Genomic DNA, 144,179 nt, shown 5'->3' with positions numbered 1-144,179 from the left:
GACTAAATCACTTTTTTGCTAGCTTCGAGGACAATACAATGCCACTGACACGGCCCGCTACCAAAACCTGCGGACTCTCCTTCACTGCAGCCGACGTGAGTAAAACATTTAAACGTGTTAACCCTCGCAAGGCTGCAGGCCCAGACGGCATCCCCAGCCGCGTCCTCAGAGGATGCGCAGACCAGCTGGCTGGTGTGTTTACGGACATATTCAATCAATCCTTATCCCAGTCTGCTGTTCCCACATGCTTCAAGAGGGCCACCATTGTTCCTGTTCCCAAGAAAGCTAAGGTAACTGAGCTAAATGACTACCGCCCCGTAGCACTCACTTCCGTCATCATGAAGTGCTTTGAGAGACTAGTCAAGGACCATACCACCTTACCTGACACCCTAGACCCACTCCAATTTGCTTACTTAAGAGGTTAAGTCGACCCTCTACTTTTTTGAACATTCTGTTAAAAATCGCGCAACATTTCAGCGCCCTGCTACTCATGCCAGGAATATAGTATATGCATTTGCTTAGTCTGTGTGGATAGAAAACACTCAGACGTTTATAAAACTGGTTAAATCACTGCTGTGGCTTTACCAGAACGGCATTTACATCGAAAAGCACAGGAAAAACTGATCACTGAAAATGGGAAAATATATCCATGCGCTACTTGAACCCATTGATAAAGGTGAACCACAATTAATTGACTGAGGTTGCAGTACCTACAGCTTCCACACGGTGTCTAGAGTCTTGTCATTTCCCTTCGAGTTTTTTCTTGGTCAAACACATACAGGGCACCGTATCTCCTCAGGTCTAGGACCGGATATTTTCGTTGAGTTTCTAGCCGGACATTTTTCCAGACGGACAGCTAATGATCTTTACATCGCCTCCTGATGAATTTTATCGCTTATTAACGTTTACTAATACCTAAAGTTGCATTACAAACGTATTTCGAAGTGTTTTGTGAAAGTTTATCGTCGACTTTTTGAATTTTAAAAATGACGTTACGTTTTGAAACGATGTTTTTTCGTTTATCACACAGTCTACATATAACGATATCTAGGCTTTATATGGACCGATTTAATCGAAATAAAGACCCAAATAGTGTTTATGGGACATCTAGGAGTGCCAACAAAGAAGATGGTGAAAGGTAATGAATGTTTTCTATTTTATTGTGCGGTTTGTGTAACGCCGAAATGCTAATTATTTTGTTTACGTCCCCTGTGGGTCTTTTGGGGTGTTACATGCTATCAGATAATAGCTTCTCATGCTTTCGCCGAAAAGCATTTTAAAAATCTGACTTGTTGCCTGGATTCACAACGAGTGTAGCTTTAATTCGATACCCTGCATGTGTATTTTAATGAACTTTTGAGTTTTAACTAATACTATTAGCATTTAGCGTAGCGCATTTGCATTTCCAGAGCTCTAGTTGGGACGCAAGCGTCCCGAGTAGAAGCAAGAGGTTAAGAAACCTTCCTGTTCTGCGCTCATTACCTGTATTAACTGCACCTGTTTGAACTCGTTACCTGTATAAAAGACACCTGTCCACACACTCAATCAAACAGACTCCAACCTCTCCACAATGGCCAAGACCAGAGAGCTGTGTAAGGACATCTGGGTTAAATTGTAGACCTGTACAAGCCTGGGATGGGCTACAGGACAATAGGCAAGCAGCTTGGTGAGAAGGCAACAACTGTTGGCGCAATTATTAGAAAATGGAAGATGTTCAAGATGATGGTCAATCACCCTTGGTCTGGGGCTCCATGCAAGATCTCACCTCGTGGGGCATCAATGATCATGAGGAAGGTGAGGGATCAGCCCAGAACTACACGGCAGGACCTGGTCAATGACCTGAAGAGAGCTGGGACTACAGTCTCAAAGAAAACCATTAGTCACACACTACGCCGTCATGGATAAAAATCCTGCCGCGCACGCAAGGTCCCCCTGCTCAAGCCAGGGCATGTCCAGGCCCGTCTGAAGTTTGCCAATGACCTTCTGGATGATCCAGAGGAGGAATGAGAGAATGTCATGTGGTCTGATGAGACAAAAAGAGAGCTTTTTGGTCTAAACTCCACTCGCCATTTTTGGAGAAAGAAGAAGGATGAGTACAACCCCAAGAACACCATCCCAACCGTGAAGCATGGAGGTGGAAACATCAGGGAGGAAATGGGGGCCCTGGGAGTGTGGTGCCAGGAAAACAACCTCTCACTAAACGTCAACAAAACAAAGGAGAGGATCGAGGACTACAGGAAACAGCAGAGGGAGCACCCCTCTATCCACATCGATGGGACTGCAGTGGAGAAGGTGGAAAGCTTCAAGTTTCTCGTACACATCACTGACCAACTGAAATGGTCCACCCACACAGACAGTGTGATGAAGAAGGCACAACAGCGCCTCTTCAACCTCAAGAGGCTGAAGAACTTTGGCTTGGCACCTAAAACCCTCAAACTTTTACTAAATGCACAATTGAGAGCATTCTGTCAGGCTGTATCACTGATTGATATGGAAACTGCACCGGCCGCAACCGGAGGGCTCTCCAAAGGGTGGTGTGGTCTACCCAACGCATCACCGGGGGCAAACTACTTGCCCTCCTACAGGACCCTGTCTTTCAAAGATAATTTGTAAAAATACAAAATAACTTCACAGATCTTCATTTTAAGGGGTTTTAACACTGTTTCTCATGCTTGTTCAATGATCCATAAACCAGGAAAGAACATGCACCTGTGGAACGGTCATTAAGACACTAACAGCTTACAGATGGTAGGCAATTAAGGTCACAGTTATGAAAACTTAGGACACTAAAGCCTTTCTACTGACTCTGAAAAACATTAAAAGAAAGATGTCCAGGGTCCCTGCTCATCTGTGTGAACGTGCCTTAGGCATGCTGCAAGGAGGCATGACGACTGCAGATGTGGTCAGCACAATAAATTGCTATGTCCATACTGTGAGACGCCTTAGACAACGCTACAGGGAGACAGGACGGACAGCTGATCGTCCTCGCAGTGGCAGACCACGTGTAACAACACCTGCACAGGATCGGTACATCCGAACATCACCCCTGCGGGACAGGTACAGGATGGCAACAACAACTGCCCCGAGATACACCAGGAATGCACAATCCCTCCATCAGTGCTCAGACTGTCCGCAATAGGCTGAGAGAGGCTGGACTGAGGGCTTGTAGGAATGTTGTAAGGCAGGTCCTCACCAGACATCACCGGCAACAACGACGCCTATGGGCACAAACCCAACCTCGCTGGACCAGACAGGACTGGCAAAAAGTGCTCTTCACTGACTAGTTGCGGTTTTGTTTCACCTTCAGTGATGGTCGAATTCGCGTTTATTGTCAAAGGAATAAGCATTACACCGAGGCCTGTACTCTGGAGCGGAATCGATTTGGAGGTGGAGGGTCCATCATGGTCTGGGGCAGTGTGTCACAGTATCATTGAAGTGAGCTTGTTGTCATTGCAGGGTCTCTCAATGCTGTGCGTTACAGGGAAGACATCCTCCTTCCTTATTTGGGACTCTTCCTGCAGGCTCATTCTGATATGACACTCCAGCATGACAATGCCACCAGCCGCACTGCTCGTTCTGTGCGTGATTTCCTGCAAGACAGGAATGTCAGTGTTCTGCCATGGCCAGCAAAGAGCCCAGATCTCAATCCCATTGAGCATGTCTGGGTCCTGTTGGATCGGTGGGTGAGCGCTAGGGCCATTCCCCCCAGAAATGTCCGGGAACTTGCAGGTGCATTGGGAGAAGAGTGGGGTAACATCTCACAGTAAGAACCGGCAAATCTGGTACAGTCCATAAGGAGGAGACGCACTGCAGTACTTAATGCAGCTGGTGGCCACACCAGATACCGACTGTTACTTTGGATTTTGAAACCCCCTTTGTTCAGGGACACATTATTCCAATTATGTGGAACTTGTTCAGTTTATGTCTCAGTTGTTGAATCTTGTTATGTTAATACAAATATTTACACATGTTAAGTTTGGTGAAAATAAACACTGTTGACAGTGAGAGGACGTTTCTTTTTTTGCTGAGTGTATGTATATACTGTATTCTTTTCTACTGTATCTTAGATGATGCCGCTCTGACATTGCTCATCCATATATTTATATATTCGTAATTCCATTCCTTTACTTAGATTTGTGTGTATACACAAGTATTTCTCTACACCCGTAATAACATCTGCTAAACATGTGTATGTGACCAAAAAAATACTAATTTGATTTGAATTTGTGTTTCTCATGGTCTGAGACTCTTTAGGTGTCTTTTGGCAATCTCCAAGCGGCCTGTCATGTGCCTTTTACTGAGGAGTGGCTTCTGTCTGGTCACTCTACCATAAATGCCTGATTGGTGGAGTGCTGCAGAGATGGTTGTTCTTCTGGAAGGTTCTCCCATCTCCACAGAGGAATTCTAGAGCTCTGTCAGAGTGACCATTGGGTTCTTGGTCACCTCCCTGACAAAGGCCCTTCTATCCCGATTGCTCAGTTTGGCCAACTAGAAAGAGTCTGGGTGGTTCCAAACTTCCAAGAATGAGCGAGGCCACTGTGTTCTTTGGGACCTCAATGCTGCAGACATTTTTTTGTACCCTTCCCCAGATCTGTGCCTCGACACAATCCTGCCTCGGAGCTCTACGGCCAATTCCTTCGACCTCATGGCTTAGTTTTTGCTCTGACATGCGCGTTCAACTGTGGGACCTTATTTAGACAGGTGTGTGCCATTCCAAATCAGGTCCAATCAATTGATTTTACCACAGGTGGACTCCAATCAAGTTGTAGAAACATCTCAAGGATGATCAATGGAAACAGGATGCACCTGAGGTCAATTTCGAGTCTCATAACAAAGGGTCTGACTACTTATGTAAATAAGGTATTTATTTCTGTTTTTCATTTTGAATACATTTTCAACTATTTCTAAAAAACAGTTTTTGCTTTGGCATTATATGTAGATTGCTGAAGATTTTTTTGTTTAATACATTTTAGAATAAGGCTGTAACGTAACAAAATGTGGAAAAATAGTATTTACATATTTTAAATAGCACATTGAAACAAAGCCCAATTTTTTAAATATGTAATATTTCACAAGATAACATTTCATAAGATACGATTGAATATTATAATTAATTTATACTATTTCATGAACCAAACAGTCCAAACATCAGACTATAGCCTTTCTGTTTAAATCTAAATAATTTATTTTTGAAATATCCAGCCTTTGCTTTTTTCTTCATTACCATGCTGATGATGTCAAGTGGTATTGGATTTATTTTGATCAGTTATTAAAGAATGTTTGCCACAAGTTTCTCAGAATTGCTTGCCAGAAGTTCACAAATTGCCACAAATTTATCGCAACAGTTTACCTCAAAACTCATTTGCATGTGAAAATATGAGCTTGCTGCAAATTTGTGGCAAATTGGCCAAAGGTTTGCCACAACTGTTTGCCAGAGCCAATTTTTTCGGTAAGAAAACTTACAATATCTTGGCACCCAGAACCAAATCAGCTAGGCAGTCACTGCTAACCAACCTCTTGTTTGTACAAATTGCTACTGATTAATATAACCTTGGCAATTCGGGCTCTGTAAAATAAATAAAAACTACATCTTTGGGGCATGTAGCTGTTCCTTGCAGACACAAATTTGCACTCCCCGTACTCTTGGCATTCATATCACTTGCATGTGCATGCGAACGTGTGTATTTGTTTGAGTCTCGGTTGTTTCTGCATTTCGTTCCATGGCCACAGAGGGAAAAATATTACAGAAAGCACCTTTGTCTCCTGAGTAAATAAAAGGGCTGGATGTGGAGGCCATTCATGAATGAAACTGATCTTGAGGTCTATCTCTCTCCCAACCAGTGAATCAGAGGTGATCTGTCATGCAGGGAAAACAAAGACGTGGAGTGGAGAGCGACCCTTCAGTGAGTTTTAGAGAGAGACCCTGCATGCCATGCGTCACACACTCGATCCTGCCTTCTCCAACCACTCTGTCTGATGGGCTGCTGCTGAGAGAAGGAGATTAGAATGCCAAATGCCACTGGGGGGGGGATCTGTATAAGAGACAAGCACAAACACACACAGAAACTCACACACACTTGCGAATACACACAGACATACACACACACACACTCAGGCTGATTGTTTTAACGATATATGATATTTTGAACAGACAGTAGCTTTGCTCTGTCTTGTCTGACACACTCAGTTTTAAGTTTCCCTCTCTTTCCTGTCCTGGTCGAGAACATGGCCTTGAGGTAAACACCTCATGAAAAGCTGAGTTTCTGGGTGAAATCGGTTCTGCTTATATTCCTGTAAAATTGCAGAGTCATGGGTGGGTATTTCCCATGCAATGTGTGGACTCCCACGCATCCCAAAACACTTGCGTGATATGGGAATTTCTGGGACAGTAAATTCCCAACTACGCATTAACAAGTTTCTGGACATTTCCGGACTCTGCACAGCAAGTAAACTCTCAATGGCTGCAGGCGCGTGGCTCTCTACTTCATGTGTTAGAAGAGAAGCCTCGTGAAAAGAAGCCAACTATCCATGTCTCCTTATTTATCCTGTTTTCATGTTTGCTACATTTATAAGCATGGTTTTGAAATTGTATTTATGTTATGTGGGTATTGTTACGCTCCATACTTTTTGTCTATTGTTCCGTGTTTGGGCACATTTATGTACTTTTGTGCTTTCGTTGGACCGGAATAAAAAGTGCGCCTGTTCACTACACTTTGCTCTCCTGCACCTGACTTCGTCTCCAGTACACACCCTTAAGAACAAATTCTTATTTTCAATGACGGCCTAGGAACAGTGGGTTAACTGCCTTGTTCAGGGGCAGAACGACAGATTTGTACCTTGTCAGCTCGGGGATATGATCTTGCAACCTTCCGGTTGCTAGTCCAATGCTCTAACCACTAGGCTACGCTGCCTTCCCAAAAGAGAGAGTGGAGGCTCCTTAGAAAAGGAAGGAGAGGACCTCAGTGAATTTCAGAAAAATTATCCTTTTAAAAAGGGATCCTTTTAGATAAAACTAATTATATTCACATCACCAAATAATTTATTAAATCACAATGTTTTGCAATGAATGTCTATAGCAGCCTTAACAGCACTCTGTAGGGTAGCACCGTGATGTAGCCGGAGGATAGCTAGTTTACATCCTGCTCTGGGCACATTGACTTCCAATACAAAACCTAGGAGGTTAATGGTTCTTGCCCCCTTCTATAGACTTATAAAGTAATTATGACAACTTCCGGAGGATGTCCTCCAATCTATCAGAGCTCTTGCAGCATGAACTGACATGTTGACATGTATTGACATGTATTGTGCCACATAATCTCAATGGAATCCATTTTAAATTCAGGCTGTAACACAACAACATTTGGAAAAAGTAAAGGAGTATGAAGACTTTCTAAAGGCACGTTTTGGCAAAAAAAGAAAATCCTATTCTAGTCCACATGCCTGTAGCTCTGTGCACTGACAGTATCACATATGCAAACAGTTTTTGCATAGTGTTTGTGGGTGATACATCCAGTGCATAGAGTAATGGCCTGTGGAGCCCTCTTCAACCAGGTGGATGGAATTCAACTATTATTTTCACAATAGCCCAATAATCTGTCATTTCACAATATATCCTAGATTGTTTGGGAGAACTACAATCAAGTTAAGAGTGATACATGTCAAAGGTTGAAATTCCACTTTATTATCTCTTGAATTATATGAATATGCATGACTTTGATACATTTGTTTACTGTGCTCTATTGTTTTCTTTGTTTTTGCTTCTAGATGCATAGTCGAGAGTGCTTGCAGAGGATGAGAGAGACATTTGGACAGTAGTTATTGTTGACCTGATGACCTGCAAAATGGAAAAACAGTGTGGTTCGTCAAGCCCCCCTACTTCCGGAGTGAGGTGTTCACTGCTCTTTGTCAAGCTCTAGAGTCGCTTGGAGAGGGACCAGAGCTACTTGGCGAGCCACACCACATGGGACATGTCTGTGGAATTTTTGTCGAGGCAACCTATATCCCATGGACCCCTTGTATGTAATTGTGGTGGTTAATTTCTTTACTATCAAATGAGGAGAGACAAATGTATCACACAAGTCAGAGTTCTACTTAAACTAAATCTTTAATGACTTATTAATAATGGAGCAGGTCAATACAAAGCACACATATAAAGTGAATCGATTGAGTGCTCTATGATAATGATTGCTGGTCATGGCTGGTCTACGATTCATGCTCAGATGATTTGTTGAGAGCCCCGAGACAAGAGTTCAAAGGAATTTTATAGCCAAGATACACCCCTTTCAACCTACACAATAAACAACAGATATATAGAATGGGTCACAAGGTTAAGACTTGTATGAAAGACACCTATAATACATAGCAGACAGTATCTGCTGTGTCAACAGTTTTCATTGTGTATAGACCAGTGTCTGGCCCTCAGACTACAAACTGGAACCATCTCTCCCTGCTATGGTATAGAACAGAAACATTAACTCATGCTCTGGAATACTCTTTAGGTTTTATCACCCAAAAGACATTGTCAATCTCCTGTCAGTGTTATCTCCCAGAGGCCCATTCTCAGTAGAACACACACACAATATATAGAATACTATATTATTTTGCTTAAAACAACCATTTGATGCAATAAAGGTATTATACCATAGTCTTGCAATTTGTCCACCATAGTATGTATGGCGCATAATGTATTTACAGTTTTTTTTCACATGTTTTCAAGTAATGGTGACAAATCATGCATTTAGATTCTTGCATAGATTGTAATGGACACTTATATGTGTAAAATACTTTTTTGAAGGTTGTACTGATTATGTTGAGTTAATGCTAAGCCATTTGCCAGCTATGTGTGGTGCCATGTTTGTTGACATCATACAATGCATTCTGGTTGTCACGTAAGCATCTGTCAGACCAATGTTGTAGCAAAATGAGGTGACTGACGTATGGCTCTTTCAAGACAACTGGGAACTCTGAAAAATATGAGGTTAAATCATGATGTCAGTGATCTTCAGGTCGGAAATTCAGAGCTCTAGAAAGAGATCTGAGTTTTCGAGTTGGAATTCCAAGTTGGATGACCGTTCAAAACAAACAGTTGTCTTGAACGCACTGAAGTTGGAAGTCTGAGATTTCCGAGTTCCCAGTTGTTTTGAACGTGGCATCAAATTGTACCTCGGGTTTGCCAGCTCAGACCCCCCTTTCCAGGCGTTTTATTTTTATTCAGCTTATAAACTTATCCTGTGTTTGCCCCCATTTATTGATAAATCCCCCATCATAATCATATTTGCTGCATCATATACCCCCACGATACCTTCCCCCATGTTTACCCCCCATGGTCTAGAACCACCCCCCAAACATCCCTAAAATGGTTTCATCCAAATCTGTCAACCGTGTTTAGCTTTCACACTACGGTTAAGCTAGGCAGTAGGCTTGTATTTGGGGTGATGACCTGTGAGGTGATAACATTTTATTTGCTTAGTGATTTGTCAAAAACTGTAAACGACTTGTCAAGTCATGTGCTCCGGTTATTTTATACACTGTACATCGAAGACTTGTAATATGCTGAAAAGTGGCCAGACTAAAATAATATTTTTTAGGCAATGGGCGAAGCCATCTTTGACTTTGTTTATTTGCATCTTATAGTGAATGTTATTCTGGGATTAGGGAGTTTTCGCTTGTCAAACATAAACAAACATGGTTGCCATCATAAAGAATTTAGCTGACACGCATCTCTATTCTAAACAATATTACATTTCTCCGTTGTACTCACCAGAGATGTGGTACATTGTAAACAAGTCTAGCTGTTAGGTTGCTAACTTATGTTATGTTTTTTTTTGTCAGCGCAACCTGTTATTTAGACTAGTTTATGTAATGAGTTTGGCTGTGGATGTGTTCCGTGTAATGCTTTTACAATAAGGTGAAATTGAGGAATAAAGATGTGAAAACCTTTATTTTCCATCAGTACAAAACATTGTTTAGATCATTTTCAGACAACATTGGTGTTTATATGTGTTTGTTGCGTCATGTGTTCTGTTGCTACTGTTCCAATCACATATTTGCGATGGTAAGCTGCAGGGACCACTCAACAATGATCACAAATATGTGATTGTACTTATCAAAGGGTTAAAAACAACACAGTCTGAACTGTCTGTCCCCTCAACGTCCATCTACCTGTAAGGAATGATCCATCACTGAAGAGAAATGGCCCTTCGGTCTCAGGAGAGAAGGGAGAGACAGAGAGAACACTAAGACAGAAATAATTTCGTGAGACCTGAGCTTGACTCACAAGGAAGCGTATGTTAGTGTATGTCACACATGCATACCTGGATATGTCAAATTCAAAAAGGCACTTGCACATCTGATCTGTCTTTGTTGCATGTGCATGGTAACAGTTGAATAAGATGAGAGAAAAGGAGAAACCTGCACACTGATCTTGCTAGTATCACTGCTATTTATTAAGCTTTACTTAACGGCCTCAAGGCCTTCGTCAGCTCGAGCAGTGTGCGGGTTTCTCCTTTTTTCTCATAACTGGATATGTAAACACACAAGCCGACACAAACAAAAACACTTGGTACACGCACACAGACACTAATGTACAGTATTTTGTGTGGCGATTGTCAGTCATTGCTTTCTTTTCTTTCTTGTACTTTTATTTTTATTTTTTATTATTTTCTATTGTATTTCGATTGTATTTTTTTCTATAAAGTATGTTGGGGACCTATGTGAAATTATATTAACTTAAAATAGTTAAATAGATTTAATGTATTTCGATTCCTTCTTCAGCATAGCCAGGATTCAATTGTTGAGGAGGGTGAGGTGAGTTCAGGTCAGATACATCAACACCAGCAGTTCTACATTAACCAAATCAGCACTGTAGGAGATGAGTGGACCTGCTATTCCCAGATAATCTAATGATCATGTTTACAAAAGCACAAGCATGCACACACACCCTAATGGGAGCCTGTGGGGGATTCTCTGTACTTGTAGTAAGTCTGGGTCCTTTTGTAGCGGGTGGATGGCTGAGTGGACACCCCCGGGCCAGCTGTGGTCCTCGATAGTCCTGGGTCCTAGTTAGAGAGATCAGGCATGTGCATGGGCTACCATGTCACAAGGAGGCCAGCCCAGTAGAACGTTACGTAACAGGACCATCAGTGTGTGTGTGTGTGTGTGTGTGTGTTGTGTGTGTGTGTGCGTGTGTGCGTGCGTGCGTGCGTGTGTGTGTGTGTGCATGCGTGTGTGTGGAAGTGTTTAACTATACTTATGAATAGTAACAAACTAAATATTTGACCAACTCAGGACATTTTGTTAGTCCCCACAAGGAAAAATGATATTTCTAGGGGGTTTAGGGTTAAGGTTAGATTAGATTAGGGTTAGGATTAGGGGTTATGGAAAATAGGATTTTGAATGAGAATCTATTGTGTGTCCCCACAAGGTTTGTTAAACAAGAGTTTGTGTGTGTGTGTGTCTGTGTGTGTCTGTGTGTGTGTTTGTGAATGAGTACTTGAGTGAGTTAGTGAGTGATATGATACACTTATGTCACTCACGTGTGAGTTAATGGTCATGCATATGTATGTACAATGTGTGTGTGTGTGTGTGTGTTATTGTGAATATATTAGTATCCTAACATATCTGACCTCAATGAGACATCAGCTCTGTAAAGTGGGTTATGGAATGGCAAGGTGGACCGGGGTAGAAAGTGTGCCATCAGGACAAACAGCCCGAGAACCGGGCTGGTACTGTACACATGGGCTGCGTCCCAAATGGTACCATATTCTCTACATAGTGCACTACTTATGACCAGAGCCCTATGGGCCCTGGTCAAAAGTAGTGTACTATATAGAGAGTAGGGTGTAATTTGGGACATGGCCACACATCCCAGGAAGTTATTTAAAGGGCTCCCGTCCTCCCCAATGCACCATGCAGGCTAAAATGGGCCAGGCAGGACCAAGCCCAGAAGACAGAGAGAGAGAGTCACACTCCCCAACTCTTTTCAGCAGGGCTTACTGTTTCTAATGTATTTAGGACATATTATTTAGTAGGAAAGAATGGTAAGACAGTTACTTTCTGTTACATATTTGAAAGAATGCTTTGAGAAAGTGAGAAGTGGGTGTGTCAGTAAAGGGAAGCCATCTTTGCATGGTGGTCAGAAATGTTTGGGGAAACAAAGAAACTGGCTGACTGTAGGTTGGTTGGGCCCATCCCATGGTTAGGCTGCCCCTGGCTGGGAAGCATATGTCTGCACTGGGCTACCAGGTGTCCATATGGAGACTTTGTTAAATTATTACTTAACAACTCCAGCTGGTTTCACCGCATGTTAGTTCACCACAGGCCCACAGAGCAGTCATTTAACCGTTAAAGCTATTGTGGAGAATATTGAGTTTTCATGCCATTTTGCCTATTTACTTTTATTTTGTGTCAGGACATAGCAAACCTTACCAAATATTTTAATATATCTTGTCTGAGCTACTCTAACATTTATTTAATGACCCAACACACACACACATCGTACACACACACACATTTGTGAGTGTCCCTCCCTCAGTAGCCCATTAGGTAATATCAAGGCCTCCCACACCAGCCCCCTGTTATCGCTCTGACTTGGGGCCTTAGAGAGGGGATGGAGGAAGAGGTATCTCATATACTTCCACAGATCAACCAACTGGACGTTTTGATTTCATTCAATTTCCAGCTTTCTGCTGTTAGTTGGGCCAGACAGGAAGCAGCTCCCAACGGATGTGGGTTTCTAGGCTACAAAAGAACAATCACAAAAGGTCAGAGGAAGAAGGTTGTGTGACCGATATGTGAGCTTAGTAAACAAGTGATACTGGCAGTGGCAAGTGCGGTGAAGGATTTTAGTTACATTAGAGCAGACGAACAGGAATTGAAGGAGAAGGCTACGCTGCCCTTTCTACACACCTGTGCCCCTGTTTCAACATCAATAACTTAATAACTCATGGGAGACCAAACAGTGTGTACTATTTCCTGATGGCTCCGATGCGATGGTAGCCATTTCCTTGACAGCACATGGTATCCATTGTTTAGATATTACTCGCACAGAGTTGGCTCTGAGGACAACTGAGAGAGTAAGAATACATCTGACGAGTGGAAGAGATGTGATGAAGCTTATACAGTTGAAGTCGTAAGTTTACATACATCTTAGCCAAATACATATAAAGTCAGTTTTTCACAATTCCTGACATTTAATCGAAGTAAACATTCCCTGTCTTAGGTCAGTTAGGATCACCACTTTATTTTAAGAATGTGAAATGTCAGAATAATAGTAGAGAATCTTTTATTTCTTTCATCACATTCCCAGTGGGTCAGAAGTTTACATACACTCAATTAGTATTTGGTAGCATTGCCTTTAAATTGTTTAACTTGGGTCAAACATGTCGGGTAGCCTTCCACAAGCTTCCCACAATAAGTTGCGTGAATTTTGGCCCATTCTTCCTGACAGAGCTGGTGTAACGGAGTCAGGTTTGTAAGCCTCCTTGCTTGCACACGCTTTTTCAGTTCTGCCCACAAATATTATATTTCATTGAGGTCAGGGCTTTGTGATGGCCACTCCAGTACCTTGACTTTGTTGTCCTTAAGCCATTTTGCCAAAACTTTGGACGTATTCTTGGGGTCATTGTCCATTTGGAAGACCCATTTGCAGCCAAGCTTGAACTTCCAGACCGATGTCTTGAGATGTTGCTTCAATATATCCACATAATTTCCCCCCCTCATGATGCCATCGATTTTGTGAAGTGCACCAGTCCATCCTGCAGCAAAGTACCCCCACAACATGATGCTGCCACCCCCGTGCTTCATGGTTGGGATGGTGTTCTTCGGCTTGCAAGCGTCCCCCTTTCTCCTCCAAACAACACTGATGGTCATTATGGCCAAACAGTTCTATTTTTGTTTCATCAGACCAGACATTTCTCCAAAAAGTACAGTCTTTGTCCCCATGTGCAGTTGCAAACCGTAGTCTGGCTTTTTTATGGCGGTTTTGGAGCCGTGGCTTCTTCATTGCTGAGTGGCCTTTCAGGTATCGTTATACAGTGGATATAGATACGGTCGTACCTGTTTCCTCCATCTTTACAAGGTCCTTTGCTGTTGTTCTGGGATTGATTTGCACTTTTCGCATCAAAGTATGTTAATCTCTAGGCGACTAAACACGTCTCTTTCCCAAGCGGTATGACAGCTGCATGGTCCCATGGTGTTTATACTTGCATACTATTGTTTGTACAGATGAACATGGTACCTTCAGGTGTTTGGAAATTGCTCCCAAGGATGAACCAGACTTGTGGAGGTCTACAATTTATTTTCTGAGGTCTTGGCTGATTTCTTTTGATTGTCCCATGATGTCAAGCAAAGAGGCACTGAGTTTGAAGGTAGGCCTTGAAATACATCTACAGGTACACCTCCAATTGACTCAAATGATGTCAATTAGCCTATCAGAAGATTCTAAAGCTATGACAATTTTATGGAATTTTCCAAACTGTTAAAAGGCACAGTCAACTTACTACATGTAAAGTTCTGACCAACTAGAATTGTGATACAGTGAAATAATCTGTCTGTTAACAGTTGTTGGACAAATTACTTGTGCACAAAGTAGATGTTCTAACCGAATTTCCAAAACTATAGTTTGCTAATATTAACAAGACATTTGTTGAGTGGTTGAAAAATGAGTTTAAATGACTGCAACCTATGTGTTTGTAAACGTCTGACTTCAACTGTAAGTCCCACACATGTATGGACTGACTGTTAATGTTTCCGGCAGTGCTATTGTTGACACTGAGGATGATAAGTAGCCTGGCATCCAAACTGATTTAGGGCTAGATTAAATCCATAGCACAGAATATCTGTGTTGTAGCGCGATAAACATTTTAAGGGAATTTCCGATTGAGTTGACATATGCAGTGTTTACCATGTATGTGGTCTCCGTAAACGCAGGAACATTGCTTTTAAATTTCAAACGCACTATTGTGTGGGTCTTCACTGTTTCACTTACAACGCTGACATTACCGAAGTCAGAAGATCAGACAACCATGTGGAGAATCATGTGACCACAGGTGCAGCTGGATGTTCCTTACTGATACTTTGGCTGTGTCTGAAAATGTTAATATCTGTCTAATAATTGCCTCCTTTGTCCATATTTTTTCAAAGAACATTAGAGGACTCAAGGTTCCTCCCTAATACCTCCTTCTATGAGCTTTGAGAGGAATTGAGGAAACAAGGACAGAGGAACCAAGGATTTGACAGCTATTAACCTTTTTTTAGACACAGCAGTTCCCAAATTGTAGCATATTCCCTACATAGTGGACGACTGTTGACCAGAGCCCTATTGCTCTGATGCCAAGAATGGCGCTGGAGAGCCCGTTTTACAGGCTACTGACCAATTCTGCAATTTAGTTTTAAGATCTTAACTTTTTTCATACAAAATGTGTCTGCCATTTCCTATGCCGGAAAACGGCTTCTGGACATCAGAACAGCGATCACTAACCTCGATGTGAATTAAGAGTTCTACTTCAATGAGTCGGAAGCTCTGAACATTTGGCTTACTCCGGACCAAGCCCTTAATCCCTGGGACTCAAAAGAGGAAGAGACAGAGAAAAAGAGACATGCATGGCGGCCTACTAACAAGATTACGTTGGCAAACAAATAGATCACCATTGCTCTGTGTTCTGTTGGCAATGTGCAGTTACTGGAGAACAAACTGTATTAACTCTGTTTGATTGAGACTATTCTATCAATGGGACCTGAAGAAATATAATATTCTGTTTCTTGATTGAACAAGGACATTGATAATATATACAGTATCTTGCAGGTTTTTCCATGCATTGTCTAGATTGGAAAGCAGCCTCCGGTAAGACAAGTGGGAGGGGTGTTTCTCTTTGTTAACAGCAACTGGTGTGCGATCTCTAATGTTCAGGAAGTTTCTAGTTTTTGCTCGCCTAACTCATGATAATCTGCAGACCAAACTATTTACAAAGAGTTTTCATCTATATTTTTTGTAGCTTGTCTATTTACTACCACAAAACGACGCTATCAGTAATACCGGACTCAATGAGCTGAATAGGACCATAAGCAAGCAAGAATGCACTTGTGTTCGTAGACTTTAAATATATATATATATTTAACCATTATGTAACCTGTGCAACTAGAGGCGACAAAACTCTTGACTCCACACACAAACGCATACAAGGCTCCCCCTCGACTTCCTTTTGGCAAATATGACCATAACTCTGTCCTTATTTTTTCCTGCTTACAAGCAAAAACTCAAAGGAAGTACCAGTGAAACGCTCAATATGGAAGTGGTCCGATGAAGCGGATGCTATAGGACTGTTTCACTAGCAAAGACTGGAATATGTTCAGGGATTCTTTCAAAACATTGAGGAGTTCACCACATCAGTCACCAGCTTCATTAATAAAAGCAGGAAGCACCAGTGACTCAATACGGAAGTGGTCAGATGCTACGCTACAGGACTGTTTTGCTAGCACAGACTGGAATATGTTCCGGGTTTCACCCAATGGCATTTTAAGAGTATACCACCTCAGTCATCGGCTTCATCAATAAGTGCATCGATGACGTCATCCCCACAGTGACCGTACGTACATTTCCCAACCAGAAGCAATGGCTACAGGCAACATCCACATCGAGCTAAAGGCTAGAGCTGCCGCTTTCAAGGAACGGGACACTAATCCGGACACTTATTAGAAATGTATGCCCTCAGACAAACCATCAAACAAGCAAAGCGTCAATACAGGATTAAGATTGAATCCTACTACACCGGCTCTGACACTCATCAGATGTGGCAGGGCTTGAAAACTATTACGCACTACAAAGGGAAACTCAGACGCAAGCTGTCAAGTGATGCAAGTTTACCAGACGAGCTAAATGCCTTTTATGCTCGCTTCGAGGCCAGCAACACTGAAGCATGCACGAGAGCTCCAGCTGTTTTGGACGACTGTGATAACACTCTCAGTAGCCGATGTGAGCAAGACCTTTCAACAGGTCAACATTCACAAGGCCGCGGGGCCAGACGGATTACCAGGACGTGTACTCAAAGCATGCGCGAACCAACTGGCAGGTGTCTTCACTGACATTTTCAACCTCTCCCTGACCAAGTCTGTAACACCTATGTTTCAAACAGACCACCATAGTCCCTGTCCCCTAGGAAGTGAAGGTAACCTGCCTAAATGATTACAGCCCTGTAGCACTGATGTCGGTAGCCATGAAGTGCTTTGAAAGGCTGGTCATGGCTCACATCAACAGCATCCTCCCGGATAACCTAGACCCACTCCAATTCGCATAATGCCCAAACAGCTCCACAGATGACATTTACATTTACATTTAAGTCATTTAGCAGACGCTCTTATCCAGAGCGACTTACAAATTGGTGCATTCACCTTATGACATCCAGTGGAACAGTAGTGCATCTAAATCTTTTAAGGGGGGTGAGAGGGATTACTTTATCCTATCCTAGGTATTCCTTAAAGAGGTGGGGTTTCAGGTGTCTCCGGAAGGTGGTGATTGACTCCGCTGTCCTGGCGTCGTGAGGGAGTTTGTTCCACCATTGGGGGGCCAGAGCAGCGAACAGTTTTGACTGGGCTGAGCGGGAACTGTACTTCCTCAGTGGTAGGGAGGCGAGCAGGCCAGAGGTGGATGAACGCAGTGCCCTTGTTTGGGTGTAGGGCCTGATCAGAGCCTGGAGGTACTGAGGTGCCGTTCCCCTCACAGCTCCGTAGGCAAGCACCATGGTCTTGTAGCGGATGCGAGCTTCAACTGGAAGCCAGTGGAGAGAGCGGAGGAGCGGGGTGACGTTAGAGAACTTGGGAAGGTTGAACACCAGACGGGCTGCGGCGTTCTGGATGAGTTGTAGGGGTTTAATGGCACAGGCAGGGAGCCCAGCCAACAGCGAGTTGCAGTAATCCAGACGGGAGATGACAAGTGCCTGGATTAGGACCTGCGCCGCTTCCTGTGTGAGGCAGGGTCGTACTCTGCGGATGTTGTAGAGCATGAACCTACAGGAACGGGCCACCGCCTTGATGTTAGTTGAGAACGACAGGGTGTTGTCCAGGATCACGCCAAGGTTCTTAGCGCTCTGGGAGGAGGACACAATGGAGTTGTCAACCGTGATGGCGAGATCATGGAACGGGCAGTCCTTCCCCGGGAGGAAGAGCAGCTCCGTCTTGCCGAGGTTCAGCTTGAGGTGGTGATCCGTCATCCACACTGATATGTCTGCCAGACATGCAGAGATGCGATTCGCCACCTGGTCATCAGAAGGGGGAAAGGAGAAGATTAATTGTGTGTCGTCTGCATAGCAATGATAGGAGAGACCATGTGAGGTTATGACAGAGCCAAGTGACTTGGTGTATAGCGAGAATAGGAGAGGGCCTAGAACAGAGCCCTGGGGACACCAGTGGTGAGAGCACGTGGTGTGGAGACGGATTCTCGCCACGCCACCTGGTAGGAGCGACCTGTCAGGTAGGACGCAATCCAAGCGTGGGCCGCGCCGGAGATGCCCAACTCGGAGAGGGTGGAGAGGAGGATCTGATGGTTCACAGTATCGAAGGCAGCCGATAGGTCTAGAAGGATGAGAGCAGAGGAGAGAGAGTTAGCTTTAGCAGTGCGGAGCGCCTCCGTGATACAGAGAAGAGCAGTCTCAGTTGAATGACTAGTCTTGAAACCTGACTGATTTGGATCAAGAAGGTCATTCTGAGAGAGATAGCGGGAGAGCTGGCCAAGGACGGCACGTTCAAGAGTTTTGGAGAGAAAAGAAAGAAGGGATACTGGTCTGTAGTTGTTGACATCGGAGGGATCGAGTGTAGGTTTTTTCAGAAGGGGTGCAACTCTCGCTCTCTTGAAGACGGAAGGGACGTAGCCAGCGGTCAGGGATGAGTTGATGAGCGAGGTGAGGTAAGGGAGAAGGTCTCCGTAAATGGTCTGGAGAAGAGAGGAGGGGATAGGGTCAAGCGGGCAGGTTGTTGGGCGACTGGCCGTCACAAGACGCGAGATTTCATCTGGAGAGAGAGGGGAGAAAGAGGTCAGAGCACAGGGTAGGGCAGTGTGAGCAGAACCAGCGGTGTCGTTTGACTTAGCAAACGAGGATCGGATGTCGTCGACCTTCTTTTCAAAATGGTTGACGAAGTCATCTGCAGAGAGGGAGGAGGGGGAGGAGGATTCAGGAGGGAGGAGAAGGTTGCAAAGAGCTTCCTAGGGTTAGAGGCAGATGCTTGGAATTTAGAGTGGTAGAAAGTGGCTTTAGCAGCAGAGAGAGAAGAGGAAAATGTAGAGAGGAGGGAGTGAAAGGATGTCAGGTCCGCAGGGAGGCGAGTTTTCCTCCATTTCCGCTCGGCTGCCCGGAGCCCTGTTCTGTGAGCTCGCAATGAGTCGTCGAGCCACGGAGCGGGAGGGGAGGACCGAGCCGGCCTGGAGGATAGGGGACATAGAGAGTCAAAGGATGTAGAAAGGGAGGAGAGGAGGGTTGAGGAGGCAGAATCAGGAGATAGGTTGGAGAAGGTTTGAGCAGAGGGAAGAGATGATAGGATGGAAGAGGAGAGAGTAGCGGGGAGAGAGAGCGAAGGTTGGGACGGCGCGATACCATCCGAGTAGGGGCAGTGTGGGAAGTGTTGGATGAGAGCGAGAGGGAAAAGGATACAAGGTAGTGGTCGGAGACTTGGAGGGGAGTTGCAATGAGGTTAGTGGAAGAACAGCATCTAGTAAAGATGAGGTCGAGCGTATTTCCTGCCTTGTGAGTAGGGGGGAAGGTGAGAGGGTGAGGTCAAAAGAGGAGAGGAGTGGAAAGAAGGAGGCAGAGAGGAATGAGTCAAAGGTAGACGTGGGGAGGTTAAAGTCGCCCAGAACTGTGAGAGGTGAGCCGTCCTCAGGAAAGGAGCTTATCAAGGCATCAAGCTCATTGATGAACTCTCCGAGGGAACCTGGAGGGCGATAAATGATAAGGATGTTAAGCTTGAAAGGGCTGGTAACTGTGACAGCATGGAATTCAAAGGAGGCGATAGACAGATGGGTAAGGGGAGAAAGAGAGAATGACCACTTGGGAGAGATGAGGATCCCGGTGCCACCACCCCGCTGACCAGAAGCTCTCGGGGTGTGCGAGAACACGTGGGCAGACGAAGAGAGAGCAGTAGGAGTAGCAGTGTTGTCTGTGGTGATCCATGTTTCCGTCAGTGCCAAGAAGTCGAGGGACTGGAGGGAGGCATAGGCTGAGATGAACTCTGCCTTGTTGGCCGCAGATCGGCAGTTCCAGAGGCTACCGGAGACCTGGAACTCCACGTGGGTCGTGCGCGCTGGGACCACCAGATTAGGTGGCCGCGGCCACGCGGTGTGGGAGCGTTTGTATGGTCTGTGCAGAGAGGAGAGAACAGGGATAGACAGACACATAGTTGACAGGCTACACAAGAGGCTACGCTAATGCAAAGGAGATTGGAATGACAAGTGGACTACACGTCTCGAATGTTCAGAAAGTTAAGCTTACGTAGCAAGAATCTTATTGACTAAAATGATTAAAATGATACAGTACTGCTGAAGTAGGCTAGCTGGCAGAGGCTACGTTGTTGACTATGTAGGCTAGCTGGCAGTGGCTGCGTTGTTGACCCTACACTAATCAAGTCGTTCCGTTGAGTGTAATAGTTTCTACTGTGCTGCTATTCGGGGCTAGCTGGCTAGCTAGCAGTGTTGATTACGTTACGTTGCGTTAAAAGAACGACAATAGCTGGCTAGCTAACCTAGGAAATCGCTCTAGACTACACAATTATCTTTGATACAAAGACGGCTATGTAGCTAGCTATGTAGCTAGCTACGATCAAACAAATCAAGCCGTTGTACTGTAATGAAATTAAATGAAAAATGTGATACTACCTGTGGAGCGAAGCGAAATGCGACCGGATTGTTGAGTGCGGAAGTTCTGTTCGGTAGACGTTGGGTAGCTGTTGGCTAGCTGTTGGCTAGCTGTTAAGGACGACAAATAGCTGGCTAGCTAACCTCGGTAAATTAAGATAATCACTCTAAAACTACACACTCTAAACTACACAATTATCTTGGATACGAAGACAGCAAAGACAACTATGTAGCTAGCTAACACTACACTAATCAAGTCGTTCAGTTGAGTGTAATAGTTGTGCTGCTAATCGGTAGACGGTGGACTAGCTAACGGTGGACGTTAGCTAGCTGGCTCGCTGCAGGGCAGTGTAGACGGCGTTAGGACGACGAAATACGATAATTACGCAATTATCTATGATACAAAGACGGCTATGTAGCTAGCTAAGAAGAAATTGCTAAGATTAGACAAATCAAACCGTTGTACTATAATGAAATGTAATGAAATGTAATACAACCTGCGGACCGAGTGCAGATGCGACCGCTCGCTCCAACCCGGAAGTTTTTACGTAATCTCAATCGCACTCCACACGGCTCTTTCCCACTGGACAAAAGGAACACCTATGTGCGAAAGCTGTTCATTGACTACAGCTCAGCGCTCAACACCATAGTGCCCATGAAGCTCATCATTAAGCTAAGGACCCTGGGCCTAAACACCTACCTCTACAACTGGATGCTGGTGATAAGGGTAGGCAACAACACGTCCACCACGCTGATCCTCAACACTGGATCCCCTCAGGGGTGTGTACTTAGTCCCCTCCTGTACTCCCTGTTCACCCATGACTGTGTGGCCAAACACGACTCCAACACCATCATTAAGTTTGCTGACGACACAACTGTGGAAGGCCTGATCACTGACAACATACCAAGACAGTCATGAAGTGGGTACGGCAATGCCTATTCCCCCTCAGGAGACAAAAAATTGAAAAAGTTCTACAGCTGCACCATTGAGAGCATGGTTGCATCACCGCCTGGTATGGCAACTGCACGGCCCCTGAGCGCAAGGCACTACAGAGGGTAGTGCATACAGCCCAGTGCATTACTGTGGCAAAGCTTCCTGTTATCCAGGACTTCTATACCAGGCGGTATCAGAGGAAGGCCCAAGACTGTTCTCTCTGCTACTGCACAGAATGCCATAAGACTCTTGAACAGTTAATCAAATGGCTACAAGGACTACTTGGATTGTCCCCACCCCTCATTTTACGCTGCACAACATTCTCCAGTCGTTAATGTAAAAGCCTCTGCCAATTCTTGCGATTTCAATATTACAATTCACTTGACTTTATCATAATGTTATTTGACACAAGAATTGTAATTTCAATGCTGCTTACCGCCACATGCTCTCCTTACCACATTGAGGCATTTTGAAAATGTAACTTTTTCAGGAACAATACTGGATGTCAAACCTTACAGTATTGTAGCTGGTGTTGTGCTCTCCAGCATTCCCTTTCACTCTTACATAAGGGGGGGGGGTTGTGTAACAATTGAGGGTACATTTTTATTTGGGATATGGCCTCACCTCCCAAACACTCCCCACTGAGCCAGAAAGGTCAGATCATCCACAGAGATCGCCCGGACAGGGGGGCGGACAGGGGATAGGGAGGCAGACGAGGGTAAGGGGGAGGGTGGTTGGCAGGGGTATGGGGTATGGGGGTGGACAGCGGGACAGGGGGTAGAGGGGTTGAAAGGGTATAGCTATGGGTGGACATGGGCTAGCTAGGAAGCAGACAAGGAGAAGGGTGCAGGGGATTGGACGTACACGACTGGGCTTGGTTTTCCCCATGCAAAAAGCAAAATAACATGCAGTGAGCAAAATAACATTTGAAATAGCCGATACGGCATATTATATTTTCCAAGGCAAGTTTGCACATACAATAGTGTCACAGCTTCATGTCCAATACTTACGTAGATACCCTCTCGCTCCCTCTCTCTTTGCCCCTTATCTCGCACACAGACACAAACACATGCGCTCACTTGCGCACACACCGTGATGCTCGAGAGATTATGATGAATTACGATGTGAGATCAGGTATGATTTATTAGTCTCTCTTTGTGTGTGTATGTGTGTGTTGTAGGGCCCTATTCTGTCAGTGGAACAATCTGCTCCTCATGGTATATAATCCAGACTACCACTCAGTTACCTCTCGGGGATTACTACCAGATATAGCTCTCCTAGCACTGACACACAAACACACCCATGTGAGCACACACACTCACTCTCATACAGCGCATTACTGTAAGATATTAATAGAACAAGACCACACCACCTTAACCCCAAGACAGTTTTCAAGGTGGTGGCATAACAAAAATGCATATGCACACGCACACACACATACACAAACAAACATCCGCAATCTATGTAAGTTTAAACTGGCAACAAGAACTCAACCAACACATGTTTGACTACAGCAACAGGTAGTGCAGGTAATGGACTGTGTATTTTTTGTGTATAAACTTGTGTGTTTTGGACTCTGCAATATTATAATTAATGTCTATGTATGGTGTTAAGGTCATTGCAAATGTGTGTTACTTAATGTGTGTTCAGTTGTTTGTATACACTGAGCATCAGGCTGCCTCTCAGTGTCAATGCAGTTCTTCGGGAGCGGACGAGCGCATAGTCTGCAAATGCCAACATTGACACAGACAGAAAGGGAGAAAAAGAAACAGAGAGAGGGAGGTTGAGAGGGTGAGTGCGCAAGAGAGAACTGCAGCAGAACTGGATCAGATAGGTAGAGAGAAAGAAGAGGGGGGGTGACTGTATGGATTCGACAAGGTTGGGGGAAACGTTGATTTAAATGAGTGGACCCCTCCAGAGAGGGAGAGAGAGACCCTCAAAGATTGTTCCGACCGGAATATCATGCTTTTTTCTTTGCATAAAATTGTTACCTAGAGAGGTTACCATTGGGGGTTCTGGTCCTTTCCAAAGAGCTACTTCCCTTCCCAATTTTCCCATATACCTATTTCTGAAAACGAGAGCACACAGAAAGAACCCAGGGCACCTATCGAGTGCGTCTTGGTGGAACAGGTGTTTTGTTGTGCAGCGATACGGTCCCTGTCCTGTCACTTCGTTGTGTAGACACATTTTCTGAACGGCGAAAGAGACCAGTGACGACCAGGAATGATCGAGATGAAGAACCTCAGCGTGTTTTTCCGGTTCTGCCTCACTCGGATGGAGTGGTTCTACCCATAAAGGATCTGAAGAGAATTAGCCAGAACCCAGCAGAGAATATGCTGCAGTTTGGCTAAAGAACCTTAGCAAGCAGAGGGGGAACTGGAAAAGCTCTGTACCAGAGCAGTTGGAGAAAGGGAACTTTAACCGGAAAAAATAGGGATCATCACAAGGTAAGCAGCTGGACGATCAGACTGGCATTGATTGACACCTGTAATGGAATTAATTCACCACCTATTTCTTCAACAGCTGTCTAGTGCAGATTAGTTACCCTGAAAATCTGACAACTGACGGTTTGGATGTAGTCTACATTCTCTGTTAAAATAAGTTGTTGTACAGACCTACACGTTTATAATCAGGTTATGATAAACATGCATATTGTTCTGAGGGCCGTAAAGAGTCAGAGAGGAGTCTAACAGAACAGTATGGATATTCATATCTCTGGTATGGTTCGATGCTGGCATCCTAGCAACTGTATTGAGCAACCTGCTGTTTATCTTGGACATAACGGATTGAAACTGGGCCAACATGCTTAACGTGCTGTTAAACTGTTCTGAACCTGCATGGGTCTAATGGGAACACACAGACCATTGAGGAGGACAAAGCTTGAATTCATAGTCACATACAGGTACATATATCTAGGCTATTAATAAAGAGTCATTCTCCTCTCACTAAACAGTCTAGCCTAGACAATTATACTAGGAATGAATGTTTCAAAGGCAATCATTATCAGTAGCTGGAGAAATTAGATTCTTCCTGGGAGAAATATTATATTTTTTGTATCTAGCCAAGTAAAATATATTGAACATTTATAACATTTAAAATAATTTCTCCCAGGAACATTATTGAATAGTTCTCATGGTTTTGGAGCTGTTTGATCCAAATATTTTGAGTAAATAACAGTATATGCTTGTTTTGTTTAGCTCCTTGAAAGATGAATAATCAAAATAAAGTTGATGTATCATGCATTTTTCCCCCCACTATTAAAAAGCAGAACGATAGCCTACTCATTTGCTATTACTGATATTTTATTTTATATTTATTATATATTTATTTACAGTATTTCTATTATTATTATTATTACTCACTCACCACTATTTCATTCGATCACTGAAATAAGCAAAAGACTGTCAATTACGTCAGAAGTTTAAATTAAGTACCTGAAAATACCTTGTACCAGCACTATATGCACAATTGCGTCCAGTAATACACACGTTTTGAGGTCCAATCATATAGTGCACGCATACTCATAATTGTGTCTATTTCTAGGAGTCAGCTGGTCTGAATGGGGATTCAGTTCAAATCAATATCAGAAATAGCCATGCTTCCATTTAGTCATTTATTGTACTTTTTAGTTTTAGTTGATCATCTGGTGAAAATGTATGATTACTGAATCACTGTATAGATTGAGATCAACAAGGTGGTTTATTTGGAGTGTATTTGATTCAGGGCAAAACTTACCCCATGAGCCTTTTCTGGATGTCTTTCATTTACAGTGGCAATTTGCAATAACACATTTTACATAATGATTACTAGTTCAAATAGACAAGTATTTACTTGACAGGTTTTTCAGATACTCGCAAATGTAAGTGGAATTCATTACATACAGCTACAAAATATTAGAGACCTTCACAGAAGTTAAAATGTCTGTTTCTGTTTCATACAATTAACATTTAATGAGTGGGCCACTTCACATTTCACCATATTCAATAGAACTTGTAGGTGTTTTTTTGGACAGTTAAATTAGCGTGTGTCTGTTACTGTCTGTCATCACCACCATCTGACACCCTATCAAGACCAGTGCTGTGCTCTCTTTCCCTCCTAGTCTACAGCAATAGCAGCACACACATGTAAACCCCCTTCCGCCTTTCTCCCTCCCTCCCGTTTCAGTTTCTGCCCCAAACCTGCCAGTTTCCAACACCAGCCGGCCAGTCACAAGCCTCCGAGCACCTTGGCGTGAACACCTTCCTAACGAACCAATCAGGTTTCTGTGCAAGGCGGTGGAAAACCCAATCAATTAGACAATGATACTTCCAAGCTATGAACTATGGGCACACCTGGATTGTACAATATTTGGACCCTATTCAGTCCCGCTTGTAATGGCGTTCAGCTTATGAAAAGGGTGTCATGTTAGTCACATTACACCTAATCTCTTTCCCAGACACTTCTGCCCAAATGCAGAAGAAGTCTGGTGGACCAACACATCAAACTTGGCCTTCATTAGTTAGGGTTAGGTTTAAAATAAGTTTAGGAAGATAAACTGTAGAAATGGGCAGGGTTTAGCAATAATTAGGACTTTTGGACTGTTAAGTAGTGACGATGACAAATACTTTAGTTCGTAAGGTCACTACCATAGAAGTCTATGGTCACTCCCACTAAGGCCAACTTTGAATGGTTGATATTCCCAGGCTTATGAACGCAGCAAAAAAAGAAACGTCCTCACTGTCAACTGCGTTTATTTTCAGCGAATTTGAACATGTGTAAATATTTGTATGAACTCAACAACAGACATAAACTGAACAAGTTCCACAGACATGTGACTAACAAATGGAAAAATGTGTCCCTGAACAAAGGGGGGGTCAATATCAAAAGTAAGTCATTATCTGGTGTGGCCAACAGCTGCATTAAGTACTGCAGTGCATCTCCTCCTCATGGACTGCACCAGATTTGCCAGTTCTTGCTGTGAGATGTTACCCCACTCTTCCACCAAGGCACCTGCAAGTTCTGGGGGGAATGGCCTTAGCCCTAACCCACCGATCCAACAGGTCCCAGACGTGCTCAATGGGTTTGAGATCCGGGCTCTTCGCTGGCCATGGCAGAACACTGACATTCCTTTCTTGCAGGAAATCACGTACAGAACGAGCAGTATGGCTGGTGGCATTGTCATGCTGGAGGGTCATTTCAGGATGAGCCAGCACGAAGGATACCAAATGAGGGAGGATGCGTTCAGCGTTGAGATTGCCTACAATGACAACAAGCTCAGTCCGATGATGCTGTGACACACCGCCACAGACCATGACAGAGCCTCCATCTCCAAATCGATCTCGCTCCAGAGTACAGGCCTCAGTGTAACGCTCATTCCTTCGACGAGAAACGCGACTCCGACCATCACCCCTGGTGAGACAAAACCGCGACTCGTCTGTGAAGAGCACTTTTTGCCAGTTCTGTCTGGTCCAGTGATGGTGGGTTTGTGCCCATAGGCGACGTTGTTGCCGGTGATGTCTGGTGAGGACCTGCCTTACATATTTGTATGCTGTTCTTTGTATGACATTTTAATATTTGATTATTAACCAATGATATTAGGCCACTCCTGGCCATGATTACAGACACCTGTGTCTTTTGACACTATATAAACGAGTCATCCCGCAGTGTTTGTGATTATACCCTGATGAAGACAGCTTGGCTGTCGAAACGTTGGTATTACATTTTTGCATCTGAGCTCCAAGAGTGTGCGGCTTTCTTTTATTTTCGAGGACCTGCCTTACAACAGGCCTACAAGCCCTCAGTCCAGCCTCTCAGCCCATTGCGGACAGTCTGAGCACTGATGGAGGGACTGTGCGTTCCTGGTGTAACTCGGACAGTTGTTGCCATCCTGTACCTGTCGCGCAGGTGTGATGTTCGGATGTACCGATCCAGTGCAGGTGTTACACATGGTCTGCCACTGCGAGGACGATCAGCTGTCCGTCCTGTCTCCCTTTAGCGCTGTCTTAGGCATCTCACAGTACAGACATTGCAATTTATTGCCCTGGACACATCTTCAGTCCTCGTGCCTCCTTGCAGCATGCCTAAGGCACGTTCACGCAGATGAGCAGAGACCCTGGGCATTTGTCTTTGTGTTTTTCAGAGTCAGTAGTAAGGTCTCTTTAGTGTCCTAATTTTTTCATAACTGTGACCTTAATTGCCGACCGTCTGTAAGCTGTTAGTATCTTAACCACCGTTCCACATGTGCATGTTCATTAATTGTTTATGGTTCATTGAACAAGCATGGGAAACAGTGTTCAAACCTTTTACAATGAAGATCTGTGCTGTTAATTTGTAAAAATCCAAATATCTTTGAAAGGCGGTCCTGAAAAAGGGACGTGTCTTTTTTTTGCTGAGTTTGTGCTGTGTATTCAATAGCCGGCGGACAACGTTACACCAATAAACACTTACCTTGAACCCCCAACCTAAAGAAATTGAAAGTGTCTTTCTTCTGGAGCCAAGATACATGTTCCCCAGTGCACAAACATGCACACAACAAACATTTGCCATACCGTGCAATGCACAGTCGTGTCATTGACACATTCACCCACTCCCCTGCTGAAAGATCAGCCACAAAATATTGGCACCATTGTAATAGGTTGTAATCAATCTCTGGTCTCCACCATGGGAACAGAAGAGGAATATCTGGTGTGGTAGTCTCAGGTTGGACTACTCCAAATCAACTTGGTTCTGACACACACACACAAACACAAGCTTTGCAGGTCCATCAACCCATTTAAATACCTCTCACACCCTACAGTAACCTGTGGATCATGAGAGAACCTTCAGAAATCAGCCTAACTGCCTATTTATTGACACTATGTAGTGTCCTGTAGTACTTAGTTTGAAATGAGAGCCCTTCGATCATTCACAACACATCCATAAAGCCTCTATATTGCATGATGCTACACTTAATTTAAAGTCAGACCCCTTTCATCATTTATGTATGTGTTATATAATATGATGCTGTAGGGTCAATGTATAGTGCCAACTTTAAAGTTTGGTGGAGGAGGAATAATGGTCTGGAGCGGTTTTTCATGGTTCCAGTGAAGGGAAACCTTAATGCTACAGCATACAATGACATTTTAGATGATTCTGTGCTTCCAGCTTTGTGGCAACAGTTTGGGGAAGGCCCTTTCCTGTTTCAGCATGACAATGCCCCCGTGCACCAAGCGAGGTCCATACAGAAATGGTTTGTTGAGATCGGTGTGGAAGAACTTGACTGACCTGCACAGAGCACTGACATCAACCCCACCAAACAACTTTGGGATGAATTGGAACGCCAACTGCGAGCCAGGCCTAATCGCCTAACATCAATCAGTGCCCAACCTCGCGAATGCTCTTGTGGCTGAATGGAAACTAGTCCCTGAAGTGATATCCCAACATCTAATGGAAAGCCTTCCAAGAATTATGAAGGATGTTATAGCAGAAAAGGGAGGAACAACTCCATATTAATGCCAATAATTTTGGAATGAGGTGTTCGAGCAGGTGTGCACATTGAACATTACACAGCGCTGTGAATAGTGTAGGTTGTCCCTGAGCTGCAGGACCAATGGTTCTTGCCTCTCTTCCTGCTGAAGGAACTGCATGTTGGTTCCAAGCTTAAAAGTAACAACAAAGAAAGTTAGTAGGTCTGTTAGGAAATGCCTTTGTCACACCATCTGGATAAAGGCATATCTGTGCTGTGCCAGAAACTCTACAGTACATGAGAAGATGGGTAACTCCATTCAAGTAGTATATTCCTCTTTCATTTACAAATCTTATGTGACTGAGACATGGATGTATCTAGGGGGATGTGTATTTAGCTGAGCTAGCTAGCAATTACTTTGAAGTCACCAAAATTATTAGAAATAACGATTGAGGTAGCTACAGTACGTAAACTACTTCAACGCTTAACTACTACAAACGAATTTAAATTACAATAAAGGTCTGTTTTTCACTGTCCAGTGGCAGCACAATACAGGACATTTGATTTGCAAACTCATTACATGATCTGTGTCTTGTTAGCAACACTAAAAAAGTACTTCCGGGTCAGGAATTTCAGAAATGTTCCAAATAAAAGCCTCCCACTTAATAGTAGAAGTGTCTAACCATTCATGATAAAAAACAGTTGTGCCCTTGTATATGTAGTGGAAATTTCCTGTATTTACCAAATCATGAGAGCAAACCACATACAAGTCAGAGTTATCATAACTCATAACATATCACCACCTCTTTAAGGAATACCTAGGATAGGATAAAGTAATCCTTCTCATCCCCCCCCTTAAAAGACTTAGATGCACTATTGTAAAGTGGCTGTTCCACTGGATGTCATAAGGTGAAAGCACCAATTTGTAAGTCGCTCTGGATAAGAGCGTCTGCTAAATGACTTAAATGTAAATGTAAATCATAAAGTTTTAATCTTTAATTATATGAGCTCCATCACAACCCTGTGACTCTCAGATCAATTCAGTGTCTATAAATGAATTCTCTGAGAGTGCTTACAAAACAGTTCTGAGTATAATTTATAGCCAAGACACACCCATCTCAACTCACATGACGAATAACAGATTTTAGGAATATTACAAAGGAAGACTTTACTTGAGAGAGGAGTAATTCCATAGCCAGACAGCATTAGCAATAAATTATCGTTCAGTTTGCTCTTCTAAAACGAGGTTCTACTTCTCGTTCTTGGTACAACATAGTACCAAGACATTAGGATATATATCAATTGTCATTTTAGACACTCCCATTCTGGACAAGCTCACGGAGACACAGTGACTGGCACACAGACATTGTGGAGCCAAGAGATAATTGGTTCCCCCTCAATCATCCCTTCACATGGTTTAAAAGATATGTTTACATATGAAGACAAGCTTGACCTCTCCCCTCTCTACGGCCCAAGTAACTGACCCCATGACAGAGAAAGGATAACTGCAAATGGCCACCACTATAGTACAACAAGATACATTCTATTTGAGAAGTAACTCACAAGCATTTAATGAAAATAAAACATCTTATCTATGTTACCCAACTATTCTGATTAATCCCCAACATATATTTGCTTAAAGCAGGAACGATTCTGGGTGCAGCAGTAAAAGTATGTGAATACTCAGTAGGGTCTGTAGAATGTATACATGGTGTCATTTCATGGAGCTCTGAATAATACTAATAATCTGAGTGTTGCTGACATTTTACTCACATCACATCACATCACATCACACCTGCTAACCAAACAGTGCAGGGCATGCTCACTATATTAAAGGGCAACTACACTCAAATCTAAGTTTCTTAGACCTCAAAAGTCATCCCCTGATGTGGTTTAAGCATTGTTGTAAACAAATAATCCAATTATGTTGTTTTACTATTAAATGAGTGTGAAAGAAATGGGGTAAACCAGAAAAAATGGGGGAAGTCCGAAACCTGGATAAACAAAACCAAGAAAATGGAATTTGGGAAAAAAACAGAAGTAGGCAAACCTAAACAGATTTTAAAAGGTCCTCCCAACGTTTTTTTGCTGTGCATGACTGCACTTTAGTGTGAGTCATCCTGCAGCACAGCATTTTGGAGGACGTTGAGGTCAGGTCCAATATTGACTATTTACCCAAGAGGGAAAGGGGTTGTGCCATGCTAGAAATGTTTTTGTGAAATATAATATATACAATTTTGCAGACACTTTTATCCAAAGCGACTTAGTCATGCGTAAATACATTTTCATGTATGTGTGGTCCGTGAATCGAACCCAATGTCTTGGCGTTGCAATGCACTACCAAGATGCATAACAGGGTTAAGAATGCTTTGTGAAGCCTCAATTTAACATAATTTATAAGGCCTTTATTAAGCGGTGCAATTGCCACCTTTTATAAAGCACATGTTTATGTCATATTTGACAAAGTGGGTTATGTCACACAGTTATGCAACATTTATGAACCCTTTAAAGCATGGCATACAGTTATAGATTTGTAACACGTATGTAAGTATTTATGAAGACTTTATGAAGCCTCTATAAGCTGCACGCAATTTAAAGCGGGACCCATTATTCTTTTAAAAATTATTCAAGCACTGTCAGTTGGTTGTTGTTCATTGCTAGACAGACATTTTCAAGTCTTTCCATAGATGTTCAAGATGATTTACGTCAAAACTGTAACTAGACCACTGTAACTAGACCACTCCAATGCAGTGGTTAGAGCGTTGGGCCAGTAATCGAATGGTTGCTAGATTGAATCTCCGAGACAAGGTAAAAAATCTGTCGTTCTGCCCCTGAACAAGGCAGTTAACCCACTGTTCCTAGGCCGTCGTTGACAATAAGAATTTGTTCTTAACTGACTTGCCTAGTTAAATAAACCAAACTCCAGTGTCGTCAGAAAATATTAATTCCCCTTGACTTATTCCACATTTTGTTGAGTTACAGTTTCAATTCAAAATCAACTGAATATATTTTTGTCTCACCCTTCTACACACAATATCTAACTCCATAATTACAAAATGAAAACATGAGTTTAGAATTTTTTTTCACATTTATTGAAAACTATATACATAAATATCTAATTTCCATAAGTATTCACACCCCTGATTCAGTACATGTTAGAATCACCTTTGGCAGCGATGACAGCTGTGAGTCTTTCTGGGTAAGTCTTTAAGAGATCTACACACCTGGATAGTACAATATTTGCACATGATTCTTTATAATTTCTGTCAAATTGGTTATTGATCATTGCTCGGCAGCTATTTTTAAGTCTTGCCATAGATTTGAAGCCACATTAAGTAAAAACTGTATGTAAGCCACTCAGGAACATTCAATGTCGTCTTGGTACGATACTCCAGTGTATATTTGGCCTTGTTTTGGTTATTGTCCTGCTGAAAGGTGAATTTGCCTCTCAGTGTCAATTGGAAAGCAGACTGAACCAGATTTACCTTGAGGATTTTACCTGTGCTTAGCTCTATTCCATTTAACTCCCTAGTCCTTGCTGATGACAAGCATACCATGATGCTTGAAAATAAGAAAAGCGGTACATAGTGATATGTTGTTGGATTTGCCCCAAATATAATGCCTTGAATTCAGGACATAAATTTCATTTATTTGCCAAATTTTTCAGATTAGTAGCAAAGAAGATGCATGTTTTGGAATATTTTTTTTCCATACAGGCTTCCTTCTTTTTAGTCTGTCATATAGGTTAGTATTGTGGAGTAACTACAATATTGTTGATCCATCCTCAGTTGTCTCGAATCATAAGTATTAAACTCTGCAACTGTTTTAAAGTCCCCATTGGGATATTCCTGTGAGTTAGGAAGGATGCCTGTATCTTTGTAGTGACTAGGTGTATTAAAACCTCTTAGGGTTTGCGAACCGCTAGCGGGACACCTGTCGACAACATCCGGTGAAATTGGAGAGTGCAAAATTCCAATTACAGCGTTGTAATATTAAATATTCATGAACATATAAGACACTTGTATAATTTAAAAGCCTAACTTCTTGTTAATCCAACTGCGTTGTAATATTTCAAAAAGGCCTACCATGCGATTATCTGTGGACAGCGCCCCACATCAAAATATTTTTTCTGTAGTATGATCTAAAATAAGGACGAGCGACAACAAGGTTCTAGCTCCAGCCTGTTTATTAACCTAACCCTCGCATATCGTACATAGGTACGGATCCCCCCAAGGGACATCTTACTACATCTTCCTCTCCCATGAACAAGAACTCAACATGCATAACCACTGAAGCATAACTGAAATGCAATTTGGAAACCAGTATTATTCTCTAACATGCTACTTCCCATCCTGAAACAGTATGAAAGCATTAAATCACACAGTATGAACATTAACTTAGATACAGTCTCTTTTTGCTGGGTATGGTCCCCAACAGTATGTTTTCTCTTCACGTAACATAGTCTTTCAGCCACTCTGGTGGCTTCACATCCCTTTTTGGGCGCGATTGTGGCTCTGTGAGCATTCTCTCTCCTTCACCCTCTTTTTGTGCATTTTCTGTGGCCTCAGTCTGTGTGGCTGGTAGATCTGGAAGAGCTCTAAGGTGTGTTTTGTTCCTTCATACCTCTTCTGAGCCTGTGTCCACCACATAGGAGCATGGGGCATCCGCTTTCCTCAGCACTACTGCTGGTGTACCACCACCCCAGCTGTAGCACGCGTTCCAGCAGGTTATTCTCTCTGGTCACCCCCAAAACCAATTCTTTCTTTGGCCCCCTCTCCTTCCAGTTCTCTGCTGAAAATTACTGGAACGAACTACAAAAATCTCTGAAACTGAAAACACTTATCTCCCTCACTAGCTTTAAGCACCATCTGTCAGAGCAGCTCACAGATTACTGCACCTGTACATAGCCCACCTATAATTTAGCCCAAACAACTACCTCTTTCCCTACTGTATTTATTTATTTATTTTGCTCCTTTGCACCCCATTATTTTTATTTGTACTTTGCACATTCTTCCACTGCAAATCTACCATTCCAATGTTTTACTTGCTATATTGTATTTACTTTGCCACCATGGCCTTTTTTTTGCCTTTACCTCCCTTATCTCACCTCATTTGCTCACATTGTATATAGACTTGTTTATACTGTATTATTGACTGTATGTTTGTTTTACTCCATGTATAACTCTGTGTCGTTGTATGTGTCGAACTGCTTTGCTTTATCTTGGCCAGGTCGCAATTGTAAATGAGAACTTGTTCTCAACTTGCCTACATGGTTAAATAAAGGTGAAATAAATAAATAAATAAAAGTGTCTTTGAGTTCGTAATCGACACATGTTGACCTTCGGTCAGCTCTGGCCTCTTCGTAGCACGGTGTCTCCGATTAAAGTCTCCAGTGTGCGTTTGTTTCAGCCGTTTGTCCCTCTCAGCGAAGGCCTTCCTGTTAGGCCATCGGGGTTTAAGCTGAGCCGGCAAGACAGGCAATGGGAACGCAGCCTTCTGCCCATCTGGAGCTCGGCAGGCGACGGCCCATGATGCAGTGGTGTAACTCTGTAAGCTAACAGAGCCCTGTATGGATCCTTGTTATTTTTCAGCAGTCCCTTGACTGTTTTCACAGCTCTCTCTGCCTCACCATTACTCTGTGCATGGTAGGGGCTACTGGTCACATGTGTGAAGTCATATTCTGCGGCAAAAGCAGGGGGAGCGTTATCTGTAACCAGGACCTCAGCGATCCCTTGCCTGGAAAAAAATTACTTTAATCCATTGATAACACCAGCTGAAGTGGTTATGGGTGTCTTTGCTATTTCAATGTATCTTGAGTAGTAATCTACCACTAGCAGATAAGTGTCATTTTTCCAATAGAACATATCTGCCCCTACCTTTTGCCATGGCCGTTTTGGCAGCTCCGTTGCCATCACTCTGTCTAGCATTTCTGGTTGTAGAGTTTCTCGGATAACTATCCGTTGTCCTTTCATGAGAAGGTCTCCATTACAGTGGAAGTCACTTTGGTGCACCCAATAGGGCTTCAGCAGCTGAGGCAGTTCCTCCTGCCTGGGACATCCCTTTGGTGCACCCAATAGGGCTTCAGCAGCTGAGGCAGTTCCTCCTGCCTGGGCCATCCCTTTGGTGCACCCAATAGGGCTTCAGCAGCTGAGGCAGTTCCTCCTGCCTGGGCCATCCCTTTGGTGCACCCAATAGGGCTTCAGCAGCTGAGGCAGTTCCTCCTGCCTGGGCCATCCCTTTGATGCACCCAATAGGGCTTCAGCAGCTGAGGCAGTTCCTCCTGCCTGGGCCATCCCTTTGGTGCACCCAGTAGGGCTTCAGCAGCTGAGACAGTTCCTCCTGCCTGGGCCATCCCTTTGGTGCACCCAGTAGGGCTTCAGCAGCTGAGGCAGTTCCTCCTGCCTGGGCCATCCCTTTGGTGCACCCAATAGGGCTTCAGCAGCTGAGGCAGTTCCTCCTGCCTGGGCCATCCCTTTGGTGCACCCAATAGGGCTTCAGCAGCTGAGGCAGTTCCTCCTGCCTGGGCCATCCCTTTGGTGCACCCAATAGGGCTTCAGTAGCTGAGGCAGTTCCTCCTGCCTGGGCCATCCCCTTTTGCACTGCTGCACTATCTGCCGGCAGATGTGGTCTCGTTGTTGCTCCTCTGCAATCTGCTGCAGTTTGGTCTGAGATGCAGGTAGGCTGTCCCTTATTGCATTAATGGACACCTGTACCTCACCCTCTAGACATTGCTCCTCCTTTGATAATGGACGTTTAATTGGGGCCCTTGAGAGTGCATCTGCTGTGATCTGTGCCTTCCCTGCACATACACCATCTTGTAGGTGAACCTCAGTAATCTGAGGCGGAAGCGCAGAACTCTGGGAGGCAAGTCGTCCAGTGCTTTTGTCCCTAACAGAGCCAACAGTGGTTTGTGGTCAGTCTCTGCTGTAAACTGCAGGCCAATAAGGTATTGGCTGAGCCTTTCACATGCCCATGTGATAGCCAACGCCTCCTTCTCCACTTGAGCATACCTTTGCTCTGTGTCGGATAAGCTTCGGGAGATGTATGCTATTGAACGCCACTCCATGTTGTCCTGCATCTGTGTGAGGACCGCCCCTAGCCCAAAGGATGATGCATCGAATGATACTTTTGTCTTAGCGTGGGGACGGTACTGGGCCAGCACTCTCTGTGAGGCCAGGTCTCCTTTGACTTTGTCAAACGCGACCTGTTGCATGTGACCCCATGACCAGTCATTCTCTTTGGCTAGTAAGTCTCTCAGAGGGTTGGTTGTATCTGAGAACTGTGGGAGGAACTTACCCACATATGTGGCCATTCCTTAAGAAGGTCCTGACTTCAGTCACATTCTGGGGTCTGGGCATATCTGTGATGGTGCTGATCTTCTCCGGGTCCTGGTCTATTCCAGCTGCACTGATTTTGTGTCCCAAGAACAAGACCTCTGACTGTGCAAAAGTGCATTTTTCATTGAGTGTCAGACCAGTCTTCTGGAGTCGGGTCAGAACTGCTGTGAGCCTTACATCATGTTCTGCTCTGTCCCTTCCGCACACGAGCACATCGTCCGCGTGGACTATGGACGCCACTCAGCCCATCCAACAGCTGGGACATGCGTCTTTGGAAATGCTCAGGACCGGAAGCGATTCCAAATGGCAAAACAGTAACGGCCAAACGGAATTTGTTCTGAACTGACTTGGCTAGTTAAATAAAGATAAAATTAATAAAAATGAAATGCTTCACGATGGGAACCACACATGCGAAGATCATCCGTTCACCTACTCTGCGTCTCACAAAGACACGGATGTTGGAACCAAAACTCTAAAATTTGGACTCCAGACCAAAGGACAGATTTCCACCAGTCTAATGTCCATCGCTTGTGCTTCTTGGACCAAGCAAGTCTCTTCTTATTATTGGTGTCCTTTAGTAGTGGATTCTTTGCAGCAATTTGACCATGAAGGCCTGATTCACACAGTTTCCTCTGAACAGTTGATGTTGAGATCTGTCTATTACTTAAACTCTAAAGCATTTATTTGGGATGCTATTTCTGAGGCTGGTAACTCCAATTAATTTATGCTCTGCAGCAGAGGTAACTCTGGGTCTTCCTTTCCTATGGCGGTCCTCATGAGAGCCCATTTCATCATAGCGATTGGGTTTTGTGACTGCACTTTACTGTCATCATTGGCAGCTCTATGGTGAGAAACATATCGGATCCCGGCGCAAAAACCTTGTGCTTTCTCAGAGGATGATTTCCTAGAGGATGATTACATTACAAGGCTGCTTCCTACCATTCTACGACAGCTGCCGGGGGGTGATGCTGTCATAGTTCATGTGGGGTCAGATTACATTAGGAAGGCTAGCTCGGAACTGCTGAAACTGGATTTTAGAAAACTGAATCTAGCTTTAAAAGACTACAAAATAGGCAAATTATTTCAGGCCCTGTACCATTGCTGGCTACGAAAGATTCTGCAGGCTACTGGCATTACACATCTGGCTAAAAGACTATGGTAGCTCTGTTGGCATAACTTTTACAGAGTCCATCCAAATCACCTTGGTGCCTGGACCTTGTCCACGCCTCGTTGAGACAATTATTTATCAGTGACTCAAGCCCGGCTCAGATAATCCCTACCATTGTGTCTCTGGGTTGTCGTTCACCCTGCACCCTCAGCTCCAATATAAACATCACTGTCATGTCTACCTCTGCTAAAAGATTTTGACTAGGCAAGTCAGATTCAAATTCTTATTTACAATGACAGCCTACCGGGGAACAGTGGGTTAACTGCCTTGTTCAGGGGCAGAACAACAAATTTGTACCTTTTCAGCTCGGGGATTCAATCCAGCAACCTTTCCCTAACTGGCCCGACGCTCAAACCATTAGGCTACCTACCGCCTCCTAGTAAAGCAATAAATACTATCAAGAATCTCCGAAAAGCTCCCACATGTAACATATATATGTAGCCTAAGTAACAAGGTTCATGAAATCGATTACTTGCTGGTAACATAACATTCATATACTGACCATCTCTGATAAGCAATTAGATGATACCGTGGTAGCAAAACATGGTTACATCTTCAGAAAAGACACTAATGCCAATGGGGGTGGGGTTGCTGTTTATATTCAGAGTGATATTCCTGTACAGCGGTCCCGTGTAGCTCAGTTGGTAGAGCATGGCACTTGCAACACCAGGCTCGTGGGTTTGATACACACAAGGGACCAGTGGGAAAGAAAGTATCAATGTATGCACTCACTACTACAAGTCGCTCTGAATAAGAGCATCTAACTGACTAAAATGTAAAGCTTAGAGAGGATATCATGTAAAATCCCGTGGAAGTAATATGGCTTCAGGTTCACCTGCCTCACCAAAAGCCTATTTTTGTGGGAAGTTGCTAAGCCCACCAAGTACTAACAGTCAGTATCTGGATAATATGTGTGAAATGCTTGATAATAGAGGTCGACCGATTATGATTTTTCAACGCCGATACCGATTATTGGAGGACCAATAAAGCCGATACCGATTATTGGAGGACCAAAAAAGCCGATACCGATTAATCGGCCTATTTATTTATTTATTTATAATAATGACAATTACAACAATACTGAATGAACACTTATTTTAACTTAATATAATACATAAATAAAATCAATTTAGCCTCAAATAAATAATGAAACATGTTCAATTTGGTTTAAATAATGCAAAAACAAAGTGTTGGAGAAGAAAGTGAAATTACAATATGTGCTATGTAAAAAAGCTAACGTTTCAGTTCCTTGCTCGGAACATGAGAACATATGAAAGCTGGTGGTTCCTTTTAACATGAGTCTTCAATATTCCCAGATAAGAAGTTTGAGGTTGTAGTTATTATAGGAATTATATGACTATTTCCCTCTATACCATTTGTATTTCATTAACCTTTGACTATTAGATGTTCTTATAGGCACTTTAGTATTGCCAGTGTAACAGTATAGCATCCGTCCCTCTCCTCGCTCCTTCCTGGGCTCGAACCAGGAACACAACGACAACAGCCAACAAACAACCACTCCAAGGCCCAGAGCGAGTGACGTTTGAAACGCTATTAACGTGCTCTAACTAGCTAGCCATTTCACTTCGGTTACACCAGCCTCATCTCGGGAGTTGATAGGCTTGAAGTTATAAACAGCGCAATGCTTGACGCACAACGAAGAGCTGCTAGCAAAACGCACGAAAGTGCTGTTTGAATGAATGTTTACGTGCCTGCTTCTGCCTACCACCCCTGAGTCAGATACTTAGATTATTGTATGCTTGTATGCTCAATCAGATTATATGGAACGCAGGACACGCTAGATAATATCTAGTAATATCATCAACCATGTGTAGTTAACTAGTGATTATGATTGATTGTTTTTTATAAGATAAGTTTAATGCTAGCTAGCAATTTATCTTGGCTTACTGCATTCGCATAACAGGCAGTCTCCTTGTGGAGTGCAACGAGAGAGAGGCAGGTCGTTATTGCGGTGGACTAGTTAACTGTAAGGTTGCAAGATTGGATCCCCCGAGCTGACAAGGTGAAAATCTGTCGTTCTGCCCCTGAACGAGGCAGTTAACCCACCGTTCTTAGGCCGTCATTGAAAATAAGAATGTGTTCTTAACTGACTTGCCTAGTTAAATAAATATGAAATAAATATTATTTTTTTTAAATCGGCAAAATACCAATTTCCGATTGTTATGAAAACTTGAAATCGACCCTAATTAATCGGCCATTCCGATTAATTGGTCGACCTCTACTTGATAATACATGTTATATCAACAGAGGGGTATATTTTCTGGGTGACTGAAATATTGACTGGTTTCATCAAGCTGTCCACTCAAAAAAATGCTGAACTTCAAATCAGTGCCTGCAACCTGGTTCAGGTTATCAGTCAACCTACCAGGGTATTTACAAACATACATATATTTATAAACATTTATAAACATAGCACAGGAATGAAATGATCCACATTTTTAATGCTCACATCTTTACTAATGCTTCAGAAATATGCTCTGAAGCAGTATCCACATCAGTCGGATGTAGTGACCATAATATGGTAACCATATGTAGGAAAACCATATGTTTTGTAGTGATTCCTGTGTTGACGATGTCAATAATATTTGCTGGACTCTGTGTAATGAGGAGCAACCAGACACTGCACTTGACGCATTTAGTTATTATTAGTTAGTTATTCCAGCTACTAATAAGCATGCACCCATTAAGCAATTACTGTGGATCGATGAGGAATTGAAAAATTGTGTGGTTGAGAGGGATGAGGCAAAAGGAATGGCAACATAGTCTGGCTGCACAGCTAATCGTCAAACATACTGTCGTTTGAGAAATTGTGACTGAATAAAAATACAAATAAACTGTACATTGAAACAAATATTAATGATATAAAGAATGATAGTAAAAAGCTTTGGAGCACCTTAAATTACATTTTGGACAAAGGTAAACTCAGCTCCATCCTTCATTGAATCAGATGGTTCATTCATCACAAAACCCACTGATATTGCCAACTACTTTAGTATTTTTTTTTTCATTGACAAGATTAGCAAATTTAGGCATGACATTCCAACAAACTCTGAACCTGCATATCCATTCATAACTGACCAAATTATGAAAGACAAGCATCGTAAGTGTGAAAATTGTCTATCAACAACGACTAGCCACCTGGGTCTGACAACTTGAAAGGAAAATGACTGAGGATGATAGAGGACTATATTGCCACTCCTATTTTCCATCTATTCAATCTAAAGCCTACAGGAAAGTGTGTGTGCCCTCAGGCCTGGAGGGAAGCAAAAGTCATTACGGTACCCAAGAATAGCAAAACACCCTTTGGTTTGAGCCAGTAATCAACCTGCTAACAACTCTAAGTAAACTTTTGGAAATAATTGAAATAAATTACCCATAACTCCACCTAGACAACAACATAGGCCTAGGACTATACATCCTTTAAATAAATAAGAACTGCACCACTTAAAAGCACATTACTCAACACTAGTGAGACTCATGTCGACTACGGTGGGCCTACTGTATATCAAAATATGACGTGACTCGCCACCAATTACATAGAGGGTTGGAGGATTCTAAATTAAAACCAAAAGCCACCTCATGGCCCTCCCGGTGGCGGCCGGCACGGGTATCGAACCTACATCTGTAGCAACGCATTTTGCACACCGGAGCCCCCATCCACGAAGTATCAAAATACAGATAGGTGTTGGTAAAGATATTGTCCTTGTAATGATGGGCGGTGAGTCGGAAGCAGGTGCAACGCTTCAATCAAACAAAACCAAGAACACAACACTAACGTAAGGCAGAATGCCTTACCAACTGGAGAGTGACAAATAAAGGGGAGGAAATGATGAAGGTAATTGAGTCCAGGTGTGAATCATAATGATTAACAGGTGTGCGTAGTGATGAATCCCAGGACCGGTGGCATAAAGATGCTGATGAAGAAATACTGTACAGTATATGCTTTTACGTTTGGATAATAACGCATTTTGAATATAAGCCACCTCCATTTGTTTTATTAGGCTACTGTGCAGTCTGACAAGTAAACATAGCCTGCACTACATACTGTAATAAACATGGGAAAGTACCTAATTTCTTACATAAGGGAGAGCATGCCAGGTCCAGACTTTCTTTGTGACTTCAAGTTCTCTAACTCTGTCTTTAATGCTTTTTAGGGTTGCATCAGTCATGGACAGAAACGTCTAAGACACAATAATAATGATGAACAGCTGAAGGTTCATTGGTAAGCAACATTTGCCTTGGGATCCATCCCAGTTGGTATTCTGTGCCCACTCGTGGTATCTCGCTTCGGTTACACATCCTTGGAATAGCAGAACAGCATAACGCTGTGCCTGGTGAGCAGTTGGTCAAGTTCTGTTGTCAGAAGAGGAATGGAAATGTCAGGGTGAACCGACGACCTGACGAACCCACCAGGTATGTTGACTCTGCCTGTCGGAGGTAAAGTTTCAGAGCTCACAGGTGTGTCTGGCATGGATTGTGACTCCATTACGTTCCTCACCCTCTTCAACGTGCCATTCTCCGCCTGACGCTCCGCCAATGCCGCCTGGCACTGGACCAATGCATCAGCTGTCGCCCGTATCTCTGCCCTCCAATAATGTTTCTCTTCTGCTGGTCTGCCTTCAATGACTCGATCTCGGTCTTCAAAGTTTGAATCTGATCCATGTGCACCTTCATCAGATGAGCAGAATGGTACTGCCCTAAGTAGCCATCGATTACAGTGGCCTATGATAGAAATGGTAAGTCAATTAAGAATTAAAAGTGACTCCAACACACATTCTGCGTACACATTAAGAATCTAGCAACCATGCATTTTTTTTCTTCGGTGCGGCCCTTTGTCCACTGATCTCCACGAATAGTTGTCGGCATGTTTGTATGCTCTGCAAAAACACATTCCTGTTTTTAGTACCCAATTGTTATTTATTGTTTTATTTAACCTTTAGTTATTTATCGATTTTATTACACAGTATGCCTACACATTGATAGGCTACATATATATATTTCTTTTTAAGTGATCCTCTCAGCACCGTCTCATTTTCTCGTGGTTAGGGTCCTAACCCTGGAACGGGTAGACCCATGGAAAGAGGATGGCTTGTTGAAAACAATGTTCATTTCGTCTATTCTCTTTGGTCTGTTCTCTTTGGTCCCATATAATTTTCTTTAGTTAAACAGCTCGTTTTTGAATGGTAACTGTTTGTAGTTATTTTATTAACGAAAGCATGAAGATGTTGATGAAGAAATACTGTACTGCTGTTTTGAGTAGAAATGTAATTGCAGGTAGGGGGGGGATGTTCACACCTACAGTAGCCGAGCTTTAAAGAGTCTATTGTCTTGCTAATCGGGCTACAAGTATTTGGAAAACAAAATCAAAACGCCACCAGCTGTCCATCACTGCTGTAAATAAAAACCATAGCATATTTTTTACATCTTGTTTACATTCCTTATTGTAACCACAATGTCACAAATAATTTGTATCTACCTTTCCAATTACTTTTAGAGTTTAGGATTAATATTATGGTGTTTATATTCTAAGAAAAATGAAAAACCCTTTGGATTTCCAATAGGATGGAATGGAAAATATGACTCAACATGACGGTCGGGAGTACAGTACTGGTTTATTTAGCTAAAGAAGTTGCACGTGGGAGACCGGGGTTCAATTCCCTGGTGGGGAGGAAGGAGTAGGCTGTCCTTGTAAGTAAGAATTTGTTCTTAATTGACTTTCCTAGTTAAATAAAGGTTACACTAAGAGCCTAACATTTCTACACCCAAATGTTCAAATTCTAGTCTAACCAATAACAAAACGGAGATTCAGTGAAAGTAAAAATCTCATTGATTTATCAAGACCTGTAATTCAGTGATCTTTATTCCCATAGTAATTTGTTATGGATCCATAACTAAATAAACATCGGCATTTTGAAAGAGTATTTTTATCATTTTATTAATGAAAGCATAAAGATGCCATTATTAATTGCATTGTTTGAAAGTGCAGACTGGCACTAAGAACATAACAGCGGGAAGGTTTCCCTAGTCAGCGCCATTATTAGCGCAATGCCCCTTAAAGTGTTGCCAGTGTGGCGGCAACACTTTGAGGGGCATTGCACCCCCCCTTCCTCCTCCTCCCTTCCCCATGGGCCTGGTCAGTCTTCTGTGCACAGCACTGCAGCCCATCCCGTGCCCCCTGCCCTCGTGCCTTGAACCTTGCGCGCTTTCAGGGGATACAGCTGGAGAACTGCAAGGCAATCCCATTGTGCGCCACTCGGGAGCCATGACCAATATATATTGTCCTTCTAATAACAGGGTTAATAATATATCTGTGAGAATATCCAATGGGCTTTTATATACTCATACATTAATCATAATATTAATAATAGCTTTGTTTAAAAAAATAACAATATTTGAGATAATTTTATTTTGAAATAATTTAAAATGAGCGAGGAAAAAGGCCATTCTTGAACATGGGGTGAGACGTTGTTACTAATTTGTAAATAAAGCCAGTTAGTTATAATTATTTATTTCTGTTTTTAGAGGGAGAGAAACCAAAAACCTACAGGATCTCCTACTCGAGGCCAGCACAGGTTTTGAACCAGCATCTGTAGCAACACAGCTTATTTGTTGTATAACGTGACAGGTCGGGAGTGGCCTACAGTACTACAGTAAGAGCAAAATAATCCTAACAAAATAAAATAATAAAAACCTTAGTGTAACAACAGTTTTAGTAAGTACTACTGAAGTCGTGCACAATTATCAGTTTCTATTTAGGTTTATGTCACCCATTCATTGTCACTTAGAGACACAGTAGGACCCAAAAGCATAATCAGTGCTCTAACTCCCCTTTGCGCTGGTCTGGAGCAATGAAGTGGTGACGCAGGGCACCATACTAAACCCGCAGCATAACTCCACTTTTTGTAGAGCAACCACTGTAAGCAGAAACTCAAACAGGATGTACCCGTGACAAGAACCATTCAACTCTGGTCTGACCAATCAGAATCCATGCTTCAAGATGGTTTTGATCACGCGGACTGGGAAATGTCCTTGGAAGCCTCAGAGAATAACATCGATTTATATGCTGACTTGGTGAGTGGGTTTATAAGGAAGTGCATTGAAGATGTTGAACACAATGTGACTATTAAAACCTACCCTAACCAGAAACCGTGGATAGATGGCGGCATTCACGCAAAACTGAAAGTGCAAACCACCGCATTCAACCATGGAAAGATGTCGGGGAATATGGCTGAATATTAACAGTGTAGTTATTCCCTCCACAAGGCAATCAAACATGCAAAATGTTGGCATAGGGACAAAGTGTAGTCGCAATTCAACGGCTCAGACTCAAGAAGTATGTGGAAGGGTCTCCAATTACGGAATACAAAAAGAAAACCAGTTACATCACGGACACCGATGTCTTGCTTCCAGACAAACAAAACACCGTTGCCCGCTTTGAGGATAATACAGTGCAACCGACGCGGCCCATGTGGCCGGTCTGAGTAAAACATTTAAATGCGTTAACCCTCAGAAGGCTGCTGGCCCAGACAGCATCCCGAGCCGCGTCCTAATAGCATGCACACACCAGCTGGCTGGACATATTCAATTACTCCCTATCCCAGCCTGCTGTCCCCACATGCTTCAAGATGGCCACCATTGTTCCTGTAGCAAAGAAGGCAAAGATAACTGAACTAAATGACTATTGCCCCATAGCACTCACTTCTGTTATCATGAAGTGTTTTGAGAGACTAGTCAATATCATCACTTCAGTGTGCATACTGCCTCAACAGGTCCACAGATGATGCAATTGCCTGCACACTGCTCTATCCCATCTGGACAAGAGGAATACCTATGTAAAAATGCTGCTCATTGACTACAGCTCAGCATTCAACACCATAGTACCCTCCAAGCTCATCATTAAGCTTGGGGCCCTGGGTCTCAACCCCAGTCTGTGCAATTGGGTCCTGGACTTTGACGGGCCACCCCCAGGTGGTGAAGGTAAGAAACAACATCTCCACTTCGCTGATCCTCAACACTGGAGCCCCACAAGGGTGCATGCTAAGCCCCCTCCTGTACTCCCTGTTCACCCGTGACTGTGTGGCCAAGTACGCCTCAAACTCAATCATCAAGTTTGCAGATGACACAGTAGTGGGCTTGAATACCAACAACGACGAGACAGCCTACAGGGAGGAGTTGAGGGCACTCAGAGTGTGGTGTCAGGAAAACAACGTCTCACTCAACATAAACAAAACAAAGGAGATGAAGGTGGACTTCAGGAAACAGCAGAGGGAGCACCCCCCCTAACCACATCAAGGGGACAGTAGTGGAGAAGGTGGAAAGTTAAAAAAAAAAACTTTTTAAAGTTCCTCGGCATACACATCATGGACAAACTGAAATGGTCCACCCACACAGACAGTGTGAGGAAGAAGGAGCAACAGCGCCTCTTCAACCTCAGGGGGCTGAAGAAATTTGGCTTGCCACCTAAAACCCTCACAAACTTTTACAGATGCACAATTTAGAGCATCCCGTTGGGCTTTATCACTACATGGTACGGCAACTGCACCGCCATCAACCTCAAGGCTCTCCAGAGGGTGGTGGGGTCTGCACAATGCATCACTGGGGGCAAACTACCTGCCCTCCATGACACCTACAGCACCTGATATCACAGGAAGGCCAAAAGATCACCAAGGATAACAACCAACCGAGCCACTGCCTGCTCACCCCACTACCATCCAGAAGGGGAGGTCAGTACAGGTGCATCAAAGCTGGAATACAATATCGCAACACCATCGATAACACAGAGAGGCTGCTGCCTACATACGGACTCAAATCATTGGCCACTTTAATAAATGGATCACTAGTCACTTTAAATAATGCCACTTTAATGTTTACATATCTTACATTACTCATCTCATATGTGTATATACTCTAATTTATGCCATCTATTGCATCTTGCCTATGCTGCTCGGCCATCGCTTATCCATATATTTATATGTACTGTACATATTCTTATGCCATCCCTTCACATTTGTGTATGAGGTAATTTTTGTGGAATTGTTAGTTTACTTGTTTGATATTACTGCACTGTCGGAACTAGAAGCACAAACATTTCGCTACATTCGCATTAACATCTGCTAACCATGTGTATGTTACCAATAAAATTAGATTTAATGTATGTGATATAAACAGAAGTATAAATTTCTGGGTGATTTAAATATTGACTGGCTCTCATCAAGCTACCCACTCAAGAAAAAATGTCAAACTTTACCCGGGGCCTGCAACCTGGTTCAGTTTGTCAGTCAACCTACAGGGTATTTACAAACAGCACAGGAATGAAATAATCAACATGTTTTGATCACATCTTTACTAATGCTGCAGAAATTTGCTTATAAAGCAGTATCCAAATTCATCAGATGATGTGATCACAATATATACAGTAGCCATATCTAGGAAATTCAAAGTTCCAAAGTCTGGGCCTAATATAGTGTATAAGGGGTCATTTAAGAAGTTTTGTAGTGATTCATATGTTGATGATGTAAAGAATATTTGCTGGTCTGTGGTGTGTGATGAGGAGCAACCAGACGCTGGGCTAGACACATTTTATGAAATTGCTTATTCCAGTTAGTAATAAGCACACACCCATTAAGAAAATGACTGTAAAAACAGTTAAATCCCCTTGGATTGACGACTAAATATAAAATTGAATGGTTGAGGGATGAGGCGATAGGTATGGCAAATAAGTCTGTCAGCCCAACTGATTGGCAAATGTACGGCAAATTAAGAAATCATGTGACTAAACTAAATAAAATTCAACTATACTATGAAAAATAAAAATGATATAATCAGATTCATCACAAAACCCATTGATATTGCCAACTACTTTGCTTATCTTGCCAATGAAAAAGTCATTAAACTTAGGTATGACATACCAGCAACAAATTCTGACACTTCACATCCATGTATATCTGACCAAATTATGAAAGACAAGAATTGTACTTTTGAATTATGTAAAGTCAGTGTGGAATAGGTGATTTTTTTTTGTCTATTAACAATGACAAGCCACAAGTCTGACGATCTGGATGGAAAATTTAGGATAATAACAGACGATATTGCCACTCCTATTTGACACATCAATTTAAGCCTACTAGAAAGTGTGTGCCCTCAGCCTGGAGGGAAGCAAAAGTCATTCCGCTACCCAAGAATAGTAACGAACCCTTTACTGGCTGAAATAGCTGACCAATCAGCCTGTTACCAACCCTTAGTAATCTTCTGGAAAGAATTGTGTTTGACCAGATACAATGCTATTTCACAGTAAACAAATTGACCACAGAGTTTCAGCACGCTTATAGGGAAGGACACTCAACAAGCACAGCACTTAGACAAATGACTGATTGGCTGAGAGAAATGAATGATAAAATGATTGTGGGAGCTGTCTTGTTAGACTTCAGTGCAGCTTTTGACATTATCGATCATAGTCTGCAGCTGGAAAAACATATGTGTTATGGCTTTACACCCCCTGCTATAATGTGGATAAAGAGTTACTTGTCTAACAGAACGCAGAGGGTGTTCTTTAATGGAAGCCTCTCAAACATTATTCAGGTAGAATAGGGAATTCCCAGAGTAGCTGTTTAGGCCCCTTACTTTTTAAAATCTTTACTAACGATATGCCGCCAGTGTGTGTATGTATGCGGATGACAACACTATACACGTCCGCTACTACAGCTGCTGAAATGACTGCAACACTTAACAAGGAATTTGCAGTTCGTTTCGTAATGGGTAGCAAGGAATAAGGCTGAAATATTTCCAAAACTAAAAGCATTGTATTTGGGACAAATCATTTAACTAAACCCAAAACCTCAGCTACATCTCGTAATGAATAATGTGGGAATTCAGCAAATTGAGGTGACTAAACTGCTTGGAGTAACCCTGTATTATAAACTGTCACGGTGAAAACATATTGATACAACAGTAGCTTGATACAACAGTAGCAAAGTCTGTCCATAATGAAGCGCTGCTCTGCCTTCTTAACAATACTACCAACAAGGAAAGTCCTACAGACCCTAGTTTTGTCACACCTAGACTACTGTTCAGTAGTATGGTCAGGTGCCACGAAGAGGGACAGTTGCAGTTGTCTCAGAACAGGGCAGCACGGCTGGCCCTTAAAAGTACACAGAGAGCTAACATTAATGACATGCATATCAATCTCTCATGGCTCAAAGTGGAAGAGATTGACTTCACCACTACTTGTTTTTGTAAGAGGTGTTGACAAGCTGAATGTGCCAAGCTGTCTGTTTTAAAGTACTTGCACACAGCTTGGACACCCATGCATACTCCACAAGACATGCCACCAGAGGTTTCTTCACAGTCCCTAAGTCCAGAACAGACTGAACAGGCGCACAGTACTACATAGAGCCATGACTACATGGAACTCTATTCCATAGGTAATTGATGCAAGCAGTAGAATCATAACAATCGGAAATCGATATATTCATTCAAACAGCACTTTCGTGCGTTTTTCCAGCAGCTCTTCGTTGTGCGTCAAGCATTGCGCTGTTTATGACTTCAAGCCTATCAACTCCCGAGATGAGGCTGGTGTAACCGAAGTGAAATGGCTAGCTAGTTAGCGCACGCTAATAGCGTTTCAAATGTCACTCGCTCTGAGCCTTCTAGTAGTTGTTCCCCTTGCTCTGCATGGGTAACGCTGCTTCGATGGTGGCTGTTGTCGTTGTGTTGCTGGTTCGAGTCCAGGGAGGAGCGAGGAGAGGGATGGAAGCTAATACTGTTACACTGGCAATACTAAAGTGCCTATAAGAACATCCAATAGGCAAAGGTTAATGAAATACAGATGGTATAGAGGGAAATAGTCTTACCTGGGAATATTGAAGACTCATGTTAAAAGGAACCACCGGCTTTCATATGTTCTCATGTTCTGAGCAAGGAACTGAAACCTTAGCTTTCTAACATAGCACATATTGCACTTTTACATTCTTCTCCAACACTTTGTTTTTGCATTATGTAAACCAAATTGAACATGTTTCATTATTTACTTGAGGCTAAATTGATTTTATTGATGTATTATATTAAGTTAAAGTAAGTGTTCATTCAGTATTGTTGTAATTGTCATTATTACAAATAAAAAAATACATATATGTAAAAAAATCGGCCAATTAATCGGTAGCGGATTTTTTGGTCCTCCAATAATCGGTACCGGTATCGGCGTTGAAAAATCATAATCGGTCGACCTCTAGTACAGACACATGCATACTCATTGATTTGTGATATTGTTGTATAGTGGTATCAAACATTTTGTATATTATCTATATGTAGTAGTGTAATAATTGTATATGATGTACTGTTTTATCTTTGGATTTATATGTAATGTAAGTGCTTTAATATGCTTGGACCCCAGGAAGTGTAGCTGCTGCCTTGGCAAATGGGTCTTGTGTACCCATCTACTACCCTCGCCTGTCTCCTTTCCCTCCCTCCCTCCATCTCCTTCTCTCCCTCCCTCCCCTGTCTCTCCCTCCCTCTCCCATCTCCTCCTCCTCCCCTTGTCTCTCCTCCCTCTGTTTCCTCATCCGTCCCTCCGTCTCCCCTTCCTCACATCTGTCTCCCCCATATCCCATCCATTCCCCCATCGCCCCTGTCTCCATCCAGGTGGGACACTGACCTCATTCTGCTGCTGGCTGGACCAGTCTCTGAACGGAGCTCAGATAGACTGAGCCACACCAGGCGAGATCCTCTTAACTCCACATCTGAATACACCAGTTAGTACCGAGCCTATGGCCTAGTGGTGGTTAACAACACACCTGGCGCTTAACAGAGACTGGGGTTCGATCCATGTGCCTACTTTTCCTACTGCGTCTCCTCCTCATTCATCTGCCGTTCTGTTTCCATCCTGTCTTATAATGCATAAAAAACGGAGTTATATGAGACCAGATTTCTCTCCAGACCATCTCACAGACCAGATAAGAGGTCCTAAACTGGCTGTGCAATATTGCGTATAACATTCTGCTGTTCAGGCAAACGGCCAAGCAAACAAGCAGCCCTGACTGTTCCACTGTTGCCGTGGTGATTCTTTGAGAGTGCCGCTTTGTCTCATGGGAGCAGGTTTGGGATTGGCATGTCGATAGTCTGGTCTGCCAGGGCCCTGCAGTTCTTTGCCTTCCCCGATCAGCAAGTGTCATGATGTCCCCTCCACTGTTCGTCAGGAAGTTTTATATTCAAGTTGCATTCCATATGGTACCCTTTTCCCTATAAAGTGCAGTATGGGCCCTGGCCTAAAGTAATGCACTATTGGGAATAGGGTGCCATTTGGGACGCAGATTCAGAGTATGAGAACAGTAAGATGACTGCTGTCTCATCTGATTGGGCACAGATAAACCTGAGATGAATGGGACTTGTAATTATGTATTAATTTCCTTTAATAGCCTTATTATTGACATTCTGTTATGAGGAGACCTGGACAGGGACAGATGGAAGGACTGTTGTACAGAGTGAATGTCCATGTTCAGTCTGTGGTTCTCTGGCTGTAATTTGTTTGATCTCATCCCTTTATCTAATCTCTGTCTCATTGGTCTTTACAGCCTGTCTGTGTCTCCCCTAGGCTCATACTTGTCATATGGTCTTACCTGCCTCGAGTTTACCCACATTTTTGATGCCTACATTCCTGCTGTTGATGTTATTGTGGACTAAAGTGGAGATCTCGACTAACAGATTGGCTGAAACTAGTAATAGTTATATGGCTAGAGAGGAAGCAAAGAGAGGATTTGAGGGTTGGACAAAGGACAGACCTTTGAGAGTTGGATTCAGGAAGTGAAGTCCTGACCAGAGGACACAAAGGACTAGCACAGTAAAGAGTCAGACCGTACATCACTGGAGTCTGGAAGTCCTGACTCAATCCAGCCAGCTCAAGACACACCATTTACATTTACATTTAATGAGAATAGCACAAATTGGTGCATTCAAGCTGGAACCATCTAAATCTTTTCAGATTACTTTATATATCCTAGGTACATCACTGGAGTCTGGAATAACCTAACCTGGACTCAATCCACCCAGCTCAAACACACACGTACACATGCTCACAAATACACGCGCGCACACAGACACACAATCTTGTATAACTGTCACAATATTGTGTATAGGTGGCAGGGAAGTCAGGCGCAGGAGAATTCAACTTGGTAAAATGGAGTAATTTAATAAAACAAAACATAACTCCAAAACCCATAAATACAAATGAAACAAAATTGGGTACGAGGACCCGATACCAAATACAAACAACACGAAACTGAACATAAAACATTCTCTGACAAAGACATGATGGGAAACAGAGGGTTAAATACACAACAGGTAATGAATGGGATTGAAACCAGGTGTGTAGGAAGACAAGACAAAACCAATGGAAAGTTAAAAATGGATCAATGATGGCTAGAAGAACGGTGACGTCGACCGCCGAGCCCCACCCGAACAAGGAGAGGCATCGACTTCGGCAGAAGTCGTGACAATAACTAACCTTGTGGGGATACACAATTCAGTCCCATTCAAAATCCTTTTTTCCCTAATCCTTACCCATACCCTAATTCGAATCCCAAAACCTGACCTTTATGGCTATTGTAATTAATTACCAAATGTACTTTTCTAAACTATGTAGAATATTGGCGTGTTAAACTACAACTCACTACTACATCGCACAGTTCGGGCTGATTTTTCTCTAGAGAAACTGTGCAATGTGTGCATTGAGCTTGCAGAAAAAACCCAAACCTAAATGGAATTCCAATAATTAAACCAATGTTAGTCAATGAGTTGTTTAAAAAATGAAGAAAAATCTAAATTTCTGTTAATAGCTCAGCACTACATTCAAGTTATTATATTTCTATTCCCTCCATGTTATCTTCCTCCCTATTGTCATAACACCTCCACTGCAGCTGGATTCCAGATCCAGAGCATTCTGTGGTGCAGGGAGAATAGAGGGAAGTGAGGCTTGGAGGCAGAGGTGGATATTTAGGCCATGGGCTGAGTGTGCTGTGTGGAAGAAGGGGGAGAGGAGAAAGGGGTGTGCAAGGTTCCCTTGGGGTCCCCTACACGAGTCCCAGGGGATGCGAAAAGACTTCACACAACTAAACAGACACGGAATGAGCACACGTCAACACATGGGCCCATGTTTATTCGCGGTGTCCTGATTGATCCTATGCTTCACTAGGGTATCATACAAAATATGTCAACAATGACAAGCCACAGGGGTCTGACAACTTGGATGGAAAATTATTCAGGATAATAGCGGAAGATATTGCCACTCCTACTTGCCATATCGTCAATCTAAGCCTACTAGAAAGTCTGTGCCCTCAGCCTGGAGGGAAGCAAAAGTAATTCCGCTACCCAAGAATAGTAAAGCCCCTTTTACTGGCTTAAGTAGCCGACCAATCAGCCAGTTAGCAACCCTAAGTAAACTTTTGGAAAAAATTGTTTGACTAGATTCAATGCTATTTTACAATAAACAAATTTACAACAGACTTTAAGCACGCTTATAGGGAAGGACCTGTCTAGGAAAGGCTAGCGGGAACCCCACGACAACATTCCGGTGGAAAGGCAGCGCGCAAAATTCAAAATATTTTTTTGAAATATGTAACTTTCACACATTAACACGTCCAATACATCAAATGAAAGATACACATCTTGTTAATCTACCCATGGTGTCCAATTTAAAAAATGCTTTACAGCAAAAGCAAAACATATGATTATGTTAGGTCAGAGTCAAGTCACAAAAACACACAGCCATTTTCCAGCCAAGGAGAGGAGTCACAAAAAGCACAAATATAGATCAAATTAATCACTAACCTTTGATGATCTTCATCAGATGACACTCATTGGACATCATGTTACATAATACATTTATGTTTTGTTCGATAATGTGCATATTTATATCCAAAAATCTCAGTTTACATTGGCGCGTTACGTGCAGTAGTGTTTTGATTCCAAAACATCTAGTGATTTTGCAGAAATACTCATAATAAATATTGATAAAAGATGCAAGTGTTATTCACAGAATTAAAGATAGTCTTATCCTCTATGCAACCGCTGTGTCAGATTTTTTTTAAATACGGAAAAAGCATAATCTGAGAACGGCGCTCAGAGCTCAATTCAGCCAAAGAAATAGCCGCCATTTTGGCATCAACATTAGTTAGAAAAAACACTATAAATATTCACTTAACTTTGATGATCTTTATCAGAAGGCACTCCCATGAATCCCAGTTCGACAATAAATTACTGATTTGTTCCATAAAGTTCCATAAAGTCCATCATTTAGCCACTTGTTGTTAGCGTGTTCAGTCCAGTCCAAGCACATCCATAACTATCAGGGATTTGAATAGGCACTGTTTTGAAAATTGAATTCTCACTTCCTGTTTGGATTTCTTCTCAGGTTTTTGTCTGCCATATTGTCACGCCCTGGTCTTAGTATTTTGTGTTTTCTTTATTATTTTGGTCAGGCCAGGGTGTGACATGGGTTTATTATGTGGTGTGTTTAGTCTTGTTTTTTTGTAGGTATTGGGATTGTGGTATAGTGGGGTTTTCTAGAAAAGTCTATGGTTGCCTGAAGTGGTTCTCAATCAGAGGCAGGTGTTTATCGTTGTCTCTGATTGGGAACCATATTTAGGCAGCCATATTTTTTGAGTGTTTCATGAGTGATTGTTCCTGTCTCTGTGTTAGTTTGCACCAGATTAGGCTGTTTAGGTTTTCGTGTTACGTTTATTAGAAGAAACCCGGAACAGAATCACCCACCACAACAGGACCAAGCGGCGGGGTGACAGGCAGCGGCAGGAGAAGCAGCGATCACAGGACTTCTGGACTTGGGAGGAGATATTAGAAGGAAAAGGACCCTGGGCACAGCCTGGAGAATAACTGGAGGCGGCGAAAGCGGAGAGGCGCTGGTATGAGGAGGCAGCACGGCAACGCGGATGGAAGCCCGAGAGTCATCCCCAAAAATGTATTGGGGGGTCACAGGGAATATGGCTACGCCAGGTAGGAGACCTGCGCAAACTTCCTGTGCTTACCGGGGGGCTAGAGAGACCGGGCAGGCACCGTGTTATGCTGCGGGTGCATAGCCCGGTGCGGTACATACCAGCTCCTTGTATCGGCCGGGCTAGAGTGGGCATCGAGCCAGGTAAGGTTGGGCAGGCTCGGTGCTCAAGAGCTCCAGTGCGCCTGCACGGTCCGGTCTATCCAGTACCACCTCCACGCACCAGCCCTCCGGTGGCAGCTCCCTGCACCAGGCTTCCTGTGCGTGTCCTCGGCCCAGTACCACCAGTGCCAGCACCGCGCATCAGGCCTACAGTGCGCCACGCCTGTTCTGCGCTGCCGGAGTCTCCCGCTTGTTTAGCGCTGCCAGAGCCTTCCTCCTCTACTGCGCTGCCGGAGTCTCCTGCCTGTCCAGCGCTGCCGGAGCCTTCCTCCTCTACAGCGCTGTCGGAGTCTCACGCCTGTTCTGCGCTGCCGGAGTCTCCCGCTTGTTTAGCGCTGCCAGAGCCCTCCTCCTCTACTGCGCTGCCGGAGTCTCCCGCCTGTTCAGCGCTGCCAGAGCTGCCAGTCTGCATGGAGCAGCCAGAGCTGCCAGTCTGCATGGAGCAGCCAGAGCTGCCAGTCTGCTTGGAGCAGCCAGAGCTGCCAGTCTGCATGGAGGAGCCAGAGCCGCCAGTCTGCATGGAGCAGCCAGAGCCGCCAGTCTGCATGGAGCAGCCAGAGCCGCCAGTCTGCATGGAGCAGCCAGAGCCGCCAGTCAGCCAGGATCTTCCAGATCCACCAGTCAGCCAGGATCTTCCAGATCCGCCAGTCAGCCAGGATCCGCCAGTTAGCCAGGATCTTCCAGATCCGCCATTCAGCCAGGATCCGCCAGGATCCGCCGGAACCGCCAGTCAGCCAGGATCTGCCAGAACCACCAGCCAGCTATGGGTTTAGGTGTGCAGGGGGGGGTTCTGTCACGCCCTGGTCTTAGTATTTTGTGTTTTCTTTATTATTTTGGTCAGGCCAGGGTGTGACATTGGTTTATTATGTGGTGTGTTTAGTCTTGTTTTTTTGTAGGTATTGGGATTGTGGTATAGTGGGGTTTTCTAGAAAAGTTTATGGTTGCCTGAAGTGGTTCTCAATCAGAGGCAGGTGTTTATCGTTGTCTCTGATTGGGAACCATATTTAGGCAGCCATATTCTTTGAGTGTTTCGTGGGTGATTGTTCCTGTCTCTGTGTTAGTTTGCACCAGATTAGGCTGTTTGGGTTTTCGTGTTACGTTTATTGTTTTTGTGCTGTTCGTGTTCTTATTTCATTAAATATGAATCTAAATAACCACGCTGCATTTTGGTCCAATCCTCGCTACACCTCCTCGTCAGAGGAGAAGAAAAACCGTAACACATATTAGTTCTGTTATACTCACAGACATCATTCAAACAGTTTTAGAAACTTCAGAGTGTTTTCTATCCAATACTAATAGTAATATGCATATATTAGCATCTAGGACAGAGTAGGAGGCAGTTTGGTTTGGGCACGCTATTCATCCAAAAGTGAAAATGCTGCTGCCCCCTTTCCCCAAAAAGTTCATTAAACAAGCACGACAATTCCACAAATGACTGGCTTGTTCGACTTCAGCGCGGCTTTTGACATTATTGATCATAGTCTGCTGTTGGAAAAGCTCATGTGTTATGGCTTTACACACCCTGCTATATTGTGGATAAAGAGTTACCTGTCCAACAGAACACAGAGGGTGTTCTTTAATGGATTCTCTCGAACATAATCCAGGTAGAATCAGGAAATCCCCAGGGCAGTTGTCTAGGCCCCTTGTCTCAATCTTTACTAATGACATCAATTGGCTCTGAACAGGGCAGCACGGCTAGCCCTTAAATGTACATGGAGAGCTAACATTAAGTATGTAAATCTCTCATGGCTCAAAGTGGAGGAGAGATTGACTTCATCACTACCTGTTTCTGTAAGTGTTGACATGTTGAATGCACCGAGATATCTGTCTAAACTACTAGCACACAGCTCAGACACCCATGCATACCCCAAAAGACATGCCACCAGAGGTCTCTTCACAATCCCCAAGTCAAGAACAGACTATGGGAGGTGCACAGTACTACATAGAGCCATGTACTCTTCACATACGTATATTGTTGTATGGTGGTATTATACATTTTGTGTTGTGGATATGTAGTGGTGTAACAATGTCATATGTACTGTTTTATCTTATGTTTTATGTGTGATATATGTGTCTTGATGTGTTTGGACCCCCGGAAGAGTAAGAAATGGGGATCCCTAATAATTACAATACAAAGCTTTGGATAATAGCGTCTGCAAAATGGAATATTAGAAAGTATAAACCATCTTGAACTTTTGTCACATTTTTTTGCATTACAAGTGGGATTGAAATACTGTAGATTTAATTGTAATTTTTTTGTCATCAATTGACACAAAATACTCCATAATGTAAAAGTAGAAAGAAAATTTTAAACATTTTTTACAAATTAATACACATCAAATAACTATAATATAGTTGTTACATTAGTATTCACCCCCTTTGTTTAGGCAAGCATAAATTAGTTCAAAGTCAAATGTGGCTTAACAAATCACATAATAAGTTATATGAACTCACTCTGTGTAATAATAGTGGTTGACATGATTTTTGAATGACTACCCCTTCCTCTGTCCTCATTACATACAACATCTGTAAGGTCCCTCGGTCAAGTATTGTATTTCAAGCACAGATTCAACTACAAAGACCAGAATCTTTTTAAAAGCCTCATAGAGAAGGGCAGTAATTGGTAGATGGGTAACAATAACAAACCAGATGTTGAATGTATCTTTAATCATGGTCAAGCTAATAATTATGATGTGGATGATGTCGTAAACCACCCAGACACAAAGACGCAGTCGTCCTTCTGAGCTGAATAAAAATACACAGACTGAAGACGTTTTTTAAAAATATTCCAAAACATGCATATGTATGCAACAAGGCACTAAATGCAAAGACTTATGTTTGGGGCAAATCAAACACAACACATTACTGAGTAACTGCCTCCTTATTCTCAAGCATGGTGGTGGCTGCATCATGGTATAGGTATGCTTGACATCGGCAAAGACTGGGGAATTTTTCAACTGCAACATTCTAGAGCAAAACCTGCTTGTCTGCTTTACACCAGACACTGGGAGAGGAATTCACCAGGACAATGACCTACAACACAAAGCCAGATCTATAAATTTTATTTTATTTATTTATCCATTATTTTACCAGGTAAGTTGACTGAGAACACGTTCTCATTTGCTGCAATGACCTGGGGAATAGTTACAGGGGAGAGGAGGGGGATGAAAGAGCCAATTGTAAACTGGGGATTATTCAATTCAAATAAATAATCATAAAAATGATGGATATTAAACATCTAGGTACATACAAGTGTCTTATATCGGTTAAAAGCTTAAAGTCTTGTTCATCTAACTGCATTGTCCGATTTACAATAGGCTTTACAGCGAAAGCATACCATGGCGATTGATTGAGGACGGCGCCCCACATCAAAATATTTTTCAACCAGCACAGGCTTCATAAAATCCCAAATAGCGATTACATTTTCACTTACTTTTTGAAAATCTTCCTTTCTGACTTGCAATCCAAAGGGTCTCAACTACAACATGCATGTTCGTTTTGTTAGATAAAATCCTTCTTTATATCCCCAAAAATATTTTTAGTTGGCGCCATCGATTTGAGTAATCCACTCGTTCAACATGCAGAGAAAGGAATCCAAAAAACTACCGCTAATCTTTGTTAGAACAAGTCAAAATACGTTTCTATTTAATCCTCAGGTACTCTACAATTTAATTCAACTATAATACGGAAAGAAGTATGTTCAATAGAAAAGCAAAATATGCAGGTCCCAGTACCAAAACTCAAATTATTCATTTTTTGCAAAGAAACAAGCCTGAAACCTTGAACAAAGACTGTTGACATCTAGTAGAAGCCATAGTAATTGCAATCTGGGAGCTGGTTTTTCTTTTGAGTTTCTTCTACTATATCAATTGTGTTACAGTCTCATAAATAATTTTACCATTTCAACAAACTTCAAAGTGGTACAAATTACATGCATATCCTGGCCACTAGGCCTGAGTAACAGGCAGTTTACTTTGGGCACGTCAGTCAGACAGAAAGTGGAGAAAATAGACCCTAGTCTGAAGAAGTAAAATCCTATACTCACATCAGTCTATAATTGTAGAAATCTTGGTAACACTTTACTTGACACCCAATGTCATAGCATGTTATAACAGCTGACCTAGCACTGCCATATATGTACATCTGTTGTGACACATGTTATTTTATGGCTGTTATGACACCTACATAAGAGTGTCAAAACCCACATTTATTCAAATTTGTTTTTTCATTGCCAGGAAGTTTCCTTTCATTTGAAAGTTTGTTTCTTATGACCTTTGTTGTCGTTGTAATGAATTCTTTAAAGTCATGTTTTTTTCATCATATTTTAAACAACTTGTAGAAAATACACTTTATGGCTGTCAAGAAGCATTATGACTTATGTAGATGTCATAACCAGCCATAAAATAACACAACATATGTCACAAGTCTAAATACAGTCAAAAGTTTGGACACACCTACTCATCCAAGATGTTTCTTTATTTTTACTATTTTCTACATTGTAGAATAATAGTGAAGACATCAAAACTATGAAATAACACATGGAATCATGTAATAACCAAAAAAGTGTTAAACAAATTAAAATATAGTTTATATTTGAGATTCTTCAAAGTAGCCACCTTTTGCCTTGATGACAGCGTTGCACACTCTTGGCATTCTCTCAACCAGTTTCATGAGGTAGTCACCTGGAATGCATTTCAATTAACAGGTGCGCCTTGATAAAAATTAATTTGTAGAATTTCTTTCCCTCTTAATGCGTTTGAGTCAATCAGTTGTGTTGTGACAAGGTAGGGGTTGTTTACAGAAGATAGCCCTATTTGGTAAAAGACCAAGTCCATATTATGGCAAGAACAGCTCAAATAAGCAAAGACAAATGACAGTCCATCATTACTTTAAGACATGAAGGTCAGTCAATACGAATTTTAAGAACTTTTAATGTTTCTTCAAGTTCAGTCGTAAAAACCATCAAGCGCTATGATGAAACTGGCACTCATGAGGACCGCCACAGGAAAGGAAGACCCAGAGTTACCTCTGCTGCAGATAATAAGTTCATTAGAGTTACCAGCCTCAGAAATTGCAGCCAAAATAAATGCTTCACAGAGTTCAAGTAACTATGTGAATCAGGCCTTCATGGTCGAATTGCTGCAAAGAAACCACTACTAAATGACACCAATGAGAAGAAGAGACTTGCTTGGACCAAGAAACACAAGCAATGGACATTAGACTGTCCTTTGGTCTGATGAGTCAAAATTTGAGATTTTTGGTTCCAATCGCCAGAGGTGGGACCAAGTCATTGTTTTACAAGTCACAAGTAAGTCTCAAGTCTTGGCACTCAAGTCCCAAGTCAAGTCCCAAGTCAAGACAGGCAAGTCTGAGTCAAGTCTCAAGTCCTAAACTTTGAGTGTCTAGTTATAATGTGCTCTTCACCAAATGTAATACCATTTCATATGTTTAACAAGAGTAACAGTTAGTATATTACATTTCTGCAAATCATGAATGATTTAGAAAAATATATATTTATTACTTTCCAAATAAACGTTATATTTCCATGGAAATACATGGTTAGCCATGAGTAAGACACATCAATATGACAACACAAACTAAATATTGTAGTGCTTTCTCTTTCTCTCCAGATATACTGTAGACACCTAAAACAATCCTGCCACAAAGTTACAATAATTTATTAAAAGGTACATCAAACAACTGTTCCACATCGGTTGAGAGTCCTGTGGTTGCCCAACATCCCGGCAGAATATCAGGATCTAAGGGAGGTATTCTCCAAGACCCGCGCTACCTGTCTCCCTCCTCATCGCCCCTGGGACTATGCAATTGACCTGTTTTCCGGTGTGAGAATATCTGAGAATATCTAAGGGGCTTTTATATCATTTTAAATTAATTAATAATAATAATAATAATAATCGCTTTGTTTAAAAAGTAACAATATTTTGGAGATTTAATTTTCAATTAACCTAGAGTGAGCGAGAAAAAGGCAATCCTTGAACATGGGGTGCAAACAGCCCTTCTTGCAGAATCAGTCATTTGTAAATAAAGCCAGTTATTTACAATTATTTATTTCTGGAGAAACCTAACTTGATTATTTAGCAGACATCACTTGCTTACATTCAGTCAACACATATTTTAAGAATAACATGGAATATTTGAACTTGCTTGTCTCAGAGCAGCGCGAAACGGTGCTGAAATAGATGGCCACAACGGGAAGGCTATGTATTCTGTGCCCAACGGGGTATCTCTCTTCGGGTACACATCCTTGGAATAGCAGAACAGCATAACGGTCTGGGAGGCCCTTTCTGTGCCTGGTGAGCAGTTGGTCAGGTTCTGTTGTCAGAAGAGGAATGGAAATGTCAGGGTGAACCGAAAACGAAGATGAATAAAGCCGTGACACTGGGTACCTCTAAGTCCCGCGGTGTAAGCTCACAACTTTTAAAAGAGGAACCACTGTATGCTGCAAACAGCCCTTCTACTTGTCCAAGACTATGGTCCTCTCACTCTTCCTCATCAACAAGAGACACAGCTTGCTCAAACCTTGCAGAATCAGTTCTGGCAAAACATGTAAAAGTATAAACAAAAAGGCTGGTATTGGTAATGCAGTGGGTTAAATGGAAAAAGTATTATTGTTGCAGTCAATTAGACTAAATTATGAGAAAAAGTTACATTAAACTCAATATTTACCTTTTACTCTTTGTGCCATTTCTTTGACCTCCTCCTTGACCAGCACATGGTGCTTCACCCACATCAGAGAAAAAGCCAGATCCAATGCAGCTGCTTTGAGGTAGACTGGATCTGAAAAGGGGGCAGTGATTCCATCTTGTGTCCTGGCCATTTTCACATTGAAGATTCCAAGAAATCTTTTGTTCATGGATGCCTGGGGACTTCTGACCAGGCAGCTCAAGAAATGGACTTGAGGCTTCTGCTGCTCCAGGTGGTGATTCAGGGACAGGACAGAGGGAACAACAGAACTGATTGTGACTATCTTCTCCCCCTGTGTCAAATCTGTTGCTTCTACAAACGGCTTCAGGATGTCCGCCAACTACTTCAACGTATTTGACTCCCGTACTGTGAACAACTTGTGCCCAGTCTTTTCTGGAACATGACATAGCTTTAGATGGTCACATTGGATAACTACCTTCACTTGTCTCAGTGTTGAGTTCCATCTTGTGTTTGACAGCAGCAGGGATGCCTCTTTCCCCAAATTCAGCCTCAAACACCTCTTTGAATGTTGTGCTTGTATGCAGCAGTGAGCTGATTTTTGATAACTTTGAAAGAGGAGTCATCACTTTTGTTTCTCTCAAGCCGTCTCCCACCACCAGCTAGAGAGTGTGGGCAAAACACCGCAAGTGCTGTAGGCTTGTACACAATCGCCCAACCTTAACACACACACACACACACACACCCTGTCTGTGTGTGGTTACATAAGGCTAACATATGTCAATGGTTCTAGGAACAGCAGTAACACCAGGCAGGATTTAGGCTACCAACAGCCTAGCCAGTTGTAGCTCAATCTTGGGTGCAATGATCACGTTCCCGCACTGACTGACTGTGTGTAGGCGCATTGATTTAACGTTGTGTTAGCCTACATGCTACACTAGCAAAGTTATATATCACTGTTGGCCATATTAGTCACGACTTACCCTTCTTTGTGCAGCTTCAAATGTGAACAAAGTTGGAAGTTGTTGCGCCTCCGTCTGTCATTTTCTTCCTGTATGTTTTGCAAGTTGCAATCTGTTTTTTGTTGACAACAACGTAGTCTTTATATCGGGAAATAATAATTTGGGGTATTATCTTTCCAAGGGCTCCATCTGAATTCACCCGCCGGCGTTCCACTGCACTGCCACACGCAACTTTTTTCTCTGCTTGCACAATTTAACTGGCTGCTGTCCGATTCAAACTGTAATCCGTTAAAGAGTTGATGCGCTGCACACTATTTTGAATAGCATCATTTTTTACATTTGGGCTTGGGGAGGGTACCAAGGCAGTTTGAGTCAAAAGGCTCAAATCCAAGTTAAGTCAGGAGTCATTGGTGTTAAAGTCAAAGTCGAGTTGCAAGTCTTTCTTGATATTGTCAAGTCAAGTCTAAAATCATCATATTTGTGACTTGAGTCCACACCTCTGTCAACCACTGTGTCTTTGTGAGACTCAGAGTAGGTGAACGGATGATCTCTGCATGTGTGGTTCCCACGGTGAAGCATGGAGGTGGTGGTGTGATGGTGCTAACAATGTCTGCAATTTATTTAGAATTCAAGGCACACTTAACTAGCATGGCTACCACAACATTCTGCAGCGATACACCATCCCATCTGGTTTGCACTTAGTGGGACTATCATTTGTTTTTCAGTAGGACAACAACCCAACACACGTCCAGGCTGTGTAAGGGCTATTTTACCAAGAATTAGAGTGATGGAGTGCTGCATCAGATGACCTGGCCTCTACAATCCCCCGACCTCAGACCGCAGAGTGAATGAAAAGCAGTGCTCAGTGCTCAGCATATGTGGGAACTTCTTCAAGTTGAAAAGCATTCCAGGTGAAGCTGGCAGAGAGAATTCCAAGAGTGTGCAAAGCTGTCATCAAGGCAAAGGGTGGCTATTTGAAGATATGACTCCATATCCGTTATTTCATAGTTTTGATGTCTTCACTATTATTCCACAAAGTAGAAAATAGTAAAAATAAGAAAAACCTTGAATGAGTAGGTGTTCTAAAACTTTTGACCGGTTGTGTTCATACTCTATAGCGAACGTTGAGGAACACACACACACACACACACACACACACACACACACACACACACACACACACACACACACACACACACACACACACACACACACACACACACACACACACCTGTGGTGTCCCGTCTGCATGCTGACAGCTCTGGGAGTTTGATTTCAGTACAGATCAAAGCTGGGAATTATGATGTCCTCTCATTTCAACTCAGTACATTAAAACATTTTAAAAAACATTTCATAAATATTATGTGAAAATAATATTTAATTCTCTAAATCATGAGATTCACTTGACTCTATAACTTTTCTGTGAATATTCAGATAGCAGATGACATAAACCAAACCAACAGGTAGCCTAAATGTCTGTAACTACATGTCAGTCAAGCCAAAGTACAGCAAAAAGATCATCTTGGCATGGACTTCATTCATTGGACTTTAACACCCTCTTGAAATATAACAGTCATAAATACCAAGGAGACACTCATGGAAGGACTCTAATTTCGGTGTCTATCTGTCTTTCTGTCTCTCTGCCTGTATTTGTTTCTTTTTTTGACGTACAGTATGTGTTGTTTTGAGAGTTCGGACTTCAGAGTGTGTTTGTTAGCCAGCCACATAAGTGGGTCACATAAGTCAAAGGTGGGGGGGGTCAAATATACAGGTCTGATTACAATTGGCTATGTGCTGAATCATCTCACTGTACATGTCTCTCTCTACAGTGCTCTCTGACTCACTTAGCCTGTGTCCCAAATAGCACTTATTTTGACCAGGGTCCATTGGGCGCTCTGAAAGTTTGTGTGTGCTCCTCTGTTCAGCTCTCATTTATTTTATTCCTCTTCCACTAACTCTGTGATAATTTAATTGCGATTGGACCCAGCAGGCTTTTAATAATGACTTGAAATTTAAAGTGTGTAATTAATACATGCTCAGTGTACTGTACATTATAGACAATATTCAGCCCCACTTCATCAGAAAACCCTTAAAGAGTAGAGTGGCATTAAGTACAAGGCCTGTTCTAAACTAGTCTAGCCTGCCATGTTTCAATGTCCAGCCATAGACTAATATACAGTATATTCCAGTGGCCAGCCATAGACCAGCTCCTGTCCTGTCCCTCTACTGTGCAACATCTAACACCGCTGTGTGTCTATTCGTGGCATTAAAACACTCATATGATCTGCGAGTCATCTGGCAATAGTGCAGCCTCTGCATATAGCTACGTGTGACTCTGCCATCTCATACGGCTGATCAGGTTCAGATGGCAATTAACTCATGGTTTCACTTGTCGAAGAAGAGGCAAGTAAATGTTGGGTAACATTACGTGTTGCACAGGAACAGTGTAATGGACTTAAATGCTCACTCTGTAAAATGTGCGTAATGCATTACATTTAAGGGTGGGCCTTTGAAAATTACTTATTTTTGTCAGAGGCCCACCCTTGAGTTCTATTTTATATCTGTAGAGAGCAACATTACATTCTTTAAGCATGATTTCAAGCTATAATACATAACTTGTTTACCAAGTCTCCTATGACAACAAAAACATCATTGGTTTCTTATGATTCTAAGACATTAAAAGGGATCATAACAGAAATCAACATTTTGTAATAATGGAGCTGTGAGTCGGGAAGTAGGTGCAGATGAAACGTTTAATAAAACAACAAAACCAGGAACGAGACAATTCCATGTGGCTACACGCCGGAACACAAGAATAATACCATCTGGTGAGTGAACATAAGAGAGTGACATATACTGTATATACAGGAAGTAACGGTACTGAGTCAATGTATGGGGGTGCAGGTTAGTCAAGGTAATTGAGGTAATATGTACATGTAGGTAGAGGTAAATTGACTATGCATAGATAATATAAAATAAACAGTGAGTAGCAGCAGCTTAAAAAACATGGGGGGGTCAATGCAAATAGTCTGGGTAGCCATTTGATTAGCTGTTCAGGAGTCTTATGGCTTGGGGGTAGAAGCTGTTAAGAAGCTTCTAGGATCCTAGATTTGGCACTCCGGTACCGCTTGCCATGCGGTAGCAGAGAGAACAGTCTATGACTAGGGTGGCTAGAGTCTTTTTTTTAATTTTTAGGGCTTTCCTCTGACACCGCCTGGTATAGAGGTCCTGGATGGCAGAAAGCTTGGCCCCAGTGATGTACTGGGCCGTACGCACTACCCTCTGTAGTGCCTTGCGGTCGGAGACCGAGCAGTTCCCATACCAGGCGATGATGCAACCATGCCTTCGATGGTGCAGCTGAAGACTTGAGGGGGGATAGGCATTGTCGTGCCCTCTTCACGACTGTCTTGGTGTTTTTGTAGGTGTTGTGGACACCAAGGAACTTGAAGCTTTCAACCTGCTCCACTACAGCCTCGTCGATGAGAATGGGGGCGTGCTCAGCCCTCCTTTTCCGGTAGACCATGATCATCATCTTTGTCTTGATCACATTGAGGGAGCGGTTGTTGTCCTGGCACCACACTTATGGATCTCTGACCTCCTCCCTATAGGCTGTCTCATTGTTATCGGTGATCAGGCCTACCACTGTTGTGTCGTTGAAAAACTTAATGATGGTGTTGGAGTCGTGCTTGGCCACTCAGTTACAGGAGGGGACTAAGCACACACCCCTGAGGGGCCCCCGTGTTGAGGGACAGCATGACAGATGTGTTGTTGCCTACATTTACCTACCGTTACCACTTGAGGTGGCCTGTCCAGGATCCAGTTGCAGAGGGAGGTGTTTAGTTCCAGGGTCCTTATCTTGGTGGTGAGCTTTGAGGGCATTATGGTGTTGGACGCTGAGTCAGGTTTGTCAGGTTTGTAGGCCTCCTTGCTTGCACATGCTTTTTCAGTTCTGCCCACAAGTGTTCTATGGGATTGAGGTCAAGGCTTTGTGATGGCCACTCCAATACCTTGACTTTGTTGTCCTTAAGCCATTTTGCCACAACTTTGGAAGTATGCTTGGGGTCATTGTCCATTTGGAAGACCCATTTGCGACCAAGCTTTAACTTCCTGACTGATGTCTTGAGATGTTGCTTCAATATATCCACATACTTTTCCTTCCTCTTGCTGCCATCTATTTTGTGAAGTGCATCAATCCCCCTGCAGCATGATGGTTCATCAGAGGTTATAGTGGGATTTCTTATAAACGTCCGGGTTAGAGTCCCACTCCTTGAAAGCAGCAGCTCTACCCATTAGTTCAGTGCAGATGTTGCCTGTAATCCATGGCTTCTGTTTGGGGTATGTACGCACGCTCACTGTGAGGACAACGTCATCGATGCACTTATTGATGAAGCCGGTGACTGATGTTATCTACTACTAAATGCCATCGGACGAGTCCCGGAACATATTCATAGCTTGTGTAGCTTGTGTGTGGAGTAAAGGTGGTCTAGATTGTTTTCCCCTCTTGTTGCACATGTAACATGCTGGTAGAAATGAGGTCAAATGGATTTAAGTTTCCCTGCATTGAGTGCTGTCTTAGTGCCAGCACCGGTTTGTGGGGGTAAATAGACAGCTACGAAAAATATAAATGAAAATTACTTTGGTAAATAGTGTGGTCTACAGCTTATCATGAGACACTCTACCTTAGGCGAGCAACACCTAGCGAATTCCTTAATATTTGATTTCGCGCACCAGCTGTTATTGACAAATAGATATCGACCGCTATTACCGGAGGCAGCTGTTCTATCTTGTCGATGCACGGAAAAACCAGCCAGCTGTATATTATCCATGTCGTCGTTCAGCCACGACTTGGTGAAACATATGATTTTACAGTTTTAATATCCCGTTGGTAGGATAGTCTTGAACGGGGTGCTCATCCAGTTTATTCTCCAATGGATTCACGTTGCCCAATTGGACAGATGGTAGAGGTGGGTTACCCACTCGCCGACAAATTCTCACAAGGCACCCCAACCTGCTTCCCCTGTATCGGCATCTTCTCTTCATGCGAATGATGGGATTTGGGCCTGGTCGGGTATCTCTTTTTTATTTTTTTATTTTATTTTTTATTTTACCCCTTTTTCTCCCCAATTTCGTGGTATCCAATTGTTTTTTTTATAGTAGCTACTATCTTGTCTCATCACTACAACTCCCGTACGGGCTCGGGACAGACGAAGGTTGAAAGTCATGCGTCCTCCGATACACAACCCAACCAAGCCACACTGCTTCTTAACACAGCACGCATCCAACCCCGAAGCCAGCCACAACAATGTGTCAGAGGAAACACCGTGCACATGGCAACCTTGGTTAGCGCGCACTGCGCCCGGCCCGCCACAAGAATGGCTGGTGCACGATGAGACAAAGATATCCCTACCGGCCAAGCCCTCCCTAACCCGGACGACGCTAGGCCAATATGTGTCGCCCCACGGTCAGTTATGACAGAGCCTGGGCGCGAACCCAGGGTCTCTGGTGGCACAGCTGGCACTGCAGTACAGCGCCCTTAACCACTGCACCACCCGGGAGGCCCTGGTCGGGTATCTCAAGTGAATCTTTCGCATCCGACTAATTTAAAATCAGTTCGAGGTGAGTAATGCTGTTCTGATATCCAGAATCTCTTTTCGGGCATAAGAGACGATGACAAAAACATTATGTACAAAATGATGTACAAACAACGTGAAAAAACACAGAAAATAGCACAATTGGTTAGGAGCCCATAAATCTCCTTTCTATTCATGCATACTGGCATCATAGTACATTGTACCTGTTGGCTGTAGCCCTTCCCTGCAGTCAAATGACCTAGTGGCCTCATGGGTCTAATGTTATTCCTATTTTTCCTAATTAATACACTTTTACGTTTTTTTAGTGTTGCAGAAAATCCAGTGTTTCTATGTTAAACAGTTTTGTTATATTTCAGTCTTCTGTGATGCATATAAAATGTAATATTAGGATGCAAACTCAAAATTGAATACATTTCAACTCTATATCTGACATGGTGTCTTCTTTTTAAATTGCCCATAAGCATGTGTGTGAGGTGTATACTTTTGTGTCAAAGTAGATTTGTTTAAGACTACCAAGAAACACTCTGTGTGACCCTCATTTCGCCCACTGCAGTAAAATTAATAAAATTATACTGAAATGTACAGAACAAGAGGAGAGCAATAACCACGGTGACAGCAGCAGAGGGTTTTTCTTTGGTTATCGGGGAGATGGCAGAGTCATTTGTTGGCAGACGTTTGACGAAACAGACAAGCTCTATTTAGACCAGTATACATTTCTCCCTCTCCCTCCCTTTTACAGTCCTAAGGTTCCCCCCTGTTTTCTGCCTCCTTCTATTCCCTTTCTTCTTCCTTGTGTCCTTCCACAGTGCCTCCCTGTCTTCCCTGACCTCTATCCCCTTTTAATCATTTCTGCTCACCTCTTCACTCTCTCTCTCTGGTTTCTCTATGTTCCATTACAGTACTTCACTCTCACCATCACTCACCCTCTCTAGCTTATCTTCCTCAGTCTGTCTCGCTGTTGGTTGGTTTATCTGTCCATGGGCTGCGTTCCAAATGACATCCTATTTTCTATAGAGGGCTCTAGTCAAAAGTACTGCACTATATAGGGACTGTGATGCCATTTGGACACAACCATGCTCACAGGAAGGGGGCAACTCTTCCTGACTGTTCTGCCACCTGGACGGAACCAGAAATACTTAATTTAGGGTGGCAAGACACCAAGATGGGCAAGGCCAAGTTACTCCTGTTAAAAATAATAGATTTATAGCCATATTCTAGGAGACGAGGAAATAGTGAAGATAGTTACCTGTGTACTGAGACAACACCAATTAGGAAATTACGAACCACCTCACACCTGCGATCAAACCAGCCCCCAAAGTTACCACATCTTAGGTATAGCTATACCTAAGAAGTGGTAACTTTGGGGGCTGGTTTGATCGCAGGTGTGAGGTGGTTCGTAATTTCCTAATTGGTGTTGTCTCAGTACACAGGTAACTATCTTCACTATTTCCTCCTCTCCTAGAATATGGCTATAAATCTATTATTTTTAACAGGAGTAACTTGGCCTTGCCCATCACCAGGCACCCAATCTCAGCAGCCCTCAGTCTTGGTGCGGTGACCTGTTTCCATGGTGACTCCTTTAACCACTCTTACATTGAGCCATCCCACAATACCTCAGCAAATCAGGTTCCTTTTCAGTGACTCCTGTTTACTGGTTGGTCGATAATAGAGAGAGAGAGACTTGAGAGAGGGAGAGAGAAAGAGAAAGAGAAAGAGAAAGAGAGAGAGAGCGAGAGAGAGAGAGAGAGAGAGAGAGAGAGAGAGAGAGAGAGACTACGAGAAAGAGCGAGAGAGAGAGAGGTGCCTGTTAGTAAGGAGGTCAGTCAATAATGATGTGGTCCATATGTCATAACTTACTTTTTGTGTCGCTACACATTTCACTGCAATATGGTATCAGTTCTGTTTCCGTATTCAGCACCTAATGAACACCTAAGAAACCCTCAAAACATTGTTTCACTGAAATGATCTGCTTAGCTGCGTTGACATGAACTGTGCTGGAGTAGCATTGAAATGAAATGGTCTGTACAGTACTTGTGTTGAAAATAAACGCAATCAGAACGCAGTGAGCTCTCAGAGTCTGAGCTGTGGAAAAGGGGGCTCAATGTGACTGGCAGCTATTATTAGAGAGACATATCACACTGCTCAGCCACTAGACTACAGAACAGCCAGAGCCAGACCAGGGGGTGCTGATGACGGGTGACGGTGGTGGTGGGAGGTTACTATAAAGGGAATAGGGTTTAATTTGGGACACAGAACTAGTCTACTGGGGAGTTTAAAAACCACTATTTGTATCCTCAAGACCAGGACCCCAGCTGAATGGCTGCTTATCATTTTCACAAGAAAGAGTGTAAACTTGGTTTAATTAGCAACATCTGCATGCTACTAAGGTGCACCAAGCCCAAAGTGATAGAGTACTACGTACCACACCATTGTAGTGATAAAACACTTAAAATGCCGCTGAGTAGATGAGTCTTTGAGGCAGAATGGGAGGGGTGTTGTTTAACATGGCCTGCATGTAATAGCTTCATTTTTATTGAAGTGTTGCATATAGAACACACATCAATGTTTTAGATATTTCAATTGTTTCATTTTTTATCATACAAACAGTAGATAATATCAGGATCCTGTGTGTAGTAGACTAACCTCTGGCTTCTCTCGTCTCCTCAGGTCAGGAAGGGTGTGTCTAGGACCCATTTCGCCCACTTGGACAGAGATCTGTTTTGGCAGAAGGGGGGAGCTGCCTGTAGCCATTTCCTGTGATCCCCAGTGCTATTTCCCGCATCTTGACTACCACTCTGTCTGTTGAGTTGGAGCAGCGACTCTTTGGTGCCCCACTAGCTGAGTCTGGCTCGGTTATGAGTGTGGTCGGGGCGCACAGCTACTGCATCGTGTCCTCGGAGGAAGAAGGCCTGCGTCTCGGTGCCATGCCTGCTGTCACAATGGGCAACGGCTTCGGCAACGGCAAGATCCACACGATGCGCCGCAAGTGCCGCAGTCGCTTCGTGAACAAGAACGGCCAGTGCAATGTGCGCTTCTCGCACATGGACGAGAAGTCGCAGCGCTACATGTCAGACATCTTCACCACATGTGTGGACATCCGCTGGCGCTGGATGTTCCTGATGTTCACACTGGTGTTTGTGGTGTCCTGGCTGGCATTCGGCCTGGCCTTCTGGGTCATTGCTTTGCTTCACGGGGATATGGACAACCCGGGTGGTGGAGACGATAACTTCAGCCCCTGCATCCTGCAGGTCAACAGCTTCGTGGCCGCCTTCCTGTTCTCTGTGGAGACCCAGACCACCATTGGTTATGGCTTCCGCTGCGTGACGGAGGAGTGCCCCTCGGCCGTCTTCATGGTGGTCTTCCAGTCCATCTTCGGCTGCATCATCGACTCCTTCATGATCGGCGCCATCTTGGCCAAGATGGCGCGGCCTAAGAAGCGTGCAGAGACGCTGCTTTTCAGCAACAATGCAGTGATCGCCATGCGTGACGGGAAGCTGTGCCTTATGTGGAGGGTGGGCAACTTGAGGAAGAGCCACATGGTGGAGGCCCATGTCCGGGCCCAGCTCATCAAACCTCGCATCACCGAGGAGGGTGAGTACATCCCCCTGGACCAGATCGACATCAACGTAGGGTATGACATGGGCATCGACCGCATCTTCCTGGTCTCCCCGCTCACCATTGTTCATGAGATTGATGAGGAAAGCCCCCTGTTTGGCATCAGCAAGCAGGACCTAGAGTTGTCTGACTTTGAGATAGTGGTGATACTTGAAGGGATGGTGGAAGCCACAGCCATGACAGCGCAAGCTCGCAGCTCCTACCTGTCCTCAGAGATCCTGTGGGGTCACCGCTTTGAGCCTGTCGTCTTTGAGGAGAAGAGCCAGTACAAAGTGGATTACGCTCACTTCCACAAAACCTTTGAGGTGCCGTCCACCCCCCAGTGCAGTGCCAAGGACATGGCGGAGATAGAGGACGAGGACAAGGATCCTACGCCCACCGACAACTCTTTCTGCTATGAGAATGAGCTGGCTTTTATCAGCCGGGACGAGGAAGAGGATGAGGAGGGGAAGCAGGATATGGACAGGGTGCCAGAGCTAGAGAGACTGGAGGCCACCGTCGGCCTAGACCAGAGGTCATATCATAGAGAATCAGAAATATGACCTTAGACCTGACAATATTTTTCTTGTTACTCAGTTCTAGCGGGTTGTTTTCCATGTGAATACATGCAGAGTAATGCAAGTGCCATATAAAAACCATGACTTGTTAGCATCACGCTACAGCCATAAGGAAAGAGGAAATCACTCTAGTCAGACTAGAAACAACCAGGAATGGAGACAGCAGTGCTGCTTCCTCATAGCATGGAATAACAGGAACATTCATAAAAAGACCCCTCTCTCTTTAGGAAAACTTGAAATATTTTGGTCATGAGATAGTTTGAGGTAGGAGCTTTATATAATGCAATATTCATTGTCTATTAGGAAATAATATCTTAGCTATAAAAAAATATATAGAGATTTCGTGGTAAAGTGTGTGAAGTATTTCCAACAGATCAAGAGGGTATTTTGGGGGATTCTTATAACTGCCCTGTATTGTAGTTTACAGAGTCAGTCAAAGAGGGAGAGTGTGTTGGAAATAGAAACACTGGATACCTACTGATGTTTAGCTAAACATTTTCTATATGCACACTTGTAGTTTTAAAGGTGCTTTCCATAAATACTGCCTGTAGCTAATTAGCTATTTGAAAAATATTTGAAACATAACCTTCACATTGGAAAAATACAGTGATTAAATGCATAAATGTGCATTGTGTATTTTGCATTTCTATGCAATTTAAATCACTTAGAAAGTAAACAATTTATATTATGAAATTAGCTTTTGTTATATTACTGGGAACCTACACTACCGTTCAAAAGTTTGGGGTCACTTAGAAATGTCCTTGTTTTTGAAAGAAAAGCATATTTCTTGTTCTTTAAAATAACAATAATTGATCAGAAATATGGTGTAGTCATTGTTAATGTTGTAAATGACTATTGTAGCTGTAAACGGCAGATTTGTATGGAATATCTACATAGACACACAGAGGCCCATTACCAGCATCCATCACTCCTGTGTTCCAATGGCACGTTGTGTTACCTAATCCAAGCTTATCATTTTAAAAGGCTAATTGATCATTAAGAAAGCCCTTATGCTATTATGTTAGCACAGCTGAAAACTGTTGTTCTGATTAAAGAAGCAATACAACTGGCCTTCTTTAGACTCGTTGAGTATCTGGAGCATCAGCATTTGTGGGTTCGATTACAGGCTCAAAATGGCCAGAAACAAAGTATTTTCTTCTGAAACTCATCAGTCTATTCTTGTTCTGAGAAATGAAGGTTATTCCATGCAAGAAATTGCCAAGAAACTGAAGATCTCGTACAACGCTATGTACTACTCCATTCACAGAACAGCGCAAACTGGCCCTAACCAGAATAGAAAAAGGAGTGGGAGGCCCCGGTGCACAACTGAGCAAGAGGACACCTCACAAGTCCTCAACTGGCAGCTTCATTAAATAGTACCCGCAAAAGACCAGTCTCAACTTCAACAGCGAAGAGGCGACTCCAGGATGCTGGCCTTCTAGGCAGAGTTCCTCTGTCTGAGACCAGTCTGAGATATGGATTTTTCTTTGCAACTGCCTAGAAGACCAGCATTCTGTGTGAGGCGTCTGTTTCTCAAACTAGGCACTCTAATGTACTTTTCCTCTTGCTCAGTTGTGCACCGGGGCCTCCCACTCCTCTTTCTATTCTGGTTAGAGCCAGTTTGCACTGTTCTGTGAAGAGAGTAGTACACAGTGTTGTACAAGATCTTCAGTTTCTTGGCAATTTCTCGCATGGAATAGCCTTCATTTCTCGGATCAAGAATAGACTGACGAGTTTCAGAAGAAAGTCCTTTGTCCGTGGCCATTTTGAGCCTGTAATCGAACCCACAAAGGCCGATGCTCCAGATACTCAACTAGTCTAAAGAAGGCCATTTGTATTGCTTCTTTAATCAGTTTTCATCTGTGCTAACATAATTGCAAAAGGGCTTTCTAATGATCAGTTAGCCTTTGTAAAATCATAAACTTGGATTAGCTAACACAACGTGCCATTGGAACACATGAGTGCTGGTTGCTGATAATGGGCCTCTGTATGCCTGTGTAGATATTCCATACAAAATCAGCCATTTCCAGCTACAATAGTCATTTACAACATTAACAATGTCTACACTGTATTTCCGATCAATTTGATGTTATTTTAATGGACAAAGAAATAGCTTTTCTTTCAAAAACAAGGATATTTCTAAGAGACCCCAAACTTTTGAATGGTAGTGTAGATAGAAAACAATAGGTGGGCACAATTCACTATCAAGTGAACAAAACACAATGTTTGCTGTCTAAATCACTCTCTAGCAATTTATTTGTTTTTGAACAGGGAATCGGATTGATTTAGACAGCTCCAGTTATTGCACACAGCTGAACAGCAGACCAGGCAGCAACATTGACAGTTACATGTTAGCTCGCACCAAAATCTAACACAAATAGAACAAAGCAGTGCATTAAGGGGCTACACTCAGCTACACTTGAAAGTCAAACAAATTAACCCATTAGCCACTACCCAAAAGCTAAAGATTGGCTAACAAAAGAGCAGTAGCCTAAGCTGAATATTAGTCTACATTTCAGCTGATAATACTACAATGTGAGTTGGCTGGATGACTGAGGTTAAAGACAGGATAATATAGAACTGTAGTATTGACCCACTGAAAGACAGTCTTACCAAAAACCTTCAACCATTGGAAATAAGTGAAAAGTGGGAAGAAAAGAGGAAGGAAAAAAAGAAGAGAAGAGATTAAAGTTGGCCGGTAAAGTAAATCAATCATCATGTAGATAAAATACGGTACAGTACTAAAAATGGGTATATAATTTGCACAGTTAAGACTCCTTCCAGTCATCACATTGGCTGAGGAGACATCAATCAAGACATGGGCCATGTTAATTAGGCACCAAAAGAGAATAAAAACAGACAAACAGGAACCGCAAATGTTCGTTTGCCATTGCATATGTTTTGAAACTTTGAGTGCCCTAATGAACACGGCCATGAGTTTGCTTAAAGAAGAGATACCATTGGACATCCATAAACAGACCCAGAGAAGGAAATTGTGAGAAATAGAATAATGGAGAGAGACAAAGGAAGATTACATTAGTGACCTGTTCTCCCACAAGGGCTCTTTGCAGACAGACAGCACTTGGAGAAATGTCTAATTACAGTACGGAGGGGATTATGTAACATCATTTAAATGAATGAAATGTGTTGTAGAAATAGATTACTGACTGCAAAACTTGTCACCACGAAGTTGAAAAACTCTGGGTGGGAAATAGAGTGGATGGATCATGGTTACGTCCCAAATGGTACCTATTCCCTACATCAGGGCTGCCCAACCCTCTTCCTGGAGATCTACCATCCTGTGGGTTTTCAGTCCAACCCTAATTTAACACACCTGATTCTACTAATTAGCTGCTCAACAGGACCTTAACTAGCTGAATCAGAACCGCTAAATTAGGGTTGGACTGAAAACCTACAGGACAGTAGATCTCCAGGAAGAGGGTTTGCCAGCCCTGCCCTACATAGTGCACTACTTTTGACCAGGACCCATTGTACTTATTCCCTACATAGTGCACTACTTTTGACCAGGGCCCTATAGATGTGTAGGGAATAGGATGCCATTTGTGACGCAACCCTTGTTCTTTCTGCTTTTCATATCTGAACTATGCACGTTAGATACAGTTTTAAGAAAAGACGAGTGAAAACTAATAATCACAAGAAAACAATACCATAGTCACGACATGGGTCATTCAGTTAGGTTCAACACAACAGTAAGTGTACACCAGACAGAATTGGACATATATCAGTAATACGGTAGTAGATCAGACCCTCTCTTAGGTTAGGTTGTGTTACTACTGTTTTACTTACACCGATTTATGCCACTCCGGTTTTGAACGGGAATCAAGAAGTGTATGGTGGTAGGGACTATACTACAGTGGTTTATGTTCATTTAAAACTGTATTGTACAGTCCTGCTATCCAGAATTAGCCACGTCTATCAAGGTCCATTCATTAAAGCATTATTCTCAAGGTGGAGCTTGCTGTTGGCTTTTGAGGGTGTGTATCAGAACCTCTCATGTTGTATCCAATCCAATCAACTGACTCTTGTTATTCAGACCCTGATTGGCTATAGACAGAAGACAGGCCCAAAATAGACCTCCTGATGCTTCTTTTCTTTCAACACTTTCACAAGCAACACAAAACTTTGGCTTCAAGCCCTAACTACTCGTCGGGACTCTTCTTCCCAAATGAAACCTAAACCAAAGTTGTGTACTGGACTGTGCAGTCAGAGCCAGATGACGCTGGTTTTAGTGCATGAGATTGAGCAATACTCGTCCATGTACTGTACTGTATGTGTCAGGTTGCGATATCCGAAACGGCACCCTATTCAGAAATGGCACTCTATTCCTTAAATAGTGGACTATAGTGCTCGAGCTCTGGTAGAGTAAATTAAAATAGAGCACTACAGTACATAGGGAATAAGGCGCCATTAAGGACGCACCCTCAGTCCTCCCTACAAACCCAACAGAGTCCCAGGACACTGCTGTATGGAGGATCCACAGACAGGTCAAACAGGTTACGGTTTTCTAGTATATTTTTGTAGAGTACCAGAATTCCTTGTCCCTCCTACTGCACAAAGTAACTCACTATATAGCCCTATATGACCTATAATAGTTTTGGTGACAATCTTTCATAGAGTAGGCATGAGGGACATAGATGTATTGTATAGAATGGCCATCAACTTTTGAAAAGCAATGTTGGATGGATGCCAGTCAGATGGCTAATGAACTTGGAGGAGTAGTGGTTTGATGAAATATTCAAGTAATTGTCGATTGTTTTGTTTTGTTTTGTTTCAGCACTTTGTATAATTCACACACTATCTGATCTGTTCAATTGTGCTTTGTTCACAATAATTCACGTGGAATGGAGAGAACAGTATCTATACATTGTAATTCTAAACTAGCTCTCACAGTCTCACGTCAGAATTAGACATTCATCCATTTGATGCTCAAACGTCAAATGTCTAAGTTCTTCCAAACGTCAAATGTTGTACCCAGTGTTTAAGGTACTTAGGCATAACTCCACATAACATAACTCCACATTTTTAAGGTTGGGGTTAAGTTTAGGCATTAACTCCGAAATCTTAAGGTTAGGCATTAAGTCCGAATGGTTATGGTAAGGGTTAAGGTTTAGGATAGGCTTAAATTTTTTTTTTTAAAACAACCTTTGACACCAGAAGCAGACGCCTATGCCTACCCACCATCACTGTCTACAATGCCTAAGCAAAAGCAAAAGCCACTAGAGTAACAACGCTTACTGTGGCCCCTAGTGGCCAGTTTCCACGTCATATCAGATGTTGGATGTCGAATACTAACTTGTGTCACAGGTGACCTGGCTGGTAAATTCTACAGCATCATATTGCGTCGTCTTCTAGGAAGGTTAATGAAATACATGGCGAGAAAAATTGTCGGTGCACAACTTTGGATCCTGGTCAAAAGTAGTGCACTTTGAAGGGAAACGTGCTTTTTGGGACAAAAACATTTACTTGCTGCTACTACTGTACAAGGTGTCATCTCTGTAATAATGATGGCAATGGGCGATCATAGAGATGCAAAACCATCATCAACATCTGCTTTATCTCCGGCATCATGGGGTAGTGGATGACCATTGATATTTAATGAGACTAATTAACACTTTTAAAACCCAATTCCTTATATAGCGCACTACCTATGCCCTGGAAAAAGTATTTCACTATGTAAGGAATAGGGTGCCATTTGGGACTTAGACTTAGTTGTCCATGACTCTTAGTAATGCTCCCATATGGGTCCGTTGGTAGGACAGTCTGTTTATGTGCAGTGTAAACTTACTTGCTCACAATTTTCACAACACTACTCTATTTTTATATCAATCTTGCTGTGCTGTTTTTTTCTTTCTTTAATATCTCTGAATATGCTTGGAGGATGAGGAAAGTGATTGGGTTAGCTTGATACTTGAGCACAAACTGAAACTGCAAACCTGGGGATGAGGAGAGGGAATTGGGGGGGGGGAAGATACAAACTGAAACTGCATTCAAATCAAGCTCTGAGATTTTAGCACGTCATAACTACTGATCTATAATCTCTAGATCTAGATGTAAAATACCAATAACATAAGCTACCAGATGATACCAACTGGAGAGTTGTGGAGATATAAGAGACGTCCGAGCTGCTTGCTAAGCCTCTGACTTAAGAAAGGAGAAGGGATACTGTAACTGACTCGACGAACCGGTTGAACTTTGACCACAATCGGACGTCTTCCAATGACTGAACGAAACCCGAGATGCTGACTTACACTGACTGGGTTGTTCTTGATACATTTTTCCCCTACCTTTTCGTTTATTTCAATGAACATGAATGATGAAAACGTTAATAAATCATTTTAAAAAATCTGATTACAAGACTTAACTACGTTTTAAATGTCTATTTTCTCAATGACATAATGATGTGTGATGTGACTGAAGAGAAATAAGAGAAGAGAAAAGGAGTGAGACAGAGAGAATAGAAAAGGGAGAAGGAGAGAGAAAAGAAAGAGAGACCGGTGGGATTTATGATTGGCAATTTGTAGTACGGTGTCAGAGACCCCTACACACACACAACACACACTTGCATGTGGAGAGGATCCAGAGTTACAGTCTAGATTGATGTGTCAGTCCTTTTAAGGTACAGGACAAATCAACTTTGGGTCAACTCTGGGAAATACATGGAAAGTGTAATCTGCTCTGGGATAAATAGTGTGTGTGCGTGGAACATATTATGTTGTATGTATACTACAAGAACTTCAAAAGTTTGAGTCACCTAGATATGTCCTTGTTTTTTAAAAGAAAATAATGTTTTGTGTCTATTAAAATAACATAAAATTGATCAGAAATACAGTGTAGACACGGTTAATGTTGTAAATGACTATCGTAGCTGTAAACGGCAGATTCTTTATGGAATATCTACATAGGCATACAGAAGCCCATTATCAGCAACAATATGTGTTCCAATGGCACGTTGTGTTAGCTAATTCAAGTTTATAATTTTAAAAGGCTAATTGATCATTAGAAAACCCTTTTGCTATTATGCGAGGCGTCTGCTTTTCAAAAACAAGGACATTTCTAAGTGACCCCAAACTTTTGAACAGTACTGTATATATCCATTTTTTTTTTACATTTCTTATTTTTCAAATAGCTATGTACCATGGTTATGTATTGATTCCTGAAAATATGGGGGGGGGGGGGGGGGGGGGACAGCACAGCTGGGCCAACAACAAAATAACACAGCAGTCGCATCCCAAATGGAACTCTACTCCCTACATAGTGCATACATTTGACCAGAGCCTTATGGGCCCTGGTCAAAAGGGATGCACAATATTGGGAATATGGTGCCATTTGGGACGCTGACAATTACTTAGCAACCAGTACCCACCCACTGGGCACAGACGTCAATTCAACATCTATTCCACGTTGGTTCAACGTAATTTCAGTGTGTGTCCAGTGGGCAGTTACCAGCTGCCAGTTTAATCACCTCTCCATTAAGCTCTGTGGCTTGACCCTTGATTGTTTGTGTGTGTGTGTGTGTGTGTGTGTGTGTGTGTGTGTGTGTGTGTGTGTGTGTGTGTGTGTGTGTGTGTGTGTGTGTGTGCGTGTGTGTGTGTGCGTGAATACAGACACAGCAGTGACAGCAACATTTGCGGTTGAAATATTTTGTCCATTTTTGTGTGTGTGGCTGTGATTCAATCTGATCTCGGGTTATAGGAATTGCGGCTTTTAAAGGCAATTTCCAATTGAGCCGACATATGCAACATTTACTGTGATTACGATCTCCGCAAAAGCAAGAACATTGCCTTCAAAAGCTGAAACTCCTATAACCTGGGATTGAATCCTGGCCTCTGTGTGTGTGTGTGTGTGTGTGTGTGTGTGTGTGTGTGTGTGTGTGTCTGTGTGTGTGTGTGTGTGTGTGTGTGTGTGTGTGTGTGTGTGTGTGTGTGTGTGTGTGTGTGTGTGTGTGTGTGTGTGTGTGTGTGTGTGTAAACATGTTACGTGTGTGTATTCAATCCAAGCATGTACAAAAGGATCAATGGAAATATTATTCTCTCCAAAAAAAACATCTTCGGACCAATCAGATTAGATTAGTGATGATGATGTAATATCACCTCCATAGTTCCCATGACAGCCAGAGTGCGGCGGTGCCATTGCGTCAGCGTGAAGCCTAATCTGGTGCCTAAAACTGGCCGGTGCGTCCTGCCGATTAATCCCTGACAAGATCAGAGGCCAAAGGGTCGTGTGCCATTGCTTCCCAAATGGCACACTATTCCCTTTATTGTGCACTACTACACACACACACACACACACACACACACACACACACACACACACGAAACACAAGTGGTTTGCAGGGCACTCACTGCCAGGGGAAATCAGCGCTCAGACTCATTAAGATGCCCTCTCTCTCTTAGTTTGTACAATACCAAAAAGACAAAACTTTGTAATTTCATCCCATAGTGTGAATGTGTGCAAAGGTGTGTTTTCAACCATGTGTTTGTGTTAAAGTGTTTACATACCCTCATGAAGGGAAAACATCCAGTGTATTTGTGTGTGTGCCTGTGTCTATGAGTGAGTGTCTGTTTTTGCCTCTGTGTGCGTGCATCATGCGTATGTGCATAGCTGTATGTAAGTTTCTAGGTGCATGTGCCTGTGCATGTATAGCTGTGTGTGTACCTGTGTTGCAGAGCATGTTGTCTGAATTGGAAGGTCACATCACTGCTATTGGTGGGTCAATAAGAGTTAATTAACACCATATCAGACTTGAGGCTATCCACTTGGTCATCCGGTCACTGACACAATAAAACCTGTCTTTTAGAGAGGGCTTGACACACACACACACACGCACACACACACACACACACACACACACACACACACACACACACACACACACACACACACACACACACACACACACACACACACACACACACACACACACACACAGGCACAGACAGACACACTGACTCAGGGCTAGATTAAATCTGAAATGTGGAAGATCCGAGTTATAGCGTGATAAAAGAAAATTCTCATCCTACAGAAACACACTCTCTTGTTAATCGTGAGCAGCACAAATGTGTGCATAAATATGTTTGTTCTTCATGATGCCATAGGGCTCTGGTCAAAAGTAGTGCTGTATGTAGGGAATAAGGTGTCATCTGGGACACAGTCAGAGAGTGGGTCGGTCATTTCTTAGACCACTTCGTCTTTAATTGCTGTACTTCTGTTCTGTACCGGTTCTCCTTGCCTGCGGCTCAGTATGGGAGGAGAGAAGAACGAGGCGAGGGAGGGATGGAGGGATGGAGGGAGGGGCATGTCGCAACGCTAAAAGCCTTCCCTCTCCTCTCACATTCCCTCTGGAGGAGTGACCTCTCTTTTGATGTGGAGGAGTGAGTCATCTTTTCTTCTTCTCCTTCTCTTCACTTCTTTCTCTCTCTCCCTCTCTCGCTCGCTCCCCCCTCTTCTGACCACACTGTAAGGGCTGTGGATACTGAACTGCTAAATTGGGTTCGTAGAATTGGACATGCTAACCTCCAAAAACATTTCTGTGAGGTTGCACAGAGGTAACAGTGGCTTAGCTGTGGGTGTATGTATGTATCTGCAAGAATGAAATGATATTGGCTTACTGTATGGTGTTAATATCGTCACATGCTTTTCCCCCCATCTCTCTCTCCCTCACTCACTCACGCTCTCACACATACACACATTGAGGATTTTCACATGCCCATCAGCTAAACTACACTGATAATTGCTTGAGTCCAACATGCTACTGTAGAAAAACAAGACAAGCTATAGTGAATGCAATCTCTCCCACACTCACACACAAGAACACACCATCCCACACACACGCACCTTAATGAAAACACAGACACCATACACACTACTACATGGTAGTGGGAGGAGAATGAGAGATTCAGATTGACTCCACTCAGTGCTGTGTTCCCATGGGGACAGAGGTGACATAACGCCTAACAGAACACAACCAAACCCGATGACAAACACCGAAACAAAACCACTTGAACACTGTGTGCGTCTGAAATGGCACCGTATCCCGAACTCAGTACTTTGTTGAAGCACCTTTGGCAGAGATTACAGCCTTGAGTCTTCTTGGGTATGACACTGCAAGCCTGGCACACCTGTATTTGGGGAGTTTCCCTCATTCTTCTCTGCAGATCTTCTTAACTTCTTGAGGGCCAGTGGCAGTATTCGGTATTTCGGATGACTGACGTGCCCAAAGTAAACTGCCTGTTACTCAGGCCCAGAAGCCTGGATATAGGATATGCATATAATTGGTAGTATTGGATAGAAAACACTCTGAAGTTTCTAAAACTGTTAAAATAATGTCTGTGAGTATAACAGAACTGGTATGGCAGGCAAAAACGGAGAATCCATCTGGAATTCTTTTTTTTTTAGGTGTCTGCCCATCCAAATATTTGTTTATCGGAAAATCAAAGGAATACCTCCCCGGTTGCAGTTCCTAGGGCTTCCACTAGATGTCAACAGTCTTTAGAAAGAGTTTCAGGCTTTTTTTTTTTTAAATGAGCTAGAATTTGTAGTTTTTCGAGGTGGCTCCCATTTTGACTGTAGTATTGTGGTGCGCTTGGATGAGGGTGCACACTTCGTTATTTATCTCTGTTAATGAACATACTATTCTCCGTCTTAATTTTATAGTTTACTTACATATTAGGGTACCTGAGGAGTGATTAGAAACGTTGTTTGACTTGTTTGGACTTGCATTTTGAACGAGGGAAACAGGTGGATTACTGAATCAAGTGCGCCAAATAAACTGACTTTTTTGGGATATAAAGAAGGACTTTATCGAACAAAGCGACCATTTGATGTGTAGCTGGGACCCTTGGGATTGTAAACAGAGGAAGATCTACAGAGGTAAGTGATTTATTTTATTGCTATTTCTGATTTTTGTGACACCTGTGCTGGTTTGGAAAATGTTTTTGTGTGTGGGGCGCTGTCCTCAGATAATCGCATGGTATGATTTTACCGTAAAGCTTTTTTGAAATCTGACAAAGCGGCTGGATAACAAGAAGTTAAGCTTTTAAATGATGTAGGACACTTGTATTTTCATGAATGTTTAATATTACGATTTTGGCGCTCCGATTTCACCGGATGTTGTTGAATTTGATCCCGCTAACATGATTTCCGCACTAAGTTAAGTTCTGTCAGGTTGGATGGGGAGCGTCGCTGCACAGCTATTTTCAGGTCTCTCTAGAGATGTTCGATCGGATTCAAGTCCGAGCTCTGGCTGGGCCACTCAAGGACATTCAGAGACTTGTCCCGAAGCCACTCCTGCGTTGTCTTGGCTGTGTGCTTGGGGTTATTGTCCTGTTGGAAGGTGAACCTTCACACCAGTCTAAGGTCCTGAACGCTATGGAGAAGATTTTCATCAAGGATCTCTCTGTACTTTGCTCTGTTCATCTTTCCCTCGATCCGGACTAGTCTCCCAGTTCCTGCCACGGAAAAACATCCCCACAGCATGATGCTGCCACCACCATACTTCACCATAGGGATGATGCCAGGTTTCCTCCAGATGTGACGCTTGCATTCAGGCCCTAAAGTTCAATCTTGGTTTCATCAGACCAGATAATTTTGTTTCTCATGGTCTGAGAGACTTTAGATGCCGTTTAGCAAACTCCAAACAGGCTGTCATGTGCCTTTTACTGAGGTGTGGCTTCTGTCTGGCCACTCTACCATAAAGGCCTGATTGGTGGAGTGCTGCAGATATGGTTGTCCTTCTGGAAGGTTCTCCCATCTTCACAGAGGTACTCTGGAGCTCTATCAGAGTGACCATGGGGTTCTTGGCCACCTCACTGACCAAGGCCCTTCTCCCCTGATTGCTCCGTTTGGCCAGGCTGCCAGCTCTAGGAAGAGTATTGGTGGTCCCAAACTTATTTCATTTAAGAATGATGGAGGCAACTGTGTTCTTGGGGACCTTTAACACTGCAGAAATGTTTTTTTGCTCTGACATACACTGTCAACTGTGGGACCTTATACAGACAGGTGTGTGCCTTTCCAAATCATGTCCATTCAATTGAAATTACCACAGGTGGACTCCAATCAAGTTGTAGAAACATCTCAAGGATGATCAATGGAAACAGGATGTATCTGAGCTCAATTTCGAGTCTTATAGCAAAGGGTCTGAATATTTATGGAAATAAGGTATTTCTGTTTTTTAATTAGCAAACATTTCTAAAAACCAGTTTTCTCTTTGTCATTATGGGGTATTGTGTTTAGATTGATGAGGAAATTATTTAGTCCATCTTAGAATACGGCTGTAATGTAACAAAAGGTGGAAAAAAGTCAAGGGGTCTGAATCATTTCTGAATGCACTGTATCTGCAGGTAGGTGAGTGACAGAGACTGTTGAGGGAAGCTGACCCTGTCTTGTCCTTGTCTGTGTTGTCCATTAATCTATATTCATGTATTCCTTTGGGCTGATTTGCTTATGGAATCCAAGTAGAGCACATCACTCATACAGTAATGAAAGCCTCCTCTGCCTCCATCCCGGGAGAAATATTAAATTACACCAACAGACCAATTCAATTACCAGAAGTGCTGACGGGGGCCTGCGGGCCACACACGCACACACCTTCACACAGTCACATAAGCCTATACACACACACACACTAGAGGTCGACCGATTATGATTTTTCAACGCCGATACCGATACCTATTATTGGAGGACCAAAAAAGCCGATACCGATTAATCGGACGATTTTTTTGCATTTTTTATTTGTAATATTGACAATTACAACAATACTGAATGAACACATCTTTTATCTTAATATAATACATCAATAAATTCAATTTATCCTAAAATGAATAATGAAACATGTTCAATTTGGTTTAAATAATGCAAAAACAAAGTGTTGGAAAAGAAAGTAGAAGTGCAATATGTGCTATGCATGAAAGCTAACGTTTAAGTTCCTTGCTCAGAACAAAAGAACATATGAAAGCTGGTGGTTCCTTTTAACATGAGTCTTCAATATTCCCAGGTAAGAAGGTTTAGGTTGTAGTTATTATTGGAATTATAGGACTATTTCCCTCTATCCCATTTGTATTTCATTAACCTTTGACTATTGGATGTTCTTACAGGCACTTTAGTATTGCCAGTGTAACAGTATAGCTTCCGTCCCTCTCCTCGCTCCTCCCTGGGCTCGAACCAGGAACACAACAACAACAGCCACACTGGAAGCAGCGTTACCCATGCAGAGCAAGGGAAACAACCACAGGCTCAGAGCGAGTGACGTTTGAAATGCTATTAGCGCGTGCTAACTAGCCAGCCATTTCACTTTGGTTACACCATCATGAATCTAATATAATTAAAGGGACATTCATGGAAAAAGTCAATATCTACAAATTCATTCATTCATTCATTTTTTTAGGTTTCCATCCAATTGGGAACAGATTTTCATGCAAATATAAAAAATCCAACAGGAGATTTCCATCAAATTGATTTGTTGTGGATAAAAGTGCGGGTAGGCTAGCATACATGGTGAGATTATAATGGACAAAAGAGTGTGATTATTTATATTTGTCAAACGGAAGCCAAGCTTCAATCAACATGTCACCAGAATAAGACCCTCAATATTTCATCACCGTGCACGTTCAGCACCCTGTGAAGTTCATCATAACTTATTTAATCTGTTGCCTATATCCATGCTTTCTTGAGTTGTAGTGGGAGGACCACAAAACATATCATCGCGTGACACCAAGTTTACTTCGATATGATAGTTATTAGAGTTATTAGATCAATAATTGCACATAAAGGAGTTTTCACCACCATTTCTCTCGCATAATACATTTTACAGACACAAAAAGATCCCACCTTGCCTAGCGTATTTTGTTTTGTCAGCATTTGGAAAGTTTACCAACAAATTAGCTTTTTCCATCAGGCCCGTCGTGATTATTATTATTAATATATATATTTTTTTTACATGTACTTTCCTGCATAAAAAGGTTGGATGGAAACCTGGTTAATTTAAAAGATAGAAAACCATGATCTTTTCATCTTACAAATAGATCAAATTCAAATATAATGGACATGATGTCTCTGGAGAGTGGGTTGATGAATGGTGACCTATCCACATCTGGCACGTTTGCCCAAACAAGGCCTCTCTCCTGGTGTAAAGCCATCCACAAGCACCCTGCCATAGAGCATAGAACATCTGTGTCCTGTTTGGACCATCTCACTTTGTTTGGTGATGTTTTAGGGGGTCCACGTGAACACTCTGGGTGCAAACCATATGGCACCCTAATTCTCTATATAGTCCACCACTTTTGACCTACACACACCTTTACATAAACACACACCAGACAAACAGACACACACCTTAGAAATGGGGGGGGCACAGGCTGTCGCACACACAGACACACACAGAGACAGCGCCTCTGTTTTTTAGGAATGAATAGGTGTTGTGTCTGTTTAGCATAATGAAGGGCTCCCTGTCAGCTCACAGAACTATGCATTATTCATACATTATTATTCATCAGTCTATCAAATCGAGACAGACACCTGCAACTCAGAGGCAGTCGAGCAAACACACACTTTAGAAGTAGGGGTCACAAGTGGGGGCTGTCGCAAACACACCTTAGAAGTGGGGGCCACAAGTGGGGGCTGTCACACACACACCTTAGAAGTGGGGGTCACAAGTGGGGACTGTCGCACACACACACCTTAGAAATAGGGGCCTAGGCTGTCACACAAACACCCGAAGGCCCGTTTAGGAGTATATAATATTACTGTATTTCAGATAAAAATGTATTAAGTAGATTGAACAGTGTGGAAAACAGTGTGATGGTCTCCATTTGTGAACCTGCTGCTTCATCAAAGACACACTCACAGAAGTGTGAAGAGAGCCTTACACTGTAGCAGGGACTGGCAAATGCACAGATGAAAGGAATATACACAGTAGTGAAAAGAGATGGTAGAGGAGAAAGAGACAGTAGTAGAGAGTGGACAGACACACAACAGTATAAAGAGACAATAGTCTACAGAGACACAGTTTAAAGGGATACATACACAGTAGTGTACATATACACTGTGGTTGAGAAACAAATAGTACTGTAAATACACACACCAACGGAGAGAGAAGTAGATGACATTTTATGAGAAAGAGACACAGTTGTCTACATAGGAACATAGTATAGAGACACACATATATAAAGACAGAATAGTATAAAGATAGTAATAGTATAAAGACAGAATAGTGAAGAGAAACACACTAGCCTGAACAGGGAGACAGTACTCGAGACACACTGTAGCGTAGACACTTAACTGGCTGAAGTACTCCTCACTGCTACTAGATGGAAGTGTTGCATCAAGAATGAAACCAATGGCAATAGTGCTGAAGTCAATGGATGCAATACCCTTTCAAAGAAAATCTAGAGGGTATTTAGGGGATATTTGGAGAGCCAGAGGGGGGGAATACCGCTAAACTACCACTAGATTGCGCAATTTCCAAACATAATTCAGGGTAATTTATATATGTTGGGACAGCTGTTTCGACACCAATGAGATATCAAGTATTTAGTATGTCCCGCCTTGTGGATTACAACTGCAACCTGTCTTCCGCTGGGAGCCCTCTGGTACGCTCACCCTGAGGGCATCTGAAGATTGCCAGGACCATCCAGAAGTAGGCGGGTACCAGTGTCATCAGGGTGCTGAAGCAAAGACTTGTGAGGACAAAGGCTGAGAAGGATGCAACTGTGGCCTGCAATTCAGGGCGTTCCTGCGTATGGGCATTCCTGCATCTGCAGCAGGAGCCCCTATTTATACTTCTATTGGTCAAGTTTTAAGCTAGGACAGGCGGGAGGCGGGGTCACTCCAGTACAGTATGTGGCGTTAATGCACAATAAAGTTGGATGCCAGCTGCCGAAAAAACCCACTGAAGAAGAGGAGGGGCCAACAATCGTAACTAGCTAGCCGTACACCAGTAGACAACGTCCTTCGACCCCGCCTGTCGGCCATCATTTTCACGCAAGTACACACACGCAGACAGAAATCAGTAGCATGGGCAGCCACATTTAGCAACATTAATTGGACTAAATTGTTTTTTTGGTGTATCAAACAGAGTATATATAGCCTTGTTGAATAGTTGATGTTTAAATGTTGAAGTTAAAAGGGTGCTGGACTAGAAGAGGCAGTGCACCTGTTGTCTTTGTGCTGACTCCGTTGTTCTAAATCAGTTGCTGTTTTGTAAACTGTTGCTTACATTAACTTGCTTGACCATCCTGCAGGTGCTATAACTGTTGCTTACATGTAATATTTGCTTTGTGGACCTCACGGGACAGATGTTGCTCTATGGTTTTGTGATGAAATAAATGTACAGTATGTGTAGTTGAATTTATTCCGCCACTGTGTGACTGTTGTCTTTTTGTTGTCACTGCCTTATTGTATAATCACAGTGGCGTATGAACTAATGGGTTATAGAGAAACCAACATAATTATCACAACATAAGATTGTAATATGGCTTTTTTACTGCCTTGGCTTGCTCAGTGATTTTAACCCACGCACCGCTACTGTGTGCGAATTGCTAAGACTAGGAATCATGTGACAGGCTTAAGTCACGATGTCTCCTATGCTGTGAGTCTTGGCTTCTCACCAGCAGAAATAATATTTAGAGGATGATACTGCATGGTTTTCACTGATATCATAAACAACTTTATTACTTAAAAAGCACGTATGGGCCCTTTTTTTATACATGAACTTATATCATGTTATGTTTTGTTATGTGGTAGATCTTCTACCAGCTCAAAATGGCTAAGGGCTCTATTCAATCTGGATAACGGAAATTCACCTCCAAAGCCCAAATTACATTTAAAGTCAATGTTCATGGTAAAACATTGCATGTCTATCTTTACATATCAATTTCGCTTCGCTTCAGAGATGCGTATTGAATAGAGCCCAAATAAATCACTCTTTCCATTGTAAGATGATACTTACAGCTGTTTAAATACTTATGACAAGCCTATGACACACATCCAGTGGAGGCTGGTGGTAGGAGCTATAGAAGGATGGGCTAATTATAATGGCTGGAAGGAATAAATGGAACGATCAAACACATCCATTTATTCCATTCCAGCCACTGCACACATCATAATGTAATGTACCTGTATGCCTTAAAGTATTACCACAACTTTAAATTACAACTTTTCCATCCTGTGTAGCTAAAGGTATGTTTTGTGTTTTCATTTAGAATTGAGATTTGAGATTTGTTATCCGTCATCATGCTGAAACGTGTAGAAATAGGATATTAAATTACATTAGCCATATACAGCTCAGATTCTGGAGGCTCACCTGGCAATGGTGTAATGTTGGAAACTGTGTAAACGGTTTCTGTTCAGTGTATATATACAGTACCAGTCAAAAGTTTGGACACAGCTACTCATTCAAGGGTTTTTCTTTATTTCTACTATTTTCTACATTGTAGAATAATAGTGAAGACATCAAAACAATGAAATAACACATATGGAATCATGTATTAACCAAAAAGTGTGAAACAAATCTAAATATATTTGAGATTCTTCAAAGTAGCCATCCTTTCCCTTGATGACAGCTTTGCACACTCTTCGCATTCTCTCAATCAGCTCAACATTAATGATCCCACATTTGTTTAAACGCCACACCCCTGTGGCACATCCTGTGATCTCAAGAGACCAACAGATGAGTGAACATGAACAAATCATCCCACACCCATGCTAATTATAACACCCAGCATATCCCAAGACATAACAATTACTATAATGGATCTATCTTTAGGAACAACAGGTACCTTTAAAACGATGTTGGGACAGGTGGCTCGGAACAAGTTTAAGACTTCATTGTGCTCTGGGCTTCCTGGCTAAATGAGGCAGGAATGGCATGACGTGTTTGCTGACATGGCATTCCAATGCTGAGGGAGACTGTCAATCGGTTGAGCTGGAGTGAGCACAGAATACAAAGTTAATGTCCGTAAGCTGACGTTTTCATTAATTGTTTCTGTATATGATGCTATGTCTATGCCATGTTTATCTTCTTGTTGGGATTTCTAAACACAGTTAATTTTCTGTATGTAAAGCACATTTCTGTGAACAACAGGCAAAATGTATTTAATACACGTATGGTTAAGTATGGTTAAAATAACTAAATTCACGCTGTATGGAATACACAAATATGCATTGTAAATACCAAAGGGAAGAGCAACTGCGAACTTGTCGATGCGTCTGATATTGAGGCTGTTTCCATGGTTATCTGTAGTAGGCCCCTCAGGCAGGTTGACATTGTACATCTGCCCCTAGCCAGAGACCTCTAAGTGGGGCACCTTCCTCTCCAGCGCCTGCTCCAGATGGAAGTTTGGGATGTGGTCAAAGCTCTGGTACTGCACCCCTGGCTGCTGCTGATACTGCCACTCCACTATGTTGCTGGCCACTTCCACATTCCTGCTGAATGTCTCTTTGTCCCTGGCCTTCCTCAGCATCTCCTGGATCGCGGTGACTGCGTTGAGAACATCCTTGCTAAGGCCCTCGATCGTGAGCGTAGCTTCCTCGCTGGAAGAATTGTATTCTATCCTCACAGTCACTCCCATGGTACTATGCATGTCGTGGATGCGCTTGAGTCAGACAAGTTTAGGATGGAGTCATCATTGATGCTGTTGCTGACTTGCTCCTTCAGGATCAGGTCCTTGATCCAACACCTGTCTTGGTCCACTCTGGCCTGAGAGCCACCGCAGATGTGGAAGAAAGCTGGATCTACTTCCTGGCCCTCAATGACAAAATCCTCATCCTTTTGTGGCACGTCACCTTTACCCCAGGTGAACAATGCTGTACCAATATTGGACACAGTACATTATTTAGATGAAATCTTAGGGTATTAGTCAATGAGAGCTAGTACTACGGTTAACTTTGTTTGGGTCTATGTGGCAGTAAATGTTAGGGGGTAAAGAAAGGCCCACATGGTCAAATATAATGCTGCTCCACAGTGCACTGGGGGATAGCATTATACCATGTGCTGGTCTTTCCTTTCTTTACCAACATAATAAGGTAGCATTTACATTTAATTTTTCCCCAGATGCTCCCCTTCTCTTGAGTGTCAACGCATGTGCCCTCCTTCTTCACCATAGATTTGTGGAACTCTGTGAGCATGGCAGGCTGGAAGATGACCATCCTGACCAGCTGAAGTGTGTTTTGGGACCCACCACCTCCACAACAGCATCCAACATGTCGTCAGCCACCTGGCCCGCCTGTACATTGCCCTGACCCTCAATGAGAGAACAGGATATTTGCCACACCTAGCAAGTGTGGATATGAAGTTCAACAACATGCAACATTTATATTATATTGCTGCAAGTAATTGCCCAGCAATGAGACAATAAAGATTTTCTGAATCTGAATGTGCTTGTTAGCTTTTACTGTCTAGTGGAGGGCAAAGATTTAAAAAACAAAGCAAACAGCTAGTATTTAAGTGGGCCAAGTCCCGTTCCTTAAATCTTATGGATTCTCACTGTTGCAAAATTCCATTAACTTTCCACAAGTTCCCAGGTTTTCCCCAAAATCCCGGTTGGAAGATTCCCAGAATCAGAGAGGAATAAGAAGGAAATCCAGACAACTCTAACCAGGATACTCTAACCAGAAAACGTTTGACCTCTGTCATTGCCAACAAAGGGTATATAACAAAGTATTGAGATAAACTTTTGTTATTGACCAAATACTTATTTTCCACCATAATCTGCAAATATATTCATTAAAAATCCTATAATGTGATTTTCTGGATTTTTTTCTTCTCATTTTGTCTGTCATAGTTGAAGTGTACCTATGATGAAAATTACAGGCCTCTCTCATCTTTTTAAGTGGAAGAACTTGCACAATTGGTGGCTGACTAAATACTTTTTTGCCCCACTGTATCCTCCATGCAAATGAATGTTGAAAAAATAGATATTTAAAAGTTAATTGCTTACAAGTTTGCATGTCCAAAAGGTATCCATTTTGTGGATCGACCCAGGTCCCTTATGTAAACGGCTTGACTTTTTCTCCCTCCTAACTAGCAGTGTTATTAAAAGAAGGGATGCACGATATATCAGTGAACACATCGGAATCGGCCGATATTAGTTAAAAATTCCAACATCGGTATCGGCCTGATGTCTACTTTAACAATGATGTCAAAGCTGACGTGCATACCTATATAACGTACAGCTTTACCTAAGGATTGGGGATCAATGAAATGGGGTATCAGTCTACTCAATACCCAATATATTTTTCCCCAACATCCTCCTCAGAGTTATCAGACTCCAAAATATCCACGCGGTATTGTTTTTCCTCTGGAATAGTGTTCAATTCATATAGATTGACAATAAATGTGGCTCAATTCACAGTTGTTTCAGAGTCCTGCAATAAGAGCTATGATGGTAATGTTCTCTGGGTGTCACTGAGTAGACTGATACCCCATGTCAATGATCTACAATCCATAGGTAAAGCTGTACAGTGAAATAAGTATGCCCCCAATGCAATCCTAAAGTATAATACATCCAGTGTTCAACAGAGTTCAACAGATTTTTGTCAAATGAACAAATGATTGTCCTTTGTTGATTTTATATAACAATATTCCAACCTTGCTTAGCATGATCTATTCAATTAGCATGATCTATTCAATTATGGACCGCAAAGTCCACTATTGTGGATAATCCTTATTGTGGCTAGCTTCACATATATGGGTCCGACCACCATTAATCAAATAAGTGTCTTATAAATTAGGGTTATTTTAAATGATGACACTTAGCTACATAGTTAGCTAGCTAACTATAGCTACTAAAACAGATTGTGTTGTTTTGCTATGTTTTGGGGGAAGAACATTGTTGGCATCCATGAGCTAGCAAGCTTTTTTTTAATGACCAGCACTGTAGGTGCACGAGACAACTTTACCAGCATCATAGCATACACTGAGGCAAAAAAGTATTTAGTCAGCCACCAATTGTGCAAGTTCTCCCACTTAAAAAGATGAGAGAGGCCTGTAATTTTCATCATAGGTACACTTCAATTATGACAGACAAAATGAGGGAAAAAAATCCAGAAAATCACATTGTAGGATTTTTAATTAATTAATTTGCAAATTATGGTGGAAAATAAGTATTTGGTCAATAACAAAAGTTTACTTACTCCTGGTTGGAGGTTCCAGATTCCTGCCTATTCCCCCTGATTCCGGGAATTTTCTAACCAGGTTTTCTGGAAAACAAGGATATTTGGGAAAGTTACCCCATTTTTGCAACTACCTGGGACAGAAATCACCCACATCTGTATTATAGAACGAGCTCCCTAAGTAACAATGAGATGACAATTCTGCATGATATAGACAATGACGTGTGGATCTAATGACGACCCATGACTGCATGGAACTCTATGGAACTCTGCTTGGAACAACGTCTATTTGCGCCCCTACTGGATGGAAATTACAAATGTAATGGCTGTGCTCAATGCAATGGTACTTATAAATGTAGATCCTTCAAATACCCACAAACAGGGAAATCGATCCCAATCAAAGGTGTTATTACGTGCTCCACTAAGGCAGTTATTTATCTTATAACTTGTCCTTGTGGTAAAAATGATGTAGGTAAAACAAAGCGTGAATTAAAAGTACGTATCTCAGAGCATCGTAGCACCATTAGGTGTAAAAACTTTACTTATCCAGTTGCGGCCCACTTCTTGGAGGCAGGCCACTTGATTTCGTCTCTGCGTTATATTGGCATCGAACATGTCACACTCCCTAGGAGAAGGGGTGACCTTGATAATTTATTGTTAAAACGAGAGGCTGATCTTTAACTTAAAGACCCTTGCGCCCTTCGGTCTCAACGTAGACTTTGATCTGAAGCCATTCTTGTGATTATTGTGACTTTGCCATTGTAATTGTTTGTAAGCTTGTGTAGTCAAATTAATCTATGATCGTATGCTATTCATTTGTATGCTGTTGTTTGTATGACATTTTAATATTTGTATGCTGTTGTTTGTATGACATTTTAATATTTGATAATTAACCAATGATATTAGGCCACTCTTGGCCATGATTACAGACACCTGTGTCTTTTGACACTACATAAACGAGTCCTCCCGCAGTGTTTGTGATTATACCCTGATGAAGACAGCTTGGCTGTCGAAACGTTGGTAATTAAATGTTTGCATCTGAGCTCCTAGAGTGTGCGGCTCCCTTTTATTTTCAAGTTTTCTACTCCGCTAGCCAGCACCTCGTCTAAATAGGTGTGCGTTTCTTTTTTCTAGATCATTGCATGGAACTCTATACCACATCAAATAACTCATGATTTAAAAACAAATAAAAATACACCTTATGGAACAGCGGGGACTGTGAAGCAACACAAACATAGACACATGCATACAAACACACGATAACATATGCGCTATACACACATGTAAACATGGATTTTGTGTTATACATATATGGTAGTAGAGGCCTGAGGGCACACACTATGTTCTTAATATATGTTATGAATGTATTGTAATGTTTTTTAAATGTATAACTGCCTTAATTTTGCTGGACCCCAAGAAGTGTATGGGGATCCATAATATATACAAATACAAGTAATTGCCAAAATAAAGGAAATGCCAACATAAAGTGATTTAATAGGGCGTTGGGTCACCACGAGCCGGAACAGATTCAACGATGCATACATTCTACAAGTGTCTGAACTCTACTGGGTGGATGAGACGTCATTCTTCCACGAGAAATTCCATTCTTTGGTGTTTTGTTGATGGTGCCACTTGTTGATGGTGCCACTCAGGTGCCACTCCAGAATCTCCCATAAGTGTTCAACTTGGTTAAGATCTAGGGACTGAGACAGCCATGGCATATGGTTTACATCGTTTTCATGCTCATCAAACCATTCAGGCACTCGTGCCCTGTGGATGGGGGTATTGTCATCCTATGGGGGCATAACTATGGTAGCCAGAAAAATGGCCTGCCCAGCATTTTTATACATGACCCTAAGCAGGAACCACAACTGTGTAGAAACAGCAGCTTTCAATATACTTGTTTCCCTCATGTACTCAAGTGTTTCCATTGTTTTGGCCCTTACCTGTATTTTTATCTAACATGTTGCACCTTCCTGAATAAATTCCTCAAGAACAAGGAGATTTTCCTGGTGCTCGGGAGGTCCCTAAGGTTCTACATTTGTCAGGACGTTATGTGCTTAAGTCATTAAAATTACTAGCAAATATATTGTTTATTTTCTAGAAACCTATCATTGATGAATTCAGCTGATAAGTTATCTAGCTAGTGGGAGTTAGTTATCTAGCTAGCTAAGCACTTCCCCAGGAGTTTCAACCTAGCTAGCTAGCTAGCTACCTACCTACTGGCATTTTTATTATCTTTACAGATAATATAAAAAATATTCATTTTCCCGGCGCGTCTAGAGCTGGATAATATAGCAAGCCAGTTGATAGTACATTAGCTAGGATTAATGCAATATGTGACAGTAGCTATATGGGCGAAGTTAGATGAATGAGTGAGATGACAAGAAATTTCATCACATCAGAAAAAGGTTTATAGCTAAACTGGAATTACTGAGTCTACCATTGCAGATATCCACTGGCAAATCTTTAAATAAAATCACATTGAAATAGCATTAGGCTGAATTAGCTAGTTAGCTTTCTTACCTGAGAAGAAACTACTTGCTGGGAGTCTGCCATGTTGCAATGTGGCTACTGACTAGCAGGGTTGCCAGGTCTAGCTAAAAATGTATAGCCCAATGAGCACTCTAAACCTGCCCAAAAGGCCTGAAAACTAGACTCTTTTTTTTGCACAGCAAGAGAATAGTTAGTTACTACATTTATACAATAAACCATTTTCCCGTAATGTTATTGAGCAAATAAAGAAGGAATATCGACGTAAATCGTAACTACGTTGGAAGCAAAATTTGGGTTTCATCAAAATAATAATTATTGCGAACTATGACATGACTAATTTGAATATGACGCAAGAGAAAAGTTCATTCACCCTCATTAAACTCGCCAGATCATTGTCCATCAATGGATGTCGATTTAACTCGTTTGACTGTTATGATTAAGCAATAAGGCACGAGGGGGTATGGTATATGGCCAATATGCCATGACTAAGGCCTGCTATTATGCATGACACAACGTGGAGTACCTGGACACAGCAGTTAGCCATGGTATATTGGCCATATACCACAAACCCCCACGATGACTTATTGCTATTATAAACTGGTTACCAACGTCAGAAGATTTTTTTTGTCATATCCATTCAATATGGTCTGATATACCATGGCTTTCTGCCAATCAGCACTCAGGACTCGAACTCATTTCTAATTGTAAATATATCCCATTTGTGCATGTGCACCTATGTATAAAAAGCCGTTATATTGCAGAAGTCCGCTAGGAACTTTTGTCTCGTGTAGTAGGTCTGTGTGTGTATTATGTGTTATTATTTAGATAGCTAGTCAATAAATTATTAAACCAATTTGTGTAGTACTAATAATGAGCAAGGCTGGGGTTTTTGCAGATCCAAGAAGGTTACGACTGGTCAGAATGATGATTTGATAAGTGGTAATGATTAATAAGATGACTGTTTATCATTTAAATAGGTAAAGACCTTATAGAGTTTAATTCGGGAGATGGTAACTCTCTAAACAATTTCTTCTGTGGTGCCCCAAATCCTAATGGGTTAATTGTTACATTATTCATTTAATCGGATAACAATTAAACATAGTTAGTGGATTAAACAAATAACAGTCAACAGATTAATGAAAGTAAAGGAACGACATATGCAATCTCCATAGAGAAACATTGGCAGTAGGATGGCCTTACTGAAGAGCTCAGTGACTTTCAATGTGGCACCGTCATAGGATGCCACCTTCCCAACAAGTCAGTTCGTCAAATTTCTGCCATGCTAGAGCTGCCCCGGTCAACTGTAAGTGCTGTTATTGTGAAATGGAAAGTCTAGGAGAAACAACGGCTCAGCCACGAAATGGTAGGCCACACAAGCTAACAGAATGGGACTGCCGAGTGCTGAAGCGCGTAGAACATAGAAATAGTCTGTCCTCGGTTGCAACTCTCACTACCGAGTTCCAAACTGCCTCTGGAAGCAACGTCAGCAGAATAATTGTTTGTCAGGAGCTTCATGAAATGGGTTTCCATGGCCGAGCAGCCTAAGATCACCATGCGCAATGCAAAGCGTCAGCTGGAGTGGTGTAAAGCTCAACGCCATTGGACTCTGGAACAGTGGAAACGCGTTCTCTGGAGTGATGAATCATGCTTCACCATCTGGCAGTCCAATGGATGATTCTGCACTTGACAGATGCCAGGAGAACGCTACCTACCCTAAGGCATAGTGGCAACTGTAAAGTTTGATGGAGGAGGAATAATGGTCTGGGGCTGTTTTTCATGATTCAGGCAAGGCCCCTTAGTTCCAGTGAAAGGAAATCTTACAGCATACAATGACATTCTAGACGATTCTGTGTTTCCAACTTTGTCGCAACGGTTTGGGGAAGGCCCTTTCCTGTTTCAGCATGACAATGACCCTGTGAATAAAGTGAGGCCCATATAGAAATGGTTTGTTGAGATCAGTGTAGAAGAACTTGACTGGCCTACACAGAGCCCTGACTTCAACCCCACAGAACACCTTTGGGATGAATTGGAAGGCCGACTGCAAGCCAGGCCTAATTGCCCAACATCATTGCCCAACCTCACTAATGCTCTTGTGGCTGAATGGAAGCAAGTCCCTGCAGCAATGTTTCAATATCTAGTGGAAAGCCTTCCTAGAAGAGTGGAGGCAGTTAGAGCAGCAAAGGAGGACCAACTCCATATTAATGCCCATGATTTTGGATTGAGATGTTCGGCAAGCAGGTGTCCTCATACTTTTAGTTATGTAGTGTAGATGTAGGTAGCCTATAGCCCTACATCTTATTTCAGATAGTCTACAGTACATGTAAACTAAACCACTCATCAGCTTGCTTAGATCAAATTAACAGATTAATTTATTCAACATGCATAATTTGGCGATTTCAAGGTAAGAAGTGCTAGTGTTTCCCATTAGCCTGCTGGAATAGGCTACAGAGGTTGGGGTCATAATTTCAAACACTGAATTAAATATTAATAATATGTACAGTACCAGTCAAAAGTTTGGACGCACCTACACATTCAAGGGTTTTTCTTTATTTTGACTATTTTCTAAAAGTGACGACATCAAAACGATGAAATAACACATATGGAATCATGTAGTAACCAAAAAAAGTGTTTTAGATTCTTCAAAGTAGCCACTTTTTGCCTTGATGGTGGCTTTGCACACTCTTGGCATTCTCTCAACCAGCTTCACCTGGAATTGTTGGCTGCTTTTCCTTCACTCTGCGGTCCAACTCATCCCAAAGCATCTCAATTGGGTTGAGGTCAGGTGATTGTGGAGGCCAAGTCATCTGATGCAGCACTCCATCATACTCCTTCTTGATCAAATAGCCCTTACACATCCTGGAGGTGTGTTGGGTCATTGTCCTGTTGAAAAACAAATGATAGTCCCACTATGCACAAACCAGATGGGATGGCGTATCACTGCAGAATGCTGTGGTAGCCATGCTGGTTAAGTGTGCCTTGAATTCTAAATAAATCACTGACAGTGTCACCAGCAAAACACCCCCACACCATCACACCTACTCCTTCATGCTTCACGGTGGGAACCACACATGTAGAGATCATTCATTCACCTACTCTGCCTCTCACAAAGACACGGCAGCTGGAACCAAAAAGTAAACATTTGTACTCATCAGACCAAAGGACAGATTCCCACCAGTCTCATGTCCATTGCTCATGTTTCTTGGCCCAAGCAAGTCTCTTCTTATTATTGGTGTCCTTTAGTAGTGGATTCTCTGCAGTAATTTGACAATGAAGGCCTGATTCACAAAGTCTCTGAACAGTTGATGTTGAGATGTCTGTTACTTGAAGTCAGCCCAACAGTGTTGTTAACTCCAATGAACTTATCCTCTGCAGCAGAGGTAACTAACCAGAATAGAAAGAGGAGTGGGAGGCCCCGGTGCAAAACTGAGCAAGAGGACAAGTACATTAGAGTGTCTAGTTTGAGAAACAGACACCTCACAAGTCATCAACTGGCAGCTTCATCAAATAGTACCTGCAAAACACCAGTCTCCACGTCAACAGTGAAGAGGCGACTCCAGGATGCTGACCTTCTAGACAGAGTTCCTCTGTCCAGTGTCTATGTTCTTTAACCCATCTTAGTCTTTTATTTTTATTGGCCAGTCTGAGATATGTATTTTTCATTGCAACTCAACTCGGGTTCGTGCCGTGGGGGAGGTCTTCGTGGGCTATACTCGGCCTTGTCTCAGGGTAGTAAGTTGGTGGTTGAAGATATCCCTCTAGTGGTGTGGGGGCTGTGCCTTGGAAAAGTGGATGGGGTTATGTCCTGCCTGTTTGGCCCTGTCCGGGGGCATCGTCGGACAGGGCCACAGTGTCTCCCGACCCCTCCTGTCCCAGCCTCCGGTATTTATGCTGCAATAGTTTATGTGTCGGGGGGCTAGGGTCAGTCTGTAACATCTGAAGTACTTCTCATGTCTTATCCGGTGTCCTGAGTGAGTTTTTTTATGATCCCTCTAATTTTCTCTCTCTCTCTCTTTCTCCCTCTCTTCTCTCGGAGGACCTGAGCCCTAGGACCATGCCTCAGGATTACCTGGCCTGATGACTCCTTGCTGTCCCCAGTCCACCTGGTCGTGATGCTGCTCCAGTTTGAACTGTTCTGCCTGCGGCTATGGAAGCCTGGACTGTTCACTGGACATGCCACCTTGTCCCGGAACTGCTGTTTTGGACTCTCTCTCTACCACACCTGCTGTCTCCAACTTTGAATGATCGGCTATGAAAAGACAACTGACATTTACTCTTGAGGTGCTGACCCGTTGCACCCTCTACAACCACTGTGATTATTATTATCTGACCCTGCTGGTCATCTATGAACATTTGAACATCTTGGCCATGTTCTGTTATAATCTCCACCTGGCACAGCCAGAAGAGCACTGGCCACAACTCAGAGCCTGGTTCCTCTCTAGGTTTCTTCCTAGATTTTTCCTAGCCACCGTGCTTCTACAATTGCATTGCTTGCTGTTTGGGGTTTTAGGCTGGGTTTCTGTACAGCACTTTGTGACATAGGCTGATGTAAAAAGGGCTTTATAAATCAATTTGATTGATTGATTGATAGAATGCCAGCATCTCAGAGTCGCCTCTTCGCTGTTGACGTTGATACTGGTGTTTTACGGGTACTGTTTAATGAAGCTGCCAGGCATCTGTTTCTCAAACTTATCCAAAAATATATGGGGGATTGGAAATTATGCAGACAATTACATTGATTGAAGCTACAATATATCTGCAGTATTAAAGCTGATCTTCCCACTAAACATTTTATTAATAATAATAAAAATAGAAAATTAAGACAAAAATATATGAACTAAATTCAGTGGACTGTCACTAATTGAAGACAGAATGGCTTCTATTTGCTGGGTCATATTGTGTTTAACCTCTGGCACAGTGGCGCTGTATGTTGGTGAACTGTCACGGTGAAATGGGCAACAGGCTGTGGATGGGGCAAGTTTCCACAAATGTGGCGTGGGAGCCACCAGTAAGGAAGATGTCTGATGCAAACAACTTTTCCACTCTGGTCTGGAACTCCCACTTCCTCCTGTGGCCCACAACACACTCGGTCTCCATGGTGATGGCAAAACTACTTCTGTTCTGGGATGAACTGATGACATCTGCTCCATATCCTGGCTCATGGCAGACATTGAACATGTCCTTCAGCTTGCTATCGAAGACAATTTATTTTGCACACACTCGTCAATAGAATCTCCTGGCTCGCACTGAGAAGATTGTGATTCTGAGCTGCTTCTCTCAGGCCCATACAGTGAGTCCTGGTCCTGGTCTTGACTCGTCTCACTCTATCTCTCAATCAGCTCCTCCATGATCTGTGGCTTGGTCATACTGTATACAGACGGTCATGAGCGCAGTCTAGCTCCAGCTCTGTAGTGATGGTCCCAGTGGACCTCTTCTCCACCTCAGCACAAGGACAATCTGGCACCTAACCATTCTTTCCTGTTGCTAGAAAAAAAAGCCAGTTGTACAAAGATCATGATGAGGCTACTGCTCCAGTATATTCTTCAAGAATCACCGTATATTGTCCATTTTCTTTCCAAATTTCTATCCCCTCAAAAATGACAGAAGTTGGCTTGAATTGAAAAACAGCTTAGAAATAACATGGGTTTCCATGTAGCTACCTCCTCTGACTCCTGCCCAGTCTCCACTGTCTCCTCCAGGATGAAAACCTTTTCAGTGATGATGATCAAATCAAATTTTATTGGTCACATACACGTGATTAGCAGATGTTATTACGGGAGTAGCGAAATTATTGTGTATTTAGCTCCGACAGTGCAGTAATATCTAACAAGTAATATCTAACAAATTACACAACATATACCCAATACACACAAATCTAAGTAGGCATAAATTAAGACTATATACATATGGATGAGAGATGTCAGTGCAGAACGGACAAAGATACAGAAGAATAGTACAGAAAAAACTGTATATACAGTTGAAGTCGGAAGTTGACATACACCTTAGCCAAATACATTTACACTCAGTTTTTCACAATTCCTGACATTTAATCCTAGTAAAAATTCCATGTCTTAGGTCAGTTAGGATCACCACTTTATTTTAAGAATGTGAAATGTCAGAATATTTATTTAAGCTTTTATTCCTTTTATCACATTCCCAGTGGGCCAGAAGTTTACATACACTCAATTAATATTTGGTAGCATTGGCTTTATATCGTTTAACTTGGGTTAAACGTTTCGTGTAGCCTTCCACAAGCTTCCCACAATAACTTGGGTGAATTTTGACCCATTCCTCCTGACAGAGCTGGTGTAACTGAGCCATGTTTGTAGGCCTCCTTGCTCGCACACGCTTTTTCAGTTCTGTCCACAACATTTCTATGGGATTGTGGTCAGGGCTTTGTGATGGCCACACCAATACCTTGACTTTGTTATCCTTAAGCCATTTTGCCACAACTTTGGAAGTATGCTTGAGGTCATTGTCCATTTGGAAGATCCATTTGCGACCAAGCTTTAACTTCCTGACGGATTTCTTGAGATGTTGCTTCAATATATCCACATAATTTTAGTTCCTCATGATGCCATCTATTTTGTGATATGCACCAGTCCCTCCTGCAGCAAAGCACCCCCCCACAACATGATACTGCCACCCCTGTGCTTCACGGTTGGGATGGTATTCTTCGGCTTGCAAGCCTCCCCCTTTTTCCTCCAAACATAATGATGGTCATTATGGCCAAACAGTTCTATTTTTATTTCTCAGACCAGAGGACATTTCTCCAAAAAGTACGATCTTCAAATCAAATTTTATTTGTCACATACACATGGTGAGCAGATGTTAATGCGAGTGTAGCAAAATGCTTGTGCTTCTAGTTCCGCCAATGCAGTAATAACCAACGAGTAATCTACGCTAACAATTCCACAACTACTACCTTACACACAGTAAAGAACTGATCATTCTGACCAGTCGTACACACAAGTGTAAAGGGATAAAGAATATGTACATAAAGATATATGAATGAGTGATGGTACAGAACGGCATAGGCAAGATGCAGTAGATGGTATAGAGTACAATATATACATATGAGATGAGTAATGTAAGGTATGTAAACATAATGTGGCATAGTTTAAAGTGGCTAGTGATACATGTATTACATAAAGATGGCAAGATGCAGTAGATGATATAGAGTACAGTATATACATATACATATGAGATGAGTAATGTAGGGTATGTAAACATTATATTAAGTGGCATTGTTTAAAGTGGCTAGTGATACATTTTTTACATCAATTTCCCTTATTAAAGTGGCTGGAGTTGAGTCAGTATGTTGGCAGCAGCCACTCAATGTTAGTGGTGGCTGTTTAACAGTCTGATGGCCTTGAGATAGAAGCTGTTTTTCAGTCTCTCTGCCCCTGCTTTGATGCACCTGTATTGACCTCGCCTTCTGGATGATAGCGGGGTGAACAGGCAGTGGCTCGGGTGGTTGTTGTCCTTGATGATCTTTATGGCCTTCCTGTGACATCGGGTGGTGTAGGTGTCCTGGAGGGCAGGTAGTTTGCCCCCGGTGATGCGTTGTGCAGATCTCACTACCCTCTGGAGAGCCTTACGGTTGTGGGCGGAGCAGTTGCCGTACCAGGTGGTGATACAGCCCGGATGCTCTCGATTGTGCATCTGTAGAAGTTTGTGAGTGCTTTTGGTGACAAGCCAAATTTCTTCAGCCTCCTGAGGTTGAGGAGGCGCTGCTGTGCCTTCTTCACAAAGCTATCTGTGTGGGTGGACCAATTCAGTTTGTCCGTGATGTGTATGCCGAGGAACTTAAAACTTACTACCCTCTCCACTAATGTCCCGTCAATGTGGATAGGGGGGTGCTCCCTCTGCTGTTTCCTGAAGTCCACGTTGAGTGTGAGGTTGTTTTCCTGACACCACACTCTGAGGGCCCTCACCTCCTCCCTGTAGGCCGTCTCGTCTTTGTTGGTAATCAAGCCTACCACTGTAGTGTCTTCCGCAAACTTGATGATTGAGTTGGAGGCGTACATGGCCACGCAGTCGTGGGTGAACAGGGAGTACAGGAGAGGGCTCAGAACGCACCCTTGTGGGGCACTAGTGTTGAGGATCAGCGGGGCTCACCACCTGGGTACGGCCCGTCAGGAAGTCCAGTACCCAGTTGCACAGGGTGGGGTCGAGACCCAGGGTTTTGAGGGTACTATGGTGTTAAATGCTGAGCTGTAGTCGATGAACAGCATTCTCACATAGGTATCCTCTTGTCCAGATGAGTTAGGGCAGTGTGCAGTGTGGTTGCGATTGCGTCGTCTGTGGACCTAAATACCATGATGTCTTCAACGCACCGGTCCAGTTAGTTCCCGGCGATGTCCACTTTGAGTTGGACACAGCAATCCAGCCTGTCCAGTGTGCACCCCACAATGTACCAGTGGCTTTGTGACGTTCACATTACATTATGCCCACATGTTCTTTACAAGCTCCCGAAGGCCAGAGTCTTCAAGCTCGTGGACGACAGAGATGCCTTCCTGCAGTGCAAGCTTGACGAGCCTAGCAGCTACATGACCACCTTTTGGTGGGACTGAGTGTTGTGGAACCCATAGCAGATGACATCCTCGTAGTGGGCTGTGGGGATAGTGATGAGGAGGCTAAATTTGACCATGACGCTAAACTGCTGGCCCTGATGAACAGATGCAGACAGGTCAAGCTAAGGCTAAGCATAAAACATATTCAGTTCACAGTGCCAGAGGTCCGCTTTCATGGGTCCTCCACCAGATTGAAGGCAGATCCTGAGAAAGTGAAGGATGTCTTGGACCCCCCGGCCCAATCTGACGTGAAGGCATTGTCACCTGCATTGCCAAGTTCCTAACGCAAGGGGTGTATGAGCCACTAAGGAGGCTCATGGACTCCATCTGCCATTGGCTCCCAAAACATGATGAAAATAAAGCAACTAGTCACCCAGACACCTGTACTGCAATACTACGATGTGTCAAAACCTGTCACGATTCAGAGTGACTCGACCCAGTATCGACTGGATTGGTGACAGAGATTTAAATAATAATAATAATAATAATAAAGACATGGGAAAAGTGAAGAGACTATCAAAATGTGTTTTTTTTAAATACCTGAAATAAAACTAAACTGTTCATGTTGGATATTATTGTTAGGTTTGTTTTGTTAGTGAATTGATAGCTCCTGTCCTATTTTATAAATGGAAGATGTTAAGCGTGTAAAATGGCACGTTGATGCCATCTGTTGGTAAATCTTAATTACTGCAACACCAGCGTTTTTACTGGTGTGCTTGATATACCCAGATGTATTACAATGTGCTGAACAAGATTGGTTTGTCGCATCAATGACTCGTCATTTAACATCGAAACAATATGTCCTCTGTAGAAGTCAGGGCATTCGTACTTCTTGCGGAGCATCGCAGAGCTGTTGTGTAAGAAGTTGTCAACAGGACCTCCCGCCCTCACCTACTGTCAACCAATCATGTCAATGCGAAGCTTTACAGAGCTTTCCTTTATTGTTACAACATTTGACAGGCACAGGGCGATGTGGTGAAATTGTATCACATCATCCATACAGCGCCTCTGGCCACATTTTTCTGATCAAGTATAAATGGACTTTTAGTCCGTTGTCAGTTGCTAATTCCATAAAACATTCGTTGCTGTGAGGTGAGTAGGCTATAATACTGTCACAATTTCCTTACAACTCTAATTGTTGGTTTGATTGATTTTGTTAAAGTATTGTGACAAACTAACAGTTAGTGTTCTGGCGTGATTGTGTCATTTGGAAACTGACTTTGATTTAGTTCGTTTGAAAGTTAGCCCAAGTCAACTGACGTTGTGTTAGTGGCTAGCCTGCTAGTGGACATGTGTGTTTTGGATGCATTTATGGTTGACTAGCCTATTTGTTGCTTTCCTTTAGACTGACTTAACTGGGCAATTTACAAAACAGATATCGTTCCCGATTAGCTTTAGCCCCCCGGCTGCCAGTTTGGAGACAGTTGTGAATACAATTCCTGAGTGCACACTTTCCCTAATAAAGTAAACTGTCACTGTTGTACAGCTGGAACAGTCAGTAACTAATGGATACGTTGCCACAACTTTATTTCCCACAGACTCAAATTCAATAACCAATTCAAAATTGATGTTCTTTTTTTGTGTGTGTGTAATGAAACAGGCAGGGAGCAGGCCTCGAACCCTCGACCTTCTAGCCCAAATCCAGCGCGCTATCGACTATTACACTTCTCCGACTGTTACACTACTCCCTCCTTTCAAAGAGCATAGGAACGCGCTCGACGGTGCCCCAAAAGCATGCTCAAGCGGCAGTCGATATCCGCGCTTGTAAACCCAGGGTCGTTACTAAATATATATATATATCTCAAAACTGAATGTAAACTGACATGACTGATCACGTTAAATATATATACATATATATTATTATTTAACGTGGTCAGTTTACTTTCAGTTTTGATTATAGCCTCCTCCTTAATGATACAAAAACAAATGTACACACCCTTAGGAAAGAAATATGCGAGTCTAAATAAAAACATTTTACTGCCGTAATTTTGCATTGTAACTGCAGTTAGAGTGCAGTATAACTGCAGTTATTCTGCAATTATTGCGTCCAAAATACCACAGTTGACTGCAGATACTGCACTTTTACTGCAAAACTACAATCTTTTTTTGTAAGTGCACTGTGCACAGAGGTAATTTCAACATCTATTACACGTTGGTTCTGTGGAAACGATGTTCATTCAACCAGTGTGTGCTCAGTGGGTCTTCATCTCTGAATGTAATATGCTACAATGATCTTACTCAAACGTTTGTTCTTTACAGGTTAACATTGGATTCCCTATGCTGTGTGAGCCATGGCCAAGTCATTGAATATCCCTCTAGAGGAAGAGATGGTTAGCATCTTAGGCCAATGTGGATCAGCTCTGACTTAACGTCCTGCAAAGCAAGTTTGGATGCACTACTGTGCTCCATGGTGTAGATGCCACCTGTGCAGGGCAGTCGAGGAATCCCTCTGTCTTCCCCGAGGAAAGGTTTTCTATACATCTATCCAAGAGCTTCAAAGTGTCTGTGTGGAAGGATGACCTTACCACTCACCGTGTTGATGCTGAGGTCAATGCTGCCAACAACAGGCTAAAGCATTGTGGAGGCCTCGCAAAAGCGCTTAGCGATGCTGGTGGCCCAGCTATCCAGCAAGATAGTGACCAGTACATTTTCAGAAAAGGAAAGTTGTCAATAGGAGATGCTATCATCGCCTGTTGAATTTATTATGGATAAATGAATAAACAATATCCTCATTTTAAATAGAATTGTAACTAGGTAAACTTATACTTTGTTTTATAAGTGATTGACAATATGAGTTCATAAGAAGGGATTGTGTGACACGGACAAGGAGTAATAAAAAGTTAATGAACACCATTCCAACTAGGCAGAAACAAATGGGTTGTGGACTGTGTAAACACAGAAGGTCGTTAGCCTATGGTTAACCCTACTGAAACTTAGCTCTGGGGTTTTCAGATAAGGCAAGTGAGTGCATTCCTAGGTTGTCTGTTAATTAAAACTGTCAGTTCAGTGGTGATCGATAATGTTGAGGGGTCAAAAGTTATCTGGGAGTGTGTTAGTAAGTTAGAATGAACTTTTCACCTTACTTTGTCCCGGTCGAGAGGAGGGGATTCTGTTAAAGCAGTGAAATGACGTCATGATCTGTATATAAACTGCTGCACGTGTTTAAGTGGTAGCGCGCTCCGAGAATAAATTCTATTACCTATTATTGAAAGACTGGTCTGCGTCTATTTTATGCAAACAAGAAATCTTACAAATTCTCATAAAATAGATTAAGGGCTTTCAATTGATGAAAGCACATTGGCATAATTAAATTACAGTAACATCGCCCCACCTGGATACCTTCCATGCAGGAAGATCATTCATGCTGTGGGTCCAAACCTTCCATACAACAACAGAAAATCTGAAGTTGATAATGTCACACCACAACTCCAAAGGGCTGTTTTAAGCATTCTGAAAGTGGTCAAGCAAGATAATCTGCAGTCAGTTGCCATTCCTGCCATAAATTCTGGCCTCTTCAACTATCCCTTGCCACTCTGTGCAGACGTCATTGAAAGAGTACCATGCTTCAAATTATTCTGGTGCTCCACTAGAGGTTCGTCTAGTTAATCATGATGAGCCGTCGGTCAGGGAGATGGAGAGAGCGTGCCGTCAAATACTGGGGTCCTCGGGTCACATAGTCAACCAGTGAATGCTCAGGGGCAGCCACCTAAGGCGTCATACAGTCAAGCTGCAAGGAGCCACGGGAAAGGCTCCACCAAACCCTTTTCAACACCCACGGTTCAGCTTGGGAATGTCAGTCTGACCATCAAAAAAGGATACATCGAGAGAGAGCAGGTCAAATAATAGAAAATAGAGCATAGGAATGATACATAGCATAATGTGGTAAATGATATTGATTGTGGAATTGGTACATTTTTGGCATCTCTAAATATCTGAAACAAAATTGATGACTTGATTTTCTTTCTTGCTAATCTTTTATTGACAGACACTCAGCATTGTGAACACAATTTCTAATGACCTAAATTTGTCAACTGGGGTAATATCCAAAGCAATCATTGAAAGCTGCTGACCAAGGCATCCAGAAAGAGATGTGGAATTACTTAAAAAACAACCACAAATATGGTGATGTTATTGAAACCCAGGGGCACAAACTACGATGCAAATATGTGTATCACACTATATGCCCTCACAAAAGTCAAGCGTCTGAAAAGGTAAATGCAAATAAGGCTCTATAAGTCTTAGTAAGGTAACCAACTACACTGCAATGACCTGTTATGAGATCAAATATGAAATTGTTAGCCTACCTCATTGTTCCTAGCAATATGTTAAGATAAGTATATATCTAACTATATTTACTATATCCGGTCCATACGTATAACATGGAATAAGCAAGTCATTTGTAAGCTTTCGGTATTCCTCTGTTAACAGAGTCTTGGTGACATCGTCTCGAAGTGTCTGAGCATGGCACAAAAAAGGCAGCTGTCTTCTATCTCCTTCCCAGCCATTGGTACTGGAGTGCTGGGCTTCAGCAAGCAGGAGGTTGCAAAGATCATGATGGACACAGCAGTGACATTTTCCCAGCACAACAATGGAATGAATATGGATATTTTTTATGTAATCTTTCCATCTGACACTGAGACATATAATGTATCAGTCACTTTCATACTTGTCCTTAGTGGCCTGGTAAAAGTTTTGGATTTTGCTATTTTAATTAGGCTACTTGTCAGTTTTTAAACTGAAGATTTTGGGAATATGGTGTATTTCTAAATCAAGACTTCAGTTCTTTACTGTCTCGCTATGACACACCAGAACAGATATACAGTAAAGTTGGACGTTTACATAAACCTTAGCCAAATACATTTAAACTCAGTTTTTCACAATTGCTGACATTTAATCCTAGTAAGAACTCCCTGTTTTAGGTCAGTTAGGATCACCACTTTATTTTAAGAATGTGAAATGTCAGAACAGTAGAGGAATGATTAGCTTTTATTTCTTTCATCACATTCCCAGTGGGTCAGAAGTTTACATACACTCAATTAGTATTTGGTAGCATTGCCTTTAAATTGTTTAACTTGTATCAAATGTTTCAGGTAGCCTTCCACAAGCTTCCCACAATAATTTGGGTGAATTTTAGCCCATTCCTCCTGACAGAGCTGGTGTAACTGAGTCAGGTTTGTAGGCCTCCTTGCTCACACACACTTTTTCAGTTCTGCCCACAAATGTTCTATAAGATTGAGGTCAGGGCTTTGTGATGGCCACTCCAATACCGTGACTTTGTTGTCCTTAAGCCATTTTGCCACAACTTTGGAAGTATGCTTGGGGTCACTGTGCATTTGGAAGATCCATTTGCGACCAAGCTTTAACTTCCTGACTGATTTCTTGAGATGTTGCTTCAATATATCCACATCATTTTCGTTCCTCATGATGCCATCTATTATGTGATGTGCACCAGTCCCTCCTGCAGCAAAGCATCTCCACAACATGATGCTGCCACCCTCGTGCTTCTCGGTTGGGATGGTGTTCTTCAGCTTGCAAGCCTCCCCCTTTTTCCTCCAAACATAACAATGGTTTTATGGCCAAACAGTTCTATTTTTGTTTCATCAGACCAGAGAACATTTCTCCAAAAAGTACAGTCTTTGACCCCATGTGCAGTTGCAAACCGTAGTCTGGCTTTTTTTATGGCTGTTTTGGAGCAGTGTCTTCTTCCTTGACGAGCGGCCTTTCAAGTTATGTCGATACAGGACTCGTTTTACTATGGATATAGATACTTTTGTAGCTGTTTCCTCCAGCATCTTTACAAGGTCCTTTGCTGTTCTGGGATTGATTTGCACTTTTCGCACCAAAGTACGTTCATGTCTAGGAGACGGAACGCTTCTCCTTCCTGAGCGATATGACGTCTGCGTGGTCCCATGGTGTTTATACTTGCGTTCTATTGTTTGTACAGATGAATATGGCACCTTCAGGCGTTTGGACATTTCTCCCAAGGATGAACCAGACTTGTGGAGGTCTACAAGTCTTGGCTGATTTCTTTTGATTTTCCCATGATGCCAAGCAAAGAGGCACTGAGTTTGAAGGTAGGCCTTGAAATACATCCACAAGTACACCTCCAATTGACTCAAATGATGTAAATTAGGCTATCAAAAGCTTCTAAAGCCATGACATCATTTTTTGTAATTTTCCAAGCTGTTTAAAGGCACAGTCAACTTAGTGTATGTAAACTTCTGACCCTCTGGAAAATTATAAGTGAAATCTGTCTGTAAACAGTTGTTGGAAGAATTACTTGTGTCATGCACAAGTAGATGTCCTAACCGACTTGCCAAAACTATAGTTTGTTAACAAGAAATGTGTGGAGTGGTTGAAAAATGAGTTTTAATGACTCCAACCTAAGTGGATGTCAACTTTTGGCTTCAACTGTAGCAGAGTTACCAGTAGGGGTATGCCGATATCGTCATACTCGTAATTGTATCTGTTATATATCACACCTGATACTCGTAATCACATTTACTTGTGATCGGAAAACCTGGAGGTGTGCTTTAAAGCCTATACCTCAAGTGCACAATCCTGCGCTATTACTGAGTGCATCTCAAAGCGTATCATTATGTGTTAAAGGAATTTAATTCCTCTGTTTTAATTCCCAATCAAAAGTAAACACTCTGTCAATGCATAAGGGTTTGTAAGACCCTTATTTTATAAGAATGGACAGAGCCCCGGTCTTAAAAGTCAAGTAACAGCCTTTAATTCAAGAGAGTACTGAGTTCATACACATTTTACCACAGGTTATAAACTGAAAATGACGTCAGCGTTTTCTAAATGTTCCGTCTCTTCTTGAAACTGGTAGAAAGGCCCTATAGTTCTCAAGCCTTCCCTCCTCGCCTAGAGCCAAGGTCAGTCAGTGTAGATAAGCATTCTAGACAGTCTGGAGATAGTCTGTTCCTGCCATCTGGAGATAGTTCATTCATTTGTACAAAGGAACAGACCGTCATTGTACTAAACTCCCGACTACATTCACTACATTATATTCAATAATGGGGGCAAGAGAGAAAATTCATACATGTACAGTAGCATAATTGTATTCTGATTAGTACATCCTGATAGAAATGTATACATAATTAGTCATCATTGATAAAAATTCCCTTAACATATCCACCCTTTGATTAAATATTATACATTCAATCACACATTGTAGTTATATTGTGGTATTAAAAAGCCTATTTCTATTTTTATTAGAGATATTTCTTGTCCTCAAAACATCACCTAAACATAACCCCTATACTTGCATTCGCCATAACTGTTTCTCAGGCCTACATCAGAATCATAACTCTTCTTATCAGAATTTTCGTCACAATCTTCATAAAAAAACAGTCTAATATTGAGATGGGATACAACCTAGCCTCCCTAAACATCAAAAATGGTTTCATCAAATATAAATTCCCCACAAATAATAGATCCAGATTTGTCCACTTGTTCTGTAGACATGCATTCAGTACTCCACGGGTCAGAACCTGGAATCCCCTGGTAACTCACCATCTATTGTCATCGATTTCTCCAGAGTCCTGGAAATAAGGCCTCATACACAGGGAATTAGACAACAGCCCCATAAAACTAAACAGTCACACAGGTGAATGTAGCCCATAATACAGTGATCATAATATTTTTTCCCATTTTCTGAACATACTATCAAACCCAATTAGTCAGAGAAGTATCCGCCCCAGAGTTTTCTGCCAAACCGTGAGCCAGGGTGGTCAAACCAGCTGAGGCTTCGGGCACTGATTCGTCCGGAGCTGTGTTATTTGGGATGTAAGCACAAACATGGTCCCGATAATCACGCATACTTCTCCCTTTTCAGCAATTAACATATTTAATGCAATCCTATTCTGCCAAGCCATCCGGCTGATTGCTTCAGACTGTTCTGCAAAACCTTTAATAGCATCTCTGGTATAATTGTTAAAGCGCTGTTGATTATAATAAATATAAATAATCCAGTCCTCGTCCGTAGAACCCCAATGTTATCAATGTATACTTTGTCAATAAGAGACCCGGATGGAGTAGCTCTTTTCTCCCATCTGGCTATATTTCATGTCTTGGTGTTGAATGAGTGTGAAAGGCATTCCCAAATGTACAAGGGAGCATAATCCTGTCCAATCTGTCGGTAAAACCTCGCCCTGACATCATTTCCCAAGAGTACTGTACCGGGCCAAACGGTAATAATCTCCTCCGGTCACTGTAAAGGGAGGAAGTCTTGATTTTAAGGGGAACCTGGTGATATAAATTGTGCAAATCAATTCAACTGTCATTATCTGGCATTCCTGCTTTCGTGAACAGCTTTACCATACCGGCCTAAACTCCTCTACCCAGAACCGTACTAGGGTGTCGACCAAGACCTGGTCATATTCATCATACCACAACCCTAGATCCTCCTTCATTTCTGTTTAAAGGGTTAGGCGTATCTTTATGCAATACATCCCTCTCTCCTGATTACAATCAAAAACTCTCACCTTCACTATATTCTACCTTCTTCCATACTGGGTGAGTGGATTCATATAGCCCTCTCTCTCCAAATGAGCTATGACCTGTGTCCACGATCAATATGGGAACCTGCACCGATATATGCCATAATGGCTCAGTGTCCTAGACTGCCATGACTCCATTTTGGTCTACATAAAACTCCATTGAGAGATCCTTCCCAACCTCTACTCTAACTTCCTGTCTACCCAGATCTAGGGATCTCTTATGCTTATTTTGGAACAAAATCCTCATCGTCTAAACCATGGGTCAAATTACCACAATCCGTATACTCAAGTAGGACGTGCTGTATCAGGAATATGTCACCCACGATAAGACAGCTCAGACGAACAGCTTCCATGTGAAGCCCCACCCTCTCCCTGAGAACACATCACTTAGCAAGAGCCAGACACATCTTCACTTCTATGAACAAAAACAGGGATGAAAAGACAGGGAGGGTTACTTCATTCGAGAGATGGCCCCCGGAATTCTGTTAATTCCAGTTCTCCTCTCGATCACTGTTTATTGTTCGACAGTGTCATTGTGTCTTACCCTCCCGCCGTGCGATATGAATCCGGGTAGCTCTTTCAGCTAGCTGTCACCAGGAGTCCTTGGTATGGTCCCCCCAACAAGCCTCTGGGACTGGATTGAGTGACTTCACCTGTAGTTCACCTGTAATGCATAAAATGGCGGATGAGATAGCAAAAGCTCAGGTTGCCCAGCCCGGCGGTGATACAATCTTCGGCAAAATCATTCGCAATATCTTTAATTTATATGCCTATTTGTTAGCTAAAAATGTTTTTTATTTTTTATTATTAGTTTCTTATCCAATAGGCCACTAACTTACCCACCCCCCTTTTGATACCTGGCTCTGCCCAGGTAACAACCTTATATACCCTAAATAATGACTTAGGTAGGATTAGTAAATTATCCTTATTTTCTGACATTATATCATGTATGTCCAATTCTCCCTTTTGTCTCCATTCAGTAACTGTTATCTACACATTCTGTATCTTTGCTCGTCCTGGCTCCCCTTCTAAAACTTCTGCTCTCCAACCTTCAAGGTCTCTGCAGTGCGGGGGAGGGCTCTTCTGTCTGCTTTTTCCCCCTATCTGTCTGTAGCTCTTTTTCTCATGTTTCCAAATTTGAACTACATGTCTCACTGTTTGACTATCTAAAATCATTGATTTTAGAAAAAACAAAAACAAATGTTAACCATATTGAAATCCTTCCTACACTTTACAAGCTCTTTCCTCTAGGGATCCTCAGTATTCTATCTGACAATAACGTGAATTTAATATATGTTGCATAGTGTGGAATACCTTATCTACAGTAATTTATCACTCCCATTTATTCTCAATGATAAATATAACTATTTTCTGTTGTTTCTGTTACCATATTAGACATATTAAAGAACCCTTTATCCTTAAAATAAAAATAATCACCTGTGTAATTAAAACCCATAAAATAAAAACTCATAAGGTTCCATATGTGAGCGTGCCTCTTTAAAATATCTTTGCACTAAAACAAATAGTTCTAACAATTATTTTATGTGTATATATTTGCAAACCTTAATGGATAATCAAGACTTCCAGACCTTTTTCAATTTGGTAGTTTATGGCCGCTCTCTCCCCCACTCTCCCCAAGATTATAATCCCAGGAGGCTTCTAAAAGTGAGACACAACACGCCTAACTAGCATTCACTATGCTACTTCGATTCAGAAACTCAATAAGTGAACTATAACTAAACCTAATGATAATTCCCCTTTGACTCAAATCATTAATCATAAGTTTTAAACATCGTCTACGTATATGTTTACTTAAATGAACATGCTACCCTTAGATACAATTAACCCTGATAACATTATTATCCAATGTATTACTTTTTACCTCTGCCGCAAATGTCGTACATTTCTCAGTGTAAGAAATCCGTAATTTAATCCCAGATATTTAATAAAAATGCATTCGCATTCTCCCATGGCTCCTTTAATTTACTTATTTTAGATAACTCCCATCCGTCCCGGAATAAAGAATCCTACTTAAACACGCCAGAACACAATGTTTAACTAAGTTAAATCAAACCCTAAAATTGACCATAACCAGTAAACAAATAAACAAACCACTTTTATCAGCTAAAAACAAACTATATGAAAACTCACTACTATAATGCTTCAGATGGCAAAATTACTCAGAGACTCACGTTTACATCTGTTAGTTCCTCAAGAAAAAAAAACTCTTGCCCCTGTTACGGATGTCTACGTATCAGGGGCAATGCTTGAATAACCAAATTCAACCTAGCTAATTTCCCGAAACATATGCAGTTATGTTTTTCTATAGAGGTTGCTTTTCAAACTTTAAATACCCACAACATTTAATGTTAGGGTATTTAACACTTTAAATACCCTAACATTAAATACCCTAACATACCCTAACAATGGAAACAGTGCTCAAATTCACTGGTGTTACATAAACAATCAAACCTGGAATCGACAACCATCAGAATCCATTATCACGATGTTTTACGATTCAGACATCCAGTCTCCCTCTCTCATAGCCTAATTCAATCCAAATAAACGCCACAAATCTTATGATGCCTACCTAGCATATCAGCTGCTAGTTTTTAGCATCTTTCCTGACTATCCTGGCGACTCTCAAATTACTTTTAAAAATGTATTTTGTCATTTTTATCAACTTCTGAAAAGTGACTCGAAACACTAATGCACACATTTTCCTTCTAAAAGACAAACAATTTTCTCCGTTACCCCCAGTCACAACGTAATTTCCGTGGCGACCAATAGTGCTTTGCTTAGTGACATCATCATCAGGCGCTCAACCTCGGCCCAATTCGTAGCAACTTTCAATGAATTGTAAATAATTGTTGTTCGATAAACCAAACCTAATTTATCACATCTGTTCAAATCTTGAATTATAATTTATCACCCCAACCAATATCTCTAAATTCGCTAATTTTATAAAACATTTCGATGGGTATAAATTGTAATTGTCTCTTCATAAACAATTTAGAATTCATTTTAATCTAGTAACTGTCTCGTCTTTGACTTAGTATTTTAATTACGACTCTATCCCCAATACGTTATTCACTTGTCTAATTAAAACTCATAATAATCCACATGTGAGTGTACCCCTTTAAAATACCTTGTCACTGGGAACATGGAAATCCCCTTTACCCAAACTTTTACTACAACAACGAAACCCAATAATTCTGATAATCCCTTCACATCGTTTGTTTTAAATCTCTCAATGTTTCATGTAACTCATTCAGTCTATCTTCAAATTGTCATCCCAAAATATTTTATACACTGCCATACCCTCAAACCACTGTGATAAACATGCACTGTCCCTTTAAGATAAGACATATACTTGTTCCCCGTAAAGAAAAACAGATAGTGTTTTTTAGAATACGTTAACTTATAGTTCAAATTCCCTGGCGTTACCTAACCAAAAATCAATACTCGGAAAAACAATCACAACTTTTTACGATTAAACTATTCTTACCTATTTTATAGTCCAAAGCGTTGCACTATATAGCCCCATTGAGTGTCTAGCAATTCAGTTGCTGGCTGTAGCATCTTTTCAGAAAACGACGCCACAAATCTGCCTGCCTCTTTAAAATATATATTCCCTATTCAGATTGAGTTCAGTTCTAATCATCAGAGTAAAACCAACCAAACTTCTCAACTTACTATACCCTAACATTTAAACGTACCATGTTTTGTGCACACAATTTAATAGGACTAAGTAAGTAAATCATCAACGGAATAGGCAATTAAATAGCCTAATGCATGGCTGGCTACGACTGCATTTATTACAGACACAGATTTAGATGATGGTAGGCTAATTCGCTTGCCCCAAATTGTTTCCCTTTCGAGAGGAGCAAAGCTTTTCTCTCCCGACACTTAAGCCACATTTGTACAATCAAATTAATCTACAGTTCTCATTTTATTTTCCAAGCATGGGCTTGGATCACGACATAACGACAGCTGTCGTCAGCAATGGAATAATTATACAGACAGACAAAAGTAAGCCTACTAAACAACGCCATGTGGACAGACAAACAACCATATGGCCTCAGCAAAGTTGACAGGGAATAACTAGATGGAACAACAATGACTAGCTACGGATTCATACATGTCGTTTGGAGAAGGGGATACTTGTGCCCTGAGACAGTGACTGAGTGAAACACCTGTGAATGTTTGTGTCTGGGGAAATGAGAGCAGAGGGAGAACGGCTTGTTCTTATCCAGCCGTTGCAGCAGACTCAACCGATAACCCGCCAGTTTCTCACATATTTCTGCTCTTTTCCACAGGCTTTTGAAAATCAACTGAAATCTCTTCAAGGCGCAACACAATATTCTAGCCCCTCCAACAGTGCCTCCTCTCAAGGCGAGATTCCGATCAAAAGTAGACTAAGGGGTATGTTAATATAATGCGTTTATCAACAGAACACATACTTTTCTTGTTGTATACCTGGATTTCTGCATAAACTGGTCATAAAATGTGATCTGATCTTCATCTAGGTTTACAACAATAGACACACAATGTGCTTAAACTAATAACAAACAATTATACCTTTTCATGTCTTTATTGAACACACTGTGTAATCCTTCACAGTGCAAGGTTGAAAAAGTATGTGTGCCCTTGGATTTAATAACTGGTTGACCCTCCTTTGGCAGCAATAACCTCAATCAAATGTTTTCTGTAGTTGCGGATCAGACCTGCACAACGGTCAGGTGGAATTTTGGACCATTCCTCTTTACAAAACTGTTTCAGTTCAGCAATATTCTTTGAATGTCTGGTGTGAACCGTTCTCAAGGTCATGCCACAGAATCTCAAGCAGGTTGAGGTTAGGATTGACTGGGCCACTCCAGAAGGCATATTTTCTTCTGTTGAAGCCATTCTGTTGTTGATTTACTTCTGTGTTTTGAGTCGTTGTCCTGTTGCATCACCCAACTTCTGTTGCGCTTCAATTCATTCTCCTGCAAAATTGATAAACTTGGGAATTCATTTTTCCAGCAATGATAGCAAGCTGTCCAGGCCCTGGGGCAGCAAAGCAGCCCCAAACCTTGATGCTCCCTCCACCATACTTTATAGTTGGGATGAGGTTTTGATGTTGGTATGTTGTGCCTTTTTTTCGCCACACATAGTGTTGTGTGTTCCTTCCAAACAACTCAACTGTAGTTTCATCTGTCCACAGAATATTTTGCCAGTAGCGCTGGAACATCCAGGTGAACTTTTGCAAACTTCAGACGTGCAGAAATGTTTTTTTTTTGTTGTTGGGGAAAGCAGTGACTTCTTCCGTGGTGTCCTCCCATTCTTGTTTAGTGTTTTACATATCGTAGACTCGTCAACAGCGATGTTGGCATGTTACAGAAATGTATGTAGGGCTTTAGCTGACACGCTTTAGCCGTCCTTGCAGTCACCTTTGCAAGGACGGCCACTCCTAGGGAAAGTAGCAACAGTGCTGAACTTTCTCCATTTATAGACAATGTCTTACCGTGGACCGATGAACCCTTTCCAGCTTTATGCAAGTCAACAACTCTTAATCTTAGGTAGTTTTGTTTGAGGCATTGTTCACATCAGGCAATGCTTCTTGTGAATAGCAAACTCCAAAAAATATATATTTTAAAATTATTTTTATATAGGGAAAGGAAGCTCTAACCAACATCTCCAATCTAGTCTCATTGATTGGACTCCAGGTTAGCTGACTCCTGACTACAATTAGCTTTTGGAGATGCCTAGGGGTCACATACTTTTCCCAACCTACACTGTGAATCTTAAATTATGTTTTCAATTTAGACAAGAAAAATACAATGTGTGTGTGTTATTCATTTTAAGCACACTGTTTGCCTATTGTTGTGACTTGTGTTGAAGATCAGTTCACATTTGATGACCTACTTAATTTTTATGCAGAAATCCAGGTAATTCCAAAGGGTTCACATACTTTTTCATGCCACTGTATTTCTTTCAACTTTTGAGCTAACGTATGCTTTCATGTCTTTGAATCTGCAAGGATTTGGGCACACAACTGATCATTATGAGTCCAGAGCTACAAATAAACGCTGATATCCAAGAGGAGGTGCATCACCGTATATCGAGCTCAGCAGTGCCCAGAATGACATATTGAGGGAGGCCAAATGTTGGCTCACTTATGCTTTCATGATGCCCTCTGAGAACTTCACCATTCTCAATGGTTTCATACAGCACTTTGGTCAGAGGGAATTTGACAAGCTGCTTTCCCTTCAAACCAAGTGGAATGTTTCCATTGAGGAGTTCTTTAACTTCTTGCGTCGAGCCATGCCGGATCCGGTAGCGTAATCATAGCCTCAAGCTCAATACCATAACGCAACGTTAACTATTCATGAAAATCGCAAATGAAATGAAATTAATATGCTAGCTCTCAAGCTTAGCCTTTTGTTAACAACACTGTCATCTCAGATTTTCAAAAATATGCTTCTCTTACCATAGCAAACTAGCATTTAGCATTTAGCGTTAGCATTTAGCGTTAGCATTAGCAGGCCACATTTTCACAAAAACATTCAATAAATCATTTACCTTTGAAGAACTTCGGATGTTTTCAATGAGGAGACTCAGTTAGATAGCAAATGTTCAGTTTTTCCTGAAAGATTTTTTGTGCAGGAGAAATCGGTCCGTTTGGCTACCAAAAAAACCCGAAAATTCAGTTATCCTAACGCCAAACTTTTTTCCAAATTAACTCCATAATATCGACTGAAACATGGCAAACATTGTTTAGAACCAATCCTCAAGGTGTTTTTCACATATCTCTTCAATGATGTATCGTTCCTGGAAGTATGAGTCTCCTTCTGTAACGCAAGGTACAATGGTTGCCACTGGGAATTACGCACCGACAAAGGACACCGGACGGCCCCCTGGCAAATGTAGTCTCTTATGGCCAATCTTCCAATGATATGCCTACAAATACGGCACAATGCTGCAGACATCTTGGATGAGCGGCAGAGCGCATAAGCTCGTTCACAGCATATTCACAGCCATATAAGGAGACGTTAGTAAAACACAGCGTCAAAAATCCTGTTCATTTCCTGTTTGAAGTTTCATCTTGGTTTCGCCTGTAAGATCAGTTCTGGTACTCACAGATAATATATTTGCAGTTTTGAAAACGTCAGAGTGTTTTCTTTCCAATGCTGGCAATTATATGCATAGTCGAGCATCTTTTCATGACAAAATATTGCGCTTAAAACGGGCACGTTTTTTTTATCCAGTAATGACATAGCGCCCCCATAGGTTGAAGAGGTTAAAGATGGTCGTGCTGGTGTGATCATCCAGGGGTCTTCTAGAGGTGTCAGAGCTTCTGTGTTAGAGTTGGAAGCCATTTTCTGCAAAGTCCAAGAGGATTTTGCAAAAAAAGAGGAGAGTGACATGGGCCTGAAATCGTCCAACAATTTCTCAAGGACGCCTGTAAAGAACAACAGCTCAGACGATTTTTCCGGGCTTGAAATTGTCAGGGTCTGTGTTAACAAAATAAACTACAGATTTAACATTCAAGGTACAATCTGTGATATTTACCGCATGATAACTGATCAAATATGGCTGAATCTTATGTTACAGGTTGAGAAGGTGGAGAATAGCACTCTGAAGCATCTCTTTGAGCTAAAGAAGAGACAGTTGCAGTCTGCCTCTTCACAACGAATGTACCAGCGCCTGCCAGTGCAATACTGTGACCTGGTCAGCCGAGTGGGCTTCCAGAGGGAGTTTGCACCAGCTGACGGTAAGCGAAGCCACTTATAGTCTAGAAATTGAATTACATTTTCTAATCACAAGGCTTTTTGAGGCAAATGCCTGTAGCTACTTTGCAGCTAAAACATAATTCAACCTTGTCACACAATGTTTTGTTTCAATTGTGTGTTTTTTCTCTTACATTTTGTAATGTGTTACTCTCATCCACAGAGCAAAATCATGGAGAGGGGATCTACTTCAGTAGCAGTGTGCATGGGACAGAGAAGCTGTGGAGGGGCTTGGCTGATGAAGAGTACCTGTACTTTTTTGCAGCACAGGTGCTGACAGGGAAGTCTACTATTGGCACACCAGGTCTCATTCTGCCACCGGAGACCCCCGGTGGAGACCCCCTAACCCTGTATGACAGCGTGGAAGGGGGCGTAGACACCTGTGTCATTTTCAATGGTCACCAAGCCCTACCTGAATATCTGATCATCTGCACAAAAAATACTTCAACCCATAAGTTCTAATAACGAAGTCCTAATGAAATATAGATCTTCATTTCGTTTACTCCATAGTCTATGCAGGAAAACTGGATTTGATACACCAATATAGGAAATTCTGACAATTGCATCACATGTATATTGCTTTTTGATTTGCCATGGTTTAGTTTAGTTTAATTATCTGCCTCCGTATTAGCACTACGGCTTCAGTTTACAGCCAACTAAATTTTATTGCAGTTTCAATGGGTATGTTATGAATTTAGCAGTGGGTTTGCATGTATACTGACAATAGCAAAGATTTGAAAAATATAAAGTCAATTGAAATAAATAAATTAGGTCAGAATCAACAATATGACTGGAAAAAGATGCATCTGACTGATGGGGTTGAAAACCAGTTCACCACCATCTGCCTAAGAGAAATCAGTCAATTGAAATAAATAAATTAGGTCAGAATCATCTACAGATTTCACATGACTGGAAATACAGATATGCATCTGTCACATTTTGTTACATTTACAGCCTTATTCTAAAATTCATTGAATTGTTTTTCTCTTCAATCTACCCCATAATGACCTGAAGTATAACATTTACATAAGTATTCAGACCCTTTACTTTGTTGAAGCACCTCCCTTTCTAGGGAGTTTTTCCTAGCCACCGTGCTTCTACACCTGCATTGCTTGCTGTTTGGGGTTTTAGGCTGGGTTTCTGTACAGTACTTTTAGATATCAGCTGATGTAAGAAGGGCTATATAAATACATTTGATTTGATTTATGGCAGCAAGCTTGGCCCAGTTGTATTTGGGGAGTTTCTCCCATTCTTCTCTGCAGATCATCAAGCTCTGTCAGGTTAGAGAGGGAGCGTCGCTGCACAGCTGTTTTACTGTCTCTCCAGAGAGGTTTGATCTGGTTCAAGTCTGGGCTCTGGCTGGGCTACTCAAGGATATTCAGAAACTTATCCCGAATCCACTCCTGCGTTGTCTTGGCGGTGTGCTTAGTCGGAGGTCCTGAGAGCTCTGCAGCAGGTTTTCATCAAGGACCTCTCTCTACTTTGCTCCATTCATCCTGACTAGTCTCCCAGTCCCTGCCGCTGAAAGACATCCACACAGCATGATGCTGCCACCACCATGTTTGGTTCCAGTTTTCCTCCAGACGTGATGCTTGGCGTTCAGGCCAAAGAGTTCAATCATGGCTTCATCAGACCAAAGAATCTTGTTTCTCATGGTCTGAGTCTGTAGGTACTTTTTGGTAAACTCCAAGCGGTCTGTCATGTGTCTTACTAGGGAGTGGCTTCCGTCTGGCCAGTCTACCATAAAGGCCTGATTGGTGGAGTGCTGCTAATATGGTTGTCCTTCTAGAAGGTTCTCCCATCTCCACAGAGGAGCTCTGTCAGAGTGACTATCGGGTTGTTGGTAACCTCCCTGACCAAGGCCCTTCTCCCCCGATTGCTCAGTTTGGTTGGGCGGCCAGCTCTCAGAAGAGTCTTGGTGGTTCCAAACTTCTTCCATTTTAGATTGATGGAGGCCACTGTGATCTTGAAACGTCAATGCTGCAGAATTGTTTTGTGCCTCGACACAATCCTGTCTCTGAGCTTTACGTACAGTTCCTTCAACCTCATGGCTTGGTTTTTGCTCTGACATACACTGTCAACTGTGGGACCTTTTTATATAGGCCTGTGTGTATGCTTTTCCAAATCATGTCCAATAAATTGAATTTACCACAAGTGGACTCCGAGTTGTAGAAACATCTCAAGGATGAATCAATGGAAGTAACTGGATGCACCTGAGCTCAATTTTTGTCTCATAGCAAAAGGTTTGATTACTTAGTCCAAGTCAAAAGTTTGGACACACCTACTCATTCATGGGCATTTCAATTAACAGGTGTGCCTTAAGTTAATTTATGGAATTTCCTTCCTTCCTTAATGCGTTTCAGACAATGTTGTGTTGTGACAAGGTAGCGGTGGTATACAGAAGACAGCCCTATTTGGTAAAAGACCAAGTCCATATAATGGCTTAGGAAGTGGGCACACCACCCCCCGCTTCCGAGGATATTACTCGCTAATGTTCAGTCCCTGGATAACAAAGTTGACGAGATCAGGGCAAGGGTTTCTTTCCAGAGAGACATCAGGGATTGTAACATACTGTTTCCCGGAAACATGGCTCACTCGGGATATACTGTCGGAGTCGGTCAAGCCATCTGGATTCTCAGTTTATCGCACCAACAGGAATAAAGATCTTTCCAGGAAGAAGGGCAGGGGTGTATGTTTTCAAGATTTAATGACACTTGGTGTAATTGTAATAACATACAGGAACTCAAGTCCTTTTGTTCACCCAACCTAGAATACCTCACAATCAAATGCCGGTCGTAATTCTCTTGGAGATAATATCTTTGGTTATAGTCATAGCTGTGTATACCCTCCCTCAAGCCTATACCACGACGGCCCTCAAGGAACTTCACTGGACTTTGTGCAAACTGGAAACCATGTATCCTGAGGCTGCATTTATTGTAGCTGGGGATTTTAAGAAAGCAAAATTGAGGAAAAGGCTACCAAAATACTATCAGCATATTGACTATAGTACTCGTGCAGAAAAAAACACTACTATTGCTACTCCAACTTCCGGGATGCTTACAAGGCCCTCCCCCGCCCTCCTTTCGGCAAATCTGACCACGATTCCATTTTGATCCTCCCTTCCTATAGGCAGAAACTCCAACACAAAGTACCTGTGTTAAGGACTATTCAACACTGGTCTGACCAATCGGAATCCACTCTTCAAGATGGTTTTGATCACCCGGACTGGGATATGTTACGGGTAGCTTCCGAGAATAATATTGACATATACACTGAGACGGTTACTGATTTCATCAAGACGTGTATCGGAGATGTTGTACCCACTGTGACTATTAACCTTCCCTAACCAGAAACCGTGGATAGATGGCAGCATTCGTGCAAAACTGAAAGTGCGAGCCACCACATTTAACTAGGTCAAGGTTACTGGGAATATGGCAGAAAACAAACGGAGTAGTCATTCCCTCCCCAAGGCAATCAAACAGGTAAAATGTCAGTATAGAGACAAAGTGGAGTCGCAATTCAACGGCTCAGACACGAGATGTACATGGCAGGTTCTACAGACAATCACAGACTACAAAAGGAAAACCAGCCATGTCGCGGACACCGTCTTGCTTCCGGACAAGCCAGATGCAGCCAGCTACCAAGGACTGTGGGTGTCTCCTTCTCCGTGGCCGACTTGAGCAAGACATTTAAGCGTGTTAACCCTCGCAAGGCTGCCGGCCCAGACGGCATCCCTAGCCACATCCTCAGCATGCACAGACCAGCTGGCTGGTGTGTTTTACGGATATATTCAATCTCTCGCTATCCTCATTTGTTGTCGCCACATGCTTCAAGATGGCCACCATTGTTCCTATACCCAAGAATGCAAAGGTAACTGAACGAAAAGGCCCCGTAGCACTCACTTCTGTCATCATGAAGTGCTTTGAGAGACTAGTCAAGGATCACATCACCTCTACCTTACCTGACACCCTAGATCCACTTCAATTTGCTTACCGTCCCAATAGGTCCACAGACGATGCAATCGCCGTCACACGGCCCTATCCCACTTGGACAAGAGGAATACCTATGTAAGAATGCTGTTCATTGACTATAGCTCAGCATTCAACACCATATAACCCTCTAAGCTCATCATTAAGCTCGAGGCCCTGGGTCTAAACCCCGCCCTGTGCAATTGGGTCCTGGACTTCCTGATGGGCCGCCCCCAGGTGGTGAAACAGCATTTCCACTTTGCTGATCCTCAACATTGGGGCCCCACAAGGGTGCATGTTCAGCCCCCTCCTGTACTTCCTGTTCACACATGACTGCGTGGCCATGAACGCCTCCAACTCAATCATCAAGTTTCAGATCACACAACAGTAATAGGCTTAATTACCAACAACAACGAGACAGCCTACAGGGAGGAGGTGAGGGCTCTAGGAGTGTGGAAAACAACCGCTCACTCAAGTCAACAAAACAAAGGAGATGATCGTGGACTTCAGGAAACAGCAGAGTGTGCACCCCCCTATCCACGTCGACGGGACTGCTGTGGAGGTGGAAAGTTTTTAGTTCCTCTGCGTACACATGACGGACAAACTGAAATGGTCCACCCACTGTGGTGGAAAGCCTACCTTTAACCAATAATGAGGCAAAATCAACCAAGGTATTTACTTTTATTAAACATATTATAATGAGGCTGGTGCCACCCACGCAGGTGAGATGGAGTGAGAGCCTCCTGTACACAGAGTATGGGATAATGTATATAGTCAAGCATTTATATAGTCAAGTGACCCTATGTATGTGTGTGGGGGGAGACAACTTGGTGAAAAGGTTGCCTCAGTCTGTCACAACTGAGTGAGGACAATAGACGCCAGAATGACAGGAAGTCACTCCAGACATACTTCCTCTAATAATAGCTCAAGGTTTCCCCCAAGTTGGGCATGCCTTTGACTGTTGGCCCAGATGGTCGTACTGGAACCACACACATACAACATGAATCTTTCGCCCAGAAACAGGCTCCAAACAGAACAATAGTTTCATCATTGGTGTGCAGATATAACCTTTCCTCTGTCTCCAGTTATCTTAAGAGGAACCAGTCAGTTGATTATCAGGTTCTTGGCTGAGTGCCCAGACATGATGATGTCATTCTACACACACACACACAAACAGTTAGAACTCTTAATTATGTGCAAAAGTTCACATGTTCAAGAAGGCATTTTAATTTTTTTATTGTTTTTATTGTTTACGTTGAAACGGCTCTCCGGTGAAGTCGTGACTTGCAACATAGGCCTAGTTTCCGGAATCGGGTTACATGTTTATTTTTAAATTTAATTTAACCTTTATTTAAATAAGCAAGTCAGTTAAGAACTAATTCTTATTTACAATGATGGCCTACTGGGGAACAGTGGTTTAACTGCCTTGTTCAGGGGCAGAACGACAGATTTATTAACCTTGTCAGATCAGGGATTCGATCCAGCAACCTTTCGGTTACTGGCCCAAGCTTGTGTAACAAGCCATCATATCTTGTCAGTCCACTAGGGACTTTTGTCTCATGTATGTGTACTATGTGTTTATAATTAAATCAATTTGTGTAATGAATTAACAGAAAAGGCTGGGCTTCTTGCGGATTCAAGAAGTCTGCGATGTTCAGAATGAGACTGATATGAGGTAATGACTTAATAGATGACTTATCGATTTATATATCGATGAGTTGAATTTGGGTGATGGTAACTCTATAAACAACTTCTGCCATGATGCCCCAAATTCCTAATGAGTTAATCGTTACATTATTAATTTAATCTGGTAACAATTAAACATAGTTAGTGATTCGATAAATAAGTCAACATTGATGAAGGTCATGTCACAACATATTGGAGCCCCTGTGCGAGGAATGTAAGACAGAATTAGGCCTTACTGTTGTATTCAGTCTATATCATTTGTGTAGCAGATTACGTTATACACCATTAAAGCCATAGCAAAATGTGTTGTTGGGGGTGAGTGTGTATTCATTTGAGTAAAATACTAGAGGTTGCCTCCGGTGTTGTTTATCTGACGAAGTCAGCGTGTAAGATGAATTACTGAATGTCTACAAGCCATGACATAGGGGTGGTCGATTGAGGTATTCTGGGAAATTGACTCGTTGGCCATAACGTAGGACTATTTCTGTCTCTCGCGTTTCATGAGTAGACTCGGGTCATTAATTCATTTATAGAGTGAGGACATATGGGCCGGCCGATTTTACAGAAATTTGAGTAGATATATTCGCTTGATCGAAGTGCAGTTATCTCTCCATCTCTCGCGTTTCAGTAGCTTGAGTAGGTCACTGTGTATTTTTTTTGTTACCGCATTTTCCGGTAAAACATTGCTAGCGAAGGAAAAGCTGATGGGGTTTGAATGTGAGATGTCAGTAGTAAACCCGTTCCCGTATTATAGGGGACCATGTTGTGCTTGGAAGTGAGATTCCTGTACAAGTAAGGCTAGCTGTGCATTAGATGCTAAGCTAACAAAGGGAGGGCAGCCATTTTTTCCCCCATTGTTTAAAGTGGAATCCTGTTTTGATTTTAGCTTTCTGGGATCAATGACCCTTGGTTGTGAAGAATGCCAGTATAAAAATACACAAAATAGTGGGAAGAACGTGTTCTTACATCTGTTACAACGGGTTACACTTGATAATATCCAGCCACTCTCAACTGATTGGATATGATTGTCTCATTCAATTTAACGAGGAAGTTAAATTGCCAAATAAACCTTTTCAGGTTGATCATTTGGATAAGGTCCAAATTGATTTGTTCCAATCCATGAGACATTTTAAACTTTTCCACATTAACCTAGATACAGCAATTTCAGGTTAATTACATTTGAATTCCCAGATTGTCTATACAGAGATTAATCAATTAAATTACTTTTGCAATTTCAAGACCTCTACCTGCAAACCATGACCTGGGTACAGGTAGCCTAGGGGTTAGAGTGTTGGACTAGTAACCAAAAGGTTGCAAGATCGAATCCCTGAGCTGACAAGGTAAAAATATATTTTTCTGCCCCTGAACAAGGCAGTTAACCCACTGTTCTTAGGCCGTCGTTGAAAATAAGAATTTGTTCTTACCTGACTTAAAATGAAATAAAAAAAATGCCAACTATGAGGCTGATCATAGCAAGTGTGACACTCATGTGTCTAAAATAAGTGCTCTACGCACCCAAGTGGTCTCTGCTATGCAGAAGAATACTTAGGTACCATCTGGAGGAATTCCAGAACAGACACGTGCTACAGCGTGACTACCCAACCAAGCAACCTAGCTCACAACCAGAGCCCGTAACACAAAGGAGTGAAGACGACAAAAGGTTTCAGAATTTGCCCCTCTCAAGTGTCCCTTAGTCTTCTCCTCTTAGCCATTCGGCATAGAATAATATTTTGCGCCGCCAACGCTTGACTTCTCCTCTTGGCCTTTTCAGCCCACAATTCCCCACAGGATGAAGAGCCAACCCTCACAAACTCATCAAAAACATCTGCACCTTTGACCCCGTTCCAGGTAAGCCAAATGACACTTTGCCACCAGGTTGCCACACGGACGCTGTAATGACTGGCAGGCCACGACAGCCACAGAGTGTTTTGGAGCACAATCACCGGGATATTTGGTTGAAAGGGTACAGCCTAATAACATCTAATAACAACGTGGCTGCTGACAACTCGTACAAAGGGTCAAGCGACATTTTTGTTTGCCTCCGACACCTACACCAACTGCTGGTGGGGTGTTCCCGAGACACAAAGGGGGGAATACTAGCCCAGACCCATGAGGTGCCCTTCGAGGCTGGTGTGGGGGGAGGGGGTCGAGACTACGTGCAACACTATGAGGCCGCCCGAGCAGGAAACAAAGTTGTAAACTTCCCCACGAGAATAGAGAGGAGTGGACAAGCCCCTCGATGTGGATAACCTTAAAATACATCTGAGATATCACTGAAGTGTACCACACTGGTCGTAAAATAAGTCCAGTGGAATTTCCACCTCCAAAAACAAATAGTAACAGTGATCATTCCTTGCCATGTGTAGTCTCAACTACAATGTAACTAGTAAAATGCTCTAATCATGTGTTTCGGTAAGATAACATTTCAGAATGAATTGGTAGGATAGCTGGTCCCCTTGGGTATCACTACCAATGCCAGCAACAGTCAGTCCAGCCACAATCAGTAAGAAGGTTAGAGACCTAACAATTTGAATTGCCATTGATGACAGCGACAGAGGCGATAGTAGTCACTAAGATTGCAACATGTGGAAGGGAATCTCCAAAACACTCCTCTGATGGTTAACACACATGGCACTAATACATAGAACCCTCCATTCAGGAGGAAAGTTATTAGAAGTCATGAACCATGATCACACCGCGTACGACTGGTTCAGTGCTTATAGAGCACTTCTGTCGTGAGGTTAGACTCCATCATACCTATAGCGACTAAAATGGGGTAAGACACATTGACTTGTAGTAAAACCACTACAGGTCCCCTTGGCATATGGCTTGAGGTCGACACCGATTTTTACTGACCTCCAGTCATTGACATGGAAATGATCTGATGACGTCAGACTCATTCTGAACAGGTTGCAGCCTACCAGGATACTTGGTTTTCTTTCCCTTGGTGTGTGTGCTTGTGTAAGCATAAATGCACATTTAATGAGGATTTACGCTAGGATCACTTAAGGGTCCGAGCAAAATAACAGCCTTGGTAAAGTTGAACATTTACCCTGAAGCCTTTGACTCTATAGCTACAGTACTCACCAGTTTCTCCCCAGAGGTCCATAGGTCATCCCTGTAGACTGTCCGAAGCTAGTGCCTTGCAGCTGTTGATGTATCATGTAGTCATCAACTTAGGATAGTGCCCTAAGCTACACACCACTAAGTAGGAATGCCCTAGATATGACATTAGACACAATGCCATGGTAGGATCATTTAGCCAAGACTGTGGACGTATATAGAATACAGTCCAATTAGATGATTGCGGTGTGGTTACTATATTTTGTATATCTTTTGTTTGTGTTTTTATTCATTTTTGTTTCATTTTATTTGACACTTAGGTAGCCACAAACAAGTTCCCCATACATACAGTTACCAGTTAGTGCCACAACGTCGCTCATTTGGGGAAGAAATGTAATGATATACAGTGGGGCAAAAACGTATTTAGTCAGCCACCGATTGTGCAAGTTCTCCCACTTAAAAAGATGAGAGAGGCCTGTAATTTTCATCATAGGTACACTTCAACTATGACAGGCAAAATGAGAAAAAAAATCCAGAAAATCACGTTGTAGGATTTTTAATGAATTTATTTGCAAATTATGGTGGAAAATAAGTATTTGGTCAATAACAAAAGTTTATCTCAATACTTTGTTATATACCCTTTGTTGGCAATGACAGAGGTCAAACATTTTCTGTAAGTCTTCACAAGTTTTAGAGGGTCTCGCTGCACCAGTGGAGGCGGTGGTCTCACTTGTAAATGACGTTGAGGGTCTTGATGCACCGGTGGCGCCCACACTTGTGGATGACGTAAAGGGTCTGGCTGTAAAATTGCCACTCGTTGCCCTAGGCACATTAAATGGATCCAAAATGTTATGCAGCATTGATGCAATGACGCAGCCGGTGTGTTCGAAGCATTAGACCGCTGTGCCAATCGGGAGCTCTATTAAATTATCTGACCCCAATCTCAAATTCACTGCAGAATGAATCTTACAGATCTTACAATCCACAAAAATAGGTTGGCTGTAAATATGTCATTATGACTCTGATTCTGGTTGATTTTTGAAAGGTTTTCAGATGTCTTTTTTAGACGTCAATATGACCTACGAAGTCAGAATCTGACCTGAATAAGACTTATTTCTAACGTCCTCATAACTCATATCCAACCGAATTAGTTTCTGACCTCCCAATATTATTATTGTAATGCTGTGCTCATGCATCTCACAGCAGCAATGTTCACTGAAAATCCATCTATATATACAGTGCCTTGCGAAAGTATTCGGCCCCCTTGAACTTTGCGACCTTTTGCCACATTTCAGGCTTCAAACATAAAGATATAAAACTATATTTTTTTGTGAAGAATCAACAACAAGTGGGACACAATCATGAAGTGGAACGACATTTATTGGATATTTCAAACTTTTTTAACAAATCAAAAACTGAAAAATTGGGCGTGCAAAATTATTCAGCCCCCTTAAGTTAATACTTTGTAGCGCCACCTTTTGCTGCGATTACAGCTGTAAGTCGCTTGGGGTATGTCTCTATCAGTTTTGCACATCGAGAGACTGAAATTTTTTCCCATTCCTCCTTGTAATACAGCTCGAGCTCAGTGAGGTTGGATGGAGAGCATTTGTGAACAGCAGTTTTCAGTTTTTTCCACAGATTCTCGATTGGATTCAGGTCTGGACTTTGACTTGGCCATTCTAACACCTGGATATGTTTATTTTTGAACCATTCCATTGTAGATTTTGCTTTATGTTTTGGATCATTGTCTTGTTGGAAGACAAATCTCCGTCCCAGTCTCAGGTCTTTTGCAGACTCCATCAGGTTTTCTTCCAGAATGGTCCTGTATTTGGCTCCATCCATCTTCCCATCAATTTTAACCATCTTCCCTGTCCCTGCTGAAGAAAAGCAGGCCCAAACCATGATGCTGCCACCACCATGTTTGACAGTGGAGATGGTGTGTTCAGGGTGATGAGTTGTGTTGCTTTTACGCCAAACATAACGTTTTGCATTGTTGCCAAAAAGTTCCATTTTGGTTTCATTTGACCAGAGCACCTTCTTCCACATGTTTGGTGTCTCTCCCAGGTGGCTTGTGGCAAACTTTAAATTACTTTTTATGGATATCTTTAAGAAATGGCTTTCTTGCCACTCTTCCATAAAGGCCAGATTTGTGCAATATACGACTGATTGTTGTCCTATGGACAGAGTCTCCCACCTCAGCTGTAGATCTCTGCAGTTCATCCAGAGTGATCATGGGCCTCTTGGCTGCATCTCTGATCAGTCTTCTCCTTGTATGAGCTGAAAGTTTAGAGGGACGGCCAGGTCTTGGTAGATTTGCAGTGGTCTGATACTCCTTCCATTTCAATATTATCGCTTGCACAGTGCTCCTTGGGATGTTTAAAGCTTGGGAAATCTTTTTGTATCCAAATCCGGCTTTAAACTTCTTCACAGCAGTTTCTCGGACCTGCCTGGTGTGTTCCTTGTTCTTCATGATGCTCTCTGCACTTTTAACGGACCTCTGAGACTATCACAGTGCAGGTGCATTTATACGGAGACTTGATTACACACAGGTGGATTGTATTTATCATCATTAGTCATTTAGGTCAACATTGGATCATTCAGAGATCCTCACTGAACTTCTGGAGAGAGTTTGCTGCACTGAAAGTAAAGGGGCTGAATCATTTCGCACGCCCAATTTTTCAGTTTTTGATTTGTTACATTTTTTTGAAATATCCAATAGATGTCGTTCCACTTCATGATTGTGTCCCACTTGTTGTTGATTCTTCACAAAAAAATACAGTTTAATATCTTTATGTTTGAAGCCTGAAATGTGGCAAAAGGTCGCAAAGTTCAAGGGGGCCGAATACTTTCGCAAGGCACTGTATATCTTACATTACAACACTATATGACAATGTCCAGATGATATACAAAGATGAAATTGCCTATTTAAAATAGCTCAATTATCCTAGGGTCCCATTCACAATAACTGTTGAACATTTATTTTGTACCACCATAAAAAAAAGATCAGTAAGGATATACAATTTCTAGGTCAAATAACAGTGAATTCGGAACATTTTCAGACCCCTTGACTTTTTCCACATTTTGTTACATTACAGCCTTATTCTAAAATGGATTAAATTGTTATTTTTCAGGTTTTTAGAAATGTTTGCAAATGTATGAACACATAAAGCATTCAGACCCTTTACTTAGCACTTTGTTGAAGCACCTTTGGCAGCGATTACAGCCTTGCGTCTTCTTGGGTATAACACTACAAGCTTGGCACACCTGTATTTGGGGAGTTTCTCCCATTCTTCTCTGCAGATCCTCTCAAGCTCTGTCAGGTTGTATGGGGAGCGTCGCTGCACAGCTATTTTCAGGTTTCTCCAAAGATGTTCGATCGGGTTCAAGTCTGGGCTCTGGCTGGGCCACTCAAGGACATTCAGAGACTTGTCCCGAAGCCACTCCTGCATTCTTGGCTGTGTGCTTAGGGTCGTTGTCCTGTTGGAAAGTGAACCTTCGCCCCAGTCTGAGGTCCTGAGTGCTCTGGAGCAGGTTTTCATCAAGGATCTCTCTGTACTTTGCTTCGTTAATCTTTCCCTCGATCCTAACTAGCCTCCCAGTCCCTGCCTCTGAAAGACATCCCCACAGCATGATGCTGTCACCACCATGATTCACCGTAGGGATGGTGCCAGGTTTCCTCCAGAAACCTGGCAGAGTTCAATCTTGGTTTCATCAGACCAGAGAATCTTGTTTCTCATAGCGTGAGAGTCCTTTATGTGCCTTTTGGCAAACTCCAAGTGGGCTGTCATGCCTTTTACTGAGGAGTGGCTTCCGTCAGGCCACTCTACCATAAATGCCTGATTGGTGGAGTGCTGCAGAGATGGTTATACTGCTGGAAGGTTCTCCCATCTCCACAGAGGAACTCTGGGGCTCTGTCAGAGTGACCATCAGGTTCTTGGTCACCTCCCTGACCAAGGCCCTTCTCCCCCGATTGCTCAGTTTGGCCGAGCCGGCCAACTCTATAAAGAGTCTTGATAGTTCCAAACTTCTTCCATTTAAGAATTATGGAGGCCATTGTGTTTTAGGGGACCTTCAATGCTGCAGACATTTTTTGGTACCATTCCCCAGATCTGTGCCTCGTCACAATCCTATCTCAGAGCTCTATGGACAGTTGCTTCGACCTCATGGCTTGGTTTTTGCTCTGACATGCACTGTCTACTGTGGGACCTTATAGAGACAGGTGTGTGCATTTCCAAATCATGTCCAATAAATTGAATTTATCACAGGTGGACTACGATTAAGAAACATCTCAAGGATGATCAATGGAAACAGGATGCACCTGAGCTCAATTTCGAGTCTCATAGCAAAGGGTCTGAATACTTATGTAAACAAGGTATCTGTTTTTTATTTTGAATCCATTTAATTCCCCCAAACCTGTTTTTGCTTTGTCATTATGGGGTATTGTGTGTAGATTGATGAGGGAAAAAATTATATAATCAATTTTAGAATAAGGTTCTAACGTAATAAAATGTGGAAAAGGGGAAGTGGTCTGAATACTTTCCGAATGCACTGTATTAACGGGGGGGGGTGGAGATTATATCATTACAAGATTAACAACAAAACAAGAACAGCAACTCATTTTCATGACCGTCCTCCACACCCGCATCTGTCTGGTGCATACTTCAGCAGCAGTCCGAGGTCCCTTTACAACTGCATCTCCAGAGTGGTCGGGTCTTTTTGCTGCCCGGCACGGGTATTCAGCCATGTTGGTTCCGACCTGTTTATTAGAGAATATGCTTATGAAAATGTTGAACCAATAACCATAAGACACATGGCAAGCTCACCCATGTGTGCAAGCACGCGTACACAAAATGGGACCTTTCCTATTGCTCAGAATATGCTATACCCATAAGTCTATCGCTGTGTGCAGGATGTTAATCTGCATGGTGTTGAGTCTTTGTCTGTGGTTTACAGTTTAAGACATACTTAATATTTCACATCTATACTTACCGGCTGCAAGTCAATTAATTACTTTCTGTCCTTGAGGATAGCTGAGCAGACATTCTTCTTCCCAACTCTGTACATTGGTACATTGGTACATTGGTGGTGGGAGCAGCATTGGCAGCACCATCGGGCCATGTCACTTTTTTTTTTATCTGAGGGAGAACTTCATAAGGTTTGGTGGACAGTCAGAATTGATCAAAGTTTATGAATATTTGAGGTACTTGTATTTATTTCAATATGTTCCTGCACTAATCCTAATCATGTCTGCCTCCAGCTCTGACAGCAGATTCTCGGCATGAATATCCTTGCAGCCCAGACGCGGTATCTTTCCGGTGAAAACTGTTTTTGGTCAGCTTTGATGAACATCCAAAGTTGAGTGAATCAAAATCTGGAGCAATCCGGAGAACAGGTAGACACAAACAAATCTATGAATTTGTTTATCATTTAGATAAGAAGGGTGGATTGAAAGATAGCACTTTCAATGGCAAAATTTAAGCTGTAATGCATATCATTTTGTACATCAATGAAACTGGCACAAGAATATAAGTTATAATTAAATCATACATTGAATTCTGCCAGCAGGTAACCTACTGGTTAGAGCATTGGGCCAGTAACCAAAAGGTTGGTGGATCGAATCCTCGAGCTGACAAGGTAAACACCTGTCGTTCTGCCCCTGAGCAAGGCAGTTAACCCACTGCTCCATGGGCGCCGAAGATGTGGATGTCGATTATGGCAGCCCCCTGCACCTCTCTGATTCCAATTACAGACCATTCAGGAAGGACACCGAAATTCCAATTCTCTTCAATGCTTTTCAATGAGGTCACTTTAGAATTGGGTTTACTTTCTGAATTGACTAGTCTAAACGGAATTGTCCTGATGAGTATACTTTAGTGTATGGAAACGGATTCAAATCAAATCAAATCAAATTTATTTATATAGCCCTTCGTACATCAGCTGATATCTCAAAGTGCTGTACAGAAACCCAGCCTAAAACCCCAAACAGCAAGCAATACAGGTGTAGAAGCACGGTGGCTAGGAAAACTCCCTAGAAAGGCCAAAACCTAGGAAGAAACCTAGAGATGAACCAGGCTATGTGGGGTGGCCAGTCCTCTTCTGGCTGTGCCGGGTGGAGATTATAACAGAACATGGCCAAGATGTTCAAATGTTCATAAATGACCAGCATGGTCGAATAATAATAAGGCAGAACAGTTGAAACTGGAGCAGCAGCACGGTCAGGTGGACTGGGGACAGCAAGGAGTCATCATGTCAGGTAGTCCTGGGGCATGGTCCTAGGGCTCAGGTCCTCCGAGAGAGAGAAAGAAAGAGAGAAGGAGAGAATTAGAGAACGCACACTTAGATTCACACAGGACACCGAATAGGACAGGAGAAGTACTCCAGATATAACAAACTAACCCTAGCCCCCCGACACATAAACTACTGCAGCATAAATACTGGGAGGCTGAGACAGGAGGGGATTCGACTTTAATCCTGTTGCTGGGGTGCTTACTATGACCCACCACACCTGGAGTGTCCAGCAACTATAATTAGAGATTTCCTCCATGGTCTTGGACCCGTTTTCACATATCATCTTTGCCTCTGGACACCTCTGACTGTTATGGGCAAAACGTATTTAATGTCAAGTACATTTCACTTGGGAAATCCATATTTCCCTAAATATAGTTAGTTGTGTATATCAACAAGGTTGCAGCTGATGTGGCCTATCATTATAGACCACATAATACGATATCCTCGCAATCTCTAAAATACAACAGCCACAGGACAACTTTGTTTGGACGTCGTAAAGGACCATTTGCCGATCTGTTCACTGTCTGCCCTGGCCTGTCTCCCCCTGTCTGGTACCCAACCGTGGGACAGACTGTTTGTTCCCATCCTATTCTAACCGCCTCTCGCCAGCTTTATATTAATGTTACCTTATGAAATTGCTGTACAATATAATATTGTTGCTATCTAATGCACATTCAAATGTCATAAATCAACACTGCAGAGCTCTCCCTGTTCTCTGCTGTGCCCTGATTGTACTACTGCTGATGATATCTGGAAATGTGCATGTACACATTGACCCAACTGCTGTTGCTAGCCCAAATTCTGATATCTGCTTCACTGATTTCTGCTCTCGTAAACGCATGGATTTTCTTCACATTAAACTCGAAGCTAATTACCGAAAATTGATCAATTGAAAATGTGGGATCACAGCTCCAATCAAGATGTGTTGATCATTACTGAGACGTGGTTAAGAAAGTGTGTTTAGAACACTGATATTAACCTTTCTAGTTATAACCTTTTTCGGCAATTGGTGTCTCTGAGGGTCTTTGGCCTGGTTTGCTAACTACCTCTCTCAAAGAGTGCAGTGTATAAAGTCAAAACATCTGCTGTCTCAGCCACTATCTGCCACCAAGGGGTACCCCCAAGGCTCGATCCTAGGCCCCACGCTTTTCTCAATTTACATCAACTACAAAGCTCAGGCAGTAAGAAGCTCTCTCAACCATTTACAGTACCAGTAAAAAGTTTGGACACACCTTCTCATTCAGGGTTTTTCTTTATTTTACTATTTTACACATTGTAGAATAATAGTGAAGACATCAAAACTATGAAACACATATGGAATCATGTAGTAACCAAAAAAGTGTTAAACAGATTGATTCTTCAAAGCAGCCACCTTTTGCCTTGACAGCTTTGCACACTTTTGGCATTCTCTCAACTAACTTAATGAGGGAGTTAACCTTTTGCATGTAGGGGGCAGTATTTTCGTTTTTGGCAACAACAAAAAAACGATAGATAGAAAACACTAAAGTTTCCAAAACTGTAAAAATATTGTCTGTGAGTATAACAGAACTGATATTGCAGGCGAACCCCTGAGGAAAATCCAATCAGGAAGTGCCTCTTATTTTGAAACATCTCTGTTCCTATGTATGCCTATCCTCCATTTAAGGGATATAAACCAGATTCCTTTTTCTATGGCTTCCCTAAAGTGTCAACAGTCTTTAGACATAGTTTCAGGCTTTCATTTTGAATAATGAGCGAGAAAGATCACATTGCGTAAGTGGATAGGTGGGGGCTCTCAGAGTGAGTTTTGCGCTACAGAGTAAAGTGGCCATTGTTTCTCCTGGTCCTATTGAAAAACCTACACACCCGGTTGATATATTATCAAATATATATTTTAAAAACAACCTGAGGATTGATTATAAAAAACGTTTGACATGTTTCTGTGGACATTATGGATATTATTTGGAATTTACATCTGCGTTGTCGTGACCGCTCTTTCCTGTGGATTTCTGAACATAATGCGACAAACCAACGGAGGTATTTTGGGTATAGAAATAATCTTTATGGAACAAAAGGAACATTTGTTGTGTAACTGGGAGTCTCGTGAGTGAAAACATCCAAAGATCATCAAAGGTAAACTATTATTTTGATGCTTTTCTGATTTTCGTGACCTAGCTACTTAATGCTTAGTGTACATAATGTTTTGCAAAATTATCGATAAATTTACACAAACGCTTGGATTGCCTTCGCTGTAAAGCAGAATTTCAAAATCTGAGACGACAGGTGGATTAACAAAAGGCTAAACTGTGTTTTGCAATAATGCACTTGTGATTTAATGAATATTAATATTTTTTAGTAATATTATTTGACTGTGGCGCTATGCAATTCAGCAGTTGCTAACGAAAATTATCCCGCTAACGGGATGGGTGCGCCAAGAAGTTAACTGGAATGCATTTCAATTAACAGTTGTGCCTTGTTAAAAGTTACTTTGTGGAATGTATTTCCTCTTTAATGTGTTTGAGACAATCAGTGAGGTTGTGACACGGTAGGGGTGGTATACAGTTGATTGCCCTATTTGGTAAAAGACCAAGTCCATATTATGGCAAGACTGTAATTTATTTTTGAACAGGACAATGACCCAAAACACACCTCCAGGCCGTGTAAGGGCTATTTGACCAAGGAAAGTGATGGAGGGCTGTGTCAGATGACCTGGCCTCCACAATCACCCAACCTCTATCCAATTGAGATGGTTTGGGATGAGTTGGACCGCAGAGTGAAGAAAAAGCAACCATTAAGTGCTCAGCATATGTGGGAACTCCTTCAACATTTAAGTCATTTAGCAGACGCTCTTATCCAGAGCGACTTACAAATTGGAAGACTGTTGGAAAAGCATTCCAGGTGAAGCTGGTTTTGGGAATGCCAAGAGTGTGCAAAGTAGTCAAGACAAATGGTGGCTACTTTGAAGAATCTAAAATATATTTTGATATTGTTAACACTTTTTTGGTTACTACATGATTCCATGTGTTATTTCGTAGTTTTGCTGTCTTCACTATTATTCTATAATGTAGAAAATAGTACAAATAAAGAAAAAACCCCAAATAAACTTTTGACTGGTACTGTACATGCAGATGATACAGTCTTATACTCAGCTGTCCCCTCTACAGATTTTGTGTTAAACGCTCTACAACAAAGCTTTCTTAGTGTCCAACAAGCTTTTTCTGCCCTTAACCTCCAAACACCTCCAAAACAAATGTCATGTGGTTTGGTAAGAGGAATGTCCCTCTCCTACACATGCTAGATTACAGAGATTTAATTTATAGATCAGCATTTAAGGGTGCTCTCGAGCGCCTAGATGTTCTTTAGCATTCGGCCATCAGATTTTCCCCCAATGCTCCATATAGGACACATCACTACACTCTATACTCTGTAAACTGGGCATCTCTGTATACCCGTCGCAAGGTTGATGCTTATTTATAAAGCCCTCTTAGGCCTCACTCCCCCCTATCTGAGATACCTACTGCAGCCCTCATCCTCCACATACAACACCCGTTCTGCCAGTCACATTCTGTTAAAGGTCCCCAAAGCACACACATCCCTGGGTCGCTCCTCTTTTCCGTTCCCTTTCAGCTAGCGACTGGAACGAGCTGCAAAAAACACTCAAACTGGTGAGGTTTATCTCCATCTCTTCATTCAAAGACTCAATCATGAACACTCTTACTGACAGTTGTGGCTGCTTCGCGTGATGTATTGTTGTCTCTACCTTCTTGCCCTTTGTGCTGTTGTCTGTGCCCAATAATGTTTGTACCATGTTTTGGGCTGCTGCCATCTTGCACTGCTACCATGTTGTTGTCATGTTGTCTTGATACCATGCAGTGCTTTCATGTGTTGCTGTCATGCTATATTGTCTTAGGTCTTTCTTTATGTAGTGTTGTGGTGTCTCTCTTGTTGTGATGTATATTTTATTATTTATTTTTTCTAATTCCATCCCCTGTCCCCACAGGAGGTATTTTGCCTTTTGGTAGGCCGTCATTGTAAATAAGTATTTGTTCTTAAACCTCTTTGGGCTAGGGGGCAATATTTTGACGTCGGGATGAAAAGCGTGCCCAAAGTAAACTGCCTGTTACTCAGGCCCAGAAGCTAGGATATGCATATTGGTAGATTTGGATAGAAAACACTCTAAAGTTCCTAAAACAGTTAAAATAATGTCTGTGAGTATAACAGAACTGAAAGGACAAACCACCCCCCCCCAAAAAAAATCAGCCTACCACTATTTTCAATGACTGTCACTTTTATTATAAGGCGAAATCCTCCCAGATTGCAGTTCCTAGGACTTCCACTAGATGTCAACAGTCTTTAGAAAGAGTTTCAGGCTGGTTTTTGTAAAAATGAGGTAGAAGTTGTAGTTTTTCTAAGTGGCTCCCATTTTAGCTGTAGTGTTTCCATGCGCATGGACGAGAGCGTATTCTTATTGTTTTTCTCCAGTAAAGACAAAAACGATTCTCCGTCTTAAATTGTATCGTTTATTTACGTATTAGGATACCTAAGGTTTGATTATAAACATTGTTTGACTTGTTTAGATCAATTTATTAGTAACGTTTGGGATTCATTTTTTAATGCATTTTGATGGAGGGAAACCGGTGGATTATTGACCGAAGCCCACCAGCTAAACTTTATCGAACAAAAATACCCTTTGTGATGTAACTGGGATCTTTTGGAGTACCAACAGAAGAAGATCTTCAAAGGTAAGGCATTTATTATATCGCTATTTCTGACTTTCGTGTCGCAACTGCCTGGTTGAAAAATGATTTATGCATTTGTAGGTATATATATATATATACTGAAACATTTTCCAGGCAAGACAGGACTCCTGCTTGGTCTGTCAGCTTCGGTGGGTGCAGCAGTAGAGTTGAGCTGTCCTGGTCTCCGCTTTCTCAGGTTCCTGAGGTGTTCCTCAAGGAAACCAGTAGAAAGACGGTGGCGTCATCCTTGGGTGTACAAAGTGTCCTTGAAGATAAAAGACCATTTGTGTTCAATATGGCTAGAATTTGATCAAACCTGTCAAAAAATATTTCACCTTCAAGGGCTCGATTTCAGTGGAAATAGTTGAGCTCCTGCATGATAGATAATGCAGTGAGTTTCCAAATTAAAACCTAACTTACAGCCTTTACCCTCTGAATACTTGAGGCAAAGAAACTGTTCCACTAATGAAGTAAACAGGTTTGTCTCAGAAAAGACAACAATAATAAAAGGTACAATGTTTACTAAAGAATCACAAACTCACAATTCCCTTCACTAGGACCATTATTAATGATGTAACTACTGTAGAACACTCGTGTTTCTCCAAACCTCTTGATGAGGTGTGAAATCAACACCTGGACCATAGGCTGTGTCTTCTTGATTGTGGTTCATGAGGGGCAGATAGCCTAGTGATTAAGAGCCTTGGGCCAGTATTTACTTTGCCATAGTTATTTTCAAAGTTTTTTTTTCTGCAGTTTTTTTCATAGAGGTCGCTGTTTGAATACCCGAGCCGACTAGATGTGCCCTTGAGTAAGGCACTTAACTCTAATTGCTTATTTAAGTCACTTTAGATAAGAGTTTCTCCTAAATGACAGAAATGTAAATGTGACGCATAGCCCTCCATTGAGGCTGGCCGCAATGGCTTTGTCCTCCAGTGTTGTCTGGGTTCAAAACAGTTCCATTTGAGTCTTACATATGATCTGCAGCTAATAAGAGAACTTACAAATAATGCCACAACAGTCTAGTGTTGGTCCAACAGGTTCTGCTGGTATATAATGCAGTGCCTTAAAGAAGAATATAAAAAAGTAATCAGTCACTGTTTCATATAGTCATACTACATGACAGATACAACCTACAACAGCCATCCTGACAGCATAAGGAAGTCACTGGAAGACACATTTGATTTATTTTTATTTAACCTTTATTTAACTAGGCAAGTCAGTTAAAGAACAAATTCTTATTTACAATGACGGCCTACTTGTAAAGCCTCCCCGGCCAAACCCTCCCCTAACCCAGACGACGCTGGGCCAATTGTCCCACCCTATGGGACTCCCGATCATGGCCAGTTGTGAAACAGCCAGAGATCGAACCTGGGTCTGTAGTGACGATTCTCGTGAGTAAAATGGTCACACTTAGAACGCTGAGCCACTCGGGAAGCTACATTGAGATGGTATACTGCACATAGATGTGAGAAGAGATCTTTACAGTTATCTGCAACTTTTTAAAATTCTTAAATAACATACCGCATCCTTATCTACCATGCATTGATTGAGGTTTGGGCTTTACAGTGTGACCATTTTACTCACATATGGGCCTAAAAATAGATGTGTGAACTGAAAAAGTAAAGTATGAGCAAGTGCAAGTTGTGATGTATAGCAAAAACCTTACAGCCGTAGTTATTTTGAAAGTATGTAACTACTTAGAGGAAGGGTACCAAAACATTTTGAAACTAAGATAGGTAAAGACAACCACATATTACAGTCGCATATTTCATTACTTAAATAATTTCTAAACAAAAACAATAGCCTACATATTTCTGCTAAAAATTAGTACGGGATGGGAGTGATTTTTAAGGGAAGGGACAGGAAAGTTCAGGGGTTATAGAAGTGTTGCGGGATCAGGACAGTACAGGAAAATAATTGACAGGACAAGACGGTATAAAATGAATTTTCACTCCTCTATGGATCCTAAGGGGCTAAAAAAATGATTTTTCACTGTCTTAATTTCTACAACTATTACTATTCTATTACTGCAGCCGAAGCATCACCGGAGTGGGTGCTTCACTGTCGGCAATGGAGGATCAGCTACCTACGGAGGATCAGCTACCTACGGAGGAGAGGCTGCTATGGAGGATCAGCTACCTACGGAGGCGAGGCTACTATGGAGGATCAGCTACCTACGGAGGAGAGGCTGCTATGGAGGATCAGCTACCTACGGAGGAGGGGCTACTATGGAGGATCAGCTACCTACGGAGGAGAGGCTACTATAGAGGATCAGCTACCTACTGAGGAGAGGCTACTATGGAGGATCAGCTACCTACGGAGGAGAGGCTACTATGGAGGATCAGCTACCTACGGAGGAGAGGCTACTATGGAGGATCAGCTACCTACGGAGGAGAGGCTGCTATGGAGGATCAGCTACCTACGGGAGGAGGATCAGCTACCTACGGAGGAGAGGCTGCTATGGAGGATCAGCTACCTACGGAGGAGAGGCTACTATGGAGGATCAGCTACCTACGGAGGAGAGGCTGCTATGGAGGATCAGCTACCTACGGAAGAGAGGCTACTATAGAGGATCAGCTACCTACGGAGGAGAGGCTACTATGGAGGATCAGCTACCTACGGAGGAGAGGCTGCTATGGAGGAACTGGGAACGTCGGACAAAGAGATGGGCCTTGATGAAGACTTTCTCCCTGGCTGTACTGTACCATCGATACGCCATCCACTCAACCCATACTTTTCCAAACTGCCTTAACTAAATTAGTTTTCCATCTCTAATTTGTTGTTCATTGATGAAGTATGTATTTTGTTAACAAGAAGACCACAATGGAAATAAGTTTCAAAACGTTTTTTTTGTTATCCTCAATAGTTTGCAAATGCATTGTATGGCCTATTGATTAACGAAACACATTATTTATATTATTATTAGTATTATTTTGTGTTAGAATTGGCCATTTACCTTGAAACATTATCATTATAATGTTATTACATTGTTGTGTCTCAATTGGCCACTAGGCTATAAACAGGAGCTAAGCACATTGGTCAGGTTGATGTCGAAACGTCAGTGACCTGCTTGCATCCTGTACAATGGATTAAAAGTGGAACTGACAGCATTTTAGCAACATGAAATCTTATTTAAATGTGTTCTGATACACCCCCAAGGAAGAATATGACACCCTTATTTTTGTTAACTATTTGACAAGTGGGCACTTATATATGGTCATTTTCATGTTCTCATAAAATCACATAATGTTTGGAAATTACATATGTTAGTATGAATTACATATGTTATCTTAGTATTTTTAATGATACAGACTTGTCTTGTGTGACTTAGTCATAAATCTGAGCGTTCAGATTTATGAGCTGCTTGGGTGCGACCACAGTATGTGACCTCCTGTGTTTACGATCGGCAGGAATTTATCTATGTGGGAAGTACAGGGAGGCACAGAGAGGGGTGACGATATCAGCAATCTTGATCTACACAGACAAGGAAATTACTTTTTACAACTCTGTTCACAGGGCCTGTTTCTGCACATATGCTAACTGTCACAAAGATAAAAGGATGTACTTTCTATAAAAGGAGAAAGACAGCTCTGTTCATTGTACTTTTCAACTCTGACTATTCTTAGTGATTGTTGATTGCTTCATTGTTGCAAATCTTATAATAAAGTTGTTTTGAAGAATAGTCTTTCTCCTTTTGGTTAGAGATTCCACAAA

General features: G+C 42.2%; 1 protein-coding gene and 2 pseudogenes across 1 annotated transcript; 2 read left to right on the top strand and 1 right to left on the bottom strand.

Moving 5' to 3' along the window:
• The first annotated feature begins 23,536 nt into the window (after window positions 1-23,536).
• On the top strand, window positions 23,537-73,238 carry LOC115145514 (ATP-sensitive inward rectifier potassium channel 12-like). Its single transcript, XM_029687045.2, has 2 exons — window positions 23,537-24,217; window positions 70,761-73,238. Exon 2 carries the CDS (start codon window positions 70,949-70,951, stop codon window positions 72,248-72,250), a length of 1,302 nt encoding a protein of 433 aa, XP_029542905.1. The 5' UTR covers window positions 23,537-24,217; window positions 70,761-70,948; the 3' UTR covers window positions 72,251-73,238.
• An 11,587-nt stretch (window positions 73,239-84,825) lies between these two features.
• LOC115145242 (protein mono-ADP-ribosyltransferase PARP14-like) lies at window positions 84,826-95,950 on the bottom strand (annotated as a pseudogene).
• A 9,430-nt stretch (window positions 95,951-105,380) lies between these two features.
• LOC115145240 (protein mono-ADP-ribosyltransferase PARP9-like) lies at window positions 105,381-121,463 on the top strand (annotated as a pseudogene).
• The last annotated feature ends 22,716 nt before the right edge of the window (window positions 121,464-144,179 follow it).

This window comes from Oncorhynchus nerka, linkage group LG17 (genome assembly GCF_034236695.1).
Source record: "Oncorhynchus nerka isolate Pitt River linkage group LG17, Oner_Uvic_2.0, whole genome shotgun sequence".
NCBI lineage: Eukaryota > Metazoa > Chordata > Actinopteri > Salmoniformes > Salmonidae > Oncorhynchus > Oncorhynchus nerka.
The sequence above is the reverse complement of the archived record's forward strand: the minus strand, read 5'-3'. Positions and strand labels throughout refer to the sequence as shown.

Bases quoted from the DNA above. Each gene is read 5' to 3' on its own strand.
- LOC115145514 (XM_029687045.2), top strand. From the start codon at position 70,949: ATGAGTGTGGTCGGGGCGCACAGCTACTGCATCGTGTCCTCGGAGGAA.